Raw genomic sequence first — 144,179 nt, 5'->3', positions numbered from 1 at the left:
CCCTTTTGGAATCCAAACGGTGATGTGCTACGTAAAATGTTTCTACTTAAACGTGAGACTAGAATTGAGTACGTTAGTTTTTCAAATATTTTGGAAAAACACGTCAGTAAGGAAATTTGGTGATAATTACTAACATCTTTGTCAGCTTTCTTAACAAGAGATTTAACACCATATTTTAATCTGTCTGGAAAGAATGCCTGTGTCAGTGATTACATATATCTCTAAGAACATTATTTACTAACTTACAACTTTCCATAATTCTGATTGGAATTCCACCAACATTATATGAGCTTTTTCTCTTAGAACTTCTGTTTGAAAACAGCCTAAGCTTTATGTAAATGTAGTTAATCACACTAGCGAGACTTTGCAAGGACATTCAAATGGGGATGGTTGGGCCGGAAGGGACCTACGTAGAGTTCTGAAGCCATACCTTTTAAAATATATTATTTTTTCTATATAAACTGTGAAGGTGAAGTCTAACAATGTTATTTCATTAATTTAAAAACTAACTGACGCTACACATCTTAATTTTGAGATCTTCATCTTAGCAACGTCATTAATGTTATTCAAAGACTTACAGTTTTAAACATGATTGTTTCTCGGAAACCGTATACTAGTTTCAACATAGGATTATACAGATAACCGGTTGCAAGTAACTGTTTGGTACAATGACTTACGTTTCGACAAGTACTACAGGTGTCTTCACCGCAATGAAATTTTGAGAAACCCTATAAAATAATACAAAGAAAATTTAGTATGACAAAAAAACGCATTAACCAGGATAAAATTGTCATAACGTGCAAAGATTACTTACGTAAAATTACATTGCGAAAAAGCAATGGTCAAAATTTATATGCTCAAGTCTAAAATAAAATAAAACACATTCCAGCATTTTCTACGTGTGCCTAGCTAGGAACGTCATGAAACTGATCGGCCCAGTGGCTATATAAGAAAGCATTTTTCCGTTCAGCCGTCCATCGTGCACTTTCTGTACCTTCTTCACCTGACAATCTTAATGAAGAAATGAATATAATAAAAACTATTGTAGTTAATAATGGCTATAGTCCCACGTTAGTTGACAATGTCTTCAAAGTTGAAACTGACGCTAAAGTGCCCACGTAACCACTTTAGGCAGCAGTGGTGTAAGGAGTACAAAAATATTTTCTCGATTCAATTTTTAGGCCCCTACTTCGTTTACGAGGGTGAGTCAAATGAAAACCTTAAATATTTTTTTAAAATATTATTTATTGTGCAGAAGTGGTACAAAGCTGTATCACTTTTCATCATAATCTCCCCCACGCTCAATGCAAGTCCTCCAGCGCTTACAAAGTGCATAAATTCCTTTAGAAAAAAATTATTTTGGTAGTCCGCGCAACCACTCATCCACCGCGTGGCGTACCTCTTCATAAGAACGGAACTTCTTTCCTCCCTTTGCGTCTTTGAGTGGTTAGAACATATGGAAATCACTTGGGGCAAGGTCTTGTGAGTATGGTGGATGAGGAAGACATTCAAAATGCAGGTCTGTGATTGTTGCAACTGTTGTACGGGCAGTGTGGGGCCTCGCATTGTCATGTTGCAAAATGACACCTGCTGACAGCCATCCACGTCGCTTTGATTTGATTGCAGGCCGCAGATGATTTTTAGGGGAAAAAAATGGTTCTGAGCACTATGGGACTCAACTCCTGAGGTCATTAGTCCCCTAGAACTTAGAACTAGTTAAACCTAACCAACCTAAGGACAACACACACATCCATGCCCGAGGCAGGATTCGAACCTGCGACTGTAGCGGTCTCGCGGTTCCAGACTGCAGCGCCTAGAACCGCACGGCCACTTCGGCCGGCATTTTTAGAAGATCTGCGTATGATGTACTGGTGACAGTGGTCCCTCTAGGCATGTAATGCTCCAAAATGACGCCTTTTTCGTCCCAAAAGAGAGTCAGCATAACCTCCCCTGTTGATGGTTCTGTTCAAAACTTCTTTGGTTTTGGTGATGAGGAATGGCGCCATTCCTTGCTCGCTTTCTTCGTTTCCGGTTGGTGGAAGTGAACCCAGGTTTCGTCCCCAGTAACGAATCTTGCAAGGAAGTCATCACCTTCTCGTTCAAAGTGCCGAAGAAGTTCTTCACAAGCATCAACATGTCGTTCTCTCATTTCAGGAGTCAGCTGCCGTGGCACCCATCTTGCAGACACTTTATGAAACTGGAGCACATCATGCAAAATGTGATGTGCTGACCCATGACTAATCTGTAAACATGCTGCAATGTCATTCAGTGTCACTCGGCTGTTTTCCTTCACTATGGCTTCAACTGCTGCAATGTTCTGTGGAGTCATAACTCGTTGTGCCTGACCTGGACGAGGAGCACCTTCCACTGAAGTCACACAATTTTCCAACTTCCTACTCCATTCGTAGACTTGCTGCTGTGACAAACATGCATCACCGTACTGAACCTTCATTCGTCGATTAATTTCAATAGGTTTCACACCTTCACTACACAAAAACCGAAAATCAGAACGCTGTTTCTCCCTGGTGCAAGTCGCAAGTGGGCGGCCATCATTACACTGATACTGCGACGGTATGTGTGCATCTGCGCTATGCTGCCACCTACAGGCCATTCTCCACGCTGTTTGTAGCACATTTACCAACTTACAGGATAACGACGTGAAATTTCAATTTGTTATTACAAGTTTAAGGTTTTCATTAGACTCACCCTCGTAAAATTCATCGTCTTCTGATTAAAAACTATGGATTCAAAGTTATCTTTTCCACGAACAGTAACTTGCAAAAAAATCTCAGACACTGTCTCAAGTCTACAGTTGCTTCTATACACAATTCAGGAGTATATAAAGTCACACTTGTGATACGTGTCCGTTTTATTGTATAGGACAAACTGGAAGGTCTTTTAGTGTCCATTTATTATATAGGACAAACTGGAAGGTCTTTTAGTGTCAGATACAAGGAACATTTACAGGGTCAAAAGAGACACCGATGTATACCGTTCCACTTTTGTTGATCGTTGCTGATTTCTGGACATCCATCTTACACAGAGAAAAGAAAGATCATTGACACGACGAACGCAAAGAGCTGGAGATTTTAAAGCATATTTCTAAGAACGATGACCTAATCCTCAACGAATAGTTACATCTACGTAACAAAAATTTTTCAATGGTTTCAATTCACTGCTCGAGGAATTTTGATTCCTCCACCTTTTACTATATTTTCCTGCCTCTGATTCGGAAACATAATTTTCTTCGAAACTCATAGATGTATGCTACGAAGTTATCTTCGTGCAGATATTTTCTGGATTTTACAGCTGTTTGTATAATTTTTGTATATTATTCTGTCTTTTACGTAATAGTAAATCCTGTACAGCCTAATGGATGATTCTTAGTTGTAATTAATCTACCTGACTACTGTGTATTTTCAAAAATACAGTAAGTTCTCTTCGTTTGTATTTTGTTTTTAAAATTAACTGTTGTTTTTTCCAATTATTTCTGTTATAATGTTTCAGATGAGCACATGTCACTGTCCGCGCCCGATAGGAGGCGCAACCAGTATTATTTTCGTGGTAGCAACGTAAGCCACAGGGCCGACAAGTCTGATGATGTTCCTAGCTAGGCACACGTAGCGAAGACTGGAACGGGGCTTATTTTATTTTTGACTTGAGATAGCTGCTCTAAATTCGGGCCATCGCTTTTTCGCAATGTAATTTTACAGAAGCAACCTTTGTACGTCATGACAATCGTCATCTTGGATAATATGTCTTTTTGTCTTACTTAATTTTCTATGCATTATTTTATAGGGTTTCTCAAAATTTCATTATGATGAAGACACTCTCAGTAGATGTCGAAATCTAGGTCAGCGTACCAAACATTTATCAGCAACCAGCTGTCGGTATAATCCTATGTTGAGATTATTCAAAGACGCTAAAACTACCCATCACAGATGAATTATTAGTTTTATTTAGGTAGGAAGCAAAATTGTAAAACTGAAATAATATTTTTCGATGACAATCTGCTTATGCCGTGCATTCACTGAAACTGACCAAGTGATCGAGGCTTCCCGTTCTTGTTTTCACCACGTAGGGATAGTAAGGTAGTCACTATTTCATATTTGTAAGTACGCTAATAATCTCACCATTAAGCGCCCTAAATCCATAAACAAACACCTACACACGTAGTACCATCGCTCGAATTATCAGCAAGCAAAAGTTACAGCTGGCCACCTCTAAGGATTGCCTCGAAACTACACTCATCTTCAGAAAAAACAGAACACCTTGGACGACTAGAGGTACGACGTTCATATCCACAGGATATATACATCAGTGTGTTCAGCAGAAATGATTAGCCTTTCAGTCAACTCGGTTCAGCAAGTTTGCTTAGGAGGCACAGGGTCTCCCATGGGCCCTTATAACTTGTTCCATGCGTATAAGTTGCGAATGGCGCCTGTAATATAGCCATCCATGCTGCATTCACCTGGTTCCAGAGTTTATCTGTGGTGGTTGGCATTGGGTCCCAGTGCTGCACCCGCCGTTTCATCATATCCTACACATTTTCGATTGGCGGCGACTCTGGTAATCTTGCGGATCAGGACAAAAGGCTGGCATTCTGCGACACAAAGAAGTCACGTGTTTGTGCAGCAACATGTGGTCGTTTATTGTCTTGCTGAAAAACGCCGTGTGGGGTGTTGTGCGGAATGGATACTGCTACGGGTCGCAGGATGTCATTCACGTGGGTCACACTTGTCACAGTGCCCTGGACACACACCAACTGTGATTTGTGGCTGTACCCAACAGCACCCCACATCATAAGGCCTTCTGTCGGCGCTGTACATCTTGTCCGAATGCAGTCAATGTGATGTCGCACCCCCTGTCTGCGGAACCTGAATTCTTCTGAAAACACTAAATGATGCCATTCATGTCCTCAGTGACGACATTACATACACCATTGCCGTTTAGCATGTTTCTGCACATTCGTCCAAGGCAGGCGGAGAAGTGGACGACGCGCACCCAACCCGTGCTGTAGTAAACAACGACGAACAGTCACCACCGATAGTGTACGATGTGTTACGCTGTGTCACTGATGCGCCAGAGCCGAGCAGGCAGCAGTCTATGCTGCAAAGCCATTCGCATGAGGTATCGATCTTCTCGGGAGGTGGTCTGGGTGCGACCTGACCCATCTCGTCGTGTTCTATGGACTTCCGTGAAACATTCTATACATATCAGTTGCACTGCCGAAACACTTCGACCAATATGAGCAACATTATGGCGGACGAATCATCACATTCTCTCATGCCAATAATGCGCCCTGTTTAAAACTCACTGTTTTGACGGTGAGTTTCGCGCATACGCCTGCGAGGCATCTTGCACGTCTGCTCAAGTCAAACTGATCCATTACCTTCGTTTTTTAGCGATAACGAGAGCCACCGGCACATTTTAACTGTAGGTGGTGTTGTGCGCCGCGATATCGATGTTGACCTTGAGCCCGCGGTCCGACAGGGTTCAAACGCTAATCACTTCTGCGGAACATACGCTACTGGCCATTAAAACTGCTACACCAAGAAGAAATGCAGGCGATAAACGGGCATTCATTGGACAAATATATTATACTAGAACTGACATGTGATTACATTTTCACGCAATTTGGTTGCATAGATCCTGAGAAATCACTACCCAGAACAACCACCTCTGGCCGTCATAACGGCCTTGATACGCCTGGGCATTGAGTCAAACAGAGCTTGGATGGCGTGTACAGGTACAGCTGCCCATGCAGCTTCAACACGATACCACAGTTCATCAAGAGTAGTGACTGGCGTATTGTGACGAACCAGTTGCTCGGCCACCATTGACCAGACGTTTTCAGTTAGTGACAGATCTGGAGAATGTGCTGGCCAGGGCAGCAGTCGAACATTTTCTGTATCCAGAAAAGCCAGTATAGCACCTGCAACAGGCGGTCGTGCATTATCCTGCTGAAATGTAGGGTTTCGCAGGGATCGAATGAAGGGTAGAGCCACGGGTCGTAACACATCTTAATTGTAACGTCCACTGTTCAAAGTGCCGTCAGTGCGAACAAGAGGTGACCGAGACGTGTAACCAATGGCACCCCATAGCATCACGCCAGGTGATACGCCAGTATGGCGATGACGAATACACGCTACCAGTGTGCGTTCACCGCGATGTCGCCAAGCACGGATGCGACCATCATGATGCTGTAAACAGAATCTCGATTCATCCGAAAAAATGACGTTTTGCCTTTCGTGCACCCAGGTTCGTCATTCAGTACACCATCCCAGGCGCTCCTGTCTCTGATGCAGCGTCAAAGGTAACAGCAGCCATCATCTCCGAGCTGATAGTCCATGCTGCTGCAAACGTCGTCGAATTGTCCGTGCAGATGGTTGTAGTCTTGCAAACGTCCCCATCTGTTGACTCAGGGATCGAGACGTGGCTGCACGAACCGAAACAGACATGCGGATAAGATGCCTGTCATCTCGACTGCTAGTGATACGAGACCGTTGGGATCCAGCACGGCGTTCTGTATTACCCTCCTGAACCCAGCGATTCCGTATTCTGCTAACAGTCATAGGATCTCGACCAACGCGAGCAGTAATGTCGCGATACGATAAACCGCAATCGCGAAAGGTTACAATCCGACCTTTATCAAAGTCCGAAACGTGATGGTACGCATTTCTCCTCCTTACACGAGGCATCACAACAGCGTTTCTTCAGGCAACGCCGGTCAACTGCTGTTTGTGTATGAGAAATCGGTTGGAAACTTTCCTCATGTCAGCACGTTGAAGGTGTCGCCACCGGCGCCAACCTTGTGTGAATGCTCTGAAAAGCTAATCATTTGCATATCACAACATCTTCTTCCTGTCGGTTAAATTTCGCGAATGTAGCACGTCATCTTCGTGGTGTAGCAATTTTAATGGCCAGTAATGTACTAATGTACACGTCCTTTGAATATGAACAGCCTATCTCTCGTAGTTCAAGGTGTTCTGTTTCTTCTGAACATGAGCGTACTTATACAGCCCACTGTTAAAGGGAAAATACGTCGCATTATAATCTTATAAAACTTAGACCTCAGGACAGAACAAAATTTTGCGACACACTCCGTAGTTCGTGCCACAACAGTAAAATGTCGTGGCATATCCGTTGGGAATGCTTAATCTACGTTCTGCTTAGTGGTGGAATCTGGAAACTTAACACTGCACCATTTGGCAAGAAAGTACGACAACACAGGTGTATCTAAATGAGTTCATGACGGAAGCGTGCGTGATAAATTTGCCTAGGGTTGCTGAAACACTGTTGACAGATATACTGTAAAAACGTACTCTGCCTCGCCACCAGATCAGTGAATGAACAATAATATATTAATAGAATCGAAAAACAGCACTTATTGAGCTGGACTAGCTCTAATCTCAGTGTAAATAAATAGTCGTCTGACTTTGGGAGCCGCGCGAAGTGGTCGTGCGGTTTGAGGCGTCATGTCACGGATTGCGCGGCCCCTCCCACCGGAGATTTGAGTCCTCCCTCGGGCATGGCTATGTGTGTTGTTCTTAGCATAATTTAGTTTAAGTAATGTGTAAGTCTAGGGACCGATTCCCTCAGCAGTTTGGTCCCTTAGGATTTCACATACATTTGAACATATGTTTTTGAGGGTATTCTCGTTTTCGGACCGCTTTGCTGATGGTTCACATTCAAATGGCTCTGAGCACTATGGGACTTAACATCTGAGGTCATTAATCCCCTAGAACTTAGAAGTACTTAAACCTAACTACATCACACACATCCATGCCCGAGGCAGAATTCGAACCTGCGATGGTAGCGGTCGCGCGGTTCCGGACTGAAGCGCCTAGAACCGCTCGGCCACATAGGCCGCCGCTTTGCTGGTCGGCCTACACCATTTGGTGCGGGGGTACATCAAAAAATGTCATTTGGTGATAGCATCAATATGAAGCGAATAATCTCTCACCTCAGTACATTTTGTGGCACATTTGCAAATAATGTCTTTCAGAAAATTATTAAGTGGTTCTCTGCAAATGGACTCTCACTAAATTTTGAGAAAATGCAGTTTATACAATTCTGTACAGTAAATGGCATAACACCATTGATAAATATAGACTATGAACTGAAATCTGTTTCTAAGGTAGAACACTCAAAATTTCTGGGTGTGTGCATTGATGAGAAATTGAATTGGAAAAAACACATCGATGATCTGCTGAAACGGTTAGGTTCAGCTACTTATGCTATTAGGGCTACTGCAAATTTTCGTGATATACATATCAGTAAATTAGCCTACTATGCCTATTTTCATTCACTGCTTTCATATGGCATATATTTTGGGGCAATTCGTCATTATGAGAGAAAGTATTCATTGCACAAAAGCGTGTAATCAGAATAATAGCTGGAGCCCACCCAAGATCACCTTGCAGACATTTATTTAAGGAACTCGGGATATTCACTGTACCTTCGCAATACACATATATTCACTTATGAAAATTGTCATTAGTAACCCATCCCAATTCAAAAACAACAGCGAAGTGCGTAGCTACAACACTAGAAGAAAGGATGAAATTCACTATTCTGGATTAAATCTCACTTTGACACAGAAAGGGGTGAATTATGCTGCCATAAAAATCTTTGGTAATTTGATAAATAGTATTAAAAGTCTGACAGATAGCCAACCAACATTTAAAAGCAAATTAAAAGAATTTCTGAATGACAACTCCTTCTACTCAATAGATGAATTCTTAGATATGAAGTAGTAACTGTAAAAAAATTAATTAATTAATTAATTAATTTGTCTTATGTTAAACTGACACGTTCCACATCATTACGAAACGTCGTATTCGTGATCTATGGAACAAGGATTAATGTATGTATGTACGTATGTATACATGTATGTAATAGTGCACGCTGGACCACAGTGGAACGGAACATGCAAATAAAACCATCATGCCAATATGTAATACCTAAAACATGGTTTAATGAGACAGTATAACGACGAATGTTTCCTTCAAACGTTCGAAAATATACACAATTTTAACTCCGTGATCTATTACTTCCACTGCTTAAAAAATCTTTCGAATTATGTGCACATAGCCAATCATAAAACAGTGTTACTTTCAATTAAAAACTGCTAATGATTAATTCTCCCACAGAAGAAATAGGCGTTATAATGTGGGCCCCGGAAAGCTCGGTACCATTACCATGTGCTGTACGAGAAAACCGTCTGTGCCCTCAAGCAACAAGTAGATAACAGGCAACCGCTTTGACATGCAGTGGGGCATGTCGGAGGGATGGCCAAAATGAGCTTCAGTAGGTGCTATTGCAATACACTGCAGTGGAAAAAGTCTTGGGGTACTTCCTTATATCGTGTCGGATCTCTCTTTTCCCGGCGTAGTGCAGCAACTAGACGTGGCATGGACTCAACAAGTCGTTGTAAGTCCCCTGCAGAAATACTGAGCCATGATGCCTCTATAGCCAAGCACAATTGCGAAACTGTGCTGGTGCAAGATTTTGTGCACGAACTGACCTCTCGGTTATGTCCCGTAAATGTTCGATTAGATCCATATCGGCTGATCTGGGTGGTTAAATCATTCGCTCGAATTGTCCAGAATGTTCTTCAAACCAATCGCGGAAATTGTTGCTCAGTGACATGGAGCATTGTCATCCATAAAAATTCCATCGCAAATGGCTGTAAATGGTCTCCAAGTAGCAGAAAATAACCATTTCCAGTCAATGATCGATTCAGTTTGGCCGAGGACCCAGCCACAGCCCATTAACGTCAGATTTTGCCGCAGTGTTCCAGCTGATTCGTTCGTCGTACGTCCCACATTGTTTTCTGTGGTTATTTCACTTAGTGTCACTTGTCTGTTAGCACTATCAACTGTACGCAAACGTCGCTGTTCTCGGTCATTAAGTGAAGGCCATCGACCACTGTGTGTTGTCCGTGGTGAGAGGCAACGCCTGAAATTTGCTATTCTCGGCACAGACTTGACACTTCGAATTTCGGAATACTGAAGTCCTTAACTACACTCATGCTCATAAATTAAGGATAATGCTGATACATGGTGAAACAACGCTCTGGTGGGCCGTTTGCGGGCTTAAATCACCTCGGGGTATGACCATGTGGTGCTTCTGACCTGCGGTCGTCGCACGGTGGCGCTGGCAGCGGTCCACATATGCAGAGGTGTATTGGTGCATGTCAGAGTACGGTGCAGCGAGTAAGTGTGCAGACGTTTTCAGACGTGTTAATGGTGACTGTGTGTTGAAAATGGCTCAAAGAACACATATTGATGACGTTATGAGGGGTAGAATACTAGAGCGACTGGAGGCTGGTCAAACACAACAGGTCACAGCACGGGCCCTCCGTGTGCCACAAAGTGTGAACTCAAGATTATGACAACGATTCCAGCAGACAGGAAACGTGTCCAGGCTCTACAGTACGGGACGTCCACAGTTTACAACACAACAAGAAGACCGATATCTCATCATCAGTGCCCACAGACAGCCACGGAGTACTGCAGAAAAGACCTTGCTCGTGACCTTACCGCAGCCACTGGAACAGTTGTCTCCAGACACACAGTCTACAGACGACTGAACAGACATGGTTTATTCGCCCAGAGACCTTCAATGTGTATTCCACTGACCCCTGGTCACAGTAGAGCCCGTAAAGCATGGAGTCAAAAACACAGTACATGGGCATTGGAACAGTGGTCCCAGATTATGTTCACGGACGAGTCCAGGTATAGTCTGAACAGTGATTCTCGCCGGGTTTTCATCTGGCGTGAACCAGGAACCAGATACCAATCCCTTAATGTCCTTGAAAGGGAGGTCGTGGTTTGATGGTGTGGGGTGGGGTGGAATTATGATTGGTGCACGTACACCCCTGCATGTCTTTGGCAGAGGAACTGTAACAGGTCAGGTGTATTGGGACGTCATTTTGCACCAGTATGTCCGCCTTTTCAGAGGTGCAGTGGGTCCCACCTTCCTGCTGATGGATGATAACGCATGGCCCCATCGGGCTGCCAACATGGAGGAGTACCTTGAAACAGAAGATATCCGACGAGTGGAGTGGCCTGCCTGTTCTCCAGAGCTAAACCCTATCGAACACGTGGGATGCTCTCGGTCGACGTATCGCTGCACGTCTTCAAACACCTACGACACTTCAGGAGCTCCGACAGGCACTGGTGCAAGAATGGGAGGCTATATCCCAGCAGCTGCTCGACCACCTGATCCAGAGTATGCCAACCCGTTGTGCGGCCTGTGTACGTGTACATGGTGATCATATCTCATATTTATGTCGGGGTTACATGCGCAGGAAACAGTGGCGTTTTGCAGCACATGTGTTTCGGGACGGTTTACTCAACTTATCACCAATACCGTGGACTTACAGATCTGTGTCGTGTGTCTTCCCTATGTGCCTATTCTATTAGCGCCAGTTTTGTGTAGTTCCACGTTGTGTGGCACCACATTCTGCAATTATCCTTAATTTATGTGTATTAGTGTATTTCCGAAATGGAATTCCCCATGTGTCTAGCTCCAACTACCATTCCGCCTTCAAAATCTGTTAATTCCCATCGTACGACCATAATCATGTCAGATACCTTCTCACATGCATCACCTGAGTACAAATGACAGCTCCACCAAAGCACAGCACTTTTATACTTTGTGTATGCGATACTATCGCCATCTGTATATGTGCATGTCGCTATCCCATGGCCTTTGTCACCTCTGTGTATATCTGTACTGATGAAAAGCTCTCAGGATCCCAGCTGAGTGCCAGAGTTAAGATAAAACGACGTTTCTTTCGCACGTATCTGTCCTTTTCGCCAGTATCGTTGCTAGAAGTTAATTCTGTAATATTTAATGTTTATATTCTGTAATATTTAATGTTTATATTCCATCGCCTACCCCCATGAGCCATGGACCTTGCCGTTGGTGGGGAGGCTTGCGTGCCTCAGCGATACAGATGGCCGTACCGTAGGTGCAACCACAACGGAGGGGTATCTGTTGAGAGGCCAGACAAACGTGTGGTTCCTGAAGAGGGGCAGCAGCCTTTTCAGTAGTTGCAGGGTCAACAGTCTGGATGATTGACTGATTTGGCCTTGTAACACTAACCAAAACGGCCTTGCTGTGCTGGTACTGCGAACGGCTGAAAGCAAGGGGAAACTACAGCCGTAATTTTTCCCGAGGGCATGCAGCTTTACTGTATGGTTAAATGATGATGGCGTCCTCTTGGGTAAAATATTCCGGAGGTAAAATAGTCCCCCATTCGGAACTCCGGGCGGGGACTACTCAAGAGGACATCGTTATCAGGAGAAAGAAAACTGGCGTTCTATGGATCGGAGCGTGGAATGTCAGATCCCTTAACCGGGCAGGTAGGTTAGAAAATTTAAAAAGGGAAATGGATAGGTTGAAGTTAGATATAGTGGGAATTAGTGAAGTTCGGGGGCAGGAGGAACAAGACTTTTGGTCTGGTCAATAGAGGGTTATAAATACAAAATCAAATAGGAGTAATGCAGGAGTAGGTTTAATAATGAATAAAAAAATAGGAGTGCGGGTAAGCTACTACCAACAGCATAGTGAACGCATTATTGTGGCCAAGATAGACACGAAGCCCATGCCTACTACAGTAGTACAAGTTTATACGCCAACTAACTCTGCAGATGATGAAGAATTTGATGAAATGTATGATGAGATAAAAGAAACTATTCAGGTAGTGAAGGGAGACGAAAATTTAATAGTCATGGGTGACTGGAATTCAAGAGTAGGAAAAGGGAGAGACGGAAACATAGTGGGTGAATATGGATTGGGTGAGAGAAATGAAAGAGGAAGCCGTCTGGCAGAATTTTGCACAGAGCATAACTTAATCATAGCTAACGGTTCAAGAATCTTAAAAGAAGGTTGTATACATGGAAGAATCCTGGAGATACTAGAAGGTATCAGATGGATTATATAATGGTAAGACAGAGATTTAGGAACCAGGTTTTAAATTGTAAGACATTTCCAGGGGCAGATGTGGACTCTGACCACAATCTATTGGTTATGAACTGTAGATTAAAACTGAAGAAACTGTAAAAAGGTGGAAATTTAAGGAGATGGGACGTGGATAAACTGACTAAACCAGAGGTTGTACAGAGTTTCAGGGAGAGCATAAGGGAACAATTGACAGGAATGGGGGAAAGAAATGCAGTAGATGAAGAATGGGCAGCTCTGAGGGATGAAGTAGTGAAGGCAGCAGAGGATCAAGTAGGTAAAAAGACGAGGGCTAGTAGAACTCCTTGGGTAACAGAGGAAATATTAAATTTAATTGATGAAAGGAGAAAATATAAAAACGCAGTAAATGAAGCAGGCAAAAGGGAATACAAACGTCTCAAAAATGAGATCGACAGGAAGTGCAAAATGGTTAAGCAGGGATGGCTAGAGGACAAATGTAAGGATGTAGAGGCTTATCTCACTAGGGGTAAGATAGATACTGCCTACAGGAAAATTAAAGAGACCTTTGGAGAAAAGAGAGCCTCTTGTATGAATATCAAGAGCTTAGATGGAAACCCAGTTCTAAGCAAAGAAGGGAAAGCAGAAAGGTGGAAGGAGTGTATAGAGGGTCTATACAAGGGCGATGTACTTGAGGTCAATATTATGGAAATGGAAGAGGATGTAGATGAAGATGAAATGGGAGATACTATACTGCGTGAAGAGTTTGACAGAACACTGAAAGACCTGAGTCGAAACAAGGCCCCGGGAGTAGACAACATTCCACTGGAACTACTGACGGCCTTGGGAGAGCCAGTCCTGACAAAACTCTACCATCTGGTGAGCAAGATGTATGAGATAGGCGAAATACCCTCAGACTTCAAGAAGAATATAATAATTCCAATCCCATAGAAAGCAGGTGCTGACAGATGTGAAATTACCGAACTATCAGCTTAATAAGTCACAGCTGCAAAATACTAACGCGAATTCTTTACAGACGAATGGAAAAACTGGTAGAAGCCGACCTCGGCGAAGATCAGTTCGGATTCCGCAGAAATGTTGGAACACGTGAGGCAATACTGACCCTACGACTTTTCTTAGAAAATAGATCAAGGAAAGGAAAACCTACGTTTCGAGCATGTGTAGACTTAGAGAATGCTTTTGACAATGTTGACTGGAATACTCTCTTTCAAATTCTGAAGGTGGCAGGGGTAAAATACAGGGAGCGAAAGGCTATTTACAATTTGTGCAGAAACCAGATGGCAGTTATAAGAGTCGAGGGGCATGAAAGGGAAACAACGGTTGGGAAGGAAGTGAGACAGGGTTGTAGCCTCTCCCCGATATTATTCAATCTGTATATTGAGTAAGCAGTAAAGGAAACAAAAGAAAAGTTCGGAGTAGGTATTAAAGTCCATGGAGAAGAAATAAAAACGTTGAGGTTCGCCGATGACACTGTAATTCTGTCAGAGACAGCAAAGGACTTGGAAGAGCAGTTGAACGGAATGGAGATTGTCTTGAAAGGAGGGTATAAGATGAACATCAACAAAAGCAAAACGAGGATAATGGAATGTAGTCGAATTAAGTCGGGTGATGCTGAGGGAATTAGATTAGGAAATGAGACACTTAAAGTAGTAAAGGAGTTTTGCTATTTGGGGAGCAAAATAACTGATGATGGTCGAAGTAGAGAGGATATAAAATGTAGACTGGCAATGGCAAGGAAAGCGTATCTGAAGAAGAGAAATTAGTTAACATCGAGTATAGATTTAAATGTCGTTTCTGAAAGTATTTGTATGGAGTGTAGCTATGTATGGAAGTGAAACATGGACGATAAATAGTTTGGACAAGAAGAGAATAGAAGCTTTCGAAATGTGGTGCTACAGAAGAATGCTGAAGATTAGATGGGTAGATCACATAACTAATGAGGAGGTATTGAATAGAATTGGGGAGAAGAGAAGTTTGTGGCACAACTTGGCAAGAAGAAGGGACCGGTTGGTAGGACATGTTCTGAGGCATCAAGAGATCACAAGTTTAGGATTGGAGGGCAGCGTGGAGGGTAAAAATCGTAGAGGGAGACCAAGAGATGAATACACTAAGCAGATTCAGAAGGATGTAGGTTGCAGTAAGTACTGGGAGATGAAGAAGCTTGCACAGGATAGTGTAGCATGGAGAGCTGCATCAAACCAGTCTCAGGACTGAAGACAACAACAACAACAACATATTCCATCGCTCATTTCCGCGTAGACAGTTGCATACCGTACCTTATGTGCAAATTAATATATCAACCAAGACTGATAAGCCAAAACATTATGACCACTGCCCACCGCGACGTTGGATACCGCCTGGTGGCGTTGCGGCCACGTGGCGCGCTAACAAAAGTACTGTGAGCGGAGCAGACCCAGACGGGGGATTACCATGGCGAAGATATGGGCTGCAAATGGGGAAATCCATTGACATAAGCGACCTTGACAATGGCCAGATTATTTTTACACGGAGCCTGTGAACGAGTATCTCGAAGACGACGAAGCTGGTCTTATGTTCACGTGCTACTTTCGCGAGCATCTATGGAATAAGGTACATCTACATCTACATGATTACTCTGCCATTCACATTTAAGTGCTTGGCACAGGGTTCATCGTAGCACAATCATACTATCTCTCTACCATTCCACTTCCGAACAGCGCGCGGGAAAAACGAACACATAAACCTTTCTGTTCGAGCTCTCATTTCTCTTATTTTATTTCGATGATCAATCCTACGTATGTAGGTTGGGCTCAACAAAATATTTTCGCATTTGGAATAGAAAGTTGGTGACTGAAATTTCGTAAATAGATCTCGCCGCGACGAATAACGTCTTTTCTTTAATGACTTCCATCCCAACTCGCGTATCATATCTGCCACACTCTCTCCCCTATTACGTGATAATACAAAACGAGTTGCCCTTTTTTGCACCCTTTCGATGTCCTCCGTCAATCCCACCTGGTAAGGATCCCACACAGCGCAGCAATATTCTAACAGAGGACGAACGAGTGTAGTGTAAGCTGTCTCTTTAGTGGACTTGTTGCATCTTCTAAGTGTCCTGCCAATGAAACGCAACCTTTGGCTCGCTTTCCCCACAATATTATCTATGTGGTCTTTCCAACTGAAGTTGTTCGTAATTTTAACACCCAGGTACTTAGTTGAATTGACAGCCTTGACAATTGTACTATTTATCGAGTATTCGAATTCCATCGGATTTCTTTTGGAACTCATGTGGATCACCTTCGTTATTTAGCGTCAACTGCCACCTGGCACACCATACAGCAATCTTTTCTAAATCGCTTTGCAACTGATATTGGTATTCGGATGACCTTACTAGACGGTAAATTACAGCATTATCTGCGAACAACCTAAGAGAACTGCTCAGATTGTCACCCAGGTCATTTATATAGATCAGCAACAGCAGAGGTCCCAGGACGCTTCCCTGGGGAACACCTGATATCACTTCAGTTTACTCGATGATTTGCCGTCTATTTCTACGAACTGCGACCTTCCTGACAGGAAATCACGAATCCAGTCGCACAACTGGAATGACTCCTCCAGGAACTGAATCAGAAGGCTGTCTACTCTCGCTATATTATGAACTATTTTCGCTAATCAAGCAGGTACTGTAGAATGACAGTGAAACTACCATTAGATGCTAAATGGTTAGACTTCCACTACTCTTCAAAGATCGTGGGGTTCGGAGGCTTGTCTGCTATGGTAAGTCGGATACATGGTGATCCCTGGCATCTCTGCCGAAAGAGCACAGTGCTGGTGCACGCACAAGTGTTTCGGAGCACACCGTTCATCGTACATTGTTGAACAAGGAGCTTCGCAGCAGACCATCCCTATGTGTTCACATGTTGACCCTACGACATCGTCAATTACGAGATCCGTGCTGCAGTGGTTTGAGGAGCATTATAGTGAGCTCATGTTGATTTATCGGCGACCAGATTCGCCAGATGTAAATCCTATAGCACCCATCTGGGTCGCTGTCGGACGCCATCGACACTACCGCAAATCAGCGGCCCGTTATTTACGCGAATTACATGACCTGTGAGTAGACATTTAACACCACATACCTCCACAAATCTACCAACAAACTGTCGGAGTCCTGATACACAGAATCAGTGACGTATTTGGTTCCAAAGACGGACAAACAAGCTATGATCATAATGTTTTGGCTCATCAGTGTTTATCCTCAGTTCAGTTGTCTTTTTCTATGCGGAGGAGAAGACAACGAAAATGAAATAAGTTCTTGTGCGCTATTAGTATCGACCAAAGAGGAAACCAAATCACATTAACTATTATGCACATTGCGGAAAGCTCAGCGGTGTTTCAGTATAAAGTACGTTATTCCTTGCTGTTACTAATTAACCATCAGTTCTAATATTATGTGTTTTGAATTTTACCTACAATGTTGCTTATATACTCAGTGTTCAGTTACAAGCGTTACATCCCAACAGTGGTATAATTACCGCGGGATGGATATACCTGCTGTTTATCCTCAAGCTAGAACAGGTTTACAGGGTTGATTGTATTTCACTGCTTATCCTAATACGATTTAATTATTCTAGTTGCAGTGTGAGGTCGCCTGGGTACGTATTGGTGTAAGTGTTCGCTGTTTGAGTGAATGGTGTCTCGGTACTGCTGTCTGTGTTGGTGTACGAATTGGAATTGCTGTCTTACGTGTTTCGTGTGTGTTGCAGTGTTCTTTATACGGTCGTGTCTGTTTTCGTCATTTAATGTCCTTGAGACATCATCAGCGATTTTATTTATTATCTCTCAGTCGCCTTTGTCTCTTATTGCCTGTATCATGTCATTGTCGCACCAAGTCGGTGTCTGGTGTGGTTCTCCCTATTGGTGACATCGGAAAAGGTCAGAGAAAGGCAGCACAGCACGTTTTGTATTATCGTGAAATATGGGAGAGAGTGTCACAGAAATGATACAGGATTTGAGCTGGACGTCATTAAAAGAAAAGTTTTTTTCGCTGCGACAGAATCTCCTTACGAAATTCCGATCACCAACTTTCTCCTCCGAATGCGGAAATATTTTGTTGACACCGATCTACATAGGGAGGAACGATCACCAAGATAAAATAAGGGAAATCAGAGCTCGTACGGAAAGATATAGGTGTTCATTCTTTCTGCGCGCTATACGAGATTGGAATAATAGAGAATTGTGAAGGTGGTTCGGTGAACTCTCTGCCAGGCACTTAAACGTGATTTGCAGAGTATCCATGTAGATGCAGATAGATGTAGATGTGTTCGTCAAAGGACAGTCGCTCGTCAAATTGGACACAAAGATATCTGCGTACGCTAATGTCGAGTAGTTTTATGGTTCGATTGCTTTGTAGTGTTCCTTTGAGTCGTATAAAACTGTTTTGTGTAGAGCCCTCTGAAGTTTACTATGTTTGCGTCACTGGCTGATGCTTGTGAGCAGCTGTGTTGACCGGTGGTCGAGTTGCGCTCTTGAGTCCGCGGAGACCACCATCAGGAGGTCAACTGTGTATGCTATCGCCCCGTTCGCATGGTTATCCACATCCATTTGATGCATCGGGGGTTCAAGGGCAATATCTCAGAAGACAAGGCCGCACATTGATCCTTGCGGGCAACCTCTGGTGATTCTTATAATCAATTTCTGACTTCCCGCGCGGCATTCGAACACCCTGTTTCTACAGTGGTTCGAAAGTCTATCGTAGAGGGCCTTAGGTACCTGCATCAAACATTGAGAGCCACCAGAGATTATCAAATACACCAAAATGTAGAAGAATAGCAACTGAGTATTTGCTTAATGTGTTATTAACTGTGGGTAGTACGTTATTTCGTGTCTCGTCTACACAATTTCCCGCCCTGAAGCCCAATTGGTGCGGACTAGGGCCAAGGAGCTCCCTGTGCGATTGCAAGCGATAACACAAAGTCGCTCCTGGAACTCGGCTAAGGTTTTAATTAACCATACAGGCCTATACGTTTTTGGATCTGAGGGATTCTTTTCCTCTGATTTTTTTTTAAATTATGTCGGCATTTGCTGTTTTCCAGGCCGCAGGTACCCATCCCAACCGTAGCGCTTCGTTGACTAGATCCGTCAGATATGGAACAATCTGTGGAACGACAGTTGCCAGTGTCTCGGAGTGGATACCATCTGGCCCGGCGGCTTTTTTGTTTTTTAGTTTGGCTATCGCAAGCGCGACCTCCTCACATGCAAAGGGAATAATGACGGCACCACTTTCATAGCAACAGTTCATTAAGATTCGCTGTCAAGTATGAATCTGTTCTTCCGGCCATTGCTCGTCATCTGGAAGGGGTTTGTTCAGTAGGAATCCCGCAGAACACCTCCATCCCTCTTACGGTACCGTCATCTCGTCTCATCCTTGTTAAGGCAAGTGGCGTCTTCAGATGCTCCGCTTGTATTTTGAAGGATCCCCCCCAGCGTCGCGCCAAATGTTGGTTTGGAGCTGTTTCTGCACGTGCGTGTTCCAATGTTCTTGTCGTGTTTTTTGTGACTATTGTTTGTAGCGTTGTTCTGCTTTCCTGAACTGTGTGAGCTTCACATCTCTGTCCCTTGCTGTTTGTCGCTCTTTGATACCATTTCCGTTTGTTCCTTGCTCCTTTGCACAACCTTGTTTATCTTCTAGTCCATGGTATGTTTAGCTTGCGTCCTGTGTAACCGGTCGGAACTGCAACCCTTTGTGCTTTTTGTAGTAAGTCAGCCAAAACTTGCACTTAATAATCCACTGACCCCTCAACTGCATGTAGGGGGAGGGTTCAGTCATTTGTCTTAGCTTTGCCCAGTCCGCCTTATGAAATAACAATCTCTGATGTCTGTCCTGTGTAGATGAGTGTATCTCAGTATATGTGAGTAGCACCATCCATGACATCCCACCACGTTATAAATGGCATCTGCAATTTCAATTGTTATGTCAACCCTGCTGCTGGCTCCCGACGGCGCTATTAGGTGGGTGGCCGATTCGGACTGTTGGCGATGTAGAGGCTGTGTTCATTTAGCACCTCCTGTACTTTGTACCCAGCGTCATTTGTTTTGTCAGAGTGCCATATACTGACCTAGCATTTATGTTACTGCTATCACTAAGTTTGTTATTGGCATAGTCGACAACGTTTCTTATCTGAAATGTCGTTCAATGTCGTGCGAGTAATGCGCGTATAACTACGCAATTATCCACTTCTTGCTTTCGTGCACTATTTTCACTGTTACGAGGTGTTCAGTACATAGATGAGCAGTGTAACTGTAATGTTTCGATTTGTGATAACAGTAGCAGACTTCGCATTGGATTTAAGGTGGAAGGAGGAGAGAGCCAAACGAAAGTCTCAGTTCTAGGGATGATATGAAATTCGGAAGAAGATAAAGTCTCAGTGAGTCAGCAAGAAGTCACTGAAAAACTTTCAGAGACGGCTGCAACAAAAGGAAATTTACTAAGAGCAACAGCAGGTCTTTTTGACCCTCTGGGATTAGTAACACCACTATCCAAAATCGTAGGAAAAATTCTGTTTGAAGACACTTTGTTGCTCAGGCTAGGTTACCACAAAGCCCTGCCTCACAACCTACCTATCAGATGTCGCACTTAGATGACAAACCTTCCTGAGCTTTCCAACATTCTTCCAAGGTGGCTGCAACTGTCAGATCGAGAGCTCCTGTATTCATGTTTCTTGTGATTCATCTGAGACAGTATATAGTGCTGTCATATATTTTATTTCCGCCGATGAAATTCTAAACTAATGTGTAGTAAGAGTAGATTAGTGCCCGTGAAGAAAATAACACTTCCTCGACTAGGACTGTTAGCAGCATTGACGGGGACGAGGCTACTACATTACTATCATAAGGTCATAACCTCTAAAAACAGAGCGACATTGTGACTGTGTCGTAACACGTGGGTGGATAAAGTATGATCCTGCCACTTGGAAAACATTTGCTTGCACAGAGTCACAGAACTGCAAACACTCGCCACACTACCTGAGTAGACACTATCCAGCAAAGAAACCCTTGCGGATTTAGTTTCAAGAGGATCGACACCTCAGACGTTGTGAATATTGGACATATGGTGAAATGGACGACCATGGCTATCACAAACTCCTAATTTATGGCCGAGCAATTATCACACATGTGTTGCACCTAGAACATTATCGGAAGTTACAGAGACCTCAGGCTTTCCTCATTCAGACTCCACAACCACTTATGAACGTTAATAGATTCAGCTCTTACTGGAAACTATTACAAACCATTGCTTACCTTCTCTGCTTCAAAGGAGAACTTCAGAAAACAGACACTTGCGAAGAGTTCACTGCAGAAGAAATAGCACAGGCTAGTTTTTGTTGGATTAAGACCGTGCAGCAATACTTGTCACGAGAAATCATCACTTTAAGCAAAGTCCTATCGCTTCCTAGCACATTAAAGATAAAATGCTGCTACCCATATTTAGATAGTGGCCTATTACATTTTAGAGGTCGCGAGCAACATGACAAAGTCTCTAAGAATGGCATCCCCTTATTCTATAAGGAAACCATCACTTCTTCAGACTTCTGATCATTTACATACATCTCAATCTACACCATCTTGAATTACGAGTGTTTGTTTCACGACTAATAATGTCCTTTTGGATACTACAAGCCCATAATATGATCAAAATGATCCAACATAGTTGTTTTGCCTGTAAAACTCCTCATACTATTGTTGGACAACAGAGAGAAGCACCATTAGAAGCTTAGTGAAACCAGACAAGCTGACTGAAGTTTCCAGAATTTCTTCATTGGGCCCCTATACTCAAAAGCAGGCATCACTATAAGTATTACATTCTATTAATCACTTGTGCTGCAACTAGAGCTATTCATTTGGAACCAGTTAACAATTCAAAAACACACCAATGCTTATGAGACCGTCCAAGGTTTATATGTTGGAATGGCATCACTATTTACAGTAATACCACCCAAATTTTTATGTAGCTAACTTAGAGATAACAGAAATATGGACCACTATCTCTGCTGACAAGACATGCCTGTTTGTCACACAATGGAGTATCACATGGAAATTTATAATATCATAATGTCTTGGTAGGGAGGATGGTGGGAATGTATGTTAGGCTCAAGTAGACAATGCCCCAATAAAATGCTAGGGCTATGGCTAGGGCTAGGGCTAGGGCTAGGGTGCTGTAGCATGAATGAGAAAGACTTACAAACCATATTTGTGAACACAGAAGTCACCCTTCGTACTATGCTTGTCACACAAACTGAGGACAAGTGTGTTCCCTAGCTCACTTTCTCGTTGGAGGAAGACTTACCACATTATCCCATGGACCTTGGGCTACCAAAAGCAACAGTCTTGGTAAGGAAATTTAAGCTTGGGACATCTGAGGACTTCTGGAAGCTCTGGAGTGAAGAGAACTTATTGATCCACCAACACACTAAAACTGGCAAACCACTAAAGGTCTGGATTGGAAATATTGCACTTCTATAGGGAGACGTCTTTCCTTGCCTCATCTGGGACTGGATAAGATTAAAATAATTACAAATAGGTTAAGATTGGCTACCAACGTCTGTCATCCTCGTAGCCACAGATTTAAGGGATGTTATTAAGCCAGCTGCTTAGCCTACTGGAAATTGACCAGGTGGTGAGGATATGGAAGATTAGTGACGCTCTACTTCATTGTCCTGAATGTTCTATCATTGCACTTACATTTATGTTATGTCATTGCCGTCATATTGCTATAGCTAAGTTATTAAACACTTTGGTTCGAGTGATCAGTCTCTCACTTTCTTTTATTTTCAACTCATTGGTAACAGTCTTCAAGTCTGATTCTTCAAGCTTGCATGTCAATGTATTTAAATGTCAGTGGTTTTGGGATACCAACAGGAATTAGGTTTTCATTGGCTGTTATGCATGTGAATACAAAACAAAAATTAAGTGCAGCTTTTATGCTGACACTTCTCAATCTTTCTTGGTGCAATCTAATATTCAGTTTTCTGGGCTTGTAATCAAGTTTATGTAACCACCCAATAGTATTATTATTTTTAGGATACTTCACAGCCTTATCTGTTCGTGATATTCGGAGTCAGGTAGTACTCTCAGGTGTGAAATGCTTTCACAAGTATTACAACATTTATAAGGCACAAAATGGGTATGAACAGAAAAAATAAATTTAAAAGCATACTTTACTATCTAAATGAAATGTATTCACAGTTTCATATATGGACTACCATCAGCAGTATAATGGACTGATGAAAATGAAAATTTGTGCTTTTCACAGGCTGTCACTTTACTACTTGGCTATCCAAGCACAGCCGACAGCCAGACCCACACTTCCCTGTCGTCAACCCTACGTCTACAACCTGTACTCTTACATCCATTATGTATATTTCCATACAGGAAAGACAAATTTACTTTAATGTTGCTTGCCCACTGTCAGCAGATAAATATGATATTGGAGTGCCTGCGTTAATCTGAATTACAAAGTAAAGTTCCTTTGGATGTGCCTGAATGTACAAAGGAACTTTACATTGTGATTTGGATTAACACAGGCACTGCAATGTTGTATTTATCTGCCAACATCAGGCAAGTGACTGAAGTAAAATTATCGTGCCTGTATGAGAATGCGCCAATGGCCTTGCCGCAGGGGTAACACCAGTTCCCGTCAGGTCACCGGATTTAAGTGCTGTCGGGCTGGGCTACTTGGGCTTGCTTGGATAAGTCACCATCTAGTCTGCCGAGTGCTTTTGGCAAGTGGGGTGCACTCTACCCTTTTGAGGCAAACTGAGGAGCTACTTGATTGAGAAGTAGCGGTCTGGTCTGAAACTGACATACAACCGGGTGAGCAGTGTACTGACTGCATACCCCTCCATATCCGCATCCAGTGACGCATGTAGGCTGAGGATGACATGGCGGCTGGTCAGTACCATTGGACCTTTCAAGGCCTGTTCAAATGGAGTACGAGAATGTACATAATGGATGTATGAGTATAGGTTGTAGACGCACAGTTGATGACATATGGCAGTTTGGGTTTGGCTGTGAATCGTGCGCTGATAGCCACATAGGCAACCACATTTCATTATACAGCTGATCATAGTTTTCATAACAGCTGTAGTTGCTGCAGTGTCTGTTCCTTTGAACGTGCATTACATTGTACGTCATGTTAACACAGGTACTGCAATAGCATATTGCTATTTGCAAATCCAAGCTTTCAGAATAAATCAATGTACCATATAATGGTCCATTTTGTGACACACTTGCACTTGTAATTAATAGTCTAACTTTCACTAATATAACACAAATACAATTTCTGTACATACAATTTCTGACTATCTGAGCAAGGTAAGCAGCTGACTTTCTTTCTATCAGAATACAAGTCCTAAATTACCACGGAAAAGTATAACACTTTATTTGAATGAGGTGATAATCACTGTGTGTCAGTAATAAATACAGCACACATGAGCGGTTTCTGATACAAGTTAAGAATATTTTAATATATTTCTTTGACTAGTTTAATGTCTTGGAAGAATGCACCGATACATTATCTAACATTTCACACATTTTATTTCCACTATCAATTACATGCATAACTTTATGCTGTAAAAAGGAACAGCTTTTGACTGAATACCATTTTGATTTTGCCTTGGAGAGTTTGTCAGCATAATCATTCCAGTAGTCCTTTGTCTTTTTAAATACAGTACACTCACTTGTTAAACTTCATGCTAGTGACACTTTCTAATGATAATCAGTTTAGCTAATCTGTTCTGTTAACATTTCAACACAATTTTTTACTGTCTAATGTATTATTTGGGATGTTCCAAATAACAGTTCCATCACAGTGTCCTTCACATTCACTGATTTATTCCTTTCGTTTTCAAATAATTTAGCCTGTCAGATATTCAGAGTTTATTGTTCTCATTAATTCCTCTTTGATATTTTTCTAACCAGTGCATTTTTACTATGCACTATCACAACTATTACATAATACTTGTTCAGTGTGGTTTGCTATGTATGTAAATGACATAATACTTATATACTTTGACTTGAGAACTGGATTGTATACTGAATTAACTCACCAACTTTTAGAAGACACAATGACAATTTTTTCAAATATTTTAAAGGAAATTCTATTGAAAGTGTACAAACATCCTACTAATCTAATCTTACAAAAATTTTCTTTGTTTTTAATTGGATTCAGCACTTATGTACAAAGTTCAGGTTTCACATTCATGTATGTTCATAAGACTCTACAAGAACTGTGTAAGAACAACTGAACCCCCCAAAAAATTAGTTTAGTTTATTTTATTTTAGGTGCACAAAGTCATAATACTAACTCTGAATTCATACAACAGTACAGAAGAGATTCAATAAAGGAAAACGCAGTCTGCCCGTTAAAAATTAAGGTTTTTCTTCATCATCAGGGACACGTCTGTTGCTGCTTCTTCTATCAATCATTGTAGTTTTGCGACGAACTAGTCGAGATGTCACATCATTGCGTCTTAGAGACATCAGAATCTGAACAGAAACAAATTTGTCATTAACCATTTCAACTGTATTTTAGTAGTATATCAAGTATATGTTTAAACTGAATTAAATGCCTTCAATAATTCCATAGATAACTTAAGTGGAGCACTTTGAACATAAGGGTAGTTCATTTCCTAAGCGTATAATGAAATATTTCTGGAGCCACAAAGGACTTTTTATATAAAAAATGAGTACTCAGCAATACCCAAGTACATATTTATTCTAGTTCTATTAGTCCCCCTCCTCCACCACCCACCCACTCATTTCCGTCCAAGTGTCCCTGCCCCTTCTCTGTGTCCACTTGCTCCTACCTCTTCCCTGTATCTCCTCATCTTCCCTTTCTCTATTTCCTCCTCTCCCTCTCTCCATCCACTTCTTCCTCCAATTATCTATGCCCATCTCATCCCTTCCCCTTTTCTCTTCACATTATCACCTCACCCTAATAGGAGGTTGCTGGTTCTTACTTCCACAGTATTTCTTTTTAGACAGTATGTAATATATACAAAGTATCCATGGGTTTAGCAGGAGCTTTTTATCATGGCTGTCTGCATCTGAACATGTCCTGTAGTTCACATATATTTAATATATTTCACACACTTTGAATAAAATAATTTTAGCTATTAGGCCACATCACTATAAAACACTAAAGAAACTAAATTAGCAATGCTTTGACTGATTATCTGCAGCCCTCTTCATGGCAGTTCACTGCTGGATACTGGTGAATGTCTTCACTTGTATGAATTCTATTTTGGTTACATGGCTGCTGCCAATGTCACATAGCGGTATGATGCTACTTAGTAAGTGATTTAGACAACTCTCCGATTGATAGGCAATAGCAAATCAGCAGCTTGTGTCCAGGGAGTAATTTTTTCCCACAGCAAAGCATCAAGACCACACAGCCCCTCTCTCAGGGCCATTGTTTGTGCTGTTAAATGCTGCTGGCTGGTGAAAATAAATGGTCCACCAGGCTGGAACCATTGGCAGCCATGCCATAGGTGGCTTTTAGCCATCCTTCCTGTTCATGTTGTTAGAGTATCTGATTATTTCAACACCCTCTTATTTTCTGCTGCTACATTCAAGGCTGCTGAGCAAGTTCACACAGTTCTTGGAAACTGATAGAACAGCCAACTTTTTATTCATTCCCAGTCATATGTAACATTCATGCTCCTACATTCAAATGCTAATGGATCTTCTGGTTTGACCAATGTAGACTTCACCACAATCACACCAATGTTCATAGAGTCTCTCAGTATGGAGAGCATCCACAGGATCGTAAGTGAGCCTCAACAGATCTCTGATCTTGTGGGCCACTGTGGAATAGGGGGTTAATTCCTCTGCAATGTAGAACCTTGTCTACATGGTTAACATCACTAATCCAGTGAGCTTGGGCTGTCAGCGTACATAGCACAGTATTCACCTGTCCTCGACGATTCCTGCAGACCATCTTAGTTTACTGCTAGGTGTTCTGTACACCTCCACATCCAGAAAAGGAACCACTCAATTGTTTTCCATTTGTAGAGTGAAATGTCTGTTCTTACACTCCTGGAAATGGAAAAAAGAACACATTGACACCGGTGTGTCAGACCCACCATACTTGCTCCGGACACTGCGAGAGGGCTGTACAAGCAATGATCACACGCACGGCACAGCGGACACACCAGGAACCGCGGTGTTGGCCGTCGAATGGCGCTAGCTGCGCAGCATTTGTGTACCGCCGCCGTCAGTGTCAGCCAGTTTGCCGTGGCATACGGAGCTCCATCGCAGTCTTTAACACTGGTAGCATGCCGCGACAGGGTGGACGTGAACCGTATGTGCAGTTGACGGACTTTGAGCGAGGGCGTATAGTGGGCATGCGGGAGGCCGGGTGGACGTACCGCCGAATTGCTCAACACGTGGGGCGTGAGGTCTCCACAGTACATCGATGTTGTCACCAGTGGTCGGCGGGAGGTGCACGTGCCCGTCGACCTGGGACCGGACCGCAGCGACGCACGGATGCACGCCATGACCGTAGGATCCTACGCAGTGCCGTAGGGGACCGCACCGCCACTTCCCAGCAAATTAGGGACACTGTTGCTCCTGGGGTATCGGCGAGGACCATTCGCAACCGTCTCCATGAAGCTGGGCTACGGTCCCGCACACCGTTAGGCCGTCTTCCGCTCACGCCCCAACATCGTGCAGCCCGCCTCCAGTGGTGTCGCGACAGGCGTGAATGGAGGGACGAATGGAGACGTGTCGTCTTCAGCGATGAGAGTCGCTTCTGCCTTGGTGCCAATGATGGTCGTATGCGTGTTTGGCGCCGTGCAGGTGAGCGCCACAATCAGGACTGCATACGACCGAGGCACACAGGGCCAACACCCGGCATCATGGTGTGGGGAGCGATCTCCTACACTGGCCGTACACCACTGGCGATCGTCGAGGGGACACTGAATAGTGCACGGTACATCCAAACCGTCATCGAACCCATCGTTCTACCATTCCTAGACCAGCAAGGGAACTTGCTGTTCCAACAGGACAATGCATGTCCGCATGTATCCCGTGCCACCCAACGTGCTCTAGAAGGTGTAAGTCAACTACCCTGGCCAGCAAGATCTCCGGATCTGTCCCCCATTGAGCATGTTTGGGACTGGATGAAGCGTCGTCTCACGCGGTCTGCACGTCCAGCACGAACGCTGGTCCAACTGAGGCGCCAGGTAGAAATGGCATGGCAAGCCGTTCCACAGGACTACATCCAGCATCTCTACGATCGTCTCCATGGGAGAATAGCAGCCTGCATTGCTGCGAAAGGTGGATATACACTGTACTAGTGCCGACATTGTGCATGCTCTGTTGCCTGTGTCTATGTGCCTGTGGTTCTGTCAGTGTGATCATGTGATGTATCTGACCCCAGGAATGTGTCAATAAAGTTTCCCCTTCCTGGGACAATGAATTCACGGTGTTCTTATTTCAATTTCCAGGAGTGTATATAAGATGTTGAGGTGCTCATGAAATCTGCATAGTTCTGTTTCCTCAAGCAGTCACATGATGAATGTGCCTTCTACGAAATTGTGCTAGGAGTGTAGGTGCAGTGACACGGAATTTAGCCATTCGAAAGCTTCCATGAATATGTTGGCTGCTACAGGTGAGAGGGGAAGCCCTTTACATTCTGTTTGTCTCATAAAATTTGCCCTGCCAACTAAAATATGTTGATAAACACAATTGCACCAGAACACAGATGTCTTATGGATTAGCTCCTGCAGGGTGTTTATTGTTTCAGCTGTGGGCACATTGGTAAACAAAAATTTTATGTCAAAGCTAACCATAAGATCCATTAATAGTACTTGCTGTTCCCATATAAGGTGGATGAAATGTTTATACTATGTGTGGCCAACTAGACTGCTCAGTTTGTGGGCCAGATATTTTTGCAGAAATATATGGCAAGTTGATCCCATTGACAACCAGTCTCCAAGGACAGCTTTCCTTGTGAAACACTTTGATAGTCCATATATTATTGGCAGCTCTGGAATTTTCGACATGAGCCCCCAAGCTACATCAACAATGACTCAAACTCTTCAGAGGGGCTTGTGCCTGCCTCAGTGTGTTCTCTGTGGAGTCAGTTTTAAGTACTTTGTATATGGAGTCAAACAGCAACTCATTTATTTTGGCTTCATATAGTGTTATGTCCAATACTACTGCAGTATTGCCTTTGTCCACTTTGTGTGACTTTCTGCTTCAGAGACTATGTATGCTGCAGGATTCTAACCGTTTCTTGTTGGATCTTCTCCGCTTCTACTTGAGGCAGTTTCTAGAGCGACACTTCAATTCCTTGTACAATATCCCCTGTTAGTATGTGCTGGAGCATCACAGAAAAGTTTAAATGCTTCCAGTGCCACACACAATATATGGAGTATCAAAGGTTCACAATCATGCAGTCTGGTTAGCCACAGGGGGTCTTGTTAAGGATGCATTTCATCCAGCTTATATGTGAACAGCAAGTTCTAGCTACCCATCTTGCAGTCAGCTTTGACATAAAACTGTTGTTTACCAATGTGCATTTAGCTGAAACTGTCAACATCCTACAGGAGTAAATATCATCAGACATCTGAGCTTGTCCAGTTGTGCTTATTATCAACATAGTTTAGTTGGCAGTTAAAATTTAATGATCAGACAGAATGGTAATGGGTGTCCCCCTTTCATCTGTATCAGCTGACGTATTCATGGAAGCTGCTCTAAATCCATTGTGCCCATGCTGTTGCCTGAGGTACATGGACAGTACATTCATCGTATGGTCACAGGGGGAAGCAGAAGTACCCTGATCAGATGATAACCCCAACAGCTATGTAAGAACATGCAGTTCACAATAGAAATGTGAAAAAACAGAGTGATTCCTTTAGTGGATGTGGAGATGTGTAGAAAATCTAGCAGCAAAATAGGAAATAAGTTCCAAGGGAAACTGATGCACGCCAATGGCTACCTGCATGCGGATTTGCATCACCATCCAGCACAAAATAACACTGTGCTATGTATGCTTACAGCCCAAGCTACCGGATTAGCGACACTAACCATATACAACATGAATTGAATGAGCTCCAGACAACATTCCATACAAATGTATGTCAGAGACCTGTAATGAGCTATGAGATACAGCAGATATAGTTGTCTAAGATACAGAAGAAACTCTTCCTGTTGTCTTGTTACCTTATTGCCCTCATACCTTCTATGAGAGGTGTCAGTGACCATGTAGGCAAGGTTCTCCATCATGGAGAAGTTAAACCCATATTCCAAAGTGGCCACAAGATGAGAGATCTGTTGAAGCCCCCTAACAATCTTGTGGATGCTTTCCAGCTGCAGACATCCAAGAATTTGGGTGTGAATGCAGTGAAGTCTGTGTCAGTGAAACTGGAAAACCTATTTGCACTCCTAAAACTGAGCGTGAATGTTACCTACTGCTGGGACAAAACAAAAAGTCAGCTGTAGCATGCACACTACCAAGAATGAGGCCATTCTATCAATTCTCAAGGACCTTGCGTGCTCGCTCAACAGTAGTGGAAAATGAGAGGCTATTGAAATAATCAAACACTGTAACACCAAGAACAGGGAGGATGGCTACAAGTTACCCATGGGCTGGCTGCCAGTGCCTCCAGCCTGGCAGACCATGTGTGTTTGCCCACCAGCAGCACTACCACCACCACTCGACTCAGGTTTACAGTGGCCATGAGAGAACTGCCTTGAGGCTTTAATGCTTCGCTGCAGGAAAGCACTAACCCTTGGACACATGCTGCTGATTTGCTACTGCCAAACAATCACCATTAGGATTTGCCTAGGATCAATTACTAGAGTGACACAGGCAACAGCCTGTCAATAAGCCGTTATCTGCCAATCACCTACTATATTTGCCTTCCAATCAGTCACCAAAGAAGCACAGGCAATAACGTATCATACAAGCATCCTCTACATAACAATCTTTCTTCAAATTGTCAAACGACATCCAACATACATCAAGCTGGTAGCCACCAAATAACCGAAATAGACAGTATGTAAGGGAGTGTATTCACCAGTGTCTAGCAGTTACCCACCTTTAACAGGACCGCTCCGAGTCTGCTGAAACTTTGGAAGTTTAGTTGCTTTAACATTTTGTAACATGGCCTAATATTCAAAGTTATTTTATTCAGCATGGCAATGGCTGTAGTAGCTTATAAACTTATAGTTCACATATCTTTATGCACATATTTCACCTCTATCTCTATCAAAATTTGTGCTGCAGTTTCATTTTCAGGCAACGCCATATTTATGAAATCATATCTCCTGAACTGTGTCATACAATGACACAGACAGAGGTGACAAAAGTCACTGGATATCTCATAATACGATATCAGACCACCTTTTGCCCAACAGAGTGCAGAAACTCAGCGAAGTATGGACTCAACAAATCATTGCAAGTCCCCTGCAGAATTACTGAGCCCTGCTGCCTCTGTAGCCATCCATAATTGTGAAAGTGCTTCCAGTGTAGGATTTTGTGCACGAACTAACCTCTTCATTATGCCCCATAATTGTTCAGTGGAATTCATGTCAAGCAACATGGGTGGCCAAACCATTCACTAAAATTGCCCAGAATGTTCTTCAAACCAGTCACAAACAATTGTGCCTCATGAAATGGTGCACTGTCAACCATAAAAATTCCACTGTTTGGGAACATGAAGGCAATGAACGAGTAAGTGGCCTCCAAGTACTCTAACATACCCAGGACCCAGGCCTTTCCATGTAAACATAGCCCACACCATTATTGAGCGACCACCAGCTTGCGCAGTACTTGTTTTTGACAACTTGGGTCCCTAACTTTGTGGGGTCTGTGCCATACTTTAACTCTACTGTCAGCTTTTATCAACTGAAATTGGGACTCATCTTACCAGGCCACAGTTTTCCAGTAATTTAGGATCCAACTGATATGGTCATGAGCCCAGGAGATGCACTGGGGGTAATGTTGTACTGTTAGCAAAGGTAATATTGTAGGACACCTACTGCCATAGCCCATTAATGCCAAATTTTGTCACACTTTCCTAACGGATATGTCAAAAAGAAATACTTATGCAAGGTATAAAAAACTATATATATACATATATACATATATACATATATACATATATACATATATACATATATACATATATACATACATATATACATATATACATATATACATATATACATATATACATACATATATACATATATACATATATACATATATACATATATATATACATATATACATATATATATACATATATATATATATATACATATATATATATATATACATATATATATATATATACATATATATATATATATACATATATACATATATATATATATATATATACACATATATATATATACACATATATACACATATATACACATATATATACATATATATACATATATATATATATATATATACACATATATACACATATATACACATATATATACATATATATACATATATATACATATATATACATATATATACATATATATACATATATATACATATATATACTCTAACATACCCAGGACCCAGGCCTTTCCATGTAAACATAGCCCACACCATATATATATATATATATATATATATATATATATATATATAATGGAGGGAAACATTCCACGCGGGAAAAATGTATTTAAAAACAAAGATGATGTGACTTACCATACGAAAGCACTGGCAGGTCGATAGAAACACAAACAAACACATACATACATACAAAATTCTAGCTTTCACAACCAATGGTTGCTTCGTCAGGAAAGAGGGAAGGAGAGGGAAAGACGAAAGGATGTGGGTTTTAAGGGAGAGGGTAAGGAGTAATACCAACCCCGGGAGCGGAAAGGACCTAAGGTAAGTCTTCGTGCACTTCCACTATTGTTGCTGTTGCTGCTGCTACTACTACTACTAGACCTACTATGTGTATTAGAAGCATAGTTTTCATAATGCTGTAGAGATAACCAAAAGCACTCTAAGATGGTTTCATTCTTCTGCTCATTTCTCATCCTGTTATGCACTCATTATATTCAACTTCCCTAATTATGAGTACACTTGTTGGTTCTACGATTTTATTTAAAAATAGTAAAATTTTCTTTTTAATATTGCTTATTATTTTAGTTTGGTTTTAATTCACTTTCATGCCTATTTTCAAGCTTGCTGTATTAAAATCTTACCATTATTTTTATGTTTAGGCCAATTGCATCAGAGCTACACAGCATAATGTGTTTATTTACTTGTCCATAAAAAGCTTTTTTCAGTACTTATACTGCACACAAGGTATTGGACAGAAAATTCTTTTACATTTTGATATAAAATTTGCATTTGTTCTTCACCAGTATTCTGAATGGTTCTGTGTGGCCCAATACAAATTCCACTCTTTTACCAAGCCCTTCATCTCAGGGTTGCACCTGCACCAACATTCTCAGTTATTTGCTGCATGTATTCCAATCTTTGTCATCCACTACCATTTTTCCCATCTTGAAGCCCCCTCTAGTACCATGGAAGTTATTTCAGGACATCTTAACACATCGTATCGTCTGTCCCTTCTTTCTCGTGTTTTGTTCGTGTTTCTTTCCTTGCCAGTTCTACAGAAAACCACCCATTTCTTATCTTACTAGTCTACCTCAATTTTGAGATCCTTCTACAGTACCATATCTCAAATGCTTCAGTTATCTTCTTTTCCATTTTTCCCAGTGTCAATGATCCACCACCACAGAGTGCTGTGTTCCAGGCCTACACTCTCAGAAATTTCTTTCTCAAATTAAGAATTAAATTTGATATGGACAGTTATTTTGCCCAATGATGCCTTTTTCCTTGCACTAGTCTACTTTCATTTCGTTCTTGTTACATCCATCTCATGTTATTTTGCGCTCGGGCAAAGCGCTCGGGCAAAGCGCTCGGGCAAAGCGCTCGGGCAAAGCGCTCGGGCAAAGCGCTCGGGCAAAGCGCTCGGGCAAAGCGCTCGGGCAAAGCGCTCGGGAATCACGTTTGCATCGGTAGATAACATGCCATTGATTTTAATGCCAGGGACACCTGTTGGTGTCTGGTACCAAAAAAGATGTCTGATCTTTCATGCAGACTTGGGAAGATAACATATGGCATCCAATGGCCGACACGTACCTCTCCTGTTTCCGTCGTTTTATAAACTGGCAAACGTGGGTACAGAGCCACTTAGAGACTATTAGGTTCTCTAGGGATGGTGCTGCTTATGTCACTGTAGAGCTTGCTGATGCTTTTTAATTGCCTCAGCGACTTCCGGCAACCACCCAGGGATTGTCTTTCACCAGGGGCTCCCTAAAGAATGAGGGATCGCGTTTTCCACCGCAGAAACGATCGTTGTAGTGACCTGCTCAACCACAACATCGATGGCACCATGTGGGGGAGATTCAGCATTGACAGCAGAGGTGAAGCTTCCCAATCTGCCATGTTTAAAGTCCATCTCAGTAGGCGTCCATGGGCATGATGCTGGGGGAGTGACAGGAAGATGGAGTGACAGGAAGATGGAGTGACAGGAAGATGGGGAAGTGGTCACTACCACACAGGTCATCATGTGCTCTCCAGTGGATAGATGGGAGAAGGCTAGGACTGCAAACCAAGAGATCAATGGCCGAATGCGTGTCATGTGCCTCACTGAAATGTGTGGGGGCACCTGTATTTAAGAGGCAGTTATGACAGTAAATTTTTGACCTCCCTACCTCAGCCAGTAAGCTTGGTGCCACTCCACAAGGTGTTAAGAGCGTTAAAATCTTCCAAAAGTAGGAAAGGTTTAGGGAGTTGATCAATCAGTGCAGCCAATATGCTCAGGGGTACTGCACTATCTGGAGGAAGACATACATCGCAGGCAGCTATTTCCTGTGCCATCCTTATCTTTTATTTTTATTTTATTTATTTATTTATTGTTCCGTGGGACCACATTTAGGAGAAGTCTCCATGGTCATGGAACGAGTCAATACATGAAATTATAACACGATTGTAGAAACAGATAAAATGAAATATAAGAAACATATTCAGGCGACAAGTCGTTAGTTTAAATAAAGAAAATCAAAAATGTACACTGGAATTTGCTTAATTTTGTATCTCTTCCAGGAGCTCCTCGACAGAATAGAAGGAGTGAACCATGAGGAAACTCTTCAGTTTAGACTTAAAAGTGTTTGGGCTACTGCTAAGATTTTTGAGTTCTTGTGGTAGCTTATTGAAAATGGATGCAGCAGAATACTGCACTCCTTTCTGCACAAGAGTCAAGGAAGTGCATTCCACATGCAGATTTGATTTCTGCCGAGTATTAACTGAGTGAAAGCTGCTAACTCTTGGGAATAAGCTAATATTGCTAACAACAAACGACATTAAAGAAAATACATACTGTGAGGGCAATGTCAAAATTCCCAGACTATTGAATAGGGGTCGACAAGAGGTTTTCGAACTTACACCATACATAGCTCGAACAGCCCGTTTTTGAGCCAAAAATACCCTTTTTGAATCAGAAGAATTACCCCAAAAAATAATACCATATGACATAAGCGTATGAAAATATGCGAAGTATACTACTTTTCGTGTTGAAATGTCACTTATTTCAGATACTGTTCTAATGGTAAATAAAGCGGCATTTAGTTTCTGAACAAGATCCTGAACATGGGCTTTCCACAACAGCTTACTATCTATCTGTACGCCTAGGAACTTGAACTGTTCCGTCTCGCTTATAACATGCCCATCCTGTCTGATTAAAATGTCAGTTCTTGTTGAATTGTGGGTTAGAAACTGTAAAAACTGAGTCTTACTGTGATTTAGCATCAAATTATTTTCCACAAGCCACGAACTTATATCATGAACTACATTATTTGATAATGTTTCAATATTACACACAAGATCCTTCACTACCAAGGTGGTGTCATCAGCAAACAGAAATATTTTTGAATCACCTGTAATACTAGAAGGCATATCATTTACATAAATAAGGAACAGCAGTGGCCCCAGCACCGACCCTTGGGGAACGCCCCATTTAACAGTGCCCCATTGGGACTGAACATCATTACCACTCTCAATATTGCGGAGGATTACCTTCTGCTTTCTGTTCTTAAAGTAGGAGGCGAACCAATTGTAAGCTACTCCCCTTACTCCATAATGTTCCAACTTCTGCAGTAATATTTTGTGGTCAACACAGTCAAAAGCCTTCGTTAAATCAAAGAAAACACCTAACGTTCGCAACCATTTATTTAATCCGTCCAAAACCTCACAGAGAAAAGAGACTATAGCATTTTCAGTTGTTAAACCGTTTCTAAAACCAAACTGTACATTTGACAGCAAATTATGTGAATTTAAATGCTGCAGTAACCTTGTATATACAACCCTCTCAATAACTTTAGCAAACACTGATGGCATAGAAATAGGTCTATAATTGTCAACATTATCCCTGTCTCCCTTTTTATAAAGTGGCTTCACTACCGAGTACTTTAATCGGTCAGGAAACCGACCACTCCTAAAGGAAAAGTTACAGATATGGCTAAGTACTGAGCTAACATACGTGGAACAATACTTCAGTATTCTGCTAGATACCTCGTCATATCCATGAGAGTTCTTGGTCTTTAGTGATTTAATTATTAACTCAATCTCCCTCTTGTCAGTATCATGGAGGAGCATTTCAGGTAACAGTCTCGGAACACTTTTTTCTAAGAGCGCTATATGATTCCCTGTTGGGACTAGGTTTCTATTTAGTTCACCTGCTATATTCAGAAAGTGATTATTAAGTACTGTACATATATGCGACTTATCAGTAACACGGACATCCCCACTACGCACTGATTCTATATTCTCGACCTGTCTCTGCAGACCAGCCACTTCCTTTACGACTGACCATATGGTTTTAATTTTATCCTGAGACTTAGCTATTCTATCTGCATACCACATACTTTTTGCCTTCCTAGTAACTTTTTTAAGCACCTTACAATACTGTTTGTAATGGGCTGCTGCATTTAGATTTTGACTGATTCTAACGTTTTGATATAATTGCCACTTTGTTCTACAAGATATTCTTATCCCTTTAGTCAGCCACCCAGGCTGCCTGTTTGTGCTAGTACCCTGTTTTGAACGTTCTAACGGAAAGCAACTTTCAAAGAGTACGAGAAAAGTCTTGAGGAAAGCATTATATTTATCGTCTACTGTATCAGCACTATAAACATCTTGCCACTCTTGTTCCTTGATAAGGTTTACAAAAGTCTGTACAGCAACTGGATCAGCTTTCCTAAAACGTTGGTAACTATATTTAACATGTGTTGCAGCACAAAAAACTTTTAGACTTAAAATTTGTGCATCATGATCTGAAAGGCCATTCACCTTTTTGCTAACAGAATGCCCTTCTAATAATGACGAATGAACAAAAATATTGTCTATGGTTGTTCTACTGTTCCCTTGCACTCTCGTTGGAAAGAATACGGTTTGCATAAGATTATATGAATTAAGGAGGTCTACCAGCATCCTTTTCCTTGCACAATCACTTATACAATTAATATTGAAGTCACCACATATAACTAACTTTTTGTATTTCCTATAAAGTGAACCAAGAACCTCCTCTAGCTTTAGCAAAAATGTTGTGAAATCGGAGTCTGGGGATCTATAAATAACAACAGTAAGAAGTTTAGCTCCACTAAATTTAACCACACCTGCACAACATTCAAACACCTTTTCAGAGAGCTGAGAGCCACAGCTTCAAGAGGGGTTTGAAGGGGCACAGGTTCACTACATACTGACTTCAGATCCGCAAACTCCACCTGACACTATTACAGTCACTATGGTTCCTGTAATATCCCTTATAGCCACAGATGGCAGGGGTCCGCATTGGCAGGAACCAGGTTTCCTGGAGGGCAATGCAGAAAGTAGGTGTAAAGCTTAACAGTTGCCATAGCTCAGCCAGGTGGTGGAAAAACGCCGCAATTCCACTGGAGGATTATGTGATCGTGAGACTGGGAAGGCATGAAACACTCAGTGAGGCAGTCTACACCTTATGGTCACCTGCTGCCACCAGATGAGTACCTGTGCAATAATGTCCATTGTGTCTGAGGGCCCAGCAAGATCTAGGTCCTCAGCAGACACCAGAATCTCCACCTCATCCTCAGACACAGAGCTTCTAGGTAGTGGTGGTGTGGGTGCCACCACAGTGCCTTGGTTTTTGTGGGTCTTTTTCTTTTTAGGTTTCTCTCGCTGCTCCTTAGGTTTGTCTGGTTGGGAGGGCTTCACTGATTCAGTTTCAGGAACTGAGGAGGACTGAAGCCCTATGACCAGCTACCTGTGGTTGCTTCAGCCACTGGCAGGTATCAGCTTTGCCACTGGTAGGAACCTGGGAAGGGAGTGGCCCAACAAGGGATCCCTTCCTGGCAAGAGGAGCTGAAGAAGACTTAAAGCTTCTCTTCTCCAGCTGAGAAATATGGACTGACATCCCCAATCATTGGGGGAGGGGGTGATCCTGAAGTAGGTTGTGCAGGAGCAACAGGGAGGTAAGTACCCCCCACCATAAAGGGGGCAGATGGAGTCTGATGGCTCAGAACCAAATATACACAGTAGAACACAAAATAGTAGAAATGTTGTCACAGCAGCAACGTAGGTTAAAGTCATATGCACAGGATGTTGACACTCATATTTTCTCTTAGTTTCAGTACAGGTCAGTTGGTCCAGGGTCTTGTATTCCAATATTTTTCTTTCTTTCTGGAGAATCCTGCAGTCTGGCAAGCAAGGTGAATGGTGCTCTCCGTAGTTGACACAGATGGGAGGCGGGGCACAGGGAGTATTGAGATATGAAGAATGTCCACAATCCCAATAGGTGATGCTGGAAGTACAGCGGGAAGACATATGGCCGTACTTCCAGCACTTAAAGCACCACATCGGGTGTGGATGGGGGGGAGGGGGGGGGGGATATATGGCTTTATGCCACACTGGTAGACCTGTCAGCAGTTGACCTTCTTGTGTTATACATCACCCTCGAAGGCCAAGATGAAGGCACCGGTGGCAACCTGATTATCCCTTGGACCCCGGTGGATGTGCCAGACAAAATGGACACCTCGCCACTCTAAATTGGCATGCAGCTCATCGTCAGACCTCAAAAGAAGGTGCCTGTGAAATATGATACTCTGGACTGTAATTATGGGGTGGGATGGAAACAAACATCCCCCAGTTTGTCACAGGTTAGTAGTGCCTGTGACTGGGAACAGGATGCTGCATTGATCAAGACTGACCCTGACCACATTTTCGACAAGCCCTCCACCTCCCCAAACTTACACATGAGGTACTGGGATTAATAAGCTTTGCTGCCACCCTTAGCCTGGCTTCCTCCCATGGTGTGGCAAGGAGGGTTAGGATTTGGGGTCTTATTTCTTAGCACTGGAGTTAGATCTTGACTGCTTAGAAACTGCCGGTGTTTGACCACTAGCAAGATATGACTTACTACACTTTATGGCAGTCATCCACCCTGATGCCCTCCACTCCGACCAGGGCCCTCCCCACTGGCACCATCCAGGCACAGGAAAGGCCCCCGGCAGAATGGCCGTTGCCTGGAGTCCCGATGCCCCAGGATGACGAGCATCTACTCCTTGGCATACATGGGGAGTTAACGGTGCAGGCAACAGCAGAGTGATCCCTGCATATCAGGGGGCTACAACCAACAGGGTACATGGCAGCCCCACCACAATGGACTGGCTACCATGATGGGTATCCGGCACATCGAGCCAAGATGTCCATTATCGTTGGCAGTGCAGAAAGCGATACTGCACAGAGGAGGGAGGAAACTGCACCCAGATGGGTGACCTCACCCAACACCTGGAGAATGAGCAGGAGTGCAGATCCACATCACTGAAGGATGCAAGAGGTCTCAGCACATGATTGACACTATGCACCAAGCACATGATTGACACTATGCACCATGTAAGACGCCCTTCCCCAATTGGCTCGCTCTTTGGGAAAGTTTTGAAAAATGGAGTTCAAACCCTACAGGGGACCATCACATAAAGGCCGAAATGTGAGAGACTCCTTTTAGTCACCTCTTACGACAGACAGGAATACCTCGGGCCTATTCTAACCCCCAGACCCACAAGGGGGTGGGGTTGGGGGTGGGTGGGAAGGCTGTGGCCAAAAGCTTTTGTGTAAGTGTCATAACTGTGCCTGCCTGCATTTTAATATCTTATCTGCGCAGTGGTATCAACCTACTTTTTCCTACATCATAAATTACTGTTTCTATTTGTTTGTTGTTTTGTAAATTTACAAGTCATTTTTACTATATTGAGAAATGTTATTTTATGCATAGTTCATTTATTTTGATTTTTTATACAATACAGTGCAACATTTTAAAATTTCATTGGCAATGCAGTTTTAAATCGTGATTAAAACGCAACTGGAGACATATGTCCAGGAAAGTGCCTGTCAGCATCCCATCAAAAGAAACTAAGAGACAACCTGTTAATGGAGGTAACCAAGAAACAGATCTATTACAACCAACCAGTAATTCAAAAAATTGTGTTTTTAAGTTCTTCCATTACATGAATTGAATTATGTGATGCCTTCAGGATGGCAGGAATTAAGGAAGTTTACTTTGAGAAACTGGATGAAGTTATCAGTTATGTTACAAGAGAGATGTGATTACACAGTAATGAGTAAGTGGTCATCATGGAAACATTTAATCAACTTCCCAGAACAACATGTAATAGGAGTGTGTGGCTGGATTCATTCCTTTATTCATAAATGGAAAAGGATTTCATACCACCAGGTGTTACCCATTTTTCTGCTACACGATCTCACAGTTACGCATGTTATCTTATTTTGTCTTTACTAGAAATAATGTGAACCTTCAAGATTTGATTAGCATTCTCCGAATTTTTGCATGTGACAAAGTATCTTATTCATACAGGTTTGCATAACTGTTCTAAATATAATACTGGATTATGCAGAATAAATAGAGTAACTTACTGATCGATCACCAGCTGCAACACCTTTCATTTCTGAAAATGAATAGGTTTTTTTCAGTATGTGGAGAAAGTGTAGTGATATGTTATGAAAGCCTAACAAGAAAAAAAAAGGTTGAATAATCTTCATACTTCTCACAGTTTCACGCCTTTGGTTTCGAGTTAGTGGTATCTCTTCTTCACTGTCAGAATCACCCCTAGAAATTAAATGCACATTTATTACGTACATTATGAACTGAAACACTTTACACTAATTTCATACATTACAGCTTCCAGAACTAATCACTCTCCTAATAGCTAAAACACTCCCAAGTGAAGGACAAGGGGAAGAATAGAGTGGATTTGGAAAGGAGAGAAGCTGTTGGATCATGGAAACTAGAGGAAAATGAAATGGGGAAATTTGTATAAGCAACTGTGTTATAACTACATTTTCCATTTATATATGATTTATAAGTCTTTCTCTTGGGTCTTTTACCAATCTGGACCACATGACTAATGGTTAGGAGCAGCAGCAGCATACAGACAAAGAAGTACCATATGCTCAAAGCCTTGGTAGTGCTGCCCCTGTCAAAAGTGATTGTGTGAAAGGGCGGAGGCTGTTCTTTCATATTTACTCAGTGTGTGTGAATAGATTAGTATAGTAATGACCCAGCTGTCTAGAGTATGACATGTCTGAAGTCCTTCATAAGACTGGGAGAGGGAGTGCTTAGCACTGTAGTTGCAACAATAATGAACACCGAGGCTGCAGGAGAGAGATGAGTGATGGACATATTGTTGCTTGTTGGTTTAATATGGACATAGGGTGTAATGGAACCATCTGAAGTGAATGTTGATGACCATGAAGGTGTCTCACTAAGCAGAAGAGGACCAAATGAAATTGATTTGAGAGAATATGTTGAGGATTTGGCAGAATGAAGGTGTAGTATCTCGGCCATATATCCACCTAGTTAATCTAAATCAGATTACGAATCTAGCATTTTTTTCCACCTTTGCTGTTACACTATCAGCATAATTTATATCACATGATCAGCTAATTTTGGCAGTGTACCACATTCAAATGCTACCATTATTCTTTTTAATTTCATATGACTATACTGTGTAGTTGTATACACTACAGTGCTGAATCAGCCCATGTAGAGCAATAATCTACGAGATATGTAATGATTTTATCTGTTTACCTACTATTACTACTTTTTAATCATTGAAAATTACAGAACATTGTTCTCACTTGAGTCAGCCATGGCAGCAGTTGTATATTTAACTGTCATTACACAAGTTTAGTTCAAAACTTCATACAAACCCAAAGTAGTACAGACATCAGTCATATCATCACATTGAATCCCAAAACTATGTTTTTGTATCCTGTAACAGTACATGAGGTAGAGAATGTTATCAGCAAGCTAAAAAATAAATTATCCTGTGGCACCGAACTATTTCACTATAGTTAGATGAGTTCATTATTTCACAATGGCAACTATCCTGTTTCCAGATCATTTGCTCAATTTATGTTGTATCTGAAACTAAGTCTTTCACAACAGTACTGTTGTATAAAACATTCTCTGATTTCTTGCTGCATCTATTCAATTCAGGGTAAAACCTCAAGCTTTTGATAATCACCTCCATTGTCTTCTTCAGGAGCAACTGATTGTCAGAACTGCTTCTGCAGTGGTCTTATATAGCCCAAAGAAGGCTTCTGATTGGTCAGTAATTATGTCACGTTGATGAAGATGATATCAATGTCTGCACTGGTGGCACCCCCACTCCTGCCATAGCATAAACATTCTGATGAACATCTCTGGCCCTTTTCTGCATTGAGAGCTCGCTTCCATGCACCACTAAGATTATATCCACTGTTAGACGTTCTTAGTAGTAGTAGTAGTAGTAGTAGTAGGAGTAGTAGTAGTAGTAGTAGCAGCAGTAGTTTATTTATCCAGTGACAATGTACATTGTATGGTTTTCATCAAAGAACACAGTATAACAAAACAATAAGATAAGGGTGTACAGTTTCCTACAGAATACAATGGCTTGTTGCACCCATTACAACATTTTTGGGCAATACAACTTTGATTACTATAGTAATACAAAAGTATGAGAAGGATCTCTTACATGAAATACATTAGAAGTAAATAATTGATTTAACACTTTTGTTAAGAAAAATTAACACTGAGGCTGTGGCAAGTGTTTGATTTATAGTACTATTAACATATAGTAAATTAATGTAGTTACTTGCTACAAGGTTACTGCAGATATTCATTTATACTATAATAGCAGTTGGTCATTAAGAATTTAAATATTGCTTCCTTGAATGTAGTCAACGTTTTTATTTCTTTTAGCAGTATAAAGTTAGATCTGAAACATACAATCCAAATATCAAGAAACATTTTGAATTATGTGCCATAGAGCTAAAATCTGAGGAGAAGCATAAAAAACTAATCGACATAACAATATACAGGGCTATTACAAATGATTGAAGCGATTTCATAAATTCACTGTAGCTCCATTCATTGACATATGGTCACGACACACTACAGATACGTAGAAAAACTCATATAAAGTTTTGTTCGGCTGAAGCCGCACTTCAAGTTTCTGCCGACAGAGCGCTCGAGAGCGCAGTGAGACAAAATGGCGACAGGAGCCGAGAAAGCGTATGTCGTGCTTGAAATGCACTCACATCAGTCAGTCATAACAGTGCAACGACACTTCAGGACAAAGTTCAACAAAGATCCACCAACTGCTAACTCCATTTGGCGATGGTATGCGCAGTTTAAAGCTTCTGTAAGGGGAAATCAATGGGTCGGCCTGCAGTGAGCGAAGAAACGGTTGAACGCGTGCGGGCAAGTTTCACGCGTAGCCCGCGGAAGTCGACAAATAAAGCAAGCAGGGAGCTAAATGCACCACAGCCGACGGTTTGGAAAATCTTACGGAAAAGGCTAAAGCAGAAGCCTTACTGTTTACAATTGCTACAATCCCTGACACCCGATGACAAAGCCAAACGCTTTGAATTTTCGGCACGGTTGCAACAGCTCATGGAAGAGGATGCGTTCAGTGCAAAACTTGTTTTCAGTGATGAAGCAACATTTTTTCTTAATGGTGAAGTGAACAGACACAATGTGTGAATCTGGGCAGTAGAGAATCGTCACGCATTCATGCAGCAAATTCGCAATTCACCAAAAGTTAACATGTTTTGTGCAATCTCACGGTTTAAAGTTTACGGCCCCTTTTCCTTCTGCGAAAAAAACGTTACAGGACATGTGTATCTGGACATGCTGGAAAATTGGCTCATGCCACAACTGGAGACCGACAGCGCCGACTTCATCTTTCAACAGGATGGTGCTCCACCGCACTTCCATCATGATGTTCAGCATTTCTTAAACAGGAGATTGGAAAACCGATGGATTGGTCGTGGTGGAGATCATGATCAGCAACTCATGTCATGGCCTCCATGCTCTCCCGGCTTAACCCCGTGTGATTTCTTTCTGTGGGGTTATGTGAAAGATTCAGTGTTTAAACCTCCTCTACCAAGAAACGTGCCAGAACTGCAAGCTCGCATCAACAATGTTTTCGAATTCATTGATGGGGACATGTTGTGCCGAGTGTAGGAGGAACTTGATTATCAACTTGATGTCTGCCGAATCACTAAAGGGGCACATATCAAACATTTGTGAATGCCTAAAAAAAATTTTTGAGTTTTTGTATGTGTGTGCAAAGCATTGTGAAAATATCTCAAATAATATAGTTATTGTAGAGCTGTGAAATCGCTTCAATCATTTGTAATAACCCTGTACAGGTCGCCACTAGGTGACAAACATATTTCTTAAAAATTTGGAAGCAGTGCTGAACATTCTGTACAACAATGAAGTGAACTTATTACTATGTGGGGATTTTAACAACAACCTGTTAATTGAAAATGAAGGAAAGAGACAGCTTCCGAGTATCCTAAACAGCTTTCACATGAAACCACTCTTCACATACCCCACTAGAACAACAGAGTCCTCTTCATCCCTATTAGGCAATACATTTACAAATATCAAAAATGGTGTTACTGAGGTCTTTCAGACCACAACATACTAGTAACACACATAAATTCTTCTGTACCTGAGGTGGTTAAATACAAGTGGGAATATAAAAGGCACTTCTACCCAAAAAAGGTTAATACTTTTATTCAGTCATTAGCAAAACAAACCTGGGAAGATGTATACGCAAAATCATCACCTGATGAATCATTCAATGCATTTTATAATACTTTCATGTCCATATTTGAGATGTGTTTTCCAAAGTAACTGACAAGAATTAATTTCACGCCAAGAAACAGCAGCCAGTGGGTAACACCTGCTATCAGAGTATCCAGTCAAAAGCTAAAACTTCTAAATCAACCGAGAAACGACAGCCAAGATTAACACTTTGCAGAATATGTTAAGACATATAAGAACATTTATAAGAAAGTAACTGAAACAGCCGAGACAATGCACAATGACAAGGTAATCATAGGGACAGCAAACAAGTCAAAAGCAATATGGAATATAGTAAAAAAGGAAACAAAAAATGTTAAAAAGCAAGACGACATTGTATTAAAAGATGATCACGGTGTGTTACTCAGAAATGGTACTCTATCAAATTACATAAATTACTATTTCATAAACACTCCAGTCAATCTGAGTAAAAATTTTGCTAGAAATAGTAGTACCACAGTTCAAAGAGAGCAAAGTGGTAATTCAATATTGCTATGTCCCACAAATAAATTAGAAGTTCTTGAGATAATAAAAACAATGAAGAATAAAATGTACTGTGGGATTGATGAGGTACCAGGTTCAGTCATAATTAAATGTGCTAGTGTCATAGCAGAGCCACTCTCACAAAACATAAACATATCATTAACAGAAGGGACGTTCCAACAATGACAAAAAATTTCAAAAATAAAACCATTGTATAAAAAGGGTAATATAAATGAAGTGGGAAACTATAGACCAATAGCTTTGTTATCTGTATTTTCAAAAATTATAAAGACAAACTATAATTACAAATTACCTCAAAAAATTCAAAGGCATGAGTACAGAAACAGCAATTACCCAATTCATCGAAAACATTGGAATAGGACTTGACAGAAATACCGGTACAATAGGAATAAACTTGGAATTATCGAAGGCATTTGATACTATTGATCATGATATCTTGCTAGACAAACTAGAAGCTATAGGTATACGAGGAGTTGCATTGAAATAGTTTCAGTCATATCTCCACAATAGAAAACAGGTAGTAGAAATTACCTCAGCAAACAACAAAAACCAAAGCATTGTGTACAGATTGGACATGCAAACCATATCAATCAGAGTACCCCAGGGCAGTGTTCTAAGACATATATATATCAAGATCCCAGTCAATGGTATGCATGTAACTGTTTGCTGATGACACAAATATTGTAACAGACATAAACAGGGTATTGCCAACATCTGCAACCACAGTTTTCGAATACATACAGAACTGGTTTGAACTGAACAGGCTGACCCTAAATATTTCAAAAACTTATGTGCATTACAGGAAAACAATGATGTCAACCTCAAAATTCAAAATAAACAAATTGAAAGGGTAGCTGCCTCAAAATTTAGGTGTGCAAATTGATGAAAATTTACACTGGAAAGCCAACATTCTCTACCTCACAAACAAGTTAAGCTCTACTTGCTTTGCATTACACATAATTAGCATTGTGTGTAGTACAGGCTGTAGCAGAACTGTCTACTTTGTTTACACCCATTCTGCTATAACCTATGGCCTAACCCTCTGGGGTCACAATACAGCAAACATGAAACCATCTTCACCCTACAAAAATGAGCTGTTGGAATAATTTCAAACAGTACAAGGCTAACACCTTCCAAACAGTTATTTCAACACCTAAATATTTTACCCTTACCATGCCTCTATATAAAAAAAAGTGTTAATATAAAAATGCACATTGATAATTATAAAACCAACTCAGATGTTCATTCCTACAATACAAGAATGTGCAATGACATTCACATAAAAAGAACAAACAAGGCTTTAACACAAAAACAAACCAACACTCAGGGTACTGTATTTTTACAGCCTCTTCCATTACAGAATCCCAGTAAACAGTATTTTAAGTTTGCTTGTGACACTGTGCTCAACAATGGCAAATTTCTCCAGTTCTTGATTTTTAATATGACGAAGTTCTGCACAGTGGTTGGAAACAGTGCAGACTGACTGACCAACATAATTGCTATCACACTCACGAAGGATGAGGCGGCCAAGACTGTCCTTAACAGCATATTGCATCTCTTATCTTCTCAGGAAATTGGAAAATAGATCTGATTTATTGTCTTCCCAGGGCTCTGCCTATTTTGCTACAGAAACAACGGAATACAATTAGTGACTCATCATGTGAATGTTCAACATTATCACATTTCTTTTCTTGGAGAATGCCGACTTCATATAATGTTACCCATTGTCATTCTTTCAGAACACATATTTCAGATGATTAATTTCAGAATCCAAGTGGTCATCACCAGAACCAGATTTTGTTCTGTGTACCGAAGTATTTAAAGCTGCTCTCTTCTGGGTGAAATGTTGAAAACTCTGGCGGTTAAGACATAAATCGGCGTGCATCCGCTTATGGTACGCTGATTAGCCAAGATGTCCTTCTTACCTTCATTGTATCAAAACATCTAAAAATGGGAGACTTCCCTCTTTCCCTGTCTCAACAAAGAACTGGATGTTTGGGTGCATACTATTCATATTTCCCTGGAAATGATCAAGAGCTTCTCCGCCATCTGGCCAGACCATAAATGTTTCAACAACATGATGATAAAATGAAGATGGATGAAGGGGAGCCAAGGTTAATGCTCATTCCTCAAAATGTTCCCTAAAAAAAGTTTGCCATTGCTGGAGACAACTGAGAACCTATAGCCATTACATCAATCATTTCATAAAATTTACTGTTACACAAGAAGTAGGTGGTCCTTTTAACATATCTGAAAAACTTGATCTTTGCAGGAGGAGAATGCTCTGCCAACAGTTTCAATGTGAACACCGCATGAAACTTTTATAAATAGTGAGACCACACCTAGGCTGATTAAAATATCATTTGGGCCAACTCTAAACTGTTTAATTTTTTAACAACTGGCCTCAAGACGAAAGTGTATTACGTTCTCTACAGCGTGATGTGGAAATGTGTGAACAGAATACAAATCTACTTAAGAAAATGATGAGAAGCCTTCTTAGCAACTCTGATAGTATTAACGACGATAACAGTAGTGAGTATGTTACACCTAATTCGGTGCATCATAAACAGTGTGGAAACATGCTTCACACAGCAATAAACATACGTATCAGCGCACTTTAGGCAGGTGTGAGTACAAGTAAAACTACGTACAGGGATGAATATGTTATGTCTAGTGCAGTGCATCGTAAACAGTGTAAAAATATGTTTCATACAGCTGTAAACACAGCGATAAATACACAGAGTGAAATAACTACAGGTAGGCCTACCGGTACTGTAAACCACACACAGGAACATGCACAAATTAATACAGTGTTACATTCGCAGATTTCTGAATCAAATGTGTGTATATATTCTGACAGCCATGGACGTGGTCTTGCTGAAATCTTACGTGATAGTTATCGTGTAAATACAACCGCCAATGTAAAACTGAGGGCACCCATGTCTGAAATCACAACAAACATGAAAGTCGGAAATTGCTCCAGCACAACTCGGTGTACAATTATAATAGGTGGAGCTAATGATGTCTACAGGAATGAACTTTACAAATCCACTAACAATTTGAAAGAAATTTTGAGCTTTGCTAGAACACCTGTAATTGTTGTTGGTATTCCCCATAGACACGACCTTATGGCTACTTCTATTGTAAATAAAGAAATCATTAAGGCTAACAGACAGTTCAAGAAGATATGCAAAGCATTCCAGAGCTCACATTTCATGAGTGTAGATTCACTGGACAGAGAACATTATACCCAACATGGCCTGCATTTAAACAACAGGGGAAAGATCCTATTAGGACAAAAAATCCGAGACTTCCTTTGTTCAGTAGGCAGATGCAAGGAAAGTGAACCCATTATTCTTCCACCTCCAGTAACCCATTCTACAGCATCGTTTGTAGGACAACAATCACAATCTTCAACAGAAGCAGATTAGCCTACACTGCTGGCAGCTTCAACAACAGTACCTACTAAGGAAAGTGAGCCCATTATTCTTCTGCCTCCAGTAGCCCAGTCTACAGCATCTTCTCCAGTACTACAATCACCGTCTTCAGTAGAAGCAGATCAATTTACATCACTGACAGGTTCAACAACAGTACCAACTACACCAGCAGAAGCAATGAAAACCACCCGCCCTTTAAGCAAAAGAGTGTCACCACCAGGTCATCTCAAAGATTTTTTTACTGGAGGCAGGCAGTAATCAGCCAATGTGGTGAGCACTGCAACAGATGCTAAGCATAAAAAATTAGTAGTTTTGTATCAAAATGTACAGGGTATAATTAGTAAGATTCCAGAATTAGAAGTACTATTGCTTGATGAACTAAAGTATGTTTCAGTTTTATGTGTATGTGAACATTGGCTAAAAGAAAATCAAGCTTTTACTGCCAGAATAACAGGATTTGAAATGGTGAGTAGCTTCTGTAGAGAAACTTTTAAAGGGGGAATAACATGCATTTATGTCAGACAAGGAATTGAATGTAAAGAAATCAAGTTCAGTAAGATAAAAAACATTGAAAAAGTATTTGAATATTGCGTTTGCAAACTTACAGACCTTAAAATAATTATTGTGTGTGTATACCGTTCCCCATCAGGCAACTTTATGGAATTTTTAGTAAGTTAAGTCATTCTACAGTAAGCATTATTGTACTTGGAGATTTCAATGTCAACTTTAAAATCAACTGTTTAAATGTTACAAAACTGATCAATGTCTTTTGTTCGCATAATTTAGCACTAACTATCTTTGAATACACTTGACATGGAAAGAACTCTTTTGGCTTTCAGACAAAATCATTAAACACAGCAGATATTTATTTATTTATTTATTTGATATATTACTCCTCTTCTTGTAGATATAATTAATGCATCTTTCAGTACTTGCACTTTCTCTAGAAAGCTGAATCAATCAATTTTAAAACCATTATACAAAAATGGGGATTGTTATGGTGTAAAAAACTACAGGCCATTATCAATGTTATCTTGTTTTTTAAAAATTATAGAAAGAGTAATGTATGGGAGACACTACTTTCCTAAAAAAAAAAAAAAAAAAAAAAAAAAAAAAAAAAAAAAAAAAAAAAAAAAAAAAAGTGGAATATTGGTCAATGAACAAAATGGCTTTCGAAAGAATAGATCAACTGAAACAGCTATATACAACTTTCTAAAACTTGTCCTAAATTCCATTGATAATAATGATGAAGTAAATTGTGGGGTCTTTTTAGATTTATCAAAGGCCTTTGACGTTATTGATCATAAACTACTGCTCGAAAAACTTAGTTGCTATGGAGTCCGTCGCACTGCTCATGCATGGTTTAAGTCATACTTATCTGGCAGATGCCATAAAGTAGTAGTAGTTCATGATTGAAAGTCATACTTTTCTAGTTATAAGGAATTTAATTACGGGGTGCCCCAAGGTTCAGTGTTGGGACCCCTGTTCTTGATCTTTATAAATGACTTGCCAAACTATTTAACACTAGCTGATTGTGTACTTTTTGCTGATGATACAAGTCTCTTTATTAAAGCTCAGAATGAGACTGACCTTAACAGGAAAATTGAAACAACAACAACAGTTGAAGCAAGTAAATGGTTCAGGGACAACAGTTTATTTGTGAATGAGAAAAAAACCTTATGGATGAATTACAGACACGTGTCAAATAATGTGAAGCCCGATATAACTGTGAAGCTAGGCCAAGAGAATATACTACAAACGCCAAATACAAAATTCTTAGGAATTTGGTTAGATGAGCATCTAAAGTGGACCAAGCATATAGATGTGCTCAATAAAAAATTAAGTAAATGTTTCTATGTATTTAGAATGCTAAAAATTGCTGCAGTGATCAAACAGTATTGTGTACATATTATGCATTTATGCATAGTCTTTTGCGATATGGTGTCATATTTTGGGGAAATTCAAGTCAGGCAAAACGCTCTTTTATTATTCAAAAATGAGCGATAAGGATCATAAAAGAAGCTGCACCTAGAGATCCATGTAGGGAATTTTTCAAGGAATGTTAAATCAGGACTCTTCCATCCATTTACATCTATGAAAGTATATGCTTTCTGAAGTCTCACCCCCAGTTTTCTTCTTTAAACAGTGAGTTCCATAACTATACAACAAAACAGAGTAATGACTTACACAGAGAAGTGCATAAGAAAGCCCAATACAACAGAGTGCAATATACCACCCAAAAATTCTCTATAGTGCTCTTCCCTTAAAAATTAGAAGGATTCAGAAGCTGAGCAATTTTAAAAGTGAACTCAAAAGAATGTTAATTAGAAATAGTTTTTACAGTGTTAGTGAATACATGAATTCTTCAGAAAGGGTAGCGTGCCTCCACGTATCTTATAATTCACTCATATGCAAACTTGTGTTGTGGGGTAGACTCTGATGTATACACAAAAATTAATTAATTTGTCAATATAGAGTGTTATAATCATTGTTTCTTGTTGCTGCCCATTATACACAGAATATATGTAACTTATTTGCGTCCTATATTGTTACATATTTATATCATGTAAGCTATAATTGTTTTCGCCTCTATATTTAATTCAGATTTGTTCACTGATATTTTTTACATAATATGTTGTTATTCATATTTTTTCTGTACATAACACATGACGAATCCCATATCATTGTACATGATAAAACGGGTGCTCAATAAATCAAATCAAAATGGAAGAGCAACAGTCCTTGAGTAATTACCAGAAGATTCTGCAAATATTTTGGAATACAAATTACCGATGAAGAGAAACACTGCTGATAGTAACAGATGTTTGTAACATTGAAAAGAAAATTATGAAGTGTATGAAAATCAATGTGATTTTTCTTATCTTTGTTATGCTAGCAGAACAGAATCTTTCAATTGTGATGGTACTATGATCTTGCGAATGGGACTATTCAAGATGCTGAATTTGAAAATGGTTGTTTTATATTCATTAGAAGAAATCATTTCCAACTGGTTATGGAACCGAGCCACACTTTAACAGCTGCAAAGTAATTGTTTTACCTGCAACTTTTTTTCCCCTCAAAAACAGGTTAGCAACATGAATCTGCTCATTGTGTTTCCTTCTGAACAAAATGGCTGCTGGCATTGATGACTACAACAGGCAACTGGATACACTTACAACATTTAGGAATTAGAGTGTCAAGTGCTACTAAGAGGAAACTGCATATGGAGGCAAAAGTAAATCAAAGCCATCAATTTCTTAAGTATGTAAGCACATACAAAAAAAACATTCAACAAAATAGTTAAACTAGCAAAACGTACTGCGAATAATAACTTCATTTCAAATGCAAAAAACAAATCAAAAGTTGTTTGGTCTATTATAAGAAGCGAAGTTTGCCGTGAGGCAGAGAGAAAACACGCTTCTAAAATAGTGATAAATGGTAGAGTTGTTACAGAACCCAGTGCCACTTGTGAATCATTCAATGACTTTTTCATAAACTGTAATAAATTTGGTGACTGTACACCACCAAAAACAAAGCCCAATATGACAGACAGCAATTGCCCATATTTTAAGTTTTCTCAAGTTTCCATCTCAGATGTCATCAAAATCATAATGTCCCTAAAAAAATTCAAAATCTGCAGGGTAGGATGAGGTCACAACCGAATTTCATAATCAACCAATCTTTTGATGAGGGATGTTTCCCAGATCAATTAAAATATTCAGAAGTTCGGCCCATACATAAAAAAGGCAAACAAGATGAATTGGGCAACTATAGGCCAATCTCACTGTTACCAATTTTCTCAAAAATATTTGAAAGCGCTGCATGTGACCAGATCAAAAAATCACAATTCATCTAACAACATTATCTTAGGCAATCAATATGGTTTCAGAAAAGGCTGCAGCACAATCCATGCGATAAATGAATTAGTCACAAAAGTCAGCAGATAGAATGTGTGTGTCAGCCATCTTCTGTGACCTGTCCAAAGCCTTCGACACAGTAAACCATGACCTGCTTCTCCAAAAATTGGCACGCTATGGTTTTCAAGGTAAATCTCTTAGCTGGATATCATCATACTTGGCAAACAGAAAACAAAGTACTTATTAACATCAACTGCAAGAAATTTCTCTCTGGCTGGAAACACACTCAATGAGGTGTTCCACAAGGTTCAATATTAGGGCCACTACTTTTTCTGTATTATATTAATGATATGCCATGTCAGGTCCAGTCTGATACAATCCTCTATGCAGATGACTCAACAGCTGTAGTCTGCTGTAAAAATGAGGTAGACCTAATTCGTCATATTGAACAAACACCTGGGGAACTGGAGGGATGGGTCAAAAACAATAACTTTACATTAAATTTTACAAAAACAGAAATTGTTCATTTCACCAGAAAACAATCTGCACAGTCTGTCTATAAGTGAAATAAGGTATATGGACAAAAAAATTAGAGACTGCAGACTGTGTCAAATTCCTTGGCATATTAGTCAATGAAAACCTGTTACGGAGTCATCATGTGGACAACATACTGGGTCGACTGAATAGCCTTGTATATATTGTGAATATCTTGTATAGTATTACCAATTTAGCTGTAAGAAAAACTGTATATAATTTATATTTTGCTTCAGTCATTAGGTATAGTATAATTTTCTGGAGGTCTGAAAAAACAAATTTACTTAGAGCTTTTAGACTACAAAAAAGAATCATCCAAGCAATGTTGGGAGCAAAACCAAAGCAACATTGTAAACCTTCATTTGAGAAACTAGATCTAATGAGCATTCCAAGCATATACGTCTATGAAACTCTCACTTTCACGAAAAGAAACCCACAACTTTTTGAGAGCTACTTCTTCTTGCATCAGTATGATACTAGATAGAGAACGAGCTTCATGTTACCTACCCACTGTTTAAAATCATATGAAAAAAAGCCATACTATCTGGGCATGAAATTTGTAAATAAAATATGTAAAGATGTGGATGATGCAAATGCAAAAGGTACCAAGAGAGACCTGGAAAAAATATCTGAAAGATAAATGTTACTATAGTGTAGAAGATTTTGTGAATGGCAACAATGCATTTTAATTGTAATTAAAATACCTCTTTGAAGATGTTACACCACATATATTATTAGTTTATTGTCTATTTTTAGTATTATTACATGTAGTGTAAAACTGACAAGTCACCTATGTCACAATCTTTGATTGTATAAGGCATGTTATGTGATGATAAAAATTGAATTGAATTGAACTGAAAATCAAAAGACTGGGCAAAATGTAAATGCTATGTATCAGTAATACTGCAAGCATATGCACCTGAAAATTTTGTTAACAATACTCACAAATGTCCTGTTAATATGGAAAAGCTACTACAAAACAAATAGTGACACTTCAGCAATGGTTTAAGTGTGATGCAGAAGTGGCAAATATTATTACAAAATTCACTAGCAAAATAATTTGCTTAGCTCATTTAGACATGCTTTGAAACAGGTGAAATTTGGGACAATGGGTGCGTAATTCTATCATATCAGTATGCAGCAATCCTACATGTTGCTCAAAGGTTTCCTCCTCCTCCTCCTCCTCCTCCTCCTCCTCCTCCCCCCCCCCCCCCTTTCCATGCTGAACATGACAACAAGAAAGACATCAGCACACAATCTGCGAAGTTGTGGAAGCTTTTTGTGGATTTGAACAATGATTTGAAGAAAATCATATTACACACAGCCAATTCTTATCCATGCTCAGCAGACAGCATGACAATCTTAAGAATTTGTTGCGCACAATCGTGTCAAGAAATCAAACTCTGAACTTGTTTATTGAAAAACTGTATCATTTCTCAATGATACCTAGTAACAGTTGAATCACCTGTGTTTGTTGGCCAAATTGATCCTAAGAATAAAATTTAGTGAAGTAAAGGCAATGATAGCGAAAAATCAAAGTAGAATATTGGAAGTTCTGAATCATAAATGTGGACAGGTACTGGTAGGCTATCGGTTGTAGAGTACCTTAGAAGATAGTCAGGCCAGCAACCATCAGCCTGATAAAAATGTTTTATTTGTATCATGTTTAGGGTACTTCAGTCAGTAATTATGTTGAAGTGGACAGATTGTTAGTGGCACATCAGATCGCATTACCATGATAATATTGTGTGTCATACACAAAATTTGTTATTCCTGGAAATATTTTACCTTGGGAATGAGATTTAAGCATGCTGGCTCATGAAGTAGCTGTGAAAATTCAAATATTGAATTAAAAGACTTACTCTATGTTTCTTAGGCTGTGTGTGTGTGGGGGGGGGGGGGGGCGGGGGGAGGGGGGCGTGCAAAATTTTGGCTCAATTCTTTCTGGTTCCAGAATTAGGGCCACCCATACCAAATCATGACGTGCACAGGGTGAACAATTTGGCCAACTTTGGTATAGCTTTGCGCATCTGTTATGACATCTGTCACCTTCAACTTTTGTACACTAGTACAACTTTTAGGGCTGAATGCAGCTATAGTACTCAAATTGCTCAGAAATGACTATCCCTTATGCTACTTGGTCCAAAAGTGCCTTGTAAAATTTATTGCGAAATATTTAAGTCATACTTTGATCATCTTTTACTATAAGGGAAAAGCAGCTATGACCTTGACTTTTTAGCTGCTAGCCAATAACCAGGCGCCCACTAAACAACAACAGTATTAGCATTTGTGAGTATATAGTTCTGATTTTATTGACCCTTGTCTCAAGTGTCAGATTGAAAATTGCAAATTTACAGCATTTTTCAGGATTAGTTTTTAATATGGCTACCATCTCTGATCTTTCTTTAACTGACACCACTGGAAAGAGTTCAAATTTTGCTACAAGGAACATTTTAAAGTAAAATGGTAATTTTCCTTATAAGGTTTTTAAACTAGCTTCAAAGATACCTTAGTTTTTACGCATTCCGAATGCTTGACAGAATAGCTTTAATGAATGGCATACAAAAATGAGCAAATAAACAACATTGCTGTGAACATAAATTTCATGGATCTAAAATTCTCTTCATGTTCTTCAGCATGTAGATTAGATTAGATTAGATGAGATTAATACTAGTTCCATGGATCATGAATACGATATTTCGTAATGATGTGGAACGAGTCAAATTTTCCAATACATGACATAATTAGGTTAATTTAACAACATACTTAAGTTAATATAACAACTTTATTTTTTTGTGTTTTTTTATTTTTATTTTTTTATTTTTTTTTTTAATATTTTTTTTTCTTAATTTATATCTAAAAATTCCTCTATGGAGTAGAAGGAGTTGTCATTCAGAAATTCTTTTAATTTCTTCTTAAATACTTGTTGGTTATCTGTCAGACTTTTGATACTATTTGGTAAGTGACCAAAGACTTTAGTGCCAGTATAATTCACCCCTTTCTGTGCCAAAGTTAGATTTAATCTTGAATAGTGAAGATCGTCCTTTCTCCTAGTATTGTAGTTATGCACACTGCTATTACTTTTGAATTGGGTTTGGTTGTTAATAACAAATTTCATAAGAGAGTATATATACTGAGAAGCTACTGTGAATATCCCTAGATCCTTAAATAAATGTCTGCAGGATGATCTTGGGTGGACTCCAGCTATTATTCTGATTACACGCTTCTGTGCAATAAATACTTTATTCCTCAGTGATGAATTACCCCAAAATATGATGCCATATGAAAGCAATGAGTGAAAATAGGCGTAGTAAGCTAATTTACTAAGATTTTTATCACCAAAATTTGCAATGACCCTTATTGCATATGTAGCTGAACTCAAACGTTTCAGCAGATCATCAATGTGTTTCTTCCAATTTAATCTCTCATCAATGGACATACCTAAAAATTTGGAATATTCTACCTTAGCTATATGCTTCTGATTAAGGTCTATATTTATTAATGGCGTCATACCATTCACTGTACGGAACTGTATGTACTGTGTCTTATCAAAATTCAGTGAGAGTCCGTTTACAAGGAACCACTTAGTAATTTTCTGAAAGACAGTATTGACAATTTCATCAGTTAATTCTTGTTTCTCAGGTGTGATTACTATACTTGTATCATCAGCAAAGAGAACTAACTTTGCCTCTTCATGAATATAGAATGGCAAGTCATTAATATATAATAAGAACAACAAAGGACCCAAGACTGACCCTTGTGGAACCCCATTCTTGATAGTTCCCAGTTTGAGGAATGTGCTGATCTTTGCATGTTACGAGAACTATTTATTTCAACTTTCTGCACTCTTCCAGTTAGGTACGAATTAAACCATTTGTGCACTGTCCCACTCATGCCACAATACTTGAGCTTGTCTAGCAGAATTTCATGATTTACACAATCAAAAGCCTTTGAGAGATCACAAAAAATCCCAATGGGAGGTGTTCGGTTATTCAGATCATTCAAAATTTGACTGCTGAAAGCATATATGGCATTTTCCGTTGAAAAACCTTTCTGGAAACCAAACTGACATTTTGTTAGTACTTCATTTTTACAGATATGTGAAGCTACTCTTGAATACATTACTTTCTCAAAAATTTTGGATAAAGCTGTTAGAAGGGAGATTGGACGGTAATTGTTGACATCAGATCTATCCCCCTTTTTATGCAAAGGTATAACAATAGCATATTTCAGTCTGTCAGGGAAAATGCCCTGTTCCAGAGAGCTATTACACAGGTGGCTGAGAATCTTACTTATCTGTTGAGAACAAGCTTTTAGTATTTTGCTGGAAATGCCATCAATTCCATGTGAGTTTTTGCTTTTAAGCAAGTTTATTATTTTCCTAATTTCAGAGGGAGAAGTGGGTGAGATTTCAATTGTATCAAATTGCATAGGTATGGCGTCTTCCATTAACAGCCTAGCATCTTCTAATGAACACCTGGATCCTACTATATCCACAACATTTAGAAAATGATTATTAAAAATATTTTCAACTTCTGACTTTTTGTTTGTAAAGTTTTCATTCAATTTGATGGTAATACTGTCTTCCTCTGCTCTTGGTTGAGCTGTTTCTCTTTTAATAATATTCCAAATTGTTTTAATTTTATTATCAGAGTTGCTGATTTCAGACATGATACACATACTCCTGGATTTTTTAATAACTTTTCTTAATATAACACAGTAGTTTTTATAATTTTTGATAGTATCTGGGTCACTACTCTTTCTTGCCGTCAGATACATTTCCCTTTTCCGGTTACAAGATATTTTTATACCCTTAGTAAGCCATGGTTTGTTACAAGGTTTCTTACGAGTATATTTAACTATTTTCTTGGGGAAGCAGTTTTCAAATGCATTTACAAAAATGTCATGAAATAAATTATATTTTAAATTGGCATCAGGTTCACGGTACACCTCATCCCAGTCTAACTGCTGTAGGCTTTCCCTGAAATTTGCAATTGTTAAATTGTTGACTGAATGTACTACTTTGGAGGACTGTTTAGTATTGCTGAATGGAGCTACGTCATATATTGTAACTAGCTGTGCACCATGATCAGAAAGACCATTCAACAGGCTGAGCATTTATCTGGTTAAACTTATCTTGGTCTATAAAGAAGTTATCTATCAGTGAGCTGCTATCCTTTACCACCCGAGTAGGAAAATCAGTAACGGGTGTCAAATTTAAAGAACCAAGTAATACTTCAAGGTCATTTTTCCTATTACCCTCTTTCAGAGAATCTACATTGAAGTCCCCACAAATAATAATTTGCTTCCCCCTGTCTGACAGATAGCACAACAAGGAGTCCAAATTTTTCAGAAATAGATGAAAATTTCCTGATGGGGACCTATATACAGTTACAATTATGAATGTGCCTTTATTTAATTTAAGCTCACAGGCACATGCTTCTATATGTTTCTCTACACAAAACTTTTTTGCTTCTATACTTTTTGCACAATGATAACTTTTGACTTATATGGCAACTCCTCCTTTCTCCATATTTTCTCTCATTACATGTGCAGAGAGCTTATAACCACTTACATTTACCTTATCCATATCAGTAACAATGTGATGCTCAGACAGGCATAGTATATCTATTTCATTCTCAGCTTCTAAATCTTCTAAACAAACCAGAAGCTCATCTACTTTATTCTTTAAACTCCCAATATTTTGATGAAATATACTTACATTATTTTTAATTATACTTTTATGAGAACCTGGCCACGTGTATCTCTGACTCATGGAATTCGCACTTGGAGCTAGCAAAATGCTCTGGGATTTAGCAGGTGTCCTTCCTTAGGGGTCAATGAAACAGATTAGTTGGGCCATGTGGATGCATGAAACTGACAAAGGCATCTTGTTCTTCCAATGATGTATCACAGATATTTCCAATCCACCATTTGTTGTCATAATTGCAGGCTATGTATTGCCCAGATTGGATGCTGTCAACTGGAACACTCTAGAAGTATACTTTATCAACACTTGCACTAAATGACACTGTTATTGGAAACTCTGCTAATTTGTAACTATTTTTCATTGACTGGTCTGAAGCAGTGGTTTTTTCTGGTCCCTGCAACCATGCAACCATTTTCAAATCTCTTTTCCTACAACATTCTTGCAGCATTAATTTCTTCCTTTGTGATAAAAAGGAATTTGAGTCTGTGAACTTTTTCATCACAGAATCTGAGTAGGACACTTGGTGTTAGAATTTGATCTAAAGTTGGCCTTTGGGACTTGCTCTTGCTGCTAATCACTTTGTTCTGCCCTCAATACCACCACATGGAGACTTTACATGGCTTGTGCTGAAGAAGTTCCATTCGGCACCCATGCTAAAGTCATTGTAATGCTGACAGATTCATGAAGTTTTTGAAATTTTTGTATTGGGCGTCTGATACATCACTACAACAGCTGATGTGCTTCAGCACTGGAAAGTGGGTTCACAGCTGATCAATCAGCTTGGAGCAGAAAACATGAACTGCAACTGTATCACGTCACAAGCAACCACTGATTATGCAGAAGCTAAGAGACTCAATCTTATCAGGCAAAGTCTTGTAATAAATAAGAAAGGAATGTAATGTAGCCTGACTATTTTCCCAATGGAAGCCTTGTACCGCATCCTGCACAATAAATGAACAATTTTCTGCCAAATCCATCAGAACAACCAGTTTTCCACATTCCAGATTTTCTTCAGTTTCTCTTAAGTAGTTACTTTGATGCTTTGCTGTATAATGATGGGGGTGAGAGATTCACAATGTGTATCCATTCCTTGTATTCAATTGCTTCATCAATGTTGTTCCCTTCAAATGCAGCTTCTACAAATCTTTCCAAGACTTCTAATTCAGGGTATTGGTCACATCGTTGGAGCATGCAATCTTTTGAATCCATATTGCAAACCTTTTTGGCTAACTCTTTTAGTCATCCTTAAGTGGAGTTGTTGCCAGCACCAACTTGACATTTTGATGAGCTGTACAAACACAAACTGAATGTGTTACTGCTGAACAACTGCAACGCACCACTGTGGCTGGAGCTCACAAAATTTGGAAAAGCCAACTTTTGGTAAATTTTGTCTGCAATGTTCTTAATAGGCTTCTTTCAAGTTACAAAGCAGACATTTCTGCATATGAACTTCTGGGCCAGGTGGTGTCCTTATGGCAACAAAGTCCTTTTTCCCAGGGCAGATTTGGCTGACTTCATCACTGTCTTAGAATTTTGCTACACTTAATATCTTCTTGCAGAGTCTTTCCTCGCTTTGGATCTTGTTTCGCTAATGCCTTTCTCTTCCTTCAGCTTTCTGTCAGCCTTAACCATTCACTCACACATGTAGAATTCTTCCATTTTTTTAATACTTTAACTGCTAGGGGCCAAAGTTAAAATCTGAATTTACTCACCAGCTTTGGACAACTCCAGCTTTGCTTTAATTCATTGATAAGCACTTTTTACAAAGAGAAGTTGTGGCATTTTTGATCTGGTTGCAGTTCTATGACATCTGCTTTAAGCCACCCCCCCCCCCCCCCTCCCCCTCAATTCAACAGTTTATGTAACCACAACCATTTGAACTTGCCTTATCTTTCATTTCGCGTATCCACTAGAATCCACGTTTAAAATGTGCTGAAATTTTAGTGGCAACACACCAATTGCTGCCAAGCTAGAGTTCGTGCTGTCTGAAGCAACTGTAGCATCATCTTCATCAGACTCTGATGATGGCAATGGGTTGGCCTTTTTTTTGCATTGATGTCAACTCTACAAGCAGGGCAAAGTTTCTGTCCAGACTTAACATCAACTGTTGTCATTTCAAAAAGCGGGCTGTTGCAACATCAATAGGACACAGACCTTTGCTGAACACGTGATTCTTCTTTTGAAATGGATTGAAGCACGATTTCTGCATATATTGAAACCTGGTCGACAGTTCTGCTTCATGATGTAAACGTATTTTGGCGTCATAATCAAGCTGAAATCTGACTTGTCAAATCAGCAAGTTCCGATCCTCCTAAGAGACGTCACTAATTGATTTCAGAAGGTGTTTGTCCTTGGTGAACTCAGTTAAATGACACACTGACTTGTTGATTTGTCCAATGGTGCACTTCTCTAGGTCCATATTTCCATTGTTTGAAGCCGTAGGTTGTAACTTCAGCAGTGGATTGAAGGAATCAACCAAGCTGCAAGGTAAACATTCACAGGTAATAACCACAAATGATACAATGATTGTCAATTTGCATACAAGCACGAGTGATACCCAAATCAAATTACATCTTATATAGTGTGAATGTATAAAATGAGAATGCTGGAGAAAATTCCATAACATCACAGAAAATTCAAGAAAGTTCTATTGCCTTGCTATAACACTGTTCTACCTGCATACAAGTTTCTGGAATCCATGCTTTGTGTTGTAAAACAGTCATACCTGCATATAAAATATCCAGAAATTTCTGGAACCCCTACCCTGTTATAAAATAGTCATACCTACATATCTAATTTCCAGAAGCTTCTGGAACCCATTATGAAACAGTTGTACCTGCACATCAGAGGAACAAAAGTATCATGCTGCAAATAATTTGTACTAACAAATCACATCACAGGTGCCTTGATATTCTCCAACATAACAGCTACCAACATGGTAATACATGCAGTAAGCGTAACATCTTAGATTTCTTTTAAAGTATTTTAAACACCTTATACGGAAAATTACCATTCTACTTTTTCAAATCCCTTGTAGCAAAAAACGTGCTCTTTTTAGTAGTGTCAATAAAAGGAAGATCAGAGTTGATAGCAATATAGGAAACTGATCCTGAAAAGTGCTAGACATTTGCAATTTACAGTTTGACACTTGAGACAAGTGTCAATAAAATCAGAACTATTTATTCACAAATGCTAATACTGGTGTAGTGTAGTGAGCATGTGGTTGCTGGTCAACAGCCCAAAAATCAATGTTCCAGCTGCCTTTCCGGTATAGTAAAGGATGGTTAAAGTAGGGCTTGACTCTCTCGCGATAAATTTTACAAGGCACTTTCAGACCAAGTAGCATAATGGATAGACATTTCTAAGGAATTTGAATACCTTAGCTGCATTCAGCAACAAAAGTTGTACAAGGATACAGAAATTCAGAGTGATAGGTATCACAGAAGATGCACAAAATCATAAAGTCAACCGAATTCTTTACACCATACACTATGTGACTTGGTATGGGTCCACTAAGGCGACTTTAGCTCTGGAACCATTATAACAACTGAGCCAAAATTTTGCATATTGACCTAACACATACATATTTAACCAAGAAAAGTTTTGAACAGAATCTGAGATGATCAAGTGGGAACCATTTTTCATTCTACGACACTTGACATGGAATGACATTTGTTTTGGGTACAAGCAGCTGCACAGAAAGGTTTTTGAAAAAGATTTGATTGCAAAAGAGAAAATTGAAGACAAAGGTACTAGGTAAACGAAGAGCATTCATCTCTATGTACTTGACTTGCATGTCATTAAATAAATGCAAACTATTGAAATGGATGACACAATTTCAGAGACTTTACTGGTGTCAAACAGATATGATTTTATGTACAGAGACTGAAGCAATTGTGTCATTTCATTTGTTTAAGTACATGTACCTGAGTTTCAGGCTAGATCGCCATTTACATTCAATGCTGAGGTGTTATTCCGGAACATGGAGTGTCTCAGCGATTCTCTTTGTGTGTAAGGGGGAATTTAAAAAAGTAGACTGAGGCGGCATTTAAAATTTGGACTGAGGAGAGTGGCATACCAGGGTAATCTGTACAGTTCTGAGAACTGCTGTGCCAAGGTGACTTGTGGCTGAAGCACCTGGCTAGTAAGCAGAACACCGTGGTTCAATTCCCAGACTTGGTACACATGTTGACTCACCGTTTCAGTATATACACATACAGCCTATTCAAGTAAATTTTGTGACGTCATCAGATATGTTGCAAACATATCATGAGAGACTTGGTCATCAGTACAAAGAATGTATGAAAAGTGTGTTTAAGCAAATGAACATCAATGTGGATAGCTGCAAAGAATATTTTTTGATTGACATGCTCCTAGCAAAAATGCATTGATTATCATTCAAGCACTGAATGAATTGAACTATTCAAAGGTGACTTTAGCAAATTTTTGTAGAATTTTCTTTTTGAAACAGAAGAGAAGTTAGCACTGTTCTGTAATAATTATTGAATGCAGCCAAATATATAGTCTTATTATCAAACAGTTGTGATGCTGTGGAGAGAGAAACTTTAACAACAAGAAAGTTTCAGAATACCGATAACCAGAGACACACAGCATTTTACTACTACACCCTACACACTGCAGCAACATGGCGTTGCAGAAAGACACACACACTCATTATGTTGAACCCAAGCAAATCAGCAAACTGTGGGCAAAAGCATGTCATGCTGCCACAAACCCTTTGAACCATTATGGAAAGCCTTCTGTTGAGAATAAATCATCTTATGATTGTGGTATGAACAGCCAATAGGCAACTGGAATCACCTTATAGTCTTTGAAACAGAATGTTATGTGCACTTTAATAAGAAATTTCATTCAAAGTTGACACCCAGGTTTTGTCTGGACGTTTGGTTGAATATATGTGATGTGCCTTTAGAATCTTCCAGCTCAGATGAAGGTTGTCCTGAGGTAAAAGATTAAGCTTTTCACAAGCTGCACATCAGTGTTACTGAATTTAAAATTCAGTGGAATATTTATAACACCAATTTTAGTAAAAATTAACAAGATTCCACTTTTTACGGCCACAAATTATCCTGAGTCTCTTTTTTTGTATTCTGAAGACGTTTGTACTCTGAGTAGCATTTCCGATAAAATGATTCTATGTGAAGCAATGAATGGAACTGAACAGGAAGTCAGCACCACTGTCTCTTTACTTCTTGTAGCCTTTAATTTCCTCAGAGCATAGCAGACTATTTAGAGTCTAACACATCATTACATGTATCTACCATTTCACTTCAAGGCCTGCTGAACTTATATAACTACAAATTTTGTGGCACTAGTTTTTCTACAGTTTTCTCTTTTGATCCAACCCGAAAGTGTTGACATAGATTTTTCTGCTGCTCACTGCAAACTTTTGAAGCTGTATTCAGAGGGTAATAAACCATCATCAACAAAAATACAATCAGCAGTTGCCTCCAATGTTACTGTGGTGAGGGGGAAAAAAAAAAGACGTCACCGATACAAATCAGAAAGAGTAATGGATCCAGGATCGTACCCTGGGGAGCTCCGTGTTTTATTCGTAACAACTGAAAATAAATCATTGTTTGCGATCCCATTCCGAAATTTTCGGAATAAATTTTTGAGCGTATTTGTGTGTATGAACAAGCTGGCTCCTCACTATGCAAGGAATCTCAGAGGAAACAATTTTTTCATTCTATTATCGAATACTGATTTTCATTCTGTTATCGGATACCGATATTGTTTTCGAAATATTACTGGCTAGAAACCTGAAGTTCCGTTTGTAATTTATCGCACGCTGATGCTGTGGCAACTTTCTCCGCTGCTGATTGGCTAACATTCCGTGCAGGTCAAACCGGTCTCCCGTACTGAGTCATGAGCGCTTTGCCCTTTCGCCTAGCTATGAGCTCTGCCAAGGGGCGTTGCGGCTAGCAGTTCGAATTAATGTTCGCTTTAACTTGCGTGCAGATGCTCAGCTTTCAGGATGGGGGATAAGAGTTCAGTACAAAAGCAGTACGGTAACTGTTTATGCGACTGCCCTACCGTAAGGCATCAGTCACATGCTGAAATCGACGTGAAATCAGTAACTGATTAACTGCTAACTATCTGAGAAAATGCGAGGTTGTTCTACATCGATCTTTCGTCTTCCTTAATGTTTCCAAGCAAGTCGCCAGTATCTTATACTGCTCCGATATTAAACCCAAAATTTATAAGCGTTCCAAGTGCGGTAAGCATTTCACCGAGGCAAAAAATTTTTCGATGAAAACTACCGCACTACTTGATGAGGGCTCTCCGAGATAATATCGCACCCCTGTATCAACAGCGACAACTCAAAAACGCACTAGTTGAGAAAACTCCAATTAATGTAACAAAACGACTACCGAAACAGTATAAGCTCAAGTAAGTATCGATGCCATTTGGCAATAAGTAAAATTTTTCTTGCACATTAAAGCATTTCACGCGTATTTTTCAGTGACAAACTAAAGATGACGCTTTCGATTTTGTCACTTTTCTTGCTGGGATGCGATATGTGACACGCATAATTTATGTTTCAGAAGAGTCGTGTCGTGAACAGTATAGAAATAACAAAATCATCTTCGTCCACACTGTCTTCCACTTCCAGGTAGCGCTTTCTTTTTGTAGGATTCAACCACAATTGGCTCCATTTACACGTCAACAATTTAATGTGAGCTGTCAGCTAATAGAAAGCAAACAAATTCCGACGGAGTGTAATTAGCAATATTGATGAAGCAAAATTATCTAGTATCACGACGATTGGCTTGGACATCATGTGATGAAAACAGATGGCTGTAAGCTATTACAGAGCCGTCATTGGCTGAACTATCGCATCCTAAGGTATTTACAATCAGCATGCGCTATTTTATGAATTGCCATAGACGAAAACGAAAAGAGAAAAAAGCGGCTAAACCATGAGGATTTCCAATCAGTAGGTGCAATGCTACGAACTGAAATGATAGCTACCCAGCAGAGAACTGTAGCATACGATGATACATCTAAACCTAAACACCACCTCCTGGTACACTAATTAGCCCATTTACGTAGGCCCTAACATGCAAAATATTTTACAGTAATTTCCTAATCACTGTTACAAGGAATTGTAAATAGGAATAGTATAAGTTCGTCCGTACTTAGTAAATGACCGGACCGTGCTAATGTCAACAGTTGCATTGTGTTTTGCATACAAGTTTATGAAAAATTACATTAATATTAACATAAAAATGGCTAAGTTTAGAGCGTGCACTTCAACAGACATCACAAACACAATTTCATACGAGAAGATGAATAAATTCTGAAAATTTTCAAGACGAATTTTCTGTTGCACGGACAGAACTGTCATTCCCAGTACCATTTAAAGCTGACCACGTGCATGGCCTACAAACTAGGTAGCATGACCTCAAACTGTCAGATACAGTATTGACTGCTCCACTTCCGGCGAAGGTTTTTGTGCTGCTGCTGCTGCTGCTGCTGTTTTAGAGCTCAGTGCTAGACCTCAAACAAATTTTCAGTTTGGATCTAACAGCATTTAATATTTTCTTGATGTCATGAGGCAAAACGACGTTTTTACTGCTTATTTATAGTGGTAACGACAGATTCTGTTCTAAATTAGAAGTGGTCGAACCAATCACAAAGCTGGGTTGTCATGTCAGAATTTGGAGTGAATGACGATTCTTAGACCAAATCAGATTTAAGATTATTTAGTTGCTTCTGACATTGAACAAAACGTAAAAGAAAAATTACGCGAGCATTGAACACTTGAATCTGGCATTTATAGAATAATAGCCACGCATTTGATTACAAAAGTACTAATTATCGATGAATCTTCACTTTGAACTTCAGAGTTCAATTCATACATGCCACTAGATTATTTCAAAAAATGTAGATAAATAAGGAACAAAAACGTCAAACTACTAGAATACAGCAACGGTACTCACATATCAAGCCTGGTACAACAAATCCAAGAGGCGAGTATTTCACAGCAGGACTTCACTATGTGATACGGCCCACAGCACATCCACATGCACAGCTTCTCACAGCTGTTGGCCATCACGTAATGCTGCAGCTAGATCACTTGTGGCCTGGCAAACAGGTTCATTTTCGAAAAGCCATTGTGACGAGCATTAGAAGACTACTTCCTTGCCCAGGAAACAAGGAACATTCTTTGCAGCTATAGGTGTTCCCTGAATAAACAGAGAAAACAAAACTGTTATTCTGTGTTCTTGGTAGTGCTCATCTGGAAACTGCAAATGCGTATTTCGTTTAGAGGTTAAAAGCCTTCGATTGTAATAGTAAAGAAAACAAAGTGTATAGGTAGGAATAACCAAGTTTTGGCATCCCGCCCGCGAATTAAGACTGACGCGCAATAATTTTACGGCTGATTTCGCCAGAACCCGCTTTCGGCCATCGTGGCCCCGAAAAAGATATATGGAGTTAACCGGGACCATTTGTAAATTAAAAGAAACGTAGTTTGTCGTAAACGGACAGCACAGATAGGTTGTCGGTAGTAAACAGAGACAATCCTGTTTGCTCCAAGTAAAATCTGACGACCATGCACGGTTCAATGTTACTTACAGTACCCTGCTACACAATTCTTCATTTTAAAAATCTTTTCCAGAGATGGATCAGAGTAGAACTTAGGTTTCATTCGTTTACGATGTTCTGCAGCTAAGGTAATGTGTACCCCCGCGGTATCATGCGCCAGGCATGAACAGCACCATTACTGCATTTCATAGAACTGGCACTTTGATGCCAGCACGTACCATAACGTATACGGCTTTTATCCTCCATTAATATGTTTCTTTGCAACAGTGGTTAGTAAAGTTTCTTGGTGATAGATCACGGTAAGTGATATTTGGGAGAGATGAAATGATAATTGAACAGTCGAAATTAATTATGACAAAAATAAACATTTAGTGGTATCCTTTTGGATTGAATTGATGTCAAGTTTCCATTTCTTTTTTCTTCATCTCTGAAGGATAGCCGCCTATGCAGAGGCCGATACGCATGCCAATACCATCACATCATCAACGGGTTTCACGTCCTCGTCGCCCTTTATCTACCTCCACACCAAAATCTTATCCTTGTTGTGAAACACATTGATTTTACTCTCAGCTGTCAAAAAACTCTTGACCCACAACAGTACTTTTACGCAATGTCTCTTTGGAGGATAGTAAGTTTTTAACGTAATAAATGCGTGGACACTTGCGTGGTGCCTTATAATTGCATTCTGTACGTTTGAGAACTACTCCGACAACTCTAGATGACAAATCTGAGCTCTGTTATTCCGCTAAATGTGGCGTAATTACAGACCAAGCCGTACTTGCTACTTTTTAATGGAGATTTAATATTCTGATCCGTGAAATTTAATTTTGCTTGCTGTGAGCCGGACAACATTTCCTAGTGACAACAGAGATTTTCAGTACGTCGTTAATCCAATCGTCGTCTTCGAGCGCTATTGCTTTTCTGGAACAGACTGAACATTAGTAGATGAAACTGATCAAACGCAGTGAAGTTCTATCCAGTGTCACTGGTGCATTTCTTACATCAAAAGGTTGTGCAGAGCAGTGATTGCAGTTTTGGATATCTCCAGCATGCTGGGTTTGAAACAGGTCTGCAATTTTTGTGTTCTTACAATAACTGTGGGGGAAACGCTTTTTAAGTTTGCTTAGGAAGTTTTTTTATTTATTTATGGCTAGTTTCGGTCGGCTTGTCCATTAACGAATCATCCTGAAAAACAAAATATAGTGGATGTTAGGGTACATAGCACTGAAGATTTAACAATATTCCAAATTATTCTAAGGCGGATAACATACTGTGTATATAAGCGGTACGTTACAACTAGGCGTACAAGTAAGTTACTGGCCAAAAAACGCACAAACTTTGCAAAATACAGTGTAGCGTCTACAAATGAACATCACTGTATGTCGAAACGTAAAATGATGTTAAGTGGTAACTACAGCAACCACGAAAGCGAGGCTAGTGGCGACACGTGTGAAAGTATTGGCGCTTTTTTTTAATACAAATACAGTTTACACAAATCATTTGTAAAATACAATTTTAACAAGTTCTGAACCATCTACATTAATAAAACGTTATAAAATACATCAGGTACTATGACGCCACACACGGCATATTGATACTACTACAAAGGGAAACAAGGGAAGGACGTATGGCAGATCAACTACAACACATTACAACAAAATGTAACGTGGTATAAGGCGTCTATATAGCGCGGACGTGGTGACTCGTGTTGTACAAAATGGCGTGGTTGTAGTTATGTTCTTCCTGTACATCAAATATAAACATAACAAACCATCCTAAATACAGACACTAAAGTATAAATTGACGAGTAAAGTAAAAGAAGGGTTATGTGAGACATTGTACAATGTGGTCTGTACGTTTGTATACTGTACACGGGTTACCACAACCCTTCCTTTAACATTTTATGTTTTAATGCCTGTGTTTAGGATGATTTGCTATTCCGTTTATATTTTATGTACAGGAGCAAAATCCTACCACCATACCACCACGTCTTCTTGCATAATGTGGGTCATTACACCCGCATGTACAGACACATATTAAGGTTACAAAAGTCATGCGATACCTCCTAATATCGAGTCTGACCTTTTGTCCGATGTAGTGCAGCAACTCTACGTGGCACGGACTCGACATTTTACTGACGTCCCCTGCAGAAATACTGAGCCACGTTGCCTCTACAGCCGTCCATGATGCGGAAGTGTTGCCAGTGCACGATTTTGTCCACGAACTGCGCTCTCGATTATGTCCCGTGAATATTCGGTGGAATACATGTCGGGCTATCTGGATGGCCAAATCATTTTCTCGAATTGTGCAGAATGTTCTTCAAACCAATCGTGAACAAGGGGCCTTGTGACATGGTACTTAGTCACCCATGAAAATTCCATCGTTGTTGAGACGATGAACTCCACGAATGGCTACAAATGGTCTCCAAGTAGCCAAACAACTATTTCCGATCAATGATCGATTCAGTTGGACTAGAGGGCCCAGTCCATTCCACGTGAACACAGCCCACAGCATTACGGAGCCACCACCACCTTATACAGTTCCTTGTTAACAACTTTGTCCATGGCTTCGTGGAGTCCGCACCACACACTAACCCTACCATCAGCTCTTAGCAAACTGAAATAGGGGCTCAGGGTGAAACCAATATGGTTAAGAGCCAAGGAGAGGCGCTGCTGGCGATGTTGTGCTGTTAGCAACTGTACTCTCGTCAGTCGTCTGCTGCCATAGCCCATTAACGCCATATTTTGCTGCCCTGTCCTAAAATACGTTCGTCGTACGTCCCACATTGATTTTAGAGTTTTTAGATGCATTATTGCTTGTCTGTTAGTAGTGACAACTCAACGCGAACGTGGTTGCTCTCGGTCGTTCAGTTAAAGCCTTCGGCGAGTGCGTTGTCCGTGGTGAAAGGTAATACCTGAAATCTGGTATTCTCGGCTCATACTTTTCACTGTGGATCTTGAAAATTTAATTCCCTAACGATTTCCGAAATGGAACGTCCCATGCGTCTAGCTCCAAATACCATTCCAAGTTAAGAGTCTTAACAAATGACTAACTCTCATCTGATACTTTCCTCTCTTTGGGGAAATGTGTTGGGGAGTTTGTAGCCTTTCGGCTTTTACTCCACGTGTTTACTTGTGTTTGAGATTCTGTGATTTTTTAGTGTCTGCGTAATGTGATGAATGTTCTGTGTGTGTCTCGTACTTGCCTGAGGTCAGCGAGTGATAAACATGAATCACATGCCTACAAAACAAAGCGCTGCCCCTTTTAAAAAATGGTTCAAATGGCTCTGAACACTATGGGACATAACTTCTGAGGTCATCAGTCCCCTAGAACTTAGAACTACTTAAACCTAACTAACCTAAGGACATCACACACATCCATGCCCGAGGCAGGATTCGAACCTGCGACCGTAGCGATCGCGCGGTTCCAGAATGTAGCGCCTAGAACCGCTCGGACACCGTGGCCGGCTGCCCCTTTTATACCTTGTCTATACGATATTACCGCCAGCTGTATACGTGCGTATCGCTGTCCCATTACTTCTGTCGTGTGTGTGTGTGTGTGTGTGTGTGTGTGTGTGTGTGTGTGTGTGTGTGTGTGTGTGTGTGTGTGTGTGTGTGTGTGTCATGCTACATTTTTTTGTACTTTGTGGTTTAGTTGATCTGGCATATGTCTTTTCCTTGTTTCGCTTTGTAATAGTTACAGAGTATGCCGAGTGTGGCGTCATAGTGCCCGATTTATTTTATAACATTTTATTAATGTAGACGGTTTCAAACTTGTTGAGATTTCTTTTACAAATGATTTGTGTAAACCGTATTTGTATTACAAAAAAAAAGTCCCAATACTTTCACGCACGCCGCCACTAACCCAGCTTACGTGGCCGCTGTAGGTACCCCTTATCATCATTTTACATTTTGAAATGCAGTGATGTTCATGTGTGGACGCTACATTGTATATCGCCAAGTTTATGCGTTAGTGGTCAGTAACTTGCTTGCACGTCTGGTTGTAACGCAAGACTTACGTATGCACCATGTTATCTACCTTAGAACAGATTTGGAATTTTGTTAAGCCTTCATTGCTATGTATCCTATCCACTGTACTCTATTCTTCAGCATGATTTAGTAATGGACAAGCTGTCCGAAACTAGAACTTAAAGCTGTTCTCTAACAGTTATTGTGAACGATTTTTTTCTTGTTTTTAAGGACTTTTTGTTTGTAATGTTACTCAGTAACTACGAAGCTTCAACATAATTCTTTTTAGCTGTGTATCCTTTACCAAAGGAGACAACTTTATTTTCCATTTGTGGAAAGAAGTATCTATAGTATGGTGACGTTTCGTAGAATCAGTTTCATTTCCCGAATGTGTTAAATTTTGTAAGGATTTCTCCGGTAGGAAACGCTAGTTTCGTGTTGAAATTCTATGCGCGCTGCATTCTCTTTCACGGAAGATGGGACAAGGTCTCGGCGTCTATCAGAACCTCAGTACAGATTTCGGTGTACCGCTTTTCGGGCATGATTGCAAAAGTATTGTGCTTCACTTTATCACAGTTTCCGGTGAGAAACAAGAAATCAATCTCTTTCAGCTTCTTGTGACTCATTAAGACGTCAGAAAAATACTTCGCTGGCACACTAAGTTTCTGTAACACAGTAGTAATAAGATAACTTTTAGTTGTACACCATTGTACTTCAACAGCACTATTAATTTTAGCAGAACACGTTACATTCAAAATATCTGACTTCGATAATTCCTACAGCAAAAATCGATCTTACTGAAGAGTAAGTCTGTTTTATCAGCTTTCGTATTCACCTACAGGCCTATGAAGAGCAGTGACCAAAGAATCTGTTTTAAAACAGACATCTCCAGGACTTATCTGTTTTCTTCATTTTCTGCCGCAGGGCAACCAATGACTGCGCTTAAGCAACTAAATCCGCTTTACGCTTTCTTTAATATCTTTTCGTCTGATTATTTTTATATCTAGTAAACCATGCAATTTCTTTATTTTGTTCAGTTTCTTCCTTTATCATCGGAATTGCCGGTAAAATATCAACCTCTAAGTTAGTACATCCAAAAAATTCTGCCTGTATGTACACTTCTTGGTTCCCCTCAATTTAAGTATATCAGCGCACACGCTTTCTTTTTTCCCAGATTTGTTTCCTTTTAACGATCCTACAACCAGTAGTAGTAACGCTTATGTGAATTCTGGCTGAATCATTGTTTTTGTGACACGGTATTGAACTTTTGCAGTTCTAGATAATAATTCGTTTGTCGTAAATACCGTTTGTTTTGTGTTGTGAAAAAATCACGTTTCATAATGTTCTGATGGATTATGTCTGAACCTCCATTCGGCTATCTTTCTGTACTTTCCTACGAAAACCACCTCACACTATTTACAATAATTATCGAGTAATTGACTTCTTCCCTATTCCCTTACTTTTGGTCCACGTTTACGCTTATTGCGCAGATCAAGTACATCGTTTTGCTATTCAGTAGTAAATCTGATCCCAAATAATAGTTGACGCTTAAAATGTCACACTGTGCTGAAAGTTACGTGGTTGATTTTGTTTACGTACGTACTTACTAATAGTGGTAGAGCGTCTAGTGTTGCGTTGTGAAATAACATTTGTACAGTGATCGGCGTTCAAAAATGATCATTGTAACACAAGCTTTTCACATTAGTAACTAACCTCATTTGCAAGAATGAAATGTGTAAACAAATCATTATTGTACACTTGGGATAAACGAAGGAGATCAATCTGTTTAAAAGAGACTGGTCTTGTATCGCGAAGTAGGATGCTCTTATTTTCATCGAGCCATCCTGATTCTAGTTTTCCATGGGATGGTTCCTACTAAAGGTGTCATGAATTAATAATGTTTCTTTGGCGTTTCTGACGCGTCCACAGTCATTTCCTAGCATCCTGACAACTGGAGAGGTCACCGCTCTGCTTCCAGTCCACCGAGGCGCCTACGGATTTGGTGTCAGAAGACCTCGCGCCCACCGCCTACGCATTTGGTATCAGAAGTGTTCTAACCGCCCACTACAGCACTGGCCTGCAGATCTGGTATCTGGAGTCGTCGACACCGCCACTGCAGGACTGACACCACAGAGTTGCGGTCAGAACTGTCGACTCTACGCAGCCTTGTGGTAAGTGCACGAGGCGATTTTTGTTAATAACTATGGATGCACGTTATTTGTTGGGAGCGCACTTTGTGAGACCTGCGGAAACAGCAGATTTATCTGAGTTTAAGGGAAACAGTTGGGAAACGTACTTGGTACCAGTCAGATGTACTGTGTGTAATTTAACGGGGCATGGGGAGCCATGCACGAGGTTTGGACCAGTAGAATGTTCAATTTGTAGACGGTTTGGTCACGCAGCGCACAATTGTAGAGAGTGTCGCTGGGCAATAACAAGGCGGAAGGATTAATTTTGTTTAGTTTTGCATTGTGAGTCTTGTTTGTGTTCTTGTGTGTAGTGCTCAACTGTGACAAAGGAGTTGAGTAGCTAGTGTAGTTATTGTTCTGAGGAGTAAATTCAGTATAGAGTAAGTTGTTGGTAATTTGCACAAATCATGCCGAAAACAAGATCCGTTAGTACTAAAGTGAGTATAGATGCTCTGACGGAGCAAGTCTCACAATTGTTAGAAGAGAATGCGCAGCGTAAGTTGCGTCACGTAGAATTAATGACGCAAATGGAGACCTTGCGTTCGGCGCAAGAGTCGCAAACGGGTTTAAGTGAGTGCAGGTCAGTAGTATGTCCAACCTTGCAATATATCCGTCAGTAGCTAACCTGATCACGCCTTTCTCGGGTAAAACAGAGGATGTCACAGCGTTCATTAACGATGTTTTGGCAACAGCTACAATGAGCAATTGGTCGGACGTAACTACGTTACGTATGGCAAATTTGCGACTTGCAGGGGAAGCCAAGACGTTCGTGATGTACCGTGAGACGCTTAGTAAGGCGAGCACGTTTGAAGAATTGGCAGATGGGTTACGACGAAGATATCGTAAGCATAATAGTGCAAGATTTTTTAGGGAGAAGTTAGCTAATTTGACACAGAAGGTCAATGAGACAGTGGAGTCTTTTTCAGACAGGATACGGAAAATTAATTCGCAGACCCATGAATTATCGGGTAATCCTGATTCGGATCGTGTATTACTACGAGAGGCAGAAAACAGAGCCCTCGATGTATTCAGGGGAATTCATGCAGAATTTTCTCGTAGGGTTAGGATGGAGATTCCTGGGGATTTAGCTGCAGCACTGCGTATTGCAACGCATCTGCAGGAGATAGACATTGCAACAAGGGTTCGCAATGATAAACGCATCTTTGCGTCGGAGAGGAATTTTTACCGTTGTGGGAGGAAAGGTCACGTGAAGGCTCAATGCAGACAGCCGCAGTGCTGTGCTTGTAAACGCTATGGTCACAAGGCGAATGAGTGTCGCAGTAAGCAGAATGGTAACGGGAATAAACAGGAAAAAGCGTTAAACGGGAACGGGAGTGTTTCGTCCGTCGGAAGACATTCCCGGTAAGCAGAAGTACGAAAATGGTTCAAATGGCTCTGAGCACTATGGGACTTAACATCTATGGTCATCAGTCCCCTAGAACTTAGAACTACTTAAACCTAACTAACCTAAGGACATCACACAACACCTAGCCATCACGAGGCAGAGAAAATCCCTGACCCCGCCGGGAATCGAACCCGGGAACCCGCGCGTGGGAAGCGAGAACGCTACCGCACGACCACGAGATGCGGGCAAGCAGAAGTACGGTGAAAGCTAGTACAGAGACGGATTGTTGCTTGATGGGTGTTTTAAGGAATAACAGATGTAAGTTTTTGGTTGATATAGGAGCACATGTATCTGTTGTTAGTCTAGACCTCGTGGGTAGGAGAAGACTAGGTACTCCTAGGTATAGATTACGTGAAGTAGGGAATAATGAGTTGCAATCACTGGGTACAACACAGCTCGTTTTTAAGATTGTAATTGTAGAGTTCGGAGAGCAAATGGAAGTGTTGCCAACTGTGGGACAAGGGTATTTTGTGATTCTCGGACTGGACTTCCTCGATGAACACCATGCCAAAATTAGTCTTTCACAGCGTACAGTTGAACTTAGTGAAAACTTGTTTTCAATGGGTACAACAGCTGTAAATGTTTCTACGTCGCGAGATGCATCTGTTGCTAAGATGTCACCAACTGAACCGCGTACGAGGGCATTAAAGATGATTACGCATGTCGAAGTGCCTTCGGGTACAGGGAAGTTAGTTAGTTTGTTTGTCAGTAGGTACCGATGTACCACAGCAGAGACTGTGTGTGGTGGAGCCACTGCAGAGCAATGAAGCATTGGATTAAATGCATTGTTTTATTAGGAGGAGCGTTGCGCGCGTAGCGGATATAAGTGGGGAACTGATGATTCCGGTCAGTGTAGATAATTTTGGGGCAGATGAAGTGGATCTCCCAAAGGGTTTAGTAGTAGCAAGTTTGGAAATACTCGACGATGAGGATAAAGGTGAATCCCAAGGTGATTATAACGTCAAGCAAACCGTCAAGGCATCTGTACTACGTGATAAGAATCGTCATTCGGAGAATGGTGATCGGAAAGCTATGGACGCTTTGTTATTAGAGTATTTAGATTTGTTTAATTCAGAAGGTCCATTACCAGCAACTCTTATTACGCAGCACCGTATACCGACTGGCGATAGTCCGCCGGTCTATAGAAAACCATACAGGATAGCGAAACACCTACAATCACTAGTGGAAGAATTTATCAATCAACAGCTAAGGGACGGTATTAGAGAGAACACTGAAAGACCGTGGTCTGCCAACATAGTGGTAGTTTCTAAGAAGTCATTGGACGGTACTAAAAAGTATAGGTTTTGTTGTGACTATCGTTTTTTGAGCGCACGAACTGTAACAGATGCGCATCCAATACCGAACATCACGGAAACATTGGACTACCTAGGTCGGTGTAAATATTTTTCAACACTAGATCTAAAGAGTGGGTACCATCAGATAGGACTAAGTCCCGAGGATAGACCGAAGACGGCCTTTACAACAAGCCTTGGTCACTTTCAGTATCGTAGAATGCCATTTGGGTTGAAAAACTCTCCTGCTACTTTCCAGCGTCTGTTAGATGGTGTGCTTCGGGGACTGAAACCGAAGATTGCTATGGTATACCTCGATGATATTGTTACTTTTTCGCGTAATATAGAAGAGCATGTGGAACGACTGAACGAAGTATTTAGTAGGCTAAGAGCGGCAAATCTTACGCTTAATGTCGAGAAATGTCAGTTTGCTCAGACGCAAGTGACTTGTCTTGGGCATATCAGTCAGGATGTGGTAAGAACGGATCCTCGTCTAACGTCGGCTGTTCGTGGTTTTCCAGTACCACAGACCACTAAACAAGTTCAGCAATATGTCGGTTTATGTAATTACTACAGACGATATGTAAAGGGGTTCGCAGAAATTGCACATCCATTAACGAGATTGTTAAAGAAAGGTGTTAAGTTTGAATGGACAGCACAGTGTCAGGTGTCATTCGAGAAGCTCAAACAGATACTAACATCAGACCCAGCGTTGATACTTTCTGATTTCGAACAAGAGTTCATACTATCTTGTGATGCTAGTAATATTGCTGTAGGTTGTATTCTTTCTCAGAGGGTTAATGGACAGGATATCCAGTGGCTTATGCTTCCAGGCAACTGAATAAGGCAGAGAAGAATTATTCAACTACAGAGAAAGAAATGTTAGCAGTGATTTACGGTATCTCGTATTTTCGCTGTTATTTATATGGGCGTAAGTTCATGGTGATTATAGATCACGCAGCATTGAAGTGGTTGTTGGGATTGAAAGATCCTTCGAGTCGTTTAACGAGATGGGAATTTGACTACGAGGTAATTCACAAACCAGGGGTAAAACATACGAATGCAGATGCGCCTAGTCGAAAAATAGCAGCTGTACAAGTTGTGGGCATAAGTGAGAAGGAGTGGATAAAGGCGCAAGCCAATGACAGAGAGTGTCAATTGTTCCAAACGCTATGGCAGTTTGAAATGCAGGATGGGTTGCTTTGCAGGAAGACGAAGTGCGGACTACGCGTCGTAGTACCGGAGTCGCTGAGGGAAGAAGTGTTGAAACAAGCGCACGACCAGGCATTGTCAGGTCATGGTGGTAAAAGAACGACTGATAGACGGGTAGCTGAAAGGTTTTGGTGGAAGACACGTCGCAGTGACGTAGAGCAGTATGTGCAAAATTGTATACCGTGTGCGCAGAGAGCAGATTTGAGTCATCAGAAAATTCAGTTACAGAGACTGCCTGAAGCGGATCGTCTGTTCGCATTCATCGGATTAGACGTAACCGGAGCATTTAACAAGACCCAAGCGGGTGAAAGTTAGTACAGGAACGGGGCTCTCTCTGTATGAGGTAATTTATGGTCGGAAAATGCCATCACCATTTGATGTGCTCAAACCTCAGGTAGTCTCACAGGATGAGTCAGTGAAGAATTTCGCCAAGAAACAGAGATTTGGCAAAGGGTACGGCGTGCTAATACTGAAGCTTTCGAGAAACAAGAGAGTATTGGGTAAAGAACAGGTACACTGCCGCAATACAGAATTGGTCAATTGGTATTGTTGGCAAATCCTTATGTTCCGAAGGGCAAAACGAAGTTTTTGACGAAATATTCTGGACCGTATCAGGTAAATGAAATAGTGTCTCCAGTGAACGTAAAGTTGCAGTTACCAACCAAGTCGTCAATAGTTCATGTGAGTAGGATTAAGCCGTTTAAGGGCGCAGTGGATGCGTTACCGCAGATTCCTCCAGCAGTAACAAAGAGTATGAGGGTACCGAATCAAAAAGAACGGCAGAGGAACGTTCCTTACGCACTTAGGTCTAGGGATAAGTAGATTAAGTGTCCTCGGGGAGGAACATGTATTTATTGTTATTAGGTAATAGTGTATATGTAGTTTTTACTTGTCATTTTGTTTTAGACGTGGTAAGGAAGGGAGCGATTGACATGGCTTCCTTTTCCTTCAGGTGCCATGCCAGGATGTGGCCTGGGAAACTTTCGCCAGTCTGGTACTGCTACACTGTTACAGAGGAGAGGTGGTGCAGGTGCTACCACTAGATACGGGAATTTTGTTTGCAAGACAATTAGATGTGGTATTGTCAAGCCGCAGGTGGACAGTTGTGTTCACGTATAATATATGGGGAGTGAGGAATGATGCACGAACACTACAGGATAGGTTTACGGCGCTACAGGCGGCCACGGAGAAGGAGGGGTTGTTTCAAGACATACGGAACGAGTATCAGGAATTGAAGCTCTCATACGAAAAGCTGAGAAGGCAGCTGCAACAAGTAACAGAAGTGGTCCCGCAAACGCTCTTTCGCAGGAAACGAGGTTTTATTTTGTGGTTTTAGGGCGCACAACTTCAATGGTCATTAGCGCCCAGACTACGTTAGGAAAGCACCGCGAGGCACAAGTTTAAAACAGCAGCTAAAAGGGAAAACACGATAAAAGACAGACTGACAGGCATAGGATTAAAAAAAAAACAGCATAATCAAATGTCCTTAGAGAGGTTTGTCTAGTTGATAAAACGAAGAACGCGAGCAGCTGCTCGTGGGTCATCCGCTAAAATGGCATCTAGAGTACATGGCAGGCCAAGATCAAGACGCAGTGTGTTAAAATCCGGACAGGACGTTAAACTGTGGCGGACCGTCAGCAATTGCCCACATGGGCAGAACGGCGCCGGCGCAGCCGTCAGCAGATGGCAATGGCTGAACCGGCAGTGTCCAATTCGTAACTGGGCCAAAACGACCTCCTCCCGCCGAGAAGGGCGGGAGGAGGACGTCCAAGCCGCGGGAAGAGGTTTCAAGGCCCGAAGCTTGTTGTCTGTAAGTGCAGCCCAATCGGCATGCCACAGCGATAAAATGCGCCGACAAATGACCCTGCTACAATCTGACGAAGGGACACAACAAGAAGCTGTCCGAGGTTGGAGGACCGCAGCCTTGGCCGCGGCATCTGCAGCTTCGTTCCCAGGGATACCGACATGGCCAGGAACCCACATATAGCTAACCGGAGAACCGACGTCGACCAGCTGCTGATGAGAGCGTTGGATCCGGTGCACGAAAGGGTGAACCGGATACGGATCACTGAGGCTCTGGATGGCGCTCAGGGAATCGGAGCAGATGACGTAAGCAGAATGTCGGTGGCGGCAGATGTAAAGAACAGCCTGGTAGAGGGCAAAGAGCTCAGCTGTGAAGACCGAACAATGGCCATGGAGCCGGTATTTGAAACTTTGTGCCCCGACAATAAAAGAACACCTGACCCCGTCATTGGTCTTAGAGCCATCTGTATAAATGAAGGTCATATTAATGAACTTCGAACGAAGTTCGACAAAACGGGAGTGGTAGACCGAACCGGGGGTAACCTCCTTTGGGAGCGAGCTGAGGTCAAGGTGAACGCGAACCTGAGCCTGGAGCCAAGGTGGCGTGTGGCTCTCGCCCACTCGAAAGGTTGCAGGGAGTGAAAAATTAAGGTGTTGAAGGAGGCGACGAAAGCGAACTCCAGGGGGTAGCAGGGCAGAGACATACAACCCGTATTGACGATCGAGAGGGTCGTCAAAAAAAGAACGATAAGACGGGTGGTCGGGCATTGACAGTAGCCGACAGGCATACCGACAAAGCTGTATATCGCGCCGGTAGGTGAGTGGCAATTCACCAGCGTCACCATGAAGACTCTCGACGGGACTAGTATAAAACGCTCCGATCGCAAGTCGTAAACCCCGATGTTGTACGGAGTTGAGGCGGCGTAAGATGGATGGCCGTGCAGAGGAGTATACGAAGCTCCGATAATCCAGCTTGGAGCGGACGATCGACCGATATAGACGAAGTAGGACGGTTCGATCCACTGCCAACGGGCAGCCAAATATGACATTTGGAGACCAGCTAAGTTTCCTGTCAAATGTAAGACCTAAAAATGTTGTTGTCTGCACGAATGGGAGAGCAACGGGACCGAGTCGTAAGGACGGTGGGAGAAACTCTTTGTAGCGCCAGAAGTTAATGCAGACCGTCTTCTCGGCAGAAAAACGGAAGCCATTGGCAACACTCCAGGAGTAAAGACGGTCAAGAGAACGCTGAAGACAGCGCTCCAGGAAACATGTACGCTGCGCGCTGCAATAGATGGTAAAATCGTCCACGAAAAGGGAGCCTGATACATCAGCTGGGAGGCAATCCTTCGCTATGGCGAAGAGAGCGACGCTCAAAACTGAGCCCTGTGGCACTCCATTCTCCTGGCGAAAAGTGTGACAGGACAGAACCCACACGGACCCTGAACTGTCGATCCATTAAAAAGGAACGAATAAAAAGAGGGAGGCGACCGCGAAGGCCCCATGTATGCATGGTGCGGAGAATTCCCGCCCTCCAACAGGTGTCGTAAGCCTTCTCCAAATCAAAGAACACTGCCGCGGTCGGGGGCTTCCGCAAGAAGTTATTCATAATGAAGGTCGACAAGGTAATCAGATGCTCAACAGCAGAGCGGCGCCTACGAAATCCACATTGTACATTCGTAAGTAGGTGTCGAGACTCGAGCAGCCAAACCAAACGAGAGTTAACCATTCGCTCCATCACTTTACAGACACAGCTGGTAAGCGAGATGGGTCGATAACTGGAAGGCAAGTGCTTGGCCTTCCCCGGCTTAGGAATCGGGACAACAATAGACTCGCGCCAGCATGAGGGGACCTGTCCCTCAATCCAGATGCGATTTTAAGTACGAAGAAGAAAACCTTTACCCGCAGGAGAAAGGTTCTTCAGCATCTGAAAATGAATAGAATCAGGCCCTGGAGTGGAGGACCGTGACCGAGCAAGTGCGTTTTCGAGTTCCCGCATGGTGAATGGGGCATTATAAGTTTCACGATTCGAGGAGCGGAAGTTAGGTGGCCTAGCCTCCTCTGCCTGTTTGCGGGGGAGGAAGGCAGGGTGGTAATGAGCGGAGCTCGAAACCTCTGCGAAAAAGCGGCCGAAGGCATTGGAGACATCCTCAGGGGCCACAAGGACGTCATTCGCGACCGTCAAGCCAGAAACTGGTGAGTGGACCTTAGTGCCAGATAGCCGGCGCAGGCTACCCCAGACAACAGAAGAAGGAGTAAAACTGTTGAAGGTGCTTGTGAAAGCAGCCCAGCTGGCTTTCTTGCTTTCTTTAATAATACGACGACACTGTGCACGTAATCGTTTATAATTGATACAATTCGCCACTGTAGGGTGGCGTTTAAAGGTGCGTAAAGCACGTCGACGAGCACGTAAAGCGTCTCTACATGCTGCGGTCCACCAGGGGACCGGTACGCGACGTGGAGAAGAAGTAGGGTGAGGGATGGAATAGTCAGCAGCAGTGAGAATGACTTCCGTGAGGTGTGCGACCTGACGATCGCAGCTTGTGAAGGTTTGATCCTGAAAGGTCGCCCTGGAAGAGAAGAGCCCCCAGTCTGCTTTGGAGATGGTCCAACTAGATGAGCATGGAGAGGGGGTATGCTGCAGGAGATGGATAACACACGGGAAGTGGTCGCTCGAATATGTATCAGAAAGTGCATACCACTCAAACCGGCGTGCAAGTTGGGTAGTACATATACAGAGGTCTAAATGGGAATAGGTGTGAGATGTGTCCGAAAGAAAAGTAGGGGCGCCAGTATTGAGGCAGACAAGACTGAGCTGGTTGAAAAGGTCTGCTAACAGGAAGCCCCTCTGGCAGGATGCTGGAGAGCCCCAAAGGGGATGGTGGGCATTGAAGTCTCCAGTTAACAAAAATGGTGCAGGTAGCTGAGCAATAATTTGCATCATGTCTGCCCTGGTAACGGTAGACGACGATGGAGTGTAAATGGTACAAATGGAAAATGTAAAAGTGGGGAGAGTAATTCGGATGGCAACTGCCTGCAGGCCGGTGTGCAATGTGATGGGATCTTAGTAAATATCATACTGGACCAGCAACATAACCCCTCCATGAGCCGGAATACCTACTACAGGGGGTAGGTCAAAACGCACAGAGGTGTAGTGTGCCAAGGCAATTTGATCGCATGGGCGTAGTTTCGTTTCCTGGAGGGTTACGACGAGCGGACGGTGCAAGCGGAGCAGCAACTTCAAGTCCTCTCGGTTGGAGCGAATGCTGCGAATATTCCAGTGAATAAGTGCCATCGTAAGAAGAAAAGGAAGATGAAAGAAGGGGTCACCTCGAAGGCCGCTGAGGGCCTGGCTTCGAGCGAGCACTGCCGCCGCTATCAGTAGGCGGACAGTCATCGTCCATTGGTTCTATAGGTTCATCGGCCATCTTGGTAAGATGGCCGGGAGGAGGAGCTTCCTCCGCCGGTGAACGGCCAGATGTTCGGCTACCAGCGGTGCGGCCAGGCGAAACGGATGACGGCCTGGGGCGGCAACCGCTGAGTGGCGCAGGAGAAGAAATGCGCCGTGGCGGAGAAGGAGAACTGTGCTTCCTGTGAGCCTTCTTGGAAGGTCGTTTGGTGGAAGTACTGGTCGATGGCTGGAAGGTCGAGGTACGTAGGAAGTCTGCATGGGACGGTTCCTTCTTGAAGGCCTGTGCATCTGACTTCTGGGTCTTCGTCTTAGCAGAAGCTGATGAAGGGGCTTGTGTCTGTGGGGTGATGGGAGGATGAGGAGACGTCGACCGCGCGATCTTAGCACTGGCCGAACGGACGACCGTGGTGCTGAACGTCAGATCGCATGTCTGGGTTGCCACCTCCCTGGTAGTTCGAGGAGAGGCGAGGACAGTACTGTATTTCCCCGCTGGGAGCAGCGTGGGCTTCCTACTAGCAAATAGCTTGCGAGCAGCCGAGGTGGACGCTTTCTCTTTGACCCGAATTTCTTGGATACAGCGTTCTTCCTTATAGATGGGAAAGTCTTGGGAGGACGCTGCATGGTCACCCTGACAATTCACACAACGAGGAGACGGAGGTGGACAGTCACCCTCATGGGCATCCCTGCCACAAGTGACACATTTAGCCGCATTGGAACAAGACTGGCGAGTCTGATTAAAACGCTGACACTGGTAGCAGCGCGTAGGTGTCGGGACATAGGGGCGAACAGAAATAACCTTGTAGCCCGCTTTGATGCGCGATGGCAGCTGAACACTATCAAAGGTCAAGAAAAGTGTCCGGGTCAGTACAAGGTCATTGTTGACATTTTCATGACCCTATGGACAGCCGTCACGCCCTGCTCAGCGAGGAAAGACTGAATCTCCTCGTCAGTCAATCCGTCGAGGGATCTAGTATAGACCACACCACGAGACGAATTCAAAGTTCGGTGAGCCTCCACCCGGAAAGGGAACGTGTACAGGAGTGTGGCTCGAAGCAGTTTCTGTGCCTGAAAGGCGCTCTCAGTTTCTAGTAACAAGGTACCATTACGCAACCTTGTACAAGACTTAACAGTACCGGCTATGGCATCTACGCCCTTCTGGATAACGAAAGGGTTGACAGAGGAAAAATCCTTTCAGTTCTCAGATCGAGAAACGACGAGAAATTGTTGGGCAGGCGGTAGTACTTTTGTCACTGGTGACTGGTCATGTTTCCGTTTGTGGGCAGAAGTCGAGAGAGAAGAAGAGAAATCCATTGCGGAGGAATCCCCCATGATTGCCAGCGTCTCCGATGGCGCGCTCCTTCCTTATGGGGATCCTCTCAGAGGGCACTCCCGCCTTAGGTGAATGTTTACACCTCAGGTCACACCTACCGAGAAACAGACGGAGGGACCAATCGGCATGGTCAGAAGGTATCAGCTCAGGCAATCACCCCTCCCTGGGCCTGGCCTTTACCAGGGGGTACGTGTGTGCCTTACTTGTCTACCCAGGGCGGGGAATTACGCGTTACCCCGTCACCGGCTACGTGTACGAACGCGTGGGTCGGCCTTCAGGCGCGCACAGGGAGGGAGGGAGGGAGGAAGGAAGAAGAGGAAAAGGAAGAGAGAGAGGACAGACTGTCTCAAACGCCGAGGCGGAGACCAGAGAAGGCAAGGAGAAGAAGGCAAGGAGAAGAAGGCAAGGAGAAGAAGGCAAGGAGAAGAAGGCAAGGAGAAGAAGGCAAGGAGAAGAAGGCAAGGAGAAGAAGGCAAGGAGAAGAAGGCAAGGAGAAGAAGGCAAGGAGAAGAAGGCAAGGAGAAGAAGGCAAGGAGAAGAGAAGGAAGACAGTGAGATGGAGAAGAACAAAGAAAGGAACCAACCAAAGGAAGGAAGAAACGAGAAGTGAAAAACCAAAAAGACCACAAATATAGGTCGTGGAACCGTCCGTCTCCGGACGCAGGCGCTAACTACCCCCTTGAGGGGGATGGACTCTTTTTAGTCGCCTCTTACGACAGGCAGGAATACCTCGGCCTATTCTAACCCCCAGACCCGCAGGGGGGGGGGGGGGGGAGGGGAAACGAGGGTGGTTGGATGCAGGGGGAAAATTGCTGAAAACAGTGTTTGGAACCACGGACGTGGAAGATATAAGGAGCTTAAATAGCACGGTGGGGGAAGTGCAGGAGTTGGCGGAGGGGAAAGTCGAAAGTGGATTGGCACACGACAAGTGTAGGTAACATGGAGCAGGGGATATTGAATGTCACTAGAACAGGGAGTTGACGTCAGATCTGGAACGGTAAGCAGCAAATACCAGGAAAGTGTTGAATGGAGATATAGAGGCTATACAGGCGAGATTGAGCCGAATAGACGGGAAAATACGAGTAGCAGCTTTATTGAAGGCATTGGCAGACAGTGTGGATGATGTGCGTGTCTAATTGGAAGCGTTATATGAAGCTATGCATCACACAGTGCATGGGCAATTGAGTGCCACTTTGTTAGGTCCAGATCAGATGCTGAAGGCGTTGCTGAAAGCACAGAAAGAATTCTCGGAAGGAGTGAGTCATGTCGTGCCTCCGGCGAAGCGGAATTTACCGTTATTCTATCGCATGTCTAAAGTGAGAGTAATTACGGATCAGGCGAGTATACACGTAGAAGTGCAAATACCAGTGATGGGTATCAATTCGAGGTACCAGTGTAATACAGTACACCCGTATCCTATTAGATGGGGTGCACTTGGCAAGTGGGTGCAAGTGCAAACTCGGGAAGTGTTGTTAGTGTCAAGACGGAGGAGTGCTCATATGGTAATGTCTCCGGAAGATTTGACAGACTGTTTCAGGGGAAGTGTTTTTATTTGTCCAGCAAAGGAGGTGGCAACCCACAATCATTTGTGTGAGATGCAGTTGTTCTTGGGGGAATATGGGAACCTTAGAATGCGAAAAGAAGGTGTTACTTCAGAGACCGAAATTTCACAAAGTTGGGGAACATTGGATTTACTGTGTGTTCAAACTACAGACTGTAGGTGCCACTTGTTACAGAAATGGTAGATTGACGGATATATCAAAACTTTAATTGCAGGGCAGTGGGTTACTGATAATGGCACTGGATGTGAAATAGTGTGGAAGCATTTTCATCTACCAGATACTTTCAAGGGTACAACAATGATTAACGTGACACAGCCTATCTTGTATTATCCAGAGGAACCACCACACATATTGCCTCGCCAGAACCTAACATTTATTAACGAGTCCTTGGATCCCACATTGCTACAATCTTTAGATAGCCTGATTATCTCAGAAAAAGAGCAGATCTCGGTTAATCAACTACTGCAGCACGTGTAGCAATATCGGGAGAAATGTAAGCAAAACACAATTATATTTGGTGTGTCAACGACTAGCATAATCTTAGTTCTAGTGTTTATTTGTGCAACTTACTTTTGTATACGGAAAAAGATGTGTCTTTCTGAAATAACCGTACATCAAATACCTATGGGTTGGATCAGGAATAGTGGAACGTAATATAAATAGAGAACCAATGATAAGATTGGAATCAGTATTAAGTGTAAATAGATTATTAGCGGATAAGAAAAGTTTGACGGTGTTGAAGGAGTAGTTGTAAGATACCTGTAGTGTATAAGGAATTATGACGTGCACAACCAGTAAGTCCAGAATTGTAAAATTTGGGACGAATTTTCTTAAAGGAGGGGGATGTGTAGTGTTGCGGAATAGTAAAGAGTTGGAAACATGGAATATTGTCAAAGTTTCGTTGCTTATGTCGTGAGCCAGAGGCAGTAGGTTAGCCAAGAGGTAAGAGGATTGCACATGTATCTGAATGTGTCTTCATGCAGGGTCAGTGGCCTGGTTACACACAACAGGCCAGAGAGAATTGCTTAGCACGTGGGTTTGTGTTAGATGGATACTTTCGTAGAGTGTAAGACAGAGGTATAGCGTCAGATGTACTGCATTTCATAACTTCGCGTACGTCTGCCGTAACAACAAGTAACTCTGTCACAAGAACACCTAAGGGGCGAGTACGACAGATAAATCAGCAGTATAAGTGGAACGAATGCGTTCATTACAAACGAGCATGATGTCAGGACGTCGCTTGTGCTTCCTTTAAATACGCCAGCTTTGATAGCAACAAAGCACTCGCAGTTAGACTTGCAGTTAGATGTGTACTGGGTCGCTGCATAGCGCTCAGCTCGTTGATCGACATGTTAATCTTTTTTAAGGAGATGTTGCAGTAAGGGCGGCCCATCCACCAGCAGACGTGAGGAGACAGTACCAGCTCTGGACCTCTCTACTGCCACTATCGATCATCAACCCAGGATTAGCAGACATCGCGGCAGACTCACTCGCCGCAAATGCTGACCACATCGGTGAGCTGCTGACGAGATCGTGCGGGGCCTAGGCCCTGTGCATCCGTCGTCACAACCGGGTGAGCCGACGACGCTGGGGGACTGCAGCCTGTCCCACCCGTCCACCGCAGACGAGCCACCAGAAGGAGCAGGCAAGAAGATGGGTGGGATAGAGTACACTCCGCACAACGAGAACTCTTCTCATGCTGACAGCGTCGGGACTCCAACCGCCGAGCTGGCCGGCCAGCCGGGCGGGCGCCGCCAGCCAAGCGCGGTCAAAGTAAGGGCATTCCACCGTTACGTCACAGCACGCAGCGCTGCGCTGGCAAGACTGGTGCTGTCCAGAGCTGGTGTCATCGCTCAGAGTCAGCGAGGACTCTGGGAAGGTCGTTGATATCACCAAGCTCAGCCAGCCTGTGTTACGCGGGCCACATTGTACTCGACAGGAAAAAAGGTGTCATGAATTAATAATGTTTCTTTGGCGTTTCTGACGCGTCCACAGTCATTTCCTAGCATCCTGACAACTGGAGAGGTCACCGCTCGGCTTCCAGTCCACCGTAGGCAACCGGGACCACTGGGGCGCCTACACTACTATAAGGCCATGGACCACCTCCCAACCGTGTCAGATTGGACCTACAAATATGTAAATGCCTATATATAGGCTTTTTTCCTTTTATCTGTAATACCAGGGGCGCCTACACTACTATAAGGCCATGGACCACCTCCCAACCGTGTCAGATTGGACCTACAAATATGTAAATGCCTATATATAGGCTTTTTTCCTTTTATCTGTAATACCACGATACAGTAGAGTCCCGTTAATCTGAACTAACTGGGGCCGGACCTCGTTCAGATTACTGATTTGTTCGTATTAGCCGGAATTACGGTGACGAGTTCCTAGAATGAAGTACACCAAACAGGTAAGTAGATACACCATGGTAACAAATTGGAACAAGTGTGGGGAAAAATGGCTCACTCTCACTCCTTGCCCTTGTTGTGCATTGTTGAGACCTTTGTAGTGTCTGAGGTCAGAGCGCTGTCAGTTGGCTCGCAAAGCGCTTGGCTATGTTAGTTATCGATCGCTGGCACGAGTAACAGTTGTATTGTATTCGTTCAGGTGTAGTGGTGTACGTATTTTCGTCATGAGTAAACAGAAACATACAACGTTAACTCTCAATGAAGAACTGAATGCTTTGAAGCGGATACACAATGGTGAGAATGTATCGAAATTGGCAACGGAACTGGGTGTTGGGAAAGCAACCATTTGTGATTGGAAGAACCGAGCGAAGCTTGAACAGTCCTGTGCAGCGGCTTCGGGAAAAGCGCACTAAATTCGGCAGACTTTGAAAGAGGCACAGTACGAAAAAATGGATGAAGCTCTTTTCCTTTGGTTTATGCAGGAAAGAGAAAGGGGAACTCCTTTGAGTGGAGCACTGGTTCAGGAGAAGGCAGTTTACCTGAACAAGTTAATGAATGGCGAAGTCTTAGTGCGAGTACGGGTTGGCTGGACAGATTCAAACAACGTCATGGAATTAGTCAACTAACAATTACTGGAGAGGAGCTTTCTTCTGACCGTGATGCAGCGAAGGAATACTTGGGTGACTGAAAAAATGATAAGAGAGAAAGTATTCTCCCCAAAAAATTTATAACGCTGATGAGACTGACCTCAATTTTAGGGCATTGCCAACAAAAAGCCTGGCATCAAGAGCAGAAGACCATGCTCCTGGTTTTAAAATGCGCAATGATCGTGCGACTATTAGCGTGCAGCAACGCTGCTGGTAATTACAAGCTGCTTTTAATGCTGATCGGCAAATCTGCTAGGCCCACAGCTTTTAAAAACTGCAACATGGAGAAGGAGAAAATATAAAAATGCAGTAAGTGAAACAGGCAAAAAGGAATACAAACGTCTGAAAAATGAGATCGACAGGAAGTGCAAAATGGCTAAGCAGGGATGGCTAGAGGACAAATGTAAGGATGTAGAGGCCTATCTCACTAGGGGTAAGATAGATACCGCCTACAGGAAAATTAAAGAGACCTTTGGAGATAAGAGAACGACTTGTATGAATATCAAGAGCTTAGATGGAAACACAGTTCAAAGCAAAGAAGGGAAAGCAGAAAGGTGGAAGGAGTATATAGAGGGTCTATACAAGGGCGATGTACTTGAGGACAATATTATGGAAATGGAAGAGGATATAGATGAAGATGAAATGGGAGATATGATACTGCGTGAAGAGTTTGACAGAGCACTGAAAGACCTGAGTCGAAACAAGGCCCTCGGAGTAGACAATATTCCATTGGAACTACTGACGGCCTTCGGAGAGCCAGTCCTGACAAAACTCTACCATCTGGTGAGCAAGATGTATGAAACATGCGAAATACCCACAGACTTCAAGAAGAATATAATAATTCCAATCCCAAAGAAAGCAGGTGTTGACAGATGTGAAAATTACCGAACTATCAGCTTAATAAGTCACAGCTGCAAAATACTAACACGAATTATTTACAGACGAATGGAAAAACTAGTAGAAGCCAACCTCGGGGAAGATCAGTTTGGATTCCGTAGAAACACTGGAACACGTGAGGCAATACTGACCTTACGACTTATCTTAGAAGCAAGATTAAGGAAAGGCAAACCTACGTTTCTAGCATTTGTAGACTTAGAGAAAGCTTTTGACAATGTTGACTGGAATACTCTCTTTCAAATTCTAAAGGTGGCAGGGGTAAAATACAGGGAGCGAAAGGCTATTTACAATTTGTACAGAAACCAGATGGCAGTTATAAGAGTCGAGGGACATGAAAGGGAAGCAGTGGTTGGGAAGGGAGTAAGACAGGGTTGTAGCCTCTCCCCGATGTTGTTCAATCTGTATATTGAGCAAGCAGTAAAGGAAACAAAAGAAAAATTCGGAGTAGGTATTAAAGTTCATGGAGTAGAAATAAAAACTTTGAGGTTCGCCGATGACATTGTAATTCTGTCAGAGACAGCAAAGGGCTTGGAAGAGCAGTTGAATGGAATGGACAGTGTCTTGAAAGGAGGATATAAGATGAACATCAACAAAAGCAAAACAAGGATAATGGAATGTAGTCTAAGTCGGGTGATGCTGAGGGAATTAGATTAGGAAATGAGGCACTTAAAGTAGTAAAGGAGTTTTGCTATTTGGGGAGCAAAATAACTGATGATGGTCGAAGTAGAGAGGATATAAAATGTAGAGTGGCAATGGCAAGGAAAGCGTTTCTGAAGAAGAGAAATTTGTTAGCATCAAGTATTGATTTAAGTGTCAGGAAGTCATTCCTGAAAGTATTCATATGGAGTGTAGCCATGTATGGAAGTGAAACATGGACAATAAATAGTTTGGACAAGAAGAGAATAGAAGCTTTCGAAATGTGGTGCTACAGAAGAATGCTGAAGATTAGATGGGTAGATCACATAACTAATGAGGAAGTATTGAATAGGATTGGGGAGAAGAGAAGTTTGTGGCACAACTTGACCAGAAGAAGGGATCGGTTGGTAGGACATGTTCTGAGGCATCAAGGGATCACCAATTTAGTATTGGAGGGCAGCGTGGAGGGTAAAAATCGTAGAGGGAGACCAAGAGATGAATACACTAAGCAGATTCAGAAGGATGTAGGTTGCAGTAGGTACTGGGAGATGAAAAAGCTTGCACAGGATAGAGTAGCATGGAGAGCTGCATCAAACCAGTCTCAGGACTGAAGACCACAACAACAACAACATGAAGTCCCTGCCCGTATATTATCGCAACCAGAAAAAAGCCCAGATGGATGATAAGCTGATCAAAGAATGGTTTCAAGGCCAGTTTTTTCCCTCTGTTCGACGGTTCTCTAAGGAAAATCATATATCTCCTCGTGCAATCCTTCTGATTGATAACGCGCCATCTCACCCCATCACTGAGAAATTATGTGATGGAGAAATTGTGGCGAAGTTTTTGCCGCCGAATGTTACACCACTTCTAAAGCCCATGGACCAGGGCAAACATTGAAACTGATTTACAGAAGACTATTTTTAATAATGCTGATCCAAGATGGTAGCATTCCTTTAGCGGGCAAAATAAAAAAGACCAATGTGAAGAATTTTGTTTATTGGGCTGCTGAGGCATGGCAGAATATTTCAGAAAATACTTTGAGAAAAACTAAATATCTCTTGAATTTCAGGGCAACCTAGTTGAAAATGAAGAGGAAAATCTACTAAAAATGATACAGACAATTCCTGGATGTGAAGAAGCTAGTGAAGGAGACTTAAATGAGTGGATGGCAGCGGATGGAGCATGTGTGGAGAACCTTACTGACGCTGATTTAGTTGCTGCTGTGACTCGAGACCAGGAAGAAGTGGACTGCTGTGAGGGAAGTGACAATGAGCCTGAAGGCGACGAAGGACAGAGCTGGTGCCCCACAGTGACGCAGCAGAAACCCTTCGCCTCGCGCTACGTTATTGGGAGCCACAGCTCACTGCTACACCTGCTGATTTGATATTTATGAGACGATGGCGCAGCTATGCTTCAGATAACAGACTGTCTTCATTACGCCAAAAAACAATGAGTTTTTGTCATGTAAAAAGTAAGGGTAAATGTCCGCTGTATTTTAATAAGTTTGACAGCCTTTCTTTCATTGTTATGCTTTGCTTAAACCTAATGTTTTCTTGCCAATTTTTCTAATATACGTTTACTGTACTGTGTAAATTAAAATAGTGTATGAACAGCAGTTTACCGCACAGTTTTCCATACTTAAACTAACATTTTTCTTGTTCGGATTAACCGAACGTTCGGATTAGCGGGACTCTGCTACATGTGGTGTACCACAGATGAATAAAATACTACTAGTGCTACTATCACCTCTACAACGAAGCTAATAAATTTTAAGAAACTGTGTATAAAGCAGCAACAATCGATAACACCTTTCACAAAAGTGCAGATTTTATTTTTTTGTCGAAGTTTTCGTCGATGAAGTGGGTTAGATTCTTAAAGCACCATAGAGGGAGCAGATCTAACTGGACTGTTCGCTATGTATTTTTAACGTATTCACTCACGAGTAGCCTCGCCTTGGGACGGGTGTTTCAGGTTATTCTGGATACAGCTTTAATGAGTACTGCCAGGTGTTCCAGTTTCTTGTTCGCACCAGCGTTGACTTTTATTTATCTGGGGAGCGAAGTTTCTTGGCTCTGAGTCCGACAAGCCGCGAATAACTTGTCTACACAACTATCACTTTTCACATCCTGCCCAATAGTTTCTTGGTATAGTTGTGTAATCAGTAGTGGCATCTTAAGAAAAAAAAGGAACAATATTGTGTTTTGTTTCGTTCGCACTATAATGAGCCAGATGGCTTGATGTCAAGACAAGTATTCTCGATGATGATGATGATGATGATGATGATGGGTTTGTGGGGCGCTCAACTGCGCGGTTATCAGCGCCCGTACAAATTCCCAACCTTTGCTCAATCCAATCTGCCACTCTCATGACTGATGATATGATGAGGACAACACAAACGCCCAGTCATCTCGAGGCAGGTGAGAATCCCTCACCCCGCCGGGAATCGAACCCGGGACCCCGTGCTCGGGAAGCGAGAACGCGACCAGGAGCTCTGGGCAAGTATTCTCTAATATGGAGATGATGGCCTGAAATACTTTCTGGTCAGTCTGATTTACGGCGACTTCAACAAGATAATGGCTAATGTCCCGCCTATCTTTGTCAGATTCAGCTAACGTTCCTTCTGCGATATGCTGTCGATGAAACGTTAAAGACAAATATTGTAAGCTCTGTCTTAAGCGGATAAAAGATGCCACGTCACATGTTCTCATTTCTCAGGTTCTTCAGCTAAGTGGGTGTTACCTTATGGTGCCTATCTCTTGCAGGTTAATATAGAAATAGTTACAGCAGGCGTTTAGATTCTACACATTGTGCGGCTTAATGTTTTTAAGCTGTCTTCCAGTTGTTACCAGATAAATGTGGCCGGGTGGATTACTGGAGTTCTGTTTGTGTGCATGACCGTTTCGCAGCAGCTTTTACAACCAGTTATTACTGAATTTGGCGTGTTAAATGTACCGTAATTAAAAAATATTTTAAAACAGCAGCGTTTTGCTTTTATTTACAAAGCATCTTCTGTGGCTCTTGGTTTTACCATTGTTTACCACTCTTCCTTTCACTGTTAGCAGTTTTGCCAGTTTTTCGCCTTGTTTGAAACCACATTTTCTTACGCTCCATTGGAGGTACTCCCTTTTTACCTCTTTTAGAATTTCTCACTGAACTAGAGCTGTAGTTACAAGACCTCCGCAATCAACACGGTGAATAATTGCCTGAGTGAATGTACAACCTAGTTCCTTTCAATGTAAACCTCCGATAACAAAGGAAAATGCATTTGTTTGCAGAATATGTGAACAAAAGGCAGCGACATCAATAACCACAGAAGATGCTTTATAAATACAAGCGAAAAGCGTCTCGTGGAAACTACTTTTTAGTTGCAATAATATTAGGACGCATAATAACCATAATAATAGTAATAATACTTACCGAATTACTCGCATGCATTTTAGATGATTTCAAACTCTCAAGTTCAGTAGCATTTGCTTTGTGTATAACTACGGATTTTGGAGATAAAAGTATCAGAAAATTAGTTTCCTTTGCATACTCCCATTAATTGATGTCATATAGAATCAATTTTTTCTGGGGCACTTCCTCAAATTGACACAAGGTAATGATACAAAGAAACATGCTGTGAGGATAAGATCTGATGTCCATATAGGAAAGTTAAGAACAAGAACTAACTACTGTCTCACAATACAGTGACACACTATGAACTTCGCTGGAAGAATCGTGTATAATTAGAAAATAATAATGGTGATCATAAATATAACACGAGGAACAGAGCCACCACTAGCCACAACTTAACAGAAATCTTGCACAAAAAGGAGCAAAGTTTACAGCCATAAAAAAAGGAGAAAGAATTATCACCATCTCCTGTGCAGTAAAGGCGCCGGTAGCTAATAGAAGTTTTTACAACGAATCGAAATCATTTCTGCTTTACTATTCCCACTACTCCATGGACGATATTTCGAACAGTTAGTTTGAATGTAGTTGATTAGTTTTACCAAATATTGTTTTAAATTAAAGTTAATGCGAAAAAATTTATTTATGGATGACCAGCATATTGCCACGTTTTCACAGAGGCAATTATTTGTGACCCTATAGACACGTTCACATTATGGCAAGTTATCAACATGATTGACAGAACAAGCAAAAAGATCTAAAACCATCTCGCTTGCTCACACGTGCATAGGGGCTAAAGAGGGAACTAGAGAAATCTGTTCGGAAAGCTTAGATTTCTACGCGGAGGATCAACAGCGTACACTGAAGGCAAGAAAATTTCAAAGTTGCTTGGTCAGAACGTAAAACTGAAAGCGTGATCGAAAATCTTATTTGTGGAGCAAACTGAAAACCAATGAATTCACTATGACCTGACATCGATCAAATGTCACTTTCTGATTTTTATTTAATGTTCTATGAACAGCTTGGTAATCAGAGAGGTATTAATTTAATCTTATCTAATGCGGAAGACAGTGCCTGGGACCGTTAACACGTCTTTTTGAGATTTACAGTGCATTACGTAATAGCTTGGCGTCTTAGTGACAGTTCAGAATCAGGCAAATATTTCCCAACGAAAGGCATAGGAAACCGCATAGGAGAACAGACGGCTCACTCACCTGACAATTCTCCATTGACACCAACCTTCATTTAAACTGCGCTTCACGATATAATATACTGTTGCATTCAGCCAAGTATTGTTGCTTTTTACTTTACGTTTCAGAGCGTGGTCATTATGTTACACATATATGTAGCTTTGATGTTCAGCGTTTCTGCTTCTGCCCCAAATGCCTGTCGGCCTTTGTGTTGGGAAATTGGACATTTAGGAAAGAAAATGAATATGTCGCACTGATGGGACATGACTATTTACTGTCCTAAAATATTGATTGCATTACAAATTTGAATTCACAATAATGCATTGCTAATTTTATTTATTAGACAGATCAATTTAGTGAGGTTACAAATTTTAATGGATGAAGCAAAAGAGTAAATATATAGTTGAGGTAAGGGACGCTGCTCCATAACCGACAGAGTCCAAAGTAAAAGCGAAAACGGTTTTGATACTTCGTACAGTGGATCTCATCTAATACAAGCTTTTCGCTTGCCATGTTTTGAGAGGACTAAAACAAGAAAATAATGTTCAGTAAACATTGGCTTTAAAGTGGATACCTTAGGAGCTATGAACACTTTTTGATCTTTGCTACTATGAAACATTTCTCTTATACTGAATAAGTGCTCGTAACTCTTAACGTATTCGCTTTAGAGCCCATGTGTTCTGGACAATTTTTTCTTGTTGTGGTCCGTACTACCTCCACTGAAAAATGTTCAAATATGTGTGAAATCCTAAGGGACCAAACTGCTGAGGTAATCGGTCCCTCCGGCGGGAGGGGCAGCGCAATCCGTGACATGGCGCCTACGTCCGGGCGTCGCTCCACTGAAAATGTGGAAAGCAAACAGCTTGCAGTAAGAAAAGATCCACTGTCAGAGGTATTAGAATGATTTCGTTTATAACTTTCGACTCTGTCGTTTCCAGACCAGGGGGCCCTTACCTCACATAGACACACTTACCCTTCTCCATCAGCCCGAAAGTGTGCAACATCACCGAATCACCCCATACAGAAATTCATTGCTTGAAACGGTGAAGTGACGAAGTCGACCGTAAGACGAACTGTTGACTTGGAAACACACAAATCGGTACTGACGTGAGACAAGAGAACCGCTAAACTCGTTTTTCCGACACTACAGTTTTATCTAGATCCAATCATTACTGTGCTTATTTATATAGAGGCCACAGAAATGGAAACACACAGAAACGGAGGAGTCTTGAAATTTGGGTTTTTGTGGGTCTCTGAGCTTCAGAAGGAAAACAGCCCCAAATCTTCCCCACTAGAAGATCCATAACAAACGTTGTCGCGAATCCGCGAACTAAGGGTTTTATAAGCCGAACGGCCGACATGCTAGGAGCCTCACATCTCGCCACGCAGCGATCACCCCGCCGCCCTTCTGGCCGATCTTTGTTTATGTTAAGTTTGTTGAGGTGTTGCTAGAGATGCCGATTAGCACAACAGAGAGACAAAAAACTAGGATTTTTCTTGGTGCTTTAGAATTGACAAGCACAAAAAAAGGGGAAAAGCTGTGGGTAGAGAAATGGCTTCAATGATATGAATTCAACCGCACTTTGTTACTGAAGGAGCTGGGATCCGATGATATCCCAAATTTTTTTACATATGGCGAGAAATGAGCTGGTAAACCTCGTCAAGCAAAAGTTGGGAAAAAAGAATATTAAGATGAGAGAAGATAAAAACTGAGGGTTTTTTAACTACCTGATGGCAGGAGACCAAGTTTTTGCAGCTCTATCTTCACAGTTACTACATCTACATCCATACTCCGCAAGCCACCTGACGGTGTGTGGCGGAGGGTACTTTGAGTACCTCTATCGGTTCTCCATTCTATTCCAGTCTCGTATTGTTCGTGGAAAGAAGGATTGTCGGTATGCTTCTGTGTGGGCTCTAATCTCTGATTTTATCCCCATGGTCTCTTCGCGAGATATACGTAGGAGGGAGCAATACACTGCTTGACTCTTCGGTGAAGGTATGTTCTTGAAACTTTAACAAAAGCCCGTACCGAGCTACTGAGCGTCTCTCCTGCAGAGTCTTCCACTGGATTTTATCATCTCTGTAACGCTTTCGTGATTACTAAATGATTCTGTAACGAAGCGCGCTGCTCTCCGTTGGATCTTCTCTATCTCTTCTATCAAACCTATCTGGTACGGATCCCACACTGCTGAGCAGTATTCAAGCAGTGGGCGAACAAGCGTACTGTAACCTACTTCCTTTGTTTTCGGATTGCATTTCCATAGGATTCTTCCAATGAATCTCAGTCTGGCATCTGCTTTACCAACGATCAACTTTATATGATCATTCCATTTTAAATCACTCCTAATGCGTACTCCCAGATAATTTATGGAATTAACTGCTTCCAGTTGCTGACCTATTTTGTAGCTAAATGATAAGGGATCTATCTTTCTATGTATTCGCAGCACATTACACTACGTAAAAGTATTCCTGAAACCTACAGCAGAAATACAGATGCCTGAGGAAATGTATCACGGCAAAGAATAACAAAACAAACGATGATCATGTAAACTTTACGTATTTATTTATGTATGTGTATGAAGCATAAAAGAGGTCCCATGCCAATTTAAGAAACTCATTTCAAACTATGAATAAAAAGAATGCAATTTACTGTGGCCACGTCACGTAATAGAGTAATAGACATACAAGAAATTGAACTGACTGATTGAAATAGTAAGGAAGGAAGGGGTGGTTCATATGGAGTTAGTGATGTCCACAAGAAAGAGAGACAGTGGTGCAATCTAAGCACTGAAGGCGATAGAAATAATGTAGCTGAGAAATAATTTAAGGAGTCCAGCTGGAACGTACAAGGGGTGGACAGTGTATGGAAGCACCAGAAACTCAACACATTACCACGCCTAACAAGGTGTAGGAAACCGTTTGCATTTGAAACAGTTTCCGGTCATCTCTGAATGGATAAATAAAGGTTCTGAACTATTTTCAAGGAAATCTTATACAGTTCTTCCTGCAAAATCGTAATTCAGATAACAGTGATGGAGATGAATAACGATCACGCATCCTTGTCTCCAACGTAGACCACAAGGGCTCAATAGTAGAGAGATCTGGTGTATGTGATGGCCTGAAGAGATACGACTGTTCATCTTCGTGATCACATACCTAGTTTTGGACTATGAGATGTGGAAATAGGGGCTCTGCTGTCTTGGAACATGGCGTCACCATTGGGGAACAAAGATTGTAGCGTGGGATGGACTGATCTGTCAAAATAGCCACATAGTTTTGGCACTAGTGCGACCTAGTTGTGCAACCGTGGGGCCCATGAAATATAACTGTATAGCCGTCCATATCACCACCGAATCTCCGCCATGTTTCACGCTTGGGACGTAAACTGAGCCAGAAATTGAAAATAGTCTGAAACAAGACGTCGAACCAAATGAGTTTCTTCCATCGTTCCATAGTTCAGGTTGTGTGGCTTCGGCAGGACGGTTTCCCGTTATGGGCATTAACATCACTGATGAATGGTTTTGGGATTCCAGCTCGCCTTGTAGTTCCCTGCCTTCTGAAGCTCCCTTCGTGTTGTTTTGATGCTGACAAGGATCGCGAGTGCGATATTTAGTCCTCTTCTTTTTTGTCACAACCCTCTCCAACGACTGTTCGTTATGATCAGTCAACACAAACTTCCGTCCGTGTGGATAATTCCCACTTTTCCTGTATACGGCATAAATCTTTGATATGGTGCCAAGTACTTCGGCTGCCATGGTTACGGAAGCATCTACTACACGAGCACCAACAATATGCCTACATTCGAATGCACTGAGCTCTGACAGAACGCACTCACAACTACACAGAACAATGTTCTCACCACAACTGACACTTGCAACGTATTGAGGATATTTCACAGGTGTCGTTCGTGGGCAAGTACAGCAGCGCAAACTTCAGGTGTGGTTAGGCATTTGCATTTACGTGCAGGCATATATTTCTCGCGTTGTTCCACATTTTTGTCCATCCCTGTAGGTCAGAGCAGAAGACCGGTCTCCCTGGGCTCATCTCTGGAGAGAGGAACCCAACCCATATACGGCACTCGCCAACCCGATTAAGGACGAAGGCCCAGTAAAGATTATCTGTAGCCTTAAGATTTGTTAATAGTAAAAATCAGAATGTTAGAAAAGTAATGGTTGTCAGTTGGACCATCAATAATACAACAAGGTGGAAGAAATAACCAGGTCAGCAGGTGGGTGGGGCGAATCGAGTGTCCTCCTGGGCTTTCGCGGCCGTCCCTCTGCCCCCCTCCCCTTTCCCCTCTCCCGATCTGTTACCGCCAAGGCGGTAAGAAGAGGCACTATTCATTGGAACGCTACCTCTAAAACGGAAAACAAGGAGCAGCAGAAAAGGGGCTGGCTTCATCAAAAGCAATTCGGATTAAAATAGGGATGATCAAGGCAGCTGCTAGGAAAGAACGTAGTATCGGGGGTTCCCCAGATCCAGCACGCGGTAGGGGTCACCCAACTCCAGCCACCACATCCCCACCCCGCAAGTAGTTTAAAACATTATGCCTGAGAATTAAAAAATACACTTTCAGGGAGAAAAAAATAACTACTTCAACTAGCCGAGTCTTCGGTCAATATAAGGGGCAAACTATCCAGGAGACCATGCTCAGCACGGAGAGCCAGAAGGACGACATATTCTACCAGGATGTGAGCTGCTGTCTGTAAGGCTTCGCAAACACAACGTGGGCGCGGCTCGTTACAGAAAATGAAACAAGTGATCAATCCAGCATGAAATGAAATGAACGTATGGTATTTTTGACATAGGTGTCCCCTTCTAGGGACTTCGGCTGCCCGGTGCGGTTTAAAATCAGAGACGTAGTATCGACGGCTATTTAAATATGTATGCCGAATAAATTAACAAGAGATGGTACTGATCCCCAATTGTACACAAAACAAATGAGACCATAGTTGCCGAAACAACGGAAGAGCATGCCAAATTAAAAAGAACGCAAAATCTCCAAGATTGGCGAAGTTTTACAGAATCTCTAAATTCAGCGCTGTCTTCAATGCCAGATGTTTTTAATAGTTTCCATAACGAAACTATCTCGAAATCTGGCAGAAAATCCAAAGAGATGATGGTCGCATGTGAAGCACACCAACGGCAAGACGCCATCAGTACCTTCACTCTGACGTTACAGCTTCCTTCACAAAAGACGACGAAGTAAATATTCCAGAATTCGAACCATGAACTACAAACATTAGCAACTTAGAAGTAGCGTAGCAACTTAAAACAATAAATGCCTCTGGACCAGATAGTATACCAGGTATACCAATCAGGTTCCTTTCAGAGTATGCTGATAAAATAGCTCTATACTTAGCAATCCTATACAACTCCCGCTCGTAGAAAGATCCGATCCAAGGTCAGGAAAGTTGCACAGGGTACGCCAATACTCAGGAAGTAGAAGTAATCTGCTGAATTGGAGACCATATCACTAACGTAAATTTGCAGTAGGATTATGGAAAATATACTGAATTCGAACGCTATGAATTATCTCGAAGAACATGATTTATTGACAAATGGCTAATATGTACCCAGAAAAGATCGTTCTTATGAAACAACAACCTCCTTATTCTCAAGAAGTAATGAGTACCGACTTGCGACATCTAATTGATTGATTATTTTTAGATTTCCAGAATATATTTTCGACACCATTGCTCACAAGCGACTTCTAATCAAAGTGTATGTGTATATAGTATCGCCTCTGTTGTTGGATTCGTGATTTCCTGTCAGAAAGGTCACAGTTCGAAGTAATTGAGGGAAGTCATCGAATGTAACAAATGTATTATCTGACATTCCCCGGTGAGGTGTTAGTTCCCCTGCTTTTTCTGGTCTACATAAACGATGACATTTTCCACACCACGAAAATCATTTCATTTTTGGGTCTGTGGAACGAAAACTTTAATCTAGGAGAAACTGAGCAGCCGACTTAGATTGTTTTCAGATGACGCTGCCATTTACCGTTTATAAACTCATCAGATGATCAAAACAAATTGCAAAATAATTAAGACACGATGTCTATATTGCGCAAAGTGGCAGTTGACTTTAAATAACGAATTCATACAAATACTAGAAGAAATCCGCTAAATTCGATTACAAGGTAAAACACACAAATCTGAAGGCTGCAAATTCATCTAAACACCTAGGGATTAAAATAAAGAGTAACTTAAATTGGAGTGATCATGCAGGAAATGTTGTGCAGAAAGCGAACCAACGAGTGCGATTTATTGGCAGGACACTCAGGAAATGCAACAGGTCTACTAAAGAGACTGCTTATACTACGCCTGTCCGCCTTCTGATTGCCGCACAGTGTGGGATCTGCATTAGAGAGGATTGGTGGAGGACAGAGAGAAAGTTCGAAGGAGGACAGCTCGTTTTGTATTATCACGAAATAAGGTGGAGAGCGCGACAAACATGATACAAGAATCGGAGTGGCAATCATTAAAACAAATGATGTTTTTCTTAGCGAGAGGAAATTTCACTCCTCATGAGATTTCAATCAACAGGTTTCTCCTCCGAATGAGGGAATATTTTGTTGGCCCCCTTCTACATAGGAAAAAATGATCACTTAATAAAATAAGAGAAATCAGAGCTTGAGTGGAAAGATTTAAGTGGTCGTTTTTCCTTCGCCGTTCGAGAGTGAAAAGGCAGACAAATAACTTGACGGTGGTTTGATGAACTCTGACAGAAGCTTAATTGTGAACTACAGAGTAACCATCTGGATGTAGAAGTAGAAAACTTAGAACTGTGTAACTGGATTAGGCTTTGGATGTCTTTCGAACGCCTCTGCGTAAAGGTCGACGGACTCTATGTCACGGAACGGAACTTTGAAATATTCTACAATGCAATGCATCTCAAATGGCAGACAGGCCGTGAACAGAGGGGAACGGATCATCAATGTGAAGCATTTCGGGAAAAAAAATGACATCGGCGATGGTGGAGGAGAATGTTGTCTGCTAAAATCGAAAGTTAGCCTGTTTTCGCCGCAGTCACTGATATTATCTAGTAGTGGAATTTTTTTTTGTTGAGTCTTTTCAATCTATTTCGTGGAAGTTTCCGAACATTCCATGATGACATTACAATGGCCAAAGGCACCCAGCCGCAAGCTTGTGCGTTTTTAACCACTTGATACGCCTGGGAACTCGAGAAAATGTTATTAGAAAAATACAACTCAAAAATTTGAACAGAGTGCTGATTTTATGACATGTACGAAGGTTTCCCAAACTCCTTAGGATCAGAAATAAAGATGTTATTACAGGGCGCATACGCTACGGGAAATCCGGTAAAAAACCAGGAATTTTTGTTTCCAGGAGAAGACCGGCAAAAACCCGGGATTTTTTTAGAATTCCGGGAATTTATCATTGTTCTAGTTTTCAGCAAAATATTTATTTTTACTGGTAAGAACTGGCACTGTGACAAAGAACTTCACTGTATCCCGCCACCGCAGAACAATATTGCGGCCATGAAACAAATAAAAAAAACTTAACCGAGAGAAAACCAAAATAAAACAAGTGGCAAGGGAAATCCGCCATTTACAACAACGGAACACAATTCACACACAAGCGTCTGCCAACAGCAGAGCCCATCAAAGCCCTTAGGACGAAACTATGCAATTCTTCATAACAAACTGCTTCCGATGAGCACGACTTCATAACTGTTCGCAATAAGGTCGCCTGAACAGTTGCCAGCGGGCTCATGGCCATGCGCAGTTCAGTCGCGTGTGAGCAGTACCTTCTCCCGCTTTTGTGTGGCTGTTGGCTGCATCAGCAGTAGCAAACAAGAAGCCAGATGCTACCCGGAAACATTTTTCTGGCGCAGCCACGCTGCCAGATTCGCACGTTCGCAGAGTAGCCTGAGTTATAGTGGGTAGAGGGAGTAGTTTACACGTGCCCAGTTTCTACTTTCAGTGATTTTGCTGTTTCCTCTTCACTTACAGCTCTCGCGTCAAATGAAAACAAAACAGAATTCTATGGCCGGAAGACATCAAGTGAATTAAACTACAATCTCATAATTACGGAAAGCTCAAATTTGTTGTTAGTTTCAGTTTCCTGATTTTATTTTATTTCCACGTTTTTGGCAGACAATCATTAATCGTCTTGCAGAACAACGAAGTTACTTTTGTCGATTTGCTAAAGAAATTTGCCTTTTATTAGTCTTTCTCCCAATGTCAGTTACTTTATGTGAAACTAAGTGTTTCATTCCACACCACTGACCAGTTTCAACTGTGTGCTTAATTTCAAATGCACATTTACATCTTTCAGCACGTATGGCATTATGCCGTAATAAAGAACCAAACAGGAGATAATACAGTACTGATACTCCAAGAAAATTTGCATCCAGAAAACCACACTGAAAAGCTTAATACCGGGTTGGGACCTACATCTTTGTGGTTCTGGACACAAGAATGTCCACATTAAGCCAAATTATGCATTTTAGTATGATTTACAAAATTCCGATCTTCTCTGAGTATCATCTGATGTTCTGTTTCGCTATATGACGTAATGTAAACTCTCTTAACGCTCTGCAAGATCTCTTAATGCTATATACGTACAAAGATACGGGCTTCCTAAGTTATCGTAGTTGCGCACTCACAGAAACGCCTGTTTTCAGGTGCTCCGACAATTGCTGAAACGAATTGTAACAGGTCGCGAGAAAATATTGCGAATGGTGGTTTGAAAAGTGTTACCTTCAAAGTAAATTTCATTTTATGCAAGATGAATCATGTGGCGTGCGAGAATGTCTTTTGAATTTCTTAAATCGCAGCTTAACTCTTTGAAGGCCAGCCACTTAGAAGAAGACTAGACATTTACGTCATTATTTAAAATTTTACTGGAACATTTTAGTAATGTATCTTAAAGTTTAACACACGAAAGAAAGACTAATATTATATGTGAAAGCTTAGCTTCTCTTGTAGCTACACTGTGTATATTAATTTAAACCATTAACTTTTACTGTGTGAGTGTTTGCGACAGGCTGACTACCTCACGTGCGCTATGCTCTGAAGATCTGCTATCATCGGCTGATGAGATCACGTGACACGAGGTATGACTAATTTACAAAATTTGTAAGTAGGCTGTTTAGGTTTTTATGTTTGTAATACCACGTAGCGCTCTGTATGAAAATCACTGACTGTGCTGTGTGCATTCTGTGGCTGGTTGGCATTGTTTAAATATTCGCTATTGTAGTGTTGGGCAGTTGGATGTGAACAGCGCGTAACGTTGCGCAGTAGGAGGTGAGCCGCCAGCAGTGGTGGGGTGGATGTGGGGAGAGAGAAGCCAGAGTTTTGAAATATTAATATAAGCGGACGATCTGGACGTGTGTCCGCCAGAAAAAGGAAATTTGTAAAGATGGATGTAATAAATTGACAGATATATATATATTAGAGATGGGCAAACTGAAACACGTAACTGTTTCGAAACAAATGAAACAGTACAATGTAATGTTTCGATACGCTGTTTCGAAACAGTGAAACAGTTTGTGTTTTGTAATCTAATAAACCTAGACATTTTATCATCTTGAATGTCTACTGTATAGGTATGTCCATATAAACAAATGAGGTGCGAGAGCGTTAATCATATTGCAGAAAGTATGAAACTATCACTTAGGCCTCTTGGCAGTATCGTATTTCATGCAGCAAATGCGCTGCTTTCGTGTCGTGTGACTTTCATACTTTTCAATTGGCTGAGGACAGCCATAGCTGAAGACAGAAGAACCACCACGAACGGAACTGGAGGTGGGAGCGAACTGCAGAAACAACGGATATGGTATTGGGATTCCCACATTCCGTTAGTATGGGTAATATACCCATCCTGCTAATTTCCATGCACACAAAGGGAATCATTGTGGATAATAGGCACAGTGACTATAGACTCACAAATAATGCCAAAATTCGAAATAATAAAATATAACAATAAATTTTGTCTTTCAAGGTGTTTCGAACCGTTACTATAAATTCACCATGCTTCCCAGCCGTTCCCGTTCACCATTACACTATCAGTGATGTCAAACAGATTGCTTGCAATTATACCTACATTAAATTTATGTATGTGTGTAATAACTGTCACTCTACGCCTTTTTTTTTATTCAAAATGTTCTAGGCTTACTTGCGTTTCTTAATATGATTACTGTACTTGAACAGAGAAACGTATGTTATAAAAAAGTGTAATTTAACTGAATGATTTTCACATATTTATTATTTTGAATGTGAATAGTATGCGTTGTTTTATTGTTTGGTTAATGTTTATAAAGCAAATGTTACGCCATTTCGGAATAGGACAGTCATCTAGAAACGAAGCTTTATTTTCAAATATCTTAAGCTTCATGCTATTGCTTGTCAAAACGATTTCGACACTCTTGAAAGTATTTCACGAAGTAGTACGTTGTGTTTCAGTACCTGTGACGAGCCCGAATCTCGTCCGACACAGAGCGGAATGAAACATCACTGTTTCGATACAATCAGTCCGTTCCAAGCACAGGTGGACTGAAACAGCCTTATTTTGAAACAACGATACAGTTTCTGTGTCTGGCTCGAGATCGAATCTGGTCCGGATATCCGAGACAGGGGCGGAATGAAACACCACTGTTTCGAAACAGTAAACCACAGCCGTTCCGAAACACTGAAACAGTTCCACGTATCGATACACTGCATCGAAACATAGAAACAGTGGCCAAGTCTAATATATACGACGACTTATAAACGTTGTTGTTGTTGTTTTCAGTCCTGAGACTGGTTTGATGCAGCTCTTCATGCTACTCTATCCTGTGCAAGCTTCTTCATCTTCCAGTACCCACTGCAGCCTACATCCTTCTGAATCTGCTTAGTGTATTCATCTTTTCGTCTCCTTCTACGATTTTTACCCTCCACGCTGCCCTCCAATGCTAAATTTGTGATCCCTTGATGCCTCAGAACATTTCCTACCAACCGGTCCCCTCTTCTTGTCAGGTTGTGCCACAAACTCCTCTTCTCCCCAATTCTATTTAATACCTCATTAGTTATGTGATCTACACATCTAATCTTCAGCAATCTTCTGTAGCACCATAGTTTCTTGTCCAAACTATTTATCGTCCATGTTTCACTTCCATACATGGCTACGCTCCATACAAATACTTTCAGAAACGACTTCCTGACACTTAAATCTATACTCGATGTTAACAAATTTCTCTTCTTCAGAAACGCTTTCCTTGCCACTGCCAGTCTACATTTTATATCCTCTCTACTTCGACCATCATCAGTTATTTTGCTCCCCAAATAGCAAAACTCCTTTACTATTTTAAGTGTCTCATTTCCTAATCTAATTCCTCAGCATTAGCAGACTTAATTCGACTACATTCCATTATCCTCGTTTTGCTTTTGTTGATGTTCATCTTATATCCTCCGTTCAAGACACTGTCCATTCCGTTCAACTGCTCTTCCAAATCCTTTGCTGTCTGACAGAATTACAATGCCATCGGCGAACCTCAACGTTTTTGTTACTTCTCCATGGACTTTAATACCTGCTCCGAATTTTTCTTTTGTTTCCTTTACTGCTTGCTCAATATACAGATTGAATAACATCGGGCAGAGGCTACAACCCTGTCTCACTCCCTTCCCAACCGCTGCTTCCCTGAAACCCCTCGGCTCTTCTGCCATCTGCTTTCTGTACAAATTGTAAATAGCCTTTCGCTCCCTGTATTTTACCCCTGCTGCCTTTAGAATTTGAAAGAGTATTCCAGTCAACATTGTCAAAAGCTTTCTTTAAGTCCACAAATGCTAGAAATGTAGGTTTGTCTTTCCTTAATCTATTTTCTAAGATAAGTCGTAGGGTCAGTATTGCCTCACGTGTTTCAAAATTTCTGCGGAATCCGAACTGATCTTCGCCGAGGTCTGCTTCTACCAGTTTTTCCATTCGTCTGTAAAGAATTCGCGTTAGTATTTTGCAGCTGTGACTTATTAAACTGATACTTCGGTAATTTTCACATCTGTCAACACCTGCTTTCTTTGGGATTGGAATTATTATATTCTTCTTGAAGTCCGAGGGTATTTCGCCTGTCTCATACATCTTGCTCACCAGATGGTAGAGTTTTGTCAGGACTGGCTCTCCGAAGGCCGTCAGTAGTTCTAATGGAATGTTGTCTACTCCCGGGGCCTTGTTTCGACTCAGGTCTTTCAGTGCTCTGTCAAACTCTTCACGCAGTATTGTATCTCTCATTTCATTTTCATCTACATCCTCTTCCATTTCCATAATATTGTCCTCAAGTACATCGCCCTTGTATAGACCCTCTATATACTCCTTCCACCTTTCTGCTTTCCCTTCTTTGCTTTGAACTGTGTTTCCATCTAAGCTCTTGATATTCATACAAGTGGCTCTCTTTTCTCCAAAGGTCTCTTTAATTTTCCTGTAGGCAGTATCTATCTTACCCCTAGTGAGATAAGCCTCTACATCCTTACATTTGTCCTCTAGCCATCCCTGCTTAGCCATTTTGCACTTCCTGTCGATCTCATTTTTGAGACGTTTGTATTCCCTTTTGCCTGCTTCATTTATTGCGTTTTTATATTTTCTCCTTTCATCCATTAAATTCAGTATCTCTTCTGTTACCCATGGATTACTACTAGCCCACGTCTTTTTACCTACTAGATCCTCTGCTGCCTTCACTATTTCATCCCTAAAAGCTACCCATTCTTCTTCTACTGTATTTCCTTCCCCCATTCCTGTCAATTGTTCCCTTATGCTCTCCCTGAAACTCTGTACAACCTCTGGTTTAGTCAGTTTATCCACGTCCCATCTCCTTAAATTCCCACCTTTTTGTAGTTTCTTCAGTTTTAATCTACAGTTCATAACCACTAGATTGTGGTCAGAGTCCACATCTGCCCCTGGAAATGTCTTACAATTTAAAACCTGGTTCCTAAATCTCTGTCTTACCATTATATAATCTATCTGATACCTTCTAGTATCTCCAGGATTCTTCCTTGTATACAACCTTCTTTTATGATTCTTGAACCAAGTGTTAAGCTATGATTAAGTTATGCTCCGTACAAAATTCTACTAGACTGCTTCCTCTTTCATTTCTCTCCCTCAATCCGTATTCACCCACTATGTTTCCTTCTCTCCCTTTTCCTTCTCTCCCTTTTCCTTCTCTCCCTTTTCCTTCTCTCCCTTTTCCTTCTCTCGAATTTCAGTCACCCATGACTTAAATTTTCGTCTCCCTTCACTACCTGAATAATTTCTTTTATCTCATCATACATTTCATCAATTTCTTCGTCATCTGCAGAGCTAGTTGGCATATAAACTTGTACTACTGTAGTAGGAGTGGGCTTTGTGTCTATCTTGGCCACAATAATGCGTTCACTATGCTGTTTGTAGTAGCTTACCCGTACACCTATTTTTTTTATTTATTATTAAACCTACTCCTGCATTACTCCTATTTGATTTTGTATTTATAACCCTGGATTCACCTGACCAAATGTCTTGTTCCTCCGGCCACCGAACTTCACTAATTCCCACTGTATGTAACTTCAACCTATCCATTTCACTTTTTAAATTTTCTAACCTACCTGCCCGATTAAGGGATCTGACATTCCACGCTCCGATTCGTAGAACGCCAGTTTTCTTTCTCCTGATAACGACGTCCTCCTGAGTAGTCCCCGCCCGGAGGTCCAAATGGGGGACTATTTTACCTCCGGAATATTTTACCCAAGAGGGCGCCATCATCATTTAACCATACAGTAAAGCTGCATGCCCTCGGGAAAAATTACGGCTGTAGTTTCCCCTTGCTTTCAGCCGTTCGCAGTACCAGCACAGCAAAGCCGTTTTGGTTAGTGCTGCAAGGCCAGATCAGTCAATCATCCAGATTGTTGCCCCTGCAACTACTGAAAAGACTGCTGCCCCTCTTCAAGAACCACGCGTTTGTCTGGCCTCTCAACAGATACCCCTCCGTTGTGGTTGCACCTACGGTGCGGTCATCTGTATCGCTGTCCGCCCCGGTAGCTGAATGGTCAGCGTGACAGACTGTCAATCCTAAGGGCCCGGGTTCGATTCCCGGCTGGGTCGGAGATTTCCTCCGCTCAGGGACTGGGTGTTGTGTTGTCCTAATCATCATCATTTCATCCCCATCGACGCGCAGGTCGCCGAAGTGGCGTCAAATCGAAAGACCTGCACCAGGCGAACGGTCTACCCGACGGGAGGCCCTAGCCACACGACATTTCCATTTCCATCTGTATCGCTGAGGCACGCTAGCCTCCCCACCAACGGCAAGGTCTATGGTTCATGGGGGTAGGGTAAACATTATTAAGGTAAATATATTTTTTGTTCTCTATCAAAATCTCATTTGCTAAGTATGCCTATCAGTAGTTAGTGCCTTCAGTAGTTAGAATCTTTTATTTAGCTGGCAGTATTGGCGCTCGCTGTATTGCGTTAGTTCGAGTAACGAAGATTTTTGTGAGGTAAGTGATTCATGAAAGGTTGTAGGTTATTGTTAGTCAAATGGCCCTGAACACTATGGGGCTTAACATCTGTGGTCACCAGTCCCCTAGAACTTAGAACTACTTAAACCTAACTAACCAAGGACATCACACACATCCGTGCCCGAGGCAGGATTCGAACCTGCGACACCGTAGCAGTCACGCGGCTCCAGACTGAAGCGCCCAGAACCGCACGGCCACACCGGCCGGCTGTTGTTAGAGCCATTCTTTTGTAGGGATTATTGAAGTCAGATTGCGTTTAGCTAAAAAGATTGTGTGCCAGTTTAGTGTTGATCAGAATAAGTAAAGAGTAATGTCTGAGTACGTTCAGTTTTGCTCAGCTGTTTGAAAATCAAATAACGTAGAGATTTATCAGCGGTCACAGCGGCCGGCAATCTCTATTTTCTTACACTTTCGAAACTTAAGAGCCTGTATGACATTTGAGGTACACTCTTTTCAAGACGTAGAAATGGAGAAGGAAACAGTGCAAGCATACAGTTGCTGCTGCCGATTATGAATTTAAGGTGACTGTACACCCCCTCTCACCCGAGAACGGAATCTGCGCACCCAATCTTTCTGCTTCTGGAATAAATCCTCTGAGCAAGCGTGAGAAAGTTTTCGAAGTGTTTATGTAGGTGTATCTGAGGCAGGACGTGGGAGCCAGCCGGGTATTCGCCTAATGGAATGTAGGAAACGGTCTAAAAACTACATCCAAGCCGATCGACCTATCGGTATTCGTCTGTTAACCTAGAACACTAAAGGGGAGGAACGTTACATAATTACTAAACCATCATAAATTTTACTATATATTTTACTCTAAGATATTTTGATTAGTAGTTCATGCACTAGTTATTTTGTGACAAAATAAGTACAAAATGTTTGTTTTGTACACTACATTGACAATACCAGGTTCACGTAGAACGCTATTTGTGACGTACTGCAACAGTAATAGGGTTTAGTAATCTGGAGTTAACCCCGTCGGGAGGATTTGATTCGGAACAGGCGAGGCTCCCTGTCCGGGAAGAGGGCGTTTTAACGCCCACGGCATTCCGGGCAGGTTGCAAGCATACAACCACCACGAACAAGTTTAACGTTACACTTTGAGGACTAAAGGGAGCTTTTGCTGGTAGATTCTATTGGCACAACTATTCTTGCTGCGGAAAATGAAACGCGACGTTACAAGAGAAAATGCGAGGCCATTTCTTTCCGGTGTTGTTGCATCCCAGATGGTTGTGTGGCTGCCTACCGCTACAACAACACTAACAAAAACAACTGATTGAAGCTTTGAGGTCTGCGCTTTTTATTCAGCTGCTTTATTGCTAAGATGTCACCGAGGGACTTCAATTTTTTCATGGGATATTCCTAGACTCGCCAAGAAAGTTTATTGATCAAACTGTTCTAAGACTTCGATAGTTATTAGAAGTCTCTTCAAGTGTCTTAGTTCGAATTATATTTTGCTTCAGTTCAATAAAGCGTACGACCATATGTGCTACACTTTCATGTGTGTTCGATATAGGTGCTTATTTCAACATGAAGTATTTAATAATGAAATTCTACCATTCAGACACTGAACACTTCCTTGGTCCTATTGCTAAAACATATTATTGCAGTTGGCCGTTATTGGAAACACGTGGTGACGTTAAAGTAAACAAGTCCAGTGGTGACAAAGAGAGCGCATCGCATTGTCAACCCTTCCAAGTCAGTTGTGCATATACTGTCAATCGCAATTGCGCGCACGATAAGTCAACCGAAGCACCCTTACACCCAGGCCCAATATATTGTGGTCAACTAACACATATGAACCGAAACGTGCGATCTTCAGAGATTAGCGCTTCACCTGAACAGGGAGCTAGGGTACTAGAAATACCATATTCCTTGTGCAAAACACTACAGCTTGCACAAACAAGGAGAGGTCAATCTGGGACGAACTTGGGGCTACTAGTAGGGGGCCACTGAAAAGCAACTCCTGCAAAGAAGCTGAAGGGTCCTGACTCTGGGCCAGGTGGACTCTTTAGAAGAGTCGCAAATAAGGAAGTTCTATTCACACATCCCACCTGCAGATTCACAGTTTCCAGTAAATCGAATTACTGATTTAGACCCATTACATATACACTTGAAAAAGATAAGGACGTGCTAACTACAGCTTCAGTCACGTGGTACAGGAATTGCGTTCATGTCTCAAGAAACTAACGCGCGCGGGTTCCAATTTTAGTTCTTACAATGTATGTCGCAGTTTTCTTTAGCAAGCGTATGGAAACAGTCACCAAATTTACATATTATTTTAAATAAATGCTATTGTAAATAAGAGGAAGGAAGTGATCAGCTAATATTTCTCTACTTTCCCTGCTTCTATGATGCATACCACCCGAGACACTGATGCTTTCCAAAATACGGAAAAAATTGTCAGTGTTCGAGAAACAAGAAGGGGAGGGGAAATGAAGCAGCACTTTTTGTTTCTCTTTTCATCTTCACTCTCCCTAAAACGGACACCATTATCGTGCCTAGAACTGAAGAAAAAAGAATTGGAAGAAGTTAGATTCGCAACCCATGCACATCAAAGTTTCCTGTGATAAGGGAGGCCTTACAAAATTGGCTGCCGCCACAGTCAGAAAGAGCTCTCCCTCTCCCTCCTCCTCCTCCTCCTCCTCCTCCTCCTCCTCATAAATGCGTACCTGCAACTGATAGAAGATTCTTCCATTTCTCGGAAACCATTTGGTTGCATACCTCATACCTAAAAATAAATTTACTAAATTTCGAGGGTTCTAATGATTCGACCTTGTCCGAGTTGAATCATGTATCATGAATGTGACTTAACTTTTTTCGGAAGCAGAAGCTTGGTGACAAACACTTTGACAGGAGTCACTTCTGAGTGGCCGTTAACTAAAACGTCGAAGCTATGCGAAATGGTGGGTCGCAGTACCTCTCCTCTACTTGTAAGTTACTCATACCGACATTAAATTTTCCAGGAAAATTCCATTCATAAATCACTAATTTTAAGATTTTTCGTTTCTTAATTACTTGGAAGTATGTAAGTATTTAAAGCTGCAATATTATTAATCGTTATTAAAAATAAGAAATAATAAGTATCACATTCTGTTCATGTACAATTTCATATTGTGAAAGTGCGACCTGTCTTAGTAACGAGATGGCAGGTCATTTGTAAATGACAGTAAATAAATAAATAATTTTTGATAACGTTGCATAAAATCTGTGCTGTGATGTTACATTCTCCTTTAACACTGAAGAAATTATAAGTACCACAAAATTTGAATATAAGTGTCGAATGAGAATGTCCGAAAAAATATCTTAGCTTGACTGTTCACACTCTGTTCGCCACAATTAGATGTCGGGCGAACGGAGCGTATGCGAAGTAGCCACAAGCACTGAAATTATGTCACTAACTAACAAAAATTCCTAAACAGTAAAGAATGTATGTTATTTTGTTTTACCTGAGACTCCTGGGTTACGTGCAACGGGCAGGTCAGCGCCACACTGCGTGCCAGGTGAGTTGCTTGTTGTGGTGCCCAATTCAAGGAACCGCGAGTTTCCGCTGACAGGAAATGCCACGGCCCTCTGCGGTTGCCCCGACAACTATCGCACCGAATGTTTCACTTGCAATCGCTGCCTGGCGTGTGTGCGTCATTTATGGGAAAAAATTCTTTTCGGTTTCTAAAGCATTACTTGCTCATCAGATCTTTAAGTCTCATAATTCGACTGTAAGCTTTTCGTTTATGCATTTTCATATTCCCAGACCTCTTCATAAGATGCAGAAGTTTACAACACGTTTTCAGCTATTGCTTCGACACCTGCATCTATACTGTACACACCACATGAAAGTGCGTGGCTGAAGGCACTTTTCACGTTAATGTTGCTTCCCGTTTCACTCACGTTTTGCGCAGTATGTTTCACAGTTGCTGTTATAGGCTTCTACGGATTGTAGAGGGGACTTAATAGATACGGAACGCAGGTCTAGGAACGTACCGTCTCGATATAAAATAAGTTTGAAGATTGGATCACTTTCAAATCCTGGGAGACACACAGCGGAGTCAAATGAGCTCCGACCTTTGTGCTCTGCAGGAGTGGTTCGACGCTGTGACTCTGCTGTTCGTTGCACAAGTTGTATCTGCAACACATGCTTCCACAAACACTGGTGAGCGGCCGTGGAACGCAACAGTCAATCCTCCTAGTCGTAAATATACCACTTTCTCGCAGATGTTGTCGTAGTCGGACGAAAATGGTATGCGATGGACTAAGGTTCTCGATACATGCGTTGGTGTAGCTCTGTCATTATCTACCGTACCGTGAAGCGGGAAATTTGAAAATGATCCGATCTCCAAACGGTTCATTTCCGGACATGGGCTCCTCGCAAAAACTTAATGTCCTAATTTCAATCTACAACTCCTAACAACCTGTAATGGGAATTGTGAAACCTAAATTTAGGCAACATTGTCTATGGAGTGGTGCTATATATAGGGTGAAATCAACAGTCGAGATCGTAATAATATTTGTTTATTTTCCCGGTTTTAGCTTATGTTAAAGCCACCTGCTGATGCGTACGATCGTGGTATCACGAGAGAACCGAGAAGCCGCCTGCTCCAGCCTTAGGAGGCCAAAAATTCTGAAGATGGCTTTAGCGTAAGCCATCTCGACTGCTCATTTTAACCTAAACTGTGAAACAACGTGTATACCTCTGTGCGTACCATTGTTTTCCTTGCGGTTCGTAGGGGGGTAACAGGCACACGGCTTGAGATCATTCGTAATATCCGCTCTGAAAAAAGTCCTTTGAATTTTTCAAGCAGAGTTTTGCTCGGTATTAGGCTGTTTTTCGGTGTCTGTTAGTTAAGATAGATAAATGAGTACGTTCGACGTCTCATCATAGGTAAACCACATACAACTCTCAATTACTTGAGCAGAACTATGACACTGGTCCTGCAAATGGTTTACAAGCAATGTTTCGTAGAGATTCTACAGTTTTTTAATAACCTACAAATGAGTTGCTACCTATATCGAGTTGTTTCGCCTACAAATGGAGCTATGCAATAGTACCACTTAACAGCCTCACTACTTCCTACTTCCAGGTACTTGTACGAAATGTGAGTGAAGATGTATGTAGATTATTATATAGTCCAAATGAATTAAGGAAGGAAGATTAGGGTCTAACGTTCCATCGACTGCGAGACTATTAGAGACTGCACTAGGTCGGCCTTAAGGGCCGAGCGAGGTGGCACACTCGGGACTCGCATTCGAGAGAGTGATATTTCAAATCCGAATCCGACCATCCAGATTTGGGTTTTGTATGATTTCCATAAATAGTTCCTAGCAAATGCCGGGATGATGCCTTTGACAGGGCACAGCCGATTTCCTTCCCTGGCCCTGAAACATTCTTAGCTTGTACTCCATCTCTAAGGACCTCGATGTCACCTTTTCTGACTGATGAAGCGTGAGGAAGGGAAACGGCAGCGCCTTTAACGGAATCATCCCGGCATTTGCCTTAAGCGATTTACGAAAGTCACAGAAAACCTAAATCCGGATGGCCCACATAACACAACGTTCGTCTGTCTCAGAGGACCCATGATCGTACAATCGCCCAAAAAGGGCTTGAAATGCTGTGTTATGTGGTTGGTGTCTGTGAGGGTACATGTTTTGGTATATCCTGGCTGCCCCTCGACCGTTTCCATCTGCTTGGCCGTAGGCAGACACTATCTCTGTTCCCGACTTGAATACCGGACCATTCTGCTGCTTCCAGTACACTGCGTCAATCACACAGTCTGCGACATACAAGGAACATATGGCACGTGATCAGAGGAACTTTCATTCGTCAGCGTCATCTATCGTGACAACGATGCATTTTCGGATACGTGTTCATAGGACCTTTCTTCCTCCATTTCCCGTCAGGAATCCGGCCCCGCATTTTGGCGGTTTTATTAACGTTCGCCCTGTATTTCGCCAAGATGTAACTGAACACTATTGCAATTTTTATCGATAAAACCTCATTTATTTATAACCACATCACACTCGAAAGGTTTGAGAGTGCACACTATGACCATTGTCATTAGAACGTTACCATCCATACAACACGAACTGGCTTTCGCACGCTACTTGATTTCCGGATCAAATATTTGTTAATGAGAAGGCTGTTTCGTTCCAAATAGGTGATTCTGTTGGGACTCAGAATACATTGTAGAACTCAACTACAGATAAAACTGACAGACAGAGCACAATAGTTCTTTGAGTCAGTTTTGCTGCTTCTCTTTTGATGAATGTTACCTCTCCGTTTATAAGTGTGGCCTGTGCTTACTTCTAATCACTGGAAACATCTCCCTAAGAATGTGCAGTAAATTAGGGTTAGATGCATAAAGAGTGCAGCTAATTCACTTACAAATTCCGTACAGAAACTTAAAGGAATTTGACGATGGCCCGTGCAGAATTTTTGAGTTTTAGCGATTTCAGCTGCTTTTCAGCGCCACTAGTTCTAAGATTTATATTATTCTTCTTTTCGGTGATACAACGGTGGCAGCAATCTTAGCCTTTCCTGGAAAGAAATAACTGAAAGCAGGTTATTCAGTATTTCATTTTGAGATTTTTCTGTTTTCTATTTCGGTACTTGTGCCATCAAGAAATGTCATGGGACCAATTTCTTACCACAGACACTCTTGACATACGCCATTGTAGATCGCGGAGTAGGTCCCTACTATTGTTTTGATTTATACTGTATTGTTGCAGCTGCATACTCTTAGGTCATCTGTATCGTTAACCTCTGTAGACTGAAGTCGTCGAAAACGCAAAATCAATTGAAAGTATATATCCGTGGCAGTGACCGATATTACTTCTTGATGGAATTATTACATTCATGTGGGAAACCCGAAGGATAACGAAAAACCCAGAATGCATACACAGAGTAAATGGTTAAAGAGAAAGCCTTCGACAATCTACTATACAATAAGATACTCGAAATGGTGAGAAGCTAAACGATAAAGTACAGATAGGAGTAATGTACAATACCAATAAAATTCAAGTTGATGAAATAAAATTAGCCAGTTGTGAAAGATTGGGTTGTGGCAATCCAAGCGTAAGGTATCATTACAGATTATCTTTCATGTCGAAATTAATGGGGATGTGCAAAAAGTTAGAACAGCTACGAAGTTCAGGATCAACGGATCCCAAAGATATGTATGTTTCACAGACTATAGGCCTCTTCGTAACAATTAACTTTCGAATATTATGATCAGGATAATTAGAACAGAATGTGATTAAGGAAAACAAAGATTAAAGTAACGAAAAGTAATAGAAAAAACTTACTTCCTTGACGTCAGAATTGGGGAGGTCAGTGAAAGAAGTGAGATCTAGGACGCGAAACATATCTGCTCGCTCCTGATTACAGTACCTTCAAAAATCAGAACTGCGGAACAGGATTTGTGGATAATCACGTTCTTAACAAGGTGTATTCTGAGTAATCCGACACGTGCTTGTGTGTGCGTGTGCACACAGGCTATTTTGGATCTATCTTGGACAACTTTTTTTTTTTTTTTTTTTTTTTTTTTTTTTTTACTGGTGAATTCCATCAGTTTCATTTCGCAATATAATCGTAACAGACAGATCCCAACGTTTCGTTCCACACTTCCAGTTCATAAACAATATCTCGACTGTCCCTAAGCTCTTTTTCTATTTTTCGCCGCGCGGGATTAGCCGAGCGGTCTCAGGCGCTGCAGTTATGGACTGTGCGGCTAGTCCCGGCGGAGGTTCGAGTCCTCCCTCGGGCATGGGTGTGTGTGTTTATCCTTACGATAATTTAGGTTAAGTAGTGTGTAAGCTTAGGGACTGATGGCTTTAGCAGTTAAGTCCCATAAGATTTCACACACATTTGAACATTTTTTCTACTTTTTGCTACGCTACATCCAAATGTAGCTCTGGGGCCTGTAGGACTCTCTTAACAGTTTCAGATTTGAGCTGCATTCGTGTTTTGAGGCATCATGTAAAAATAGACTCATTCCTGTAATCGCCTAAATTTCGTATAAGCTGCAATTTGCAGTCAGCGTTCAACAACCTTGAATATGTTCAGCCTCTTCTGTCAAAAGCTGTCCTCCATAAAAACGTTTTGGATTTAGCTATCCCAGCAGAACGATACATATTTCCATTTGCTCAAGGCGGAAATTCTCAGACTATAGATGAAAAACACATCACTGAAATGATAAATCCGATAACTTAAGAGATGTAATAAGATAGCATTTGCTGTGGACGACTAAATTTAAAAAAATCCAAAAAAGCCGCTTTTTATCTGCCAAGAACACTGTTTATTACAAAAATAAAAGTGTCATTATGTGTCCGTTTCATACCAAAATTTTTATTGCTATCATTTACTTTTTTTCTTTTTTTTGTACTATTGGTATTTTTCGGGAGTTTCGACGTCTCGTGTTGAATGGATCAGGGAGCACTATACCTCAAAAGTTGACAACCACTTCCACTTTCTCCTCATCCTTTTTGGTTTATTCTACCAAAAGAGTTCCGGAACCTGAACAGAAAATTGGAATAGAGATCAACATAAACATCATTTTTGCCCTTTTTATTGTTCATGAAAACCACACATTGCAAGCCGGCCGCGGTGGCCGTGCGGTTCTAGACGCTCCAGTCCGGAGCCGCGCTGCTGCTACGGTCGCAAGTTCGAATCCTGCCTCAGGCGTGGATGTGTGTGATGTCCTTAGGTTAGTTAGGTTTAAGTAGTTCAAAGTTCTAGGGGACTGATGACCACAGCAGTTGAGTCCCATAGTGCTCAGAGCCATTTGAACCATTTTTTGAACCACACATTGCATGTTGTACCACCATACAGCGAGACCTTCAGAGGTGGTGGTCCAGATTGCTGTACACACCGGTACCTCTAATGCCCAGTAGCACGTGCTCTTGCATTGATGCATGCCTGTACTTGTCGTGGCATACTATCCACAAGTTCATCAAGGCACTGTTGGTCTAGATTGTCCCACTCCTCAACGGCGATTCGGCATAGATCCCTGAGTGGTTGGTGGGTCACGTCGTCCATAAACAGCGCTTTTCAATCTATCCCAGGCATGTTCGATGGGGTTCGTGTCTGGAGAACATGCTGGCCACTCTAGTCGAGTGATATCGTTATCCTGAAGGAAGTCATTCACAAAATGTGCACGATGTGGGCGCGAATTGTCGTCCATGAAGACCAATGCCTCACGAATATGCTGCCGGTATGTTTCCACTATCGATCGGAGGATGGCATTCACGTATCGTACAGCCGTTACGGTGCCTTCCATGACCACCAGCGGCGTACGTCGGCTCCACATAATGCCACCCCAAAACAGTAGGGCACCTTCACCTAGCTGCACTCGCTGGACAGTGTGTCTAAGGCGTTCAGCCTGACCGGGTTGCCTCCAAATAGGTCTCTGATGATTGTCTGGTTGAAGGCATATGCGACACTTATCGGTGAAGAGAACGTGATGCCAATCCTGAGCGGTCCATTCGGCATGTTGTTGGGCCCATCTGTACCGCGCTGCATAGTGTCGTGGTTGCAAAGATGGACCTCACCATGGACCTCGGGAGTGAATTTGCGCATCATATGGCCTATTGCACACAGTTTGAGTCGTAACACGACGTCCTGTGGCTGCACGAAAAGCGTGACGTTGCTGTCAGGGTTCCTCCGAGCCATAATCCGTAGGCAGCGACCATCCACTGCATTAGTAGGCCTTGGGCGGCCTGAGCGAGGCATGTCATCGACAGTTCCTGTCTGTGTATCTCCTCCATTTCCGGACAACATCGCTTTGGTTCACTCCGAGACGCCTGGACACTTCCCTTGTTGAGAGCCCTTCCTGGCACAAAGTAACAATGCGGACGCGATCGAACCGCGGTATGACCGTCTACGCATGGTCGAACTACAGACAATACGAGCTGTGTACCTCATTCCTGGTGGAATGACTGGAACTGGTCGGCTGACGGACCCCCTCCGTCTAATTGGTGCTGCTCATGCATGGTTGTTTACACCTTTGAGCGGGTTTTAGTGACATATCAAAAATGGCTCTGAGCACTATGGGACTTAACTTCTGAGGTCATCAGTCCCCTAGAACTTAGAACTACTTAAACATAACTAACCTAAGGACGACACACACATCCATGCCTGAGGCAGGATTCGAACCTGCGACCGTAGCGGTTGCGCGATACCAGACTGACGGCCACTCCGGCCGGCTACTGACATATCTGAACAGTCAAAGGGACTATGTCGCTGATAAAACATCCACAGTCAACGTCTATCTTCAGGAGTCCTGGGAACCAGGGTGATGCAAAACTTTTTTTGATGTGTGTATATGATTTACTGTACGTGGACAGAAGTGATAACAATGTACAGAGTACTGGTAATCGCAGAATGTATCGTGTTTAGAACTCGGTCTGGCCTTCGAGTTCGAAGTTTTCTTTGGGTACCGTAGCCGGTTTAGTTGATATTTTTCAGCTGTTTCTGCATTACTACCAAAGATTCGTTACGCTTTCATTCCTAGTGTGCAGGTTGTATGGGAAAATGATGAAAAATCTTTTTTGCCGTCGCGATAACGTGAAAACTTAATTGACTAAAATGTGATTCCTTCACACATTTGTACTCTGAGCGACTGTGCATGTACATTATACCTGACGACTCTTTTCGATTTTTTGAAACCGAACATACAAAGCTGCAACATATTGTCGCGTTGTAACTAGGGTTGCCGTCCGTCCCGGTGTATCGGGACCGTCAGCGTTATTGACCTTCTTGTCCCGACATCCCGAAAAGACCCTATTTTGTTCCGATTTTGCAAAATACTGTTACGAGCTTGGCTGAAGTACTGAAGTAACGCCATCCGTTAGTGCAATATGTAAATACAGCCTCAGTTAGTTATATTTATCTCAACAAGTATATGTTGGCAACTTCGTCTCACAGATAGGATGGAGACAATTAAGTCTCGATAACTGAATAAGAAATATATTAATCGACACTCAAAGACGTCTGAATGCAAAAAAGGCTATCAATTCTATTGACATGCAAACCAAGATGAATTTGAACAAATTATAGAATAAAAACCCTAACCAAGAAATAGATTTCGAAACTGATGAACAGACAATGTCTTTCTGTACTATAGCATTTGATCATTTAGAGAAATGGGCTGTTCCTTGTAATAAATATCAAGTATTCGACTGAATGACGCTATCTGAAACCCCAGATTGGTTCAAATAGCTCTGAGCACTATGGGACTTAACTTCTGAGGTCATCCGTCCCCTAGATCTTAAAACTACTTAAACCTAACTAACCTAAGGACATCACACACATCCATGCCCGAGGCAAGATGTGTGCGGTCGCGCGGTTCCAGACTGTAGCGCCTAGAACCGCTCGGCCATCCCGGCCGGTGAAACCCTAGATTGGTGATGACTGAAAGCACTATTACACATGTGACTAAAAATGGCGAGAAGATTTCAAGCGACAATCGTTTTCAGCATTATATGTTTCTGAAGAGCTTTTTAGAAACTAAGCGTGACTTGGAAGAATGGAAGTCCAAACACTTCCTGGAAGAAACGTAGCTTGACTTTCTTAACTAAACTAAACTCCGTCCGAACAGGAAGGACCAACGGTACCGACCTGCCGCCGTGTCATCCTCAGCCCACAGGCGTCACTGGATGCGGATATGGAGTGCATGTGATCTGAACACCGCTCTCCCGACCGTATGTCACTTTCCGAGACCGGAGCCGCTACTTCTCAATCAAGTAGCTCCTCAGTTTGCCTCACAAGGGCTGAGTGCACCCCGCTTGCCAATAGCCCTCGGAAGACCGGATGGTCACCCATCCAAGTGCTAGCCCAGTCCGACAGCGCTGAACTTCGGTGATCTGACGGGAACCGGTGTTACCACTGCGGCAAGGCCGTTGGCCTTACTTTCTTAAGAAAACCGAAAATCCTGAATGCAAATACCAACTGCTAAAATTATGCGAGTATTTGTTTTCTACCCTCGCATACAACGCCATTGTGGAAAGAGTATTTTCGCTGATGTCGACCCAATGGACTGATGAAGGAAATCAATTGCTACCAGTGACTGTGGAATCTATCATACCGGGCAAGTTTAACTACAAGCTGTCTTGCATGGAGTTTTATAAATAAGTAAAAGGAAAGAAAGACTTTCTGAAAAAGGTGAAATATTCCGAAAAATATGGAGTACCAACTATTACTGCCGCAACAAGTTCCATGTAATTGTGTCCTAAATTATATCAAATACATTTTTTACTGCATTTCTACACCCCCATGTCAGAGTGTTCCATCAAGGTCCCAGTTAGATATGGCAACCCTAGCTGTAATGGTCTTTTTGTTATACATTGTGCATAGCTGACTGCAATGAAATATACAGAGTGTACATAAAGGTCAGGAAAACTTCCAATTTTTTATTGCACAAGAACTAAACATTGTACAGATGTCATGTATATTGTATTTTGAAGAGAAATTATGACGGTTTTTTATACAAACATTCGATATACAAACCATGAGTGACCCGGCAAACGTCAGAACAGTAATCGAATTCTTGCCATACCTGTCCCAACCTGACACAATTTTCTCCAGCAACACAGTCAAAGGATTTTCTATAGTCAAGGAAGCAGATGAAAACAGGAACACCGATGGTTCAAACGGCTCTGAGCACTATGGGACTTAACTACTGAGGTCATCAGTCCCCTAGAACTTAGAACTACTTAAACCTAACTAACCTAAGGACATCACACACATCCATGCCCGGGGCAGGATTAGAACCTGCGACCGTAGCAGCAGCGCGGTTCCGGACTGTAGCGCCTAGAACCGCTCGGTCACAGGAACACAGAGCTCTCGCGATTTCTCAGTTATTTATCGTACGATGAAAATTTTTTCGTGAGTTCCTTTTCCTTCGACAAAACCTGTCTGTGGATATGTGGGATAGAATATACGGCTTCGAACACTGTTTCAATAAGTGGATCAAAATTTTACTTCCATGGTGTATGAGAGCAGTATTTCGGTAATTGGAGCAGTTCCATATTGACCCTTTCATGTATAGGAGCATGAAGAGAGACTTAGACCAGTCTTCTGACTACTCCTCTGTTTGCCATATTCTTGTACACATTCAGTGCAGCACATCAACACCTTGCTTTCTCTATTTTGCTGCGTAAGATTATAGGTTCCGATGTAAGTTGTTCATGTGCGTGACTGTCTGTATTCTTCTTAATTCCAGAATTCAACTTTTCACAGTACTGTTTCCACCTCGCAACAGGATCTTCCTTATCTCCTATAGAGTTGCCATTCTCATTGTCTACCACCCACGTAAGAGAATTATATTCGCCGGTGATGATGTTGAGTTTCTTGAAGATATACGTTCTTGACTGTGATTATGATGTTGTTCTACCTCATCACAGATACCGTTAATGATGAGTGACTTGTCCTTTCTACAATTACTTTGTATGTGTCTGCACGGGTTGTAATATGTCTTGATCCTGGGTAGTATGGATACCAGTTTTTTCAGATTGCTTCTCTATTCAATTAACTATAGTGTGGACTGTGATATTCAATGATTTTTTTGCTCTTTGTGGTCGTTGTGATGTCGGAATTTACAAGGACACGACCTCCTTCATTCTGTCTCATGTTTGTTATGCTAGACCTTCCTTAACCAGGGTTTACGTTGTAGAGTTTTGGTCTTAAGCTCACCAAATTCCCGAAGAGCCTCCTTGTTTGTGAGTGATAGTTGTCGTTCTCCGCACTTGATGTTGGTTTTGAGCATAATCTGCATTTTCATGGACAGCAGAATGTGCTCATTTCCAGAGTCAGCTCCAGATAAGATCTTACACTTAAAGACCGAAGTTTTCCAACGTCTTCACGCTAAGATGAAGTCAGTCTGTCTTCTAAATCGATCCACAGGTGATATCCAAGCTTACATTCCTCTTGGATAATGATGGGAGATAGTGTTACAGACGTTCATGTCGTTACTAACACAAAAAATTAGTAAGTACCTGTATCATCCATCTCTGTCACCTAGACCATAAAGTCCAATCACAGATTATAACTGTGTGTCTTGGGTAGTATCTCCAGTTTTAGCATTGAAGTCTCCTTGAATCACTGCCTGTTGTTTGTTGGAGATCTTACTAAGGACTTGTTCCAGTTGTTCATAGAACTCCTCTCTCTCCACAAGGGATGCTTCAGCTGTAGTGGCATAGACGTGAATGATGCTGCGTTTACACCGAGAAACAGTCAATTTGATAGACATAATCCTGTCATTAACGGAGTCATAACCCATAACATAGTTGTTCAAACTTCTAGGAACGACTATTGCAACACAGTTTCTGTTTGGTCACTACCCCTTGAAAAATAGTGTTCTACCCTGGGTCGAGAAATGGCCACTTCCTCTTCAGTGAGCCTCACTAAATCCAAGAATATCGAAGTCATTCGCACTCATTTCTCCTTCTACTATGGCAAGCTTTCCCGTCGAAGTAGTCCAAGAACATTCATGTTACAATCTTTCTTTCAATGCACAGGGATAATTTGCAGTGTGGTGCTGGTATAATAATTACTTTCAATCCTGTCACTCTTGGAGATTTTACTGGTGGGCTTTATGCTGCGGATAATTTAGAATTGAGAAATGGCATGCGGTACTCTCGGGAAAAATTTTCAGAGGTGGTTTTCCTTGCCTTCCACTGAGCTCCAAAACCTATCCACTAGTCAAATGTTTCACGATGGGGTTGGTTACTCAACCTTTCGCTGAGTCGCTTGGCTCAACAGAGGCACCACGTGTAGGTAAGAAGTTGGCGAACTGATGTGACAGAGGTCAGAGAACTCTTTTGCTGAGCTCTTGCAACAGCGTATCACCCCAATTTTTTCTTGCCATTATCTCAATGTGTTCGCAGAGACTCCTCCAGGTCATTTCCTTGGCCCAAGTATGAACATCCAAGTAAAAATGTAGACTGCTAATGAAAACTATGTCCTTAGTAATACGAATTCGCTTCTTACTTAAATGTGTCTTACCTCGTTCTTGTGTATGCAAAACGATCTATTATTTTAGAACAACCAATATTTCATGCTATTTCATTTGCTATGGACGCATCTACATGTTCATCTATACTCTGAAAATCACTGTGAAGTCAATGATTGGGGATACTTTTATCGAACCACACAGTAAAGTCTGTCCCTCTTCTATTCACAGATGGAGTGTGGGTAAAATGACTGAGCAAACGCCCATTTGCGAGATGTTGTTCGCCTAATTTATCTCTGTGATCTCTACTGAAGATCTGTAGTTAATGAGCTGAAAGATGGGTGTTGGAATTCTCCGAACACGTTCTTGCTAGATGCGGCCTGCTGAATATTGCTTAGACTTCTACCAGTCAATATTGTTTTAAATTCTTGTTACTATTGCTCGCCAATCAAACAAGCCTGTCGCCATGCAAACTGCCCTTCTCTTACTGAAAGTATTGCCAAATCAGATAAAGGTTCCTGACCCAGTATACAATGTAAATATTTTTAAAATGCTTTTAAGCTGAAGGGGAAAAAAAGAAAAAACTACGGTTCTGCAATAGCCATAGGTTGTATGAGATACAACAGCATGGTTTTGCATTAGCTATGCCAAGTCTTCTATTCGGACGGTTTCTATAAAGCGCTTACGAAGATCATCGCACCGTATGCGTCAGTGAATTATTTCGTTACCTAAAATTAGATATTTGGTTGCGAATAAATATTGTCACTTATTGTGTAAATTAGCCTAATTCTAATTTTAGTTAAGACTGTGTCAACTTTCTTTATTATTTTTATCGTTCTCACACCGTATGCGTCTGTAAATTATTTCGTTACCTAAAATTAGATATTTGGTTGCGAATAAATATTGTCACTTATTGTGTAAATTAGCCTAATTCTAATTTTAGTTGAGACTGTGTCAACTTTCTTTATTATTGTTATCGTTCTGTTCTCGATTCACAGATGTTGAAAGTTTCATCAAAGAGTAAACAACAAATCGTGACTTACTGCGTTCTCAATAATGGAGGTGTTCCTGCAGCGACCCACAACGTTGCTCAGCAACAGTTTCAGAAGAGACGAACGGCGAGCAGCGTTGCTGAATCCGCCTCCACCGATCACAATCTTAAGAATACCCAAGAAAACCATTTGATGCATGCAGAAGCATGGAACAACGATAGCAGTCAGGAGGTAAGTCATCAACAAAGAAAGTTCTGCCAATCCGTGGCATCGAAAACACAGACAAATCGATTGCACCTTTCTTCGGACGCAGAACATGATTTTTTCCAGAAGCTTATATGTGTACTGAATAAGGAGATCTTAGACATGGGAGTTACATCCGGAGTAATTCCATTTCCTGAACCAGTCATCAAGACTGTATATCAGGGCTTCTCTGAAGCAGTTTGAGTTGGAGAAGTCTGAACCTTATAAATCTTGCGATTACAGAAAAATCGCATTACTTCAATTATAAATTCAGGAAGTTTCCATGACAACGACACTTCTGCATTCGCCCGTGCAGATAACGTTCATCAATTGTCTTGAAACACAGCATTTCGGTACACATACCACAACAAATAAAATACAGGATGTATCAAAAAGAATGATCCGATTTGGCACGTCTACATTTCTGAAACTAAAAACATATACAATGAATTTTGGTTTTTGATGAACGGGAAACTCAAAAAGTTTTTTTCATGGCTTTTCATAGGTGCTCAATATCCTTCCCTTGAGACGCCTGGCATACGTTAATGCGGCATTCAAATTGTTCTCACACTGCAGCGAGCACGCCCTGTGTTGCAGCTTCCACAGTCGCTGTTATGTGATGTCTCAGGTCATTCATTGTTGTTGGTAATGGAGGCATATAAACAGTCTTTTATAAACCCCCTCAAGAAATACTCGCATACAGTCAGGTCCGATGACGTTGGAGGCGAGTAATATAAGGCTGAATCATTTTGCCCAGTGCGGCCGATCCATCGTTCAACAATCCTTTGATTTAAAAATTCCCCGCACTTCCAGGTGCCAGTGTGGGCGTTCCCAAACCTTTTGGTAAATGAAGTCGTTCGAATCAGTCTCCAACTGTGGGAAAACAAAGTTCTCAAGCGTATCGAGATATGTGCTTCCTGTAACTGTTCTAGGAAAAGAAAAATGGACCATACACCGTTTCCCGTAAAACTGCTCAAAACACATTAAATTTTGGAGGGTCCCTCTCATGTACAACTTCAAGTGGTTGTTCCGCACCCCGTATTGTCACATTACGACGGTTCATCTTTCCATTTAAATGGAATGTTGCATCGTCACTAAACACTAAGTGTGGAAGCTAGCCCCAGTCTAGTTAACTCCTAATACGTAGTATCGGTGTGTCTCCAGAATGTCATTCGCTGTATCAGTCACTGACATACCGTTTGAAAGAGCTCAGATTTTGCAGGCCTGATTTGACCAGCACCTGCATTTTCGGGCGGTGCAGCAGGATTTGTATTCAATGTGAGATCAGCTTGTTGGAACTACCCTCTTTGCGAAGTACGACAACTTTTAACTCTGCATCGCCGATCTTGTGATGACTTATTTCGTAATTATGCCCTTTCGTTTCAGTCGTATTATGTAGGGCAGATTACTTTAATCTTTTATAAGTCTGGAGTTTGGAATGTAATGACTTATACAATGTTGAATCAAATATACTTTTTGCTGGACAATGTTGTCATTTACGGAATCTTTGAGATTCGCGAAAAACGTTGTCTTAGTACATTGTGTGTGGCAGAACATTGTTGCATTAGTGAGCAGTCACAGCCAAAGCAGGAAATTGAACGTAAACAGCAGCATTTACAGAGCGAGGTGGCGCAGTGGTTATCACACTGGACTCGCACTCGGGAGGACGACGATTCAAACCCGCGTCCAGCCATCTGGATTTAGGTTTCTCCCGATTTCCCTTAATAGCTTCAGGCAAATACCGGGATGGTTTCTTTGAAAGGTCATGGCCGACTTCCTTCCCTAATACGATGGGACCGATGATCTCGCTGTTTGGTCCCTCTCCCAAATCAACCAACCAGCCAACACTAACGTTATTTCAGGACTGCGAAAGATATTGCAGGAGGAGGGAGCTACGATCCAGTCCGAAAAGGACCAAACAGAACAACTCCTTCACCTTGTGGTAGCCTCTGAATCACACATTTCCCGACAGACTGTGTACATTTTGGGGCATTGTTCTGAATGCTAACTCGTCAGATGCATTCCTCTCACACAAATGCAGTGCATAGCGTCACGAATGTGGTATGTTGACCACTGTTGACGTTGGCGTAGTCTTCTGTTTATGTATATATCGTAGTTTAAGATGAATGAACTATTCATGTCATCTGTTCGTCTGGCACATCCGTATGGCGTGTTACAATCCTACCAGTAATGTGAAGTGGGACCTATGTACTGATACTACTGTTCTCGCCTTCAGCAGCATTTTATCAGCAGCACATATGGCATTACATAAAATAGCTGTGCGGCTGCAGTATATAGGGTGGATTGCCTAATTAGGGACAAACGGCATGAAACTATCCCTGAGAGGATAAGGAGCAATAGGGGTCATATGGACATGTGGCTGGAAATGCTTTCCAGGCGAGATACACCCACTGCACAGTGGAGATAAAAGATATTTGACAGTGCAGCATTCAGCGACTGAAAGCGTGCATCAGAATACGCCAAGTAGCTGGAAATGTTCTGCCTGTACTAAACTGAAGCGACAAAGAAACTGGTATAGGCATGCGTATTCAAATACAGAGATATGTAAATAGGCAGGATATGGCGCTGCGGTCGACAACGCCTACACAAGACAAGTGTCTGTTGCAGCTGTAAGATCACTTACTGCTGCAACCATGGCAGGTTATCAAGGTTTAAGCGAGTTTGAACGTGGTGTTATTGTCGGCGCACGAGCGATGGGACACAGCATCTCCGAGTAGCGATGAGGTGGGGATTTTCCCTCACGACCATTTCACGAGTATACCGTGAATATCAGAAATCCGGAAAAACATCAAATCTCCGACGTCGCTGCGGATGGAAAAAGATCCGGCAAGAATAGGACTAGCGATGACTGAAGGGAATCGTTCAGCGTGACAGAAGTGCAACCCTACCGCAAATTGCTGCAGATTTCAATGCTGGGCCATCAACAAGTGTCAGCGTGCAAACCATTCAACGAAACATCGTCGATATGGGCTTTCGGAGCCGAAGGCCCATTCATGTACCATTGATGACCGCACGACACAAAACTTTCCACCTTGCCTGTGGGACCGTCAACACCGACATTGGACTGTTGATGACTCAAAACATGTTGCCTGGTCGGAATAGTCTCGTTTCAAATTGTATCGAGCAGATGGACGCGTGCGAGTATGGAGACAACCTCATGAATCCAACTTGAACAGTCCCCTGCATGTCAGCAGGGCACCGTTTAGGCTGGTGGAGGCTCTGTAATTGTGTGGGGCGTGTGCAGCTGGAGTGATATGGGGCCCCTGATACGTTTCGATACGACTGTGACACGTGACACGTACGTAAGCATCCTGTTTAATCTCCTGCATCCATTCATGTCCATTGTGCATTTCGGCGGATTTGGGCAATTCCAGCAGGACAACGAGACAGCCCTGAACGTCCAGAATGGCTAGAGAATGACTCCAGGAACACTTTCCTGAGTTTAAACATTTCTGATGGCCACCAAACTCCCCACACATGAACATTATTGAGCACATTTGGGATGTCTTGCAACATGCTGTTCAGAAGAGATCTCCACCCTCTCGTATTCTTTAGGATTTATGGACTGCCGTGCAGGATTCATGGTGTCAGTTCCCTCCAGCACTTCTTCAGACATCAGTCGAGCCCATGCCACGTCGTGTTGCGGCATTTCTGTGTGCGCGCAGGGGCCCTGTACGATATTAGGCAGGTGTAACAATTTCTTTGGCTCTTCAGAGTATATATACTATTTTACTGGTGTGGTCGCAGCGAACAATTAGCACTGGTTGAGCTTCCATGTGTGGTCGGGGTAGACGTTTTCGAGATGCCTCCACACGGGAACGCAGAAGTAAGGTGGAGCACCATCATTTAGTAGCCACCAAAGGCTCGTCTTCCAGCAAGGGAGGCAGGGCCACCCGGAGGGAGTGCAGATAAGCCTCCTCGCCCGTGTTTCTTTGTTGAAAGATGACTAGTCCCACGAGGCGGTCGCCAATAATCCCCAGCTATACACTGAAGCTGAAACAGTGCTGATGGTACGCTGTCACTGTACCGCTAAAACACTAGTAAAGAGAGAACATTCCCACTTGCCTGTTCTAATCATAGATTTTGCTGTGTTTCTTATGTCTGTCGACTCACCACTATGGGTCGACGACTACTCAGAGCGCCTTCCTGGATTTCATTTGCCTTTATAGAAGTAAAGCGTCCTAAACCACATTCGAACTGTCACCACAAGTTATGGAAACACTTTACAGGAAGGGAAATAAAAGATCCCATTTCACTGCTGCAGTTATCGATTGTCTACTTGGAGCTTTCGAAATCACGTCAAAATATTTTCAGATAAATTTCAAAGAATTAGTGACCTGCATCTCTGTACAGAACATTAAAAGGTCCAACAAATTTGGGATCAACTGAATTTTCTGTATAAGTTTGCTTTTTGAATAACTGTCCGTATAACGTGTATTTGCGCAGTATGACGTGTATTTGTGCACTGCTTTGTCACTATGCTAAACATTCTTCCATTAAAAGCTATATTCTTAACTTTCCCTAAACTGATAACCAGCTCATACAGTTGTAAAGGTATCAACAGTACAATGTGGAATACTAATCAAGGTAAAACTCGATTTTTCCTTATTATTAGCATTGCTAGAGAGAAAAACTTAAGACTGACTGATAATCAATTACTGATTTGCAGACATGCGTCCATTAAACTACTATTTATATGCATATGACATCGACATACGCTAAATAAGTTAAATACATTACTTTCTGTTCAGGTCAGTCAGTGAAGTACATACGATCATTCCAATGAACAAGGCAATTTTTAGAGGAGAGAATAACAGTGTTGGATCGCTTTTTCGAATGGCGTTCACTTTTAACCGCCCGTTACGAATCCAGCCAGTGTTTAATTTCGGGCTGCGGGACTTGCGCAACGGACAGCTAATTTATTGGAACAAGCAAACGGAATGCTGACGCCACAAGTCGTGAATCAAGAGGCCTTGGCGATGTGCAGCAAACTGTTTAAATTAAGATCGCAGTTCTACACAGTAACTGCTGTGTCGAGTAGCCGAGAAGGCATAAAAAGTTGTTCATTGGTGTTCCCAAAATACAAACTGAAAAAGTTCCCTGACAGTTTAGCGATGAGAGACGAGACATCGGGAGTACGACGACGCCTTCGAAAACGCGTTTGCACATGAAGCCACACGGAAAAACATTCCATAATAGGTAATCACGTAGATAATATACGTTCTGGTAGCTGAACGGGGCAGCATGTAATCGAATATGCGCTCCATAGTCATCTTCCTTGAAAATAATATTTACTTCCTACCACGATTGAGACGGAAACTAAACAAGGTAGACTATTTGTCGCTTCTTGTATTTATGCACGGCACACACTGTTGCCATTATTACAGTAGCCGCAAAACTGGAAGGAAATATTAATGACGCCAGTGCGCTATGTGGGATTGAACTCCGTTGCAAGCACAGTGACCCCTAGTCTCGCTCTTCATCTCTTTCTACGAAGGAATACTCCATCTCTGTATATACATGCGGTTTCAAAAATATACTGACGGGAAAAAATCGCAACACCAAAAAATAATTAACGTAGAATAATGAAATTTCTGAAATACATTTGTCTAGGTAACATACAGTCCGGGAAATGGAAAAAAGAACACATTGACACCGGTGTGTCAGACCCACCATACTTGCTCCGGACACTGCGAGAGGACTGTACAAGCAATGATCACACGCACGGCACAGCGGACACACCAGGAACCGCGGTGTTGGCCGTCGAATGGCGCTAGCTGCGCAGCATTTGTGCACCGCCGCCGTCAGTGTCAGCCAGTTTGCCGTGGCATACGGAGCTCCATCGCAGTCTATAACACTGGTAGCATGCCGCGACAGCGTGGACGTGAACCGTATGTGCAGTTGACGGACTTTGAGCGAGGGTGTATAGTGGGCATGCGGGAGGCCGGGTGGACGTACCGCCGAATTGGGGCGTGAGGTCTCCACAGTACATCGATGTTGTCGCCAGTGGTCGGCGGAAGGTGCACGTGCCCGTTGACCTGGGACCGGACCGCAGCGACGCACGGATGCACGCCAAGACCGTAGGATCCTACGCAGTGCCGTAGGGGACCGCACCGCCACTTCCCAGCAAATTAGGGACACTGTTGCTCCTGGGGTATCGGCGAGGACCATTCGCAACCGTCTCCATGAAGCTGGGCTACGGTCCCGCACACCGTTAGGCTGTCTTCCGCTCACGCCCCAACATCGTGCAGCCCGCCTCCAGTGGTGTCGCGACAGGCGTGAATGGAGGGACGAATGGAGACGTGTCGTCTTCAGCGATGAGAGTCGCTTCTGCCTTGATGCCAATGATGGTCGTATGCGTGTTTGGCGCCGTGCAGGTGAGCGCCACAATCAGGACTGCATACGACCGAGGCACACAGGGCCAACACCCGGCATCATGGTGTGGGGAGCGATCTCCTACACTGGCCGTACACCACTGGTGATCGTCGAGGGGACACTGAATAGTGCACGGTACATCCAAACCGTCATCGAACCCATCGTTCTACCATTCCTAGACCGGCAAGGGAACTTGCTGTTCCAACAGGACAATGCACGTCCGCATGTATCCCGTGCCACCCAACGTGCTCTAGAAGGTGTAAGTCAACTACCCTGGCCTGCAAGATCTCCGGATCTGTCCCCCATTGAGCATGTTTGGGACTGGATGAAGCGTCGTCTCACGCGGTCTGCACGTCCAGCACGAACGCTGGTCCAACTGAGGCGCCAGGTGGAAATGGCATGGCAAGCCGTTCCACAGGACTACATCCAGCATCTCTACGATCGTCTCCATGGGAGAATAGCAGCCTGCATTGCTGCGAAAGGTGGATATACACTGTACTAGTGCCGACATTGTGCATGCTCTGTTGCCTGTGTCTATGTGCCTGTGGTTCTGTCAGTGTGATCATGTGATGTATCTGACCCCAGGAATGTGTCAATAAAGTTTCCCCTTCCTGGGACAATGAATTCACGGTGTTCTTATTTCAATTTCCAGGAGTGTATTTAACTGATTAATTCAAGATCCAAGTTTAATGTAAGAGCGAGATAATCCATTGCAAAGGTGAATTACTAGTACATTAATAACTGGTGTAACAGCCAGAAAGTTGAATGCAAGCATGCAAACGAACATATATTGTGTTGTACGGGTGTCGGATGTTAGGTTGTGGCCGGCCAGAGTGGCCGAGCGGTTCTAGGCGCTTCAGTCTGGAACCGCGCGACAGCTACGGTCGCAGGTTCGAATCCTGCCTCGGGCATAGATGTGTGTGATGTCCTTAGGTTAGTTAGGTTTAAGTAGTTCTAAGTTCTAGGGGACTGATGACTTCAGAAGTTAAGTCCCATAGTGCTCAGAGCCATTTGAACCAATTTTTTAGGTTGTGGGATGGAGTTCCCTGCCTGTTTCACTTGGTCGGTCAATACAGGGACGGTTAATGATGTTTGTGGATGACGCTGGAATCGTCGTCCGATCATGCCCCTGTGTGCTCGATTGGAGACAAATCTGGTGATCGAGCAGTCCAAGGGGTTGGAGGCTGGGCTGATTTGGGGATCGGGACCAAAAAGCGAGGTCATAGGTCTCATTGAATTAGGGAAGGAAGTCGGCTGTTCCCTTTCAAAGGAACCATCCCGGCATTTGCCTGAAGTGATTAGGGAAATCACGGAAACCTAAATCAGGATGGCCGGAGGCGGGATTGAACCGTCGTCCTCCCGTATGTAAGTCCAGTGTGCTAACCACTGCGCCACCACGCTCGGCAGTCCAAAGCAATATGTCGACACTCTGTAGAGCATCTTGGGTTACAACAGCGGTATGTGGGCTAGAGTTATCCTGCTGGTAAACATTCCCTGGTGTACTGTTCATGAATGGCAGTACAACAGGTCGAATCAATAAACTGACGTACCAATTTGCAGTCAGGATGCATGGGATAAGCACGAGACAGCTCATGCTGTCATACAAAATCGCACCCCAGACAACTCCAGTTGTAGGTCCATTGTGTCTAGCACGCAGACAGTTTTGTTGGAGGCCCTCAGCTGGCCTTGTTCCAATCAACGCACGGCCATTACTGCCACCGAGTCAGAACCAGCTTTCATCCTCCCTGCTCTTCAATTAGTTCTCGTCTGACCCACTGAAGTCGCAAATGGCGGTGTTTGGGGTCAGTGGAATGCATCCTACAGGGCGTCTGGCTCGGAGCTGTCCTTGAAGTAACTGATTTGTCACAGATCACTGTGTCACTGTGAAGCCAACTGCTGGTCTAATTGCTACTGTAGATGCAGTACGAAGCGCCAGAGCCATAATACTCCGAACACAGTCTTCCCTCTCTGTAGTGCCACGTGCTCGTCAGAGTGCGCTCTTCTTGCGACCGTGACCACCAGTGGCAGCAGTCATGTACAGTGACTACATTCCTACCAAGTCTTCGTGCAATATCGCAGAAGGAACATCCAGCTGCTCGGAGCCCTATTACACAACCTCATGGAGATGTTGATAATGGCGTCTTTGTCGGCTTAAATGCGTTCTTGGCTAATATGAACTTACCACGTCGAATCTCGAAGGACACCGCGTCCAACTTCAACGCTAAATAACGCTCACTACCGCTACAATGTGTATTAAAAGCAAATTTGATTTGCGTCCTCATAGTGGCGCCACTAGTGCCACCCTTATGCGACTGGCATGAAATTTGAATAGACATCATATTTTGCATGTAGAAACACCAACTTTCCTTTATGTCGCACAATTCCTTCTTGGTGCTATGGCTTTTTCCCGTCAGTATACTTTTCCAGACTTTGGGAACAGTTCCCTTACAACAAAACAAGGAGAAACGTTCGTATAAACCTATGTCGAAAAGCCTCCATTTTCGAGTTATTAATGAACCTTTGCAATTTAGGCGATTCTAGTTCATCAACATACAGACTCATAATATGTGCTGGAAATATTCTCCTCTTGTATCTAAACGCGCATGCAACTGTCGAATCATGGACTATCATACCCTTCCAAATACTCCCTGACGGTTTCTAATGGTGTCGCAGGCTTCCATGACACGTCGATGAAGAGTTTCTCCATCCGGGTGTTGTTCTGCATAGACCAGTGTTGTTTAAGGTGCCCTCAGATACAATAATCTAAAGGACTGAGGTCGGTGCAACGTGCAGCCCATAGAATTGGTCTCCACCATCTATCCATCAGTCATGGCAGATACCAGCCGGCGCATCTGTAACACTGAGCCTGAAATGTGCTGGCGCTCAGTCACGCATAGCCTACAAGTTCATTTTTATTTGTAAATTGTAGGGGCACATATTGTAGTATATCTTGGAAGGTGTCCTGAATAAGGTCCCCATAGACAACACCTGTAAGACGTGCTGAATGTAAGTATGGCCCTACCAGACAGTCACGCACGCTTATTCCAGCCCACACATTAACCTTAAACTGATGATTTCTGGCCCATACTGTAGTATGAGGATTGCGGTCGGTCCATACGTGTCGGTTGTGGAAATGTATTATTCCACCTCTTCCTAAGGTTGCCCCGTCTGTAAACAAAGCCGGCCGCTGTGGCCGAGCGGTTCTAGAAGATTCAGGCCGGAACCGCGCTGCTGCTATGGTCGCAGGTTCGAATCCTGTCTCGGGCATGGTTGTGTGTGATGTCCGTAGGTTAGTTTTGTTTAAGTAGTTCTAAGTCTAGGGGACGGATGACCTCAGATGTTAAGTCTCATAGTGCTTAGAGCCATTTGAACCATTTATAAACAAAATTGAAGAGACAAACAACGGATGGACAGTTTGTGAAACAAACCATCGGCAAAAGTTCTCCCGTGGCGTCTGATGATCGGCACGCAGAGGCCCTCCACACGTTGAAGATAATGCGGAAACGTGAGTTGCATCCGACGATGTACGACACGCCAGGGCGACTTTTGACACTTTCACCGCCATCTGCATCATATCTGACGCACATCGGTTTTTCCGTTTTCGCCATGTGCGTCATATTCGATCACGCGAGGGCTTGTGAGTATCTGCTTGTGGTGCATACATGATCACACCTGCGTTGAAATGAAATGGGCATCACATTATACCGGCCAGTGGTAAAAGTATTGTGACCTTGGTATCGTAGTGACAGCAATTGATGACAGGAGATTGTTATCTGTTTACTACGTAGCGTTAGTAAGTGTTCCTTGCTGGTAATAAAATTTTGTTTCCATACGTGGCGTTGTGTAGTGCTTGTTTTCAGTAAGATTTTGGTGGATGTTCGGTGAAAAATGGATTCACAAGAGGAGAGATCCGAAAACGGTCGGATGAATCGAGATTATCTGATAAATCACTGGAAATGGTAGTGGCTCCAACCCAGATTACCGTGCTCATTCCTTGAGCGAGAGTAGTAGTGAAGATGAAGTAATCCCTTTGAAGAAACAAAGGGTGCACGTGTAAGTTATGAATAATACGTCTACAAATGTGGCAAACAAAGTTTCATCTTCGACTGACGAAGACAGTTTTGTTTTTTCTGGTAACTGTGGGGTAAGCAATGCACTTTTGGACAATGTACCTGCAAACATTCGTCCCATTGACGTTTACAATTTTTTTCTTTATGAAGAATTGTGCAGTTTCATAGTGAATGTACCAAACCACTATGCTGAGCAAAAGATTGTTAGTGGAATAGCTGCAGAAACATTACATCATCATCCAGAACTTTATGGAGTGATATCAGCGTTGATGATTTGAGGAAATTTATGGGACTTATGTTGTGGATGGGCTTGATCGTAAGCCAAGTATGGAGGATTATTGGCGCCGGAATCCGGTTTACAAAAACCAGGTATCTTCCATTATGTCCCGAAATATGTTTGATTTGTTCCTCAGTTGCTCTCTGTCGATTACGACATTCACTTCTTAAACCTTAACATTGTCGCAGAAACTCAATCAACTGAAATATTATTTTAACTTGTTCTATAAAGCCATGAGGACGAGAAAATGATACGAAAGAAACACCCAAGAAAACATAAAAAATTTAATATATCCAACGCTTACCACATAAGAAATTAAACGACAAAACAACACAACAGGAGCAAGTGGCATTCTCAGTCAAAAGACGAACGTCACGGCGTTGTTTAAAAAAGAAAACTAGGGCACTAAATCATTAGAAAGTTTACACAGTAACATACAAAAGAAAGAAAACGCAGTCTAAAGTTAGTACAAGAGTAAATACGGCAACATGCTTACAAATTAAAAGATATAAATAATCTGTCTTTCACAGAGGTGTTCACTTTCTTCGGTCGTGTATCAGTTTAGCTGAAGCTAGTAAAACGCCTAGCGTAAACGTGTCGGTTTATGTAGGTTTTCCAGGCTTTCAAGTCAAAAAATTTACAAATATTAGAGGAGCTTAAAACGATTAATTTAAGATAAAGAACTAATTGTCAGAATTGATTTTTATGTTTTTGTTCTAATTAATAATTCATGTTCCCATTGACGGTCGAAGCGAGTTTGGTGGGTGGGAGTGGGGGGTGGAGGGAAGGATCATTGGATCCCCCCCCCCCCCCCCCCCTATACAGTACAGGCACCAGTGCTGAAGCTGCCCGGGTCCTCATAACTCAGCCTAAAAAACGATGTAATTCTTTCGATTTTTTTCAATAGCCCTTTATGTCCTAAATCGCGTGAAGCACCATAAAAACTTTATACTTATGAGGTAATAAACAAGAGACACCTTCATCCTCTGGAGTCCATCCTAGATCCATCCCTGCATACCTTATGGTGAAAAATTCAGTCCATAGGAGCTGTTCAGAATGACGATCGCGTCGCAATACATTACGTGTTTTACAACCGCACATAAAATTTTGCCACATTGTTTCAAACATACTTGTTTGTTGCACAGTGAGACAGGGAGCTAGGACTACTCTACCTACCAGTTCCTATTCAGTTCGTACTGGAGTTTCACGCACCAACTACTCCGTGTAAATCCAGATGGGAAAAAAACGCAGTAAAATATCACATATGTTTCAGTGTTATGTGTCAAGAAACCGCTACCAAGTCGATGTAGAAACATAGGAAGTCTAGAATCACATGCCTCACGTTCATTACTCATTCTAGACCGCCAATCACCTGAAACGTTAGTTTACAATTGGTTTCTCATATCAAAATAATCAGCTGGAGATCCTCTACAATTTGCAGATTAGATTAGATATATTTTTAGTTCGATAGATGCATAGTGAGGAGATCCTCAAGGGCGTAGAACGTGTTATAAAACAGGAATACATAATACACATTTACAACAACACAGCTTCTAAGTGAAACGGCACTCATGGATGTGGAATAAGTCGAAAAATCCCAGACATTACATTTAACGGACAAAGCAGTAACAAATTTCTCACAAAGTAGGTAGCACGCACAGTGGATATGATAATTGTTAGGTTATACTGTCACATCAACCAACAAAAAATCAGTTTACGACAGTTATTTGTACTAATTGCAGTGAAGATAGGCAGACGTCAGACTGTTTCGTAATATTCACGTTATTCGATATTATTAATAATTTATAGACATCTGTCGTTTCTGGTAAGAAGTTCGTCATTAGAGTAGTAGAACAAGAGGAGTTGGCTACCAGTAGGTTATTTGGTGCCCTCTTAAATTGAACTTCATTAGTAGCCAAATTGTTATGGTTGCTGGCAAGTTGCTAAAAATGTATTCTGGAATAATGGCCATCTTTCTGGACAAAAGGAAGTGACTTTAAATCTTTATGAAGATTAGCCTGTTTCTGCTATTGATATTATGAATTGAGCTGTTAGTTTGAGCTCATGATTGAGCGGAGTTTGGGATCCACGTGCGATTAAGGGGACTCGGCCTCTGATCATTAACTGCATCTTTATCATATTACTTCGTATCTTGTATTCACTTTTCTCTTATGTATTCACAACTGAAAAAGTCAATGTTAATGTAAACTTTACAGTCTTTCATAAAATGCGTCTCCCACCTCCCTCCCTACCTAGCTCTAGCGAATGCAATCACAAAACAACTATGTTGGCAACCCTAATCTAACCTCAATTACAGAATATGATACATGGGTATAGTATTGCAGGTAAATTTCTTACTAAAAGAGAGTGAAAACATAAAATTTAGAGAGAAAACTACGTAATTAGAACAGGAGTTAGGGGAATATCAGGGAGGTTTCAGACCATGGAGAAGCTGTGCAGAGCAGATAATTAGTTTAAAATTGATTATGGCATACTACAAGAAACGGAACAAACCTGTGGCAATAACATTTGTAGATTTTAAGAAGGCATATGACTGTCTCCACAGACCTTCAGTATTAAAAATTTTAAGAAATCTAGGACTCCATCCAAAACTAATTAAAATAATACAACTCACTCTAACCAACACCAAATCAAAAGTGAAGTTTAGAGGAGAAATTTCGGAAGCATTCCTCATAAAAACAGGCTTAAGACAAGGTGACTGCCTATCACCATTACTTTTCAACTGTGCACTGGAATACATAATGAGAGAATGGTACAAGGACAATCCAAAGAGGATAAGAATTGGAAGTGCAAAAGATGATATTAGCTTAAACTGCTTGGGATTCGCTGATGATCTTGCTCTCCTAGCCAACACCGTTCAAGAAGCCAGGCAACAAGTGAAATCACTACAAGAAATAGCAGAGAAAGTAGGCCTTAGAATATCATTTGAAAAAACGGAGATTATGCTAACTGATCCACCACTTGCAAACAGAATTACAATAGGAGAACAGGAAATCAAAATTGTTGATAAATTTAAATATTTAGGCGAAATAATAACATACAATCTAAATGAGAAGCCATCATGGCAAAATAGAATAAAAAAACTGAACTATGCAAATTACATTACCAAAACTACATACAACAAAAAAAGCCTATCTATAGATGCAAAATTAAAACATTATAAAACAGTTACACAACCAGAAATAACGTATGCAGCTGAAACTATCTTCAAAACAACTAATACAGCAGAAATTGACAGAATACTAAAAATAGAAAGAAGAAGAATTAGGACATGTATAAATAAACAGTATAAAATAAATGGACGTTGGAGAATAGCATCAAATGAATCAGTATATAAGAAAATAGAACCAGTCATGAGCACAATCAGGAAGAAACGCATCTCATTCTTTGGACATCTGATGAGAACTCCAGAAAACAGAATTAGTAAAAAAATAATAAAAAATTGTGGAATAGCAAGAGCGACATTAAATGGATCACAGAAATTAAGTAAGATACAAAAGAACTTCAAATTACAGTAGATGACCTAAAAAACAAGACAGAGAAAACCAGAATACTGCAAGACCCGCAAACCAGACTACAAATGAAAATCAATAAAAGGAGTACAGGAAGAGTTGTCTCAGATGAAGAAAGAAAGAAAATATCTGAAAGAATGAAGAAATATTGGGCAGACAGAAGAGCAAAACACCTTTCATATAAGAATAGCCTCTAATAATTATATTACCTAAATATATTAAGTTATTGTCGAACCAAATTGTATCCAAGTGTAACAACTTGTTTAGAACTTTGTATTTTTGACTACAGTGGTCCAATGAAGGCCATAAAATAAATAATAATAAAAATTAGTCTTGCTAGCAACGAGGTAGTGGAGTTGATATAGCCTCGGCAAAGGTTGGCGCTTAGCATTCGCTAGCCGCTAGAGAGTTACCAGATCAGGAACGTTAACACATTCTGGTTACGCAAGAAAAACTGGTTTTAACATGTTTGGCTGGCAGTATGCTGAAAATTTCACCGACTACAGCCGTACAAAACTATATGCTGGCCATGAAAATTATAAGAGCGGAATGGTATTAGCTGTAATATTCACGCCGGCCGCTGTGGCCGAGCGGTTCTAAGCGCTTCAGTCCGGAACCGTGCTGCTGCTACGGCCGCAGGTTCGAATCGTGCCCCGGGTATCGATGTGTGTGATATCCTTAGGTTCAAATGGCTCTGAGCGCTATGGGACTTAACATCTGAGGTCGTCAGTCCCCTAGAACTTAGAACTACCTAAACCTAACTAACCTAAGGACATCACACACATCCATGCTCGAGTCATGATTCGAACCTGCGACCGTAGCGGTCGCGCGGTTCCAGACTGAAGCGCCTAGAACCGCTCAGCCACACCGTCCGGCGATATCCTTAGGTTAGTTAGATTTAAATAGTTCTAAGTCTACGGGACTGATGACCTCAGTGTTAAGTCCCATAGTGCTTAGAGCCATTTCAACCATTTTGTAACATTCACTTTAGGTTGAAAAAAGATCATGACGCACTGCATTAGGTCTGTCGACATACTGTTCTTCAGTACTGTTGGCTGAACAGTTTGGTAAGAAACAGTTTCGCTTGTCAGTCCATAAATCATGTTTATAGCTCCGAATGGTAAGAGCCAAAAGTGTTAATAACATAAATAAGTGGCTACTCAAACGCAGCCCTAGTAAAACAGAATGCTCGTGCATCCATTTCAATAACAAGAGGGGGGGGGGCGGGGGGGGGGCAACCGTCAACTGCTAATCTTTCTTAATGATTCTGTACAATACAAACCTCCTGTTTGCCTAAACAGCCACCATACCAGTAAGCTCGACACCCAACTCAATACAATAGTGCATCGACTATCACAGAGTGTCTAAAAGTTACTTCAACTTATTAGCTTCCAACACCCAGCTATATCTCTCTCCATATAAATTGCCGGCCGAAGTGGCCGAGCGGTTGAAGGCGCTACAGTCTGGAACCGCACGACCGCTACGGTCGCGGGTTCGAATCGTGCCTCGGGCATGGATGTGTGTGATGTCCTTAGGTTAGTTAGGTTTAAGTAATTCAAAGTTCTAGGGGACTTATGACCACAGCAGTTGAGTCCCATAGTGCTCAGAGCCATTTGAACCATATAAATTCTGAATGCAGGAAGCTTTGTTACAGAAATATGCAATGAAGTGACAAAAGTCATGGGATACTTCCTAATATCGTGGCCGGCCGGAATGGCCCAGCGGTTCTAGGCGCTACAGTCTGGAACAGCGCGACTGATACGGTCGCGGGTTCGAATCGTGCCTCGGGCATGGATGTGTGTGATGTCTTTAGGTTAGTTAGGTGTAAGTAGTTCTAAGTTCTAGGGGACTGATGACCTCAGAAGTTAAGTCCCATAGCGCTCAGACCCATTTGAACCAACCTAATATCGTGTCGAACCACCTTTTGTTCGGCGTCGAGCAGCAGCTCGACATGACTTGGGCTCAACATGTCATTGGAAGTCCTCTGCAGAAATGATGAGCCATGTTGCCTTTACAGCCGTTCATAACTGCGGAAGTGTTGCCGGTGCAAGATTTTGTACACGAACTGACCTCTCGCTTATGTCCCATAAATGTTCGATGCGATTCATGTCGGGCGATCTGGTGGCCAAATCACTCGCTCAAATTGTCCAAAAATTCTAATGAATCTCGAACTATGGTGGACCAGTGACATGGCGAATCGTCATCCATAAAAATTTCATCGTCGTTTGGGAACATGAAGTCCATGAATGGCTGCAAATGGTCTCCAAGTAGCCGAACATAACCATTTCCAGTCAATGATCGTTTCAGTTGGACCACAGGATCCAGTCCATTCTGTCTAAGCACAGCGTTATGGAGCCACCACCAGCTTGCACAGTGCCTTGTTGACAACTTGGGACCATGGCGCCGGCCGCTGTGACCGAGCGGTTCTTAGCGCTTCAGTCCGGAACCGCGCGACAGCTACGGTCGCAGGTTCGAATCCTGCCTCGGACATGGCTGTATGTGATGTCCTTAGGTTAGTTAGGTTTGAGTAGTTCGAAGTCTAGGGTACTGATGACCTCAAATGTTAAGTCCCATAGTGCTTAGAGCCATTTGAACCACTTGGGACTATGGCTTCGTGGGGTCTGTGCCACACTCGAACCCTACAATCAGGTCCTACCAACTGAAATCGGGACTCACCTACCCACGCCACGGCTTCCGAGCCGTCCAGGGTCCAACCGACGTGGTCAGGAGCCCAGGAGAGACACTGCAGGCAATGTTGTGCCATTAACGAAGGCACTCGCGTCGGTCATCGTCTGCTGCTATAGCCCATTAACGCCAAATTTCGCCACGCTGTCCTAACAGACACATTCATCTACATCTACATCTACATGGTTACTCTGAAATTCACACTTAAGTGCCTGGCAGAGGGTTCATCGAACCATTTTCATACTACTTCTCTACCATTCCACTCTCGAATGGCGCCTGGGAAAAAGGAACACCTAAATCTTTCCGTTCGAGCTCTGATTTCTCTTATTTTATTATGATGATCATTTCTCCCTAGGTAGGTGGGTGTCAACAAAATATTTTCGCATTCGGAAGAGAAAGTTGGTGATTGAAATTTCGTAAATAGATCTCGCCGCAAAGAAAACCCCCTTTGTTTCAGTGACTGCCACCCCAACTCGCTTATCATATCAGTGACACTCTCACCCCTATTTCGCGATAACACGAAACGGGCTCCCTTCTTTGCACTTTTTCAATGTCCTCCGTCAATCCCACCTGGCAAGGGTCCCACACCACGCAGCAATATTCCAGTAGAGGACGGACAAGTGTAATGCAGGCCGTCTTTTTAGTGGGTTTGTCGCATCTTCTAAGCATTCTCCTAACAAAGCGCAGTCTTTGTTTCGCCTTCCCCACAATATTATATATGTGGTCTTTCCAATTTAAGTTGCTCGTAATTATAATTCCTAGGTATTTAGTCGAATGACAGCTCTTAGATTTGTGCGATTTATCGTATACCCAAAATTTATCGGATTTCTTTTAGTACCCATGTGAATGACCTCGCACTTTCTTTGTTTAGTGCCAGTTGCCACTTTTCGCACCATACAAAAATCCTCTCTAGAACATTTTATAATTAGAATTGATCGTCTGATGATTTTTCTAGACGGTAAATTACAGCATCATCTGCAAATAATCTAAGGGGGCTGCTCAGATTATCACCTAGATCATTTATATAAATCAGGAACAGCAGAGGGCCTATGACACTACGTTGCGGAACGCCAGATATCACTTCTTTTCTACTCGATGATTCACCGTCTATCACTACGTACTGTGACCTCTCTGAGAGGAAATCACGAATCCAGTCACACAACTGAGACGATATTCCATATGCACGCAATTTGATTAATGGTCGTTTGTGAGGAACGGTATCAAAAGCCTTCTGGAAATCTAGGAATATGGAATCGATCTGAGATCCCATGTCTACAGCACTCATTACTTCATGGGAATAAAGAGCTAGCTGTGTTGCACAAGAACGTAATTTTCTGAATCCGTGTTGGTTATGTATCAATAAGTCACTTTCTTCTAGATGATTCATAATGTTCGAGTACAATGTATGTTCCAAAATCCT

General features: G+C 41.9%; 1 protein-coding gene and 1 pseudogene across 2 annotated transcripts; both read right to left on the bottom strand.

Annotated features, from left to right (window-relative positions):
• Window positions 1-22,802: 22,802 nt before the first annotated feature.
• LOC124599576 lies at window positions 22,803-113,170 on the bottom strand. 2 transcript variants are annotated; one of them, XM_047136089.1, is made up of 5 exons: window positions 113,071-113,170; window positions 67,189-67,434; window positions 41,083-41,147; window positions 40,955-40,986; window positions 22,803-25,479 (listed from the first exon to the last, which is right to left on the bottom strand). In XM_047136089.1, exons 2-5 carry the CDS (start codon window positions 67,299-67,301, stop codon window positions 25,363-25,365), a joined length of 327 nt encoding a protein of 108 aa, XP_046992045.1. In that variant the 5' UTR covers window positions 67,302-67,434; window positions 113,071-113,170; the 3' UTR covers window positions 22,803-25,362. The 2 variants fall into 2 exon arrangements, with proteins under 2 accessions (XP_046992045.1, XP_046992046.1); XM_047136090.1 differs by lacking the exons at window positions 67,189-67,434; window positions 113,071-113,170 and adding an exon at window positions 65,005-65,090.
• Window positions 113,171-121,400: 8,230 nt separating this feature from the next.
• Window positions 121,401-121,518, bottom strand: LOC124556475 (annotated as a pseudogene).
• Between the last annotated feature and the right edge of the window lie 22,661 nt (window positions 121,519-144,179).

The sequence above is a fragment of the Schistocerca americana genome, chromosome 1 (genome assembly GCF_021461395.2).
Source record: "Schistocerca americana isolate TAMUIC-IGC-003095 chromosome 1, iqSchAmer2.1, whole genome shotgun sequence".
NCBI lineage: Eukaryota > Metazoa > Arthropoda > Insecta > Orthoptera > Acrididae > Schistocerca > Schistocerca americana.
This window is presented reverse-complemented; position numbering and strand designations above follow the sequence as displayed.

What these genes read in the sequence shown, in the direction of transcription:
- LOC124599576 (XM_047136089.1), bottom strand. Translation starts at nt 67,301, where the DNA reads ATGGCCAACAGCTGTGAGAAGCTGTGCATGTGGATGTGCTGTGGGCCG. An exon ending in TGTTGTACCAGGCTTGATAT is followed by an intron (nt 41,148 to 67,188) that starts GTGAGTACCGTT and finishes TTTAATTTCTAG; the next exon opens with GGGTGATTCTGACAGTGAAG. An exon ending in AAGGCGTGAAACTGTGAGAA is followed by an intron (nt 40,987 to 41,082) that starts GTATGAAGATTA and finishes ATTCATTTTCAG; the next exon opens with AAATGAAAGGTGTTGCAGCT.